Genomic DNA, 144,179 nt, shown 5'->3' on the forward strand with positions numbered 1-144,179 from the left:
GAATATTTTATGGTTCACAATAACGGGAGAGGGGAGTGAAATAAAAGTTTAGTCACATTTCCCCAAGCAGTGACTGATGACACAGGTGCTGGAATTTTTGCCGCAATACGAAAGCCACTTCCTCTGACATAAGGTCCTTTACATGTCTGGGTCTTGCCACATCCTCTGATACAGAGTTCATGATGGCTAGGCTGGCTGGGGTGGTCAGGATTCCAGAGCTCGGACTTAGAGAGGGGTAAATGGCGGGGTCAGGCAACCAAGCGTGAGCGTACAAGAGGATCTCCGCGGATTCGTCATCCCCCACACTGATTCTCCGCCTTAGGGGTTCCCTTCTACTGCGTTCCGCTTCCTTGCACCTTCAAAGGTCGGCCGCACTGCAGGATAAAACCTTGCTCACCCCCAAGCCTCCAGGGGGTGAGGTCAACTGAGTCCCACGTCACGTGAGTGGAGACGCGCGCGGGTGCCCACAGGCTCCTGGCAGGCTCAGACGCCCCAGACGAGTACCCAGAGGTCCCCGACTGTTGGCCCGCCCCTCGCTCGGCCTGGTCGGACCCTCCCTCGCATCCGCGCAGACCTTGGCGCGGTCCAGCCCGGCCAAGTCCGGTCCCGCCCCTCGCTCCGCCACGGCCCCGCCCACCTAGTCTCCGCCTCTGGCCCCGCCCACTCCGCCCGCGTCCCGCCCCTCGTGGCCGCACTTACTCCGCGGCCCGCAGCTACACCGCCGGAGTCGGCAAGCTGGTGGCTGTCGTGGCTGCGTGTCTTCGTCTTCCCGCGTCACCGCTGCCGCCATGCCCGGAGGTCTCCTTCTCGGGGACGAGGCTCCCAACTTCGAGGCCAATACTACCATAGGCCGCATCCGTTTCCACGACTTTCTAGGAGACTCGTAAGTGGCCACCTCGTAGCCCTGCCCTGCTCTCGGGTTACGCCCGGCCTCGGAGGTGCCTTCCTTATTTCTTCTCCCTTCCGTCCTCCTTCTTCCTCAGCCTTCTGCTCGCCCCCGCCTCCTCTCCGCACCGTTTCCTGCACGTGCCTGTGGCTGAGTGGCGCCTGCCCCGCGTCGGTAGAGCGCTGCTGGGGGCCGGCCTCTGCCCTCCCCCGTCCCGCCCGCGGGCCCCGCGTGGCTGAGCTAGCTCCGCGGCGGGAAAGGGGGAGGGGAAAGAAATCGGGTTCCCGCAGGCCCGGGAACCGGAGGCGAATGCGGAGGGCTGGTTGCTTGTCTCACTCGGTTTCGTAAGCGGTGCCAAGAAGCGCGGTCAGGCCGAGGCCCAGCGGGGGGGCAAGGGCCGGGCGGCACCAGCGGTCACGTCCCAGGATTCGTGCCCAGAGTCGCACCTCCCACCCTCCCTCCCTCCCTCGGTTCTGGAATTTGCTCCCTGGGGAAGGTGGGTGTTTAAGGCGAGTCTGAGGACACTGCTGGCTGAAGGCTCGGGACGGCCCAGCGCTTTATCTGAAGTCCTGCTTGCTGCAGTGGCATTTGTAGGCTTTTCGACACAAAACGTAAAATTTAAAACCACCAGCTGCCAAATAACTGGCTGAAAGACGTGTTGTCCACAGCCTCCCCCAGTGGCTGGGATATGATTTGATAACAGCTCTGGGAGGAACCGAGAACACTCTGTATGTAGGTGTGTCCTTCATTCCAGAACTTGCAACACTGTGAGGGGAGGGCTTTCTGAGGTTGCTCCGTTGCACTGGCTGGTTCTTGCCTTCTAGCCGCGGCAGGCTCTTGCGGGCGCCTGGATGCTTGTACCTCCCCGCTTTGGAGACCCTTTTGTTTCCCTGTCGTGTGGCCCTCACCGCTTCCTGCCCCCTGCTGCCTTCCTTCCCGCACGTGGCCTTGCTGGTGATAGCCAAATCTGGCCTGGCAGTCATACCATTATGACTAGGAGTAAATCGGTGTTGGCCTGTTTTTACATTTTACAGCTCCTGATTCAGCAAGCTTTCAGGTTGCTTAGTTTTCATCTGAAACATCCCAGAGATGTGTCATTATATTATGGTTCTGTAGTTCCAGCAGCCGCACCACGCTGGTTTTCCTTTTTTTTTTTTTTAATTATTGAATGATAATTGACATACAGTGTTTATTAGTTTCAGGCGTACAGCAGAGTAATTAGACAATTCAGTACATTACTCAGTGCTCATCACAGTGAGTGTAGTCGCCGTCTGTCACCACATTGCAATATTATTGACTGTGTTCCCCATGCTGTACTTTTTATATCCATGACTTATTTATTCTATAACTGCAAGTCTGTACCTCTTAATTCCCCTTCGTCTATTTCACCCCCACCCCCTCTGGCAGCCACTGGTTCTTTGTATTTATGAGTCTGTTCCTGGCTTTTTGTGTGTTCATTTTGCAACCTTTACAAAGGTTGTAAGGCTTAACAGTTCCTCCATGATTTGTGTCCTTTTTATTTACAGCGTCCAGGTATATGTGTGTATAGACAGAGAGCGAAGTTGATGAGATTAATCAATAACTAGATGGGGCTGCACAGAGAACCTGGGAGAGAGTCTTACATTTTGGGCATACACATCCCCTTACAACCCTTTAAATCCATTGTGCAGTCACTGATTAAGGGAAAAACTAAGCTTTGTGAAAGAGAGGACTAGGCTAGAAAAAAAAAAAAAAGATGAGAAATAAAACATTCAGGCCTTAAGGGTAGGAAAAGACCTCAGACTGTGTCCAGTCTCATAATCTAGGTATTAGTATTTCTCTAAAAGTCCATGGAATTTTCAGAGTATGTTCCTTCCCATTCCCATCTATAGCCCTCACCGCCATACAACAAAATCTTACCAGAGCTCTTAGATTGTGTAGACTAAAGATAAATACTGACATACTATAGCAATAATTACAAATGCTGTCACCATTTAAGCTAACCCCACTTTTTTGGATTTCTTGTTGTTATTTATTGGCCCCTAGACCTATCTTGAGTTCATTAAAAGTGGTACCTTCTCAGAGAGCCACGAGTAGGAAGTCAGGCATGGGGTAGTATTCCCTTCCCTACCCCAAAAAGAAGTTTGAGCTCTTTATATAACAGATGAATTTTGCCTAATACAGTTTTTTCCAACTCCATTTTGTGTGTGATCTCAATTCAGATGCCAGTTTTTGATCCAGGTATTTTGTGAAGGAAAAAAATAAAGTAATTTCAAACATTAGAGGTATCTGCCCTACCTCTGACAATTGAAACAACTAAGGGGTTTGGGTCCTGCATTTGGTGAATTTAATGAGCTTTATCATTGTTTTTGTAGGTATGTGCTAGAAGCAGCTACTTTACAGTACATTTTCACCAAACAAAACATGTTTTCTGGGGGTGAGTGGGGACCCTTCCTTTAAAGGAGGAAACCTTTTGTCTTTTGAAAATAAGAAAGGAAATGGGATAATGTAATTGAACTACTCTTAAGAGCACAGTAGGGAGACAGAGGGGAAGGCAGGCCGTAGTAAGACATTCTCAGAGTTATCCTATCCCTAGCCACATGGCAAACTGGAGTTTGGCTTCTGAGGAGGGCAGGATGTGAAATGGTTTAAACTCAGTTCTTTAGCATGATTCAGCAAAACCTTCTTGAGATAGAGTGGAAAGAATAAGTCTCACACTTGACATTCATCAACCCTGTAACAACACAGGAAGAAATGTCCGGTTTATTTTTTTCTCAGCTCCTGGAGACTTTAGCTTAAGTCTCATCTGACCCTTAAGCCAATCCTTTTCCATAGACTCTAAGGCCTAGATTGTACTCATGCCTAGATTATTTCTTTCAAAAGATGAATGTCCCTCTTACTGCCTATTTATAAAAAAGTAAACATACCACAATCCTCCAGAATCTTCAAAATATTACCTCTCTCTTCCCAGTCTTGCCATAGGGCCTTCTGTCCTTTTTGTAGGAAGGCGTTTCCTTTCCTGAAGCATTGGGGAGTCCAAGTGGCAGATGTAGGTGGAAGGAGGAGGAACCCCTGTCTCTGCTTTTGTTCTTTGTGCTTCAGGAAACTTTGCAAACTTTGAGAGGTCAGCTTGGCGTGTAGGCTAGGTTTAGTAAGCTACTAGTTTAGGATCCTGGTTTAACATACCTCAACAAAGGTTGAGGAAAGCCAAGTGTTAAATTTTCCTTTTCAGTCAGAAGTAGTTTCTGTTGCCGCAGAGAAGGAAATGGTAGTCCAAAAGTTCTTGGTGACTTTTAGCTTGAAATATATTTAAAATCTATACGTAAAGTTTTACATTAGGTTATGATAATTTAGATACTAGGATTTACCTCAGAATCTGTAGTTTAAAAATCTGTTGTTGGCTCTCAGTTTTCTGCCCACTTGGTCTAAAGCAAGAAGAAAAGAAACTGCAAACGAAGAGACAGGTGAAACTTACACAGGGTGCAAAGATTGGGTGTCCTGTTTGGCAGGCTAGGTCAGGAAAGTCGAATTACAAAAGTTTTTATATCCATTCACTGCAAAGAAGCCAAGTGTCAACTTTAATTTTACATATAAATAGGGGATAGAAGCCTATTAGTTTCAGATTACATAACCTGCTTATTATTGCAATCAGGCAGTTGGATTGGGGCACATCCGGGACATCCATTATTGAAGCTGAATGTCAGGGTCTCTGTGCCTAGAAAAAAAAATAGAAGTGAGTAAGCAGGGTGGGGAAAGTTATTTCAATAAGCTTGTTGGTTTGAGTAGCACAGATTTTATGAGCTGAGAAGAGTCAGGGTGGCCCTACAGTTATTAAAGGAAGCAACACCCTTAAATTAGTCTTTTAAGACATTTATCATGTGGAATTTCATGTTTGGTTGAATTGAGCTTTAAACATGGGCTTTTCTGGAGTAAGACGTTAAGTAAGAAGATCGGAAAGTATTCCTTGAAAAAATCTAAAAGTAATTGTCCTCATAAGCATTCATTTAAATAAGTCATTTTTGACCTAGGATTTGTGATTTCTCATCCTACGTGATGGTGATAACCTCTCCAGTAAGTTGCGACTTCCTTTTCCTTTCTTTCAGATGGGGCATTCTCTTCTCCCACCCTCGGGATTTTACCCCTGTGTGTACCACGGAGCTTGGCAGAGCTGCAAAGCTGGCACCAGAATTTGCCAAGAAGAACGTTAAGATGATTGCCCTTTCAGTGGACAGTGTTGAAGACCATCTTGCCTGGAGCAAGGTATGGTACCAGTTGGCGTGTGCTTTGAAATTATAGATCAAGTTAATAAATCATATGGAATAGCTTGGTTTTGGTTTTGTTTTTTTAATTTTTTATTTAAATTCAATTTCATTAACATATAGTGTATTATTAATTTCAGGGATAGAATTTAGTGTTTCATTAGTTAGGTGTAACACCCAGTGCTCATTACATCAAGTGCCCTCCTTAATGCCAATCACCCAGTTACCCCATCCCTCCACCTCTCTCCCCTCCAGCAGCACTCAGTTTGTTACCTGTAGTTAAGAGTCTGTTATGGTTTACTTCCCTCTCTGTTTTATCTTACTTTTTTTTTTCCTTCCCTTCCCCTATGTTCATCTGTTTTGTTTCTTAAATTCCACATGTGAGTGAAATCATACGGTATTTGTCTTTCTCTGACTGACCTATTTCACTTAGCATAATACCTTCTAGTTCTATCCACATTGTTGCAAATGGCAAGATTTCATTCTTTTTGATGGCTGAGTAATATTCCTCTGTGTGTGTGTGTGTGTGTGTGTGTGTGTGTGTGTACCACATCCCTTCATCTGTCAGTGGACATCTGGGCTCTTTCCATATTTTGGCTATTGTAGACATTGTTGCTGTAAACACTGGGGTGTGTGTGCCCCTTTGAATCATTTTTTTTTTTAAGATTTTATTTATTCATTTGACAGAGATAGAGATAGCCAGAAAGAGAGGGAACACAAGCAGGGGGAGTGGGAGAGGAAGAAGCAGGCTTCCAGCAGAGGAGCCTGATGTGGGGCTCGAACCCAGAACGCCGGGATCATGCCCTGAGCCGAAGGCAGATGCTTAACGACTGAGCCACCCAGGCGCCCCTGAATCATTATTTTTGTATCCTTTGGGTAAACACCCAGTAATGCAATTGCTGGGTCATAGGGTAGTTCTATTTTTAACTTTTTGAGTAACCTCCATACTGTTTTCCAGAGTGACTGCACCACTTTGCATTCCCACCAATAGTGTAGGAAGGTTCCTCTTTCTCCCAACATCTGTTGTTTCCTGAGTTACTAATTTTTAGAGTAGCTTGGTTTTTTGAGGTAAAGGTACAAGTAACCTCAGATTCACTGATTTTTTTTTTAAAGATTTTATTGATTTATTTGAGAGGTGGGGGGGCACAGAAGGAGAGTGAGAGGAAGAAGCAGACTCCCAGCCGAGCAGAGAACCCGACTCGGGACTTAATCCCAGGACCCCGAGATCATGATCTGAGCCGTAGGCAGACGCTTAACTAACTGAGCCATCCAGGTGCCCCTCATATTCACTGATTATCTGAAACTCTGACCTAGACCACACTGTGACCTCCACCTTGCTAAATGCAATGCTCGGTTCTCAGCCCTAAAGTTTGTTGGCCTACTAGCAGCCTTCAACCCACTGATCACTGTACATTCTGAAACATTTTCCTCTCTTGGCTTCCAGACACATCTCTAGCTGTTCCTGCTTATGCTCAGACTGAGCTCCATCATCTCCCAACTCCTAATTTCTGCTGAATTTGCCCTTGACACATTTCTTGGACACCTCCTCTTTTTATCTACACCCTTCCCCTTGGTGAACTCATCCACCTACAGCTAAATGCTGTGATTACCAAATTTCCATCTGTAGGCCAGACTCTGCTGGCTTCCAGACTGATACAACCATTGCCAATTCAGCCTCTCTCCTGGGTTGTCCCATCATCTCACACCTAGTATATCTAACACGGGGTTCCTTTTCTTAATCCAAGGTCTTACTCATCTTAGTTAATGGACACTGCATTTTTATAGTTGCTCAGGCCAAAAAGCCAGGCGTCATCCTTAATTCCTCTGGTTTTTGCATATCCATGTCTGATTCATCAGTAAACTCGTCTACTCCACCTTAAAATTATACAGAATCCTGTTTGGCAGACACTTTACCCAGGGGTCCTTTGGGCTTGCCCTCACCTCTTTCTGGTCTTGACTCAAATGACATCTCATTAAAGCCTTCCCATGGCCTCCTAATCTAAGATTATAACTCCCCTCCACGCTCCTAGCCCCCTCTGATTAATTTTCTCCTTAGCACTTGTCACCTTCTAAAAGAAAATGCTCTGCACATTGCTAGTTTCATTTGTTCATTTGTCTGCACCCAGTGGAGGAAAGGTACAGTGGGGCCGACTCCCATTCTGTGCACTGCTGAACAATGCTTGGTACCCAGTACGTCCTGGGTGGTGGGTCTGTATGTGTGGAATGCACGAACTGAAGGACTTGTCTACTTGCAACAGAAGGATTTACTTGGGCAATAAACGTGGTGGTCTAGGCTTAACTCAACGTTTTGATGACTTTGCTATGATGTGCCACTAAATAACACTGATAGGTAAGCTTGGAGGGCCGCTTACCAGGTACCACGCACTATGTCAAGCACTTTGAGTACAACTGAAGAAAAGATGTGGTCCTGGGACGCCTGGGTGGCTCAGTTGTTAAGCGTCTGCCTTCGGCTCAGGTCATGATTCCAGGATCCTGGGATCGAGCTCCACATTGGGCTCCCTGCTCAGCAAGAAGCCTACTTCTCCCTCTCCTAGTCCCCCTGCTTGTGTTCCCTCTCTCTCTCTCTGTCATATAAATAAATAAAATCTTAAAAAAACAAAAAAACAAAAAAAGATGTGGTCCTGACTTGTGAGTTGGCCACCTGGGGCTGCATCCCTTGGCCGTTTCATGCTCGTTGATTCTCAGTGTCTGAGATGAGAAGAACCGTGTGCAGGAGAAAAGAGAAGGGCATTGCTCTTTCTTGGGTTAGAATGTTTTTCCATCCCTTACATCTGGCTGTGAATAGTGACTGCGTTCCTATAGCGGCCTCACCGGTTGTTTCTCGTTTGTTTCTGGGAGCGGCCCTTTAAGGGAGGTGTGTAGTTTGCGCCTTGTGTTTGCTCATGAGAATACCTTTTCCTCCCACAGAGTTGGAGGGACTTGCTCAAGATCGTCCTGCTGGAAAATGATGTAGTGCAGTTGGAACCTCACACCGGTGCTGTTTGTGATGCTAGGTGCTAGAGGACAGGCCCTAGTCTGATTTAGGGTAGAATAAAGCCAAAGTATGTGGTTCTTTGGTGTTCGTGGATGTCACGGAATACCCATTGAGCAAGTGGCCGTGTTGACAGTTGTTACGGTATAGCGATCATTAAAACGAGAAGTCACCGAAGGAAGAGTTTATCACCTATTGTATAACACCTGGGAAAGCATAGCAGCGTGCCCAGCGTCGTTGTAGCTGGTGAGCTTCTGCTTTAGAATTTTCACAGTTGTGGTTGCATTCGATAGGAGACACGTCCCAACCATCAGGAGCAGTGGCCAGACCTTGACATTCAGCTGGTTAGATAGGAAACCTCAGAGTGCCTCTCGCATGAAGCCATACGGATCATTTTTTAGTTGTGATGACTTGATAGGGAGCCAGTGACAAGAGAAGGGAAGTGAAGATAATACAACTAAGGATCGTGTCAAAAAATGCTGTTTCCCAGTTCAAAGTTCATCGATACCACTCTTACCCTGTCTCATCTCTGTGGAGAAATTAAAGATTCTGTAACTGCCATGACATCTAGCCATTTTACTTTCAGGGCTCCACATAATAAACAGACCTCATTCCAACTTTAGATCCTCTTTTCCACTACTTCCTAAAACTCTGCCCAGCTAAGTGACTCACTGTCTTCTCAGTTCTTTATGCTCAGACTTACCTGCATGTTTCATTAATATTGTCCTCTTACCTGTGAAGATCTGAGCAATCCTCCAAGGCCCTAGGTTGAAGTCTTTCCTGAAGTCTCGACTCCCTCTGCAGACCTATAAATGGGGACGTCAGTATACCTCAGCAGTCACAGTCTGCCATGTACATGGTGTAGTCTTGCATTTGTTGCTACTCCACAGGGGAGTCATCTGAACCAAAGAAGACGTTTCTTGGAAGGCAGGAGCCGTGCCTTTACTCATCCACCCTGCTGACCCCGCTTTAAGTGCTGTACGATGCTTGATCTAATAAGGAAGCTGGGTTTTTTTTTTCCCCCCAAAGGCTTCTAAGGATAGGAAAAGAAGATGTGAATGAGCGCAGGGGCGCCTGAGTGGCTCAGTCGTTAAGCGTTTGCCTTTGGCTCGGGTCATGATCCCAGGGTCCTGGGATCGAGCCCCGCATCGGGCTCCTCAGCTGGGAGCCTGCTTCTCCCTCTCCCACTCCCCCTGCTTGTATTCCTCTCTTGCTGTGTCTCTCTTTGTCAAATAAATAAAATCTTAAAAAAAGAAGAAGAAGAATGAGTGCAGTTAACTAGGGGAAGAGAGCAGGGTAGGGAGGAGAGGACATTATTGTCTTTTAGCTCAGACCTGAAATGCATTGTTTTCTCTGGATTTCACCCTACTGTAAATTTACCTCTGCCTTTTCACCCATAAAAATTTTACCTTTTACTTGTCCTTAAAGTATATATGCAACTCTCTGTTCTTGGGTTTGCTTTAACTTTTGTGATTTTTTTCCCCCCCATTTCTTAATAATTAGCCTTCCAGTAGTGTCATGACTGGGTCAGGGTACTTAGCAGGTGGGGGCGAGATCTATAGAATTATCTCTGCATGTGGCATTATTTCTAGATGCGATGGACTTAATGAACCCATTATTTCTGATGGTGTTTACTTGTTAGGCATCCAGAAGTACCTTGGATTGGGATCTAACTCTACAGTATTCGACTTTTAAGGCTGCTTTCTTGCTTGCTGCTTCAAGTAATAAAAGCATGACAAATTCTGAGAGAACTGGGCAGGAAAAGGGTCTGTGGTTATAACGTGAATACTGTGCTATATATACTGTTCCGTCAGTGACTGATTGGGATGAGGAGTGTTCATTCATTCATTCTCTTATTCAGATTGCTTAGAGAAAATGATGACTGTGGTCCTCTTCCCTGTCTTGCAAGTTGATAGCCATTAACAGATTGAATTCAGAAGATATGCTTGGCCTAGATTTCTTTTTCCTCTCTCACCTGCATTTCAGGATATCAATGCTTACAACGGTCAGGAGCCCACAGAAACATTACCTTTCCCCATCATTGATGACAAGAATCGGGACCTTGCCATCCTGTTAGGCATGCTGGACCCAGCAGAGAAGGACGAAAAGGGCATGCCTGTGACAGCACGTGTGGTAAGTCATAGAAATCCATGATGGAGTCCTCATGACCGGCCAGGCCCTATGTCTAATTGAGTGCTTGCACCAACTCCAGGAAATGGGAATATCCCGTTACAAAATAACTGTATTGATGGCAATCTCACTGATCACCTGTACTGCTAATGCAAAGTAAAACTTTCAGCTAAATTTTTAAGTTGCTGAATTTGACAGCTTTTGGAAATCTGCATAAAATAATTAGTTATTCTGAGATGTCATCTAGAAGTGAGGAATCTTTTCTCCAGTTCTCCTGACAGCCCTCTCTTCAAAGTGGTAGGCCACACCCTTCTCCATCAGGCAGCTCTGGTTTGGAATTTCTATTTGTTCTGTCCTTACCCACTAGAGAGCAAGCTTAGTCCCTCATCTGCAAAAATGTACAACTATTTGAGGACCAGTATCAGCTCCCATTAGTATATTTTTAAGATAACTGTCCCTAGTTAACATAGTACCTTCCTGAGGCCTTTCCTGGATTCAATTTGCATATCAGTTTTTTGCACTGAGACAGCCAGAGCCAATAGAATTCCCTTCTAAGTTTAGAAAAATAACTCGGAGGGGCACCTGGCTGGCTCAGTCAGTAGAGCATGCGACTCTTGATCTGGGGTTCTGAGTTCAAGCCCCACATTGGGTGTAGAGATCACTTAAAAGCCACCCAGATTAACAGTTTGATGTATCCTTCTAGATGTTTGGGGGGGGTGGGGAGGTGTTTTGTTTGTTTTTGCTTTATATTTTAACACCCTTGAACATTGCTAATGACTGAAGAGCTTTCAAAGAGGCTTTAATATCAAAAACACTTAAAGAACTCTATTTTTGCATTTGTTTGCTTTACAGGTGTTTGTTTTTGGTCCTGATAAGAAACTGAAGCTGTCTATCCTCTACCCAGCGACAACTGGCAGGAACTTTGATGAGATTCTCAGAGTGATTACCTCTCTCCAGCTAACGGCAGAAAAGAGGGTTGCCACCCCGGTTGATTGGAAGGTAAAGATGTTAAAAGGGCAGATACTTACCTTCCCTGCAAGGCTTAAGGGGCTGGTCTCTAAATGGCTATCTTCAGGGTCTTTGTTTCATGGGCTCTTTTTCTGGCATGCACACACACGGGCTGGACTTGGGCTGGACTTCTCCTCGTGGCTGAGTTTCAGATTTGCTGTGAGGCCATTGTCAAGGTCTAACACCTTTTATGTAAAATACAAACTCCATATATTGCTTTCTAACTTTTAGATCATTTGATCAAATTAATTGGTCAGAGTAATGCCTTTTAATAAAAGAATTTTTTAAAAAACCTTTAACCCTTCCCAAAACTAGCAAAATGATGGCAAAATATTTATTTATAGCTAGACTTAGATTGGCCACTTAAGTCATGGTTATAAAACGCTGTGGTGTATTAATGTCATGGAGCATTTCATTTCTCTTAAGCTTCTTTCAGTCTTTTAAACTCGTGTAGAATTCTTGGAATCTTGTTCATAAACTTTTAATCTCTAGGATTTCTGCAAAAGGTAGGACAGGGCTATCACAAGGGTTTCTTCACGTAGCTACATTTTTAAAATATCCTAACCTGAATACCAGGTGGTGGTGTTTCGTTTTTCTGACAGGCAAATCATTTAAATTCTGTATATCCATCCCCCGAACATGTGTTTACTGAGCCCGGGCAGTGGGCACTGGGATACAGCAGCAAACAGTATAAATACAGACACAAATAGAAGTTCCTCCCCTCCTAGAGCTTACACTCCAGTGGGTGGAGACAAACAGTAAGCAAGTTTACTGTGTGTTAGGTGACAATGAGAGTGACAGAATAATCAAGCAGAGGTAGGGAATGCAGGGGTGGGAGGGTTGCTTTTATAATTGGCTGCCAAGGAAGGCCTTTCTATGAAAGGACCTTTGGGAAGGACACGAAGAAGGGACCAAGTCATGCGTATTTATGAGCGAAGAGCACTGTAGGCAGAAGGAACAGCTAACGAAAACGAGCTTGGTGGTTTCAAGAAACAGAAGAAAAGCCAGCGTGCCTGGAAGAGAAGGAGCAGGAAGTGGGGTGAGGAGCCAGGGATGAGAGAGGAAGCAGGATTCATTCACACAGGTCAGCCATAAGGACTTAGAATTCATATTCTAAAGTGTGATGCCAAGCCATCACTGGGTTTGAAATAAGACTATACTTCTTGTTAAGAGAGGGAAGTCGTGCCCTCATGAAAGTGTTGAAGATCAACCTGTGAAAACAGAATTCCTCAGAGGAGAGAGAGTAACCAATACTGAGTTCTCATGAGCACCTGTAGCTGCTTTTCTAAAGTCAACTCTTGCCTTTAGGCTTCCCTATAAGATTGGATTTCACCATTGTCAATGTCTTTCAATAGGATGGAGATAGCGTGATGGTTCTTCCCACCATCCCTGAAGATGAAGCCAAAAAACTCTTCCCTAAAGGAGTCTTCACCAAAGAGCTCCCATCTGGCAAGAAGTACCTCCGCTACACACCCCAGCCATAGTCTCTGCGGAGCTGGTGCTGGAGCTGTTGGCTTAGCTCAGTGAGCCGGACGATGCCGGCTGCCAGTCCTGTTCTCCTGCAGCTGTTCCATAAAAACATCCTGGTGTGGTCGCAGCCGAGGTCTTTAGGTTGCTCTACTACTGGCTTATTAAATGAAAATGGCACTAAAAATTTCTTGGGATCCTTTACTCTGTGCCTTCACCAGCATTCAACTCTGTTCATATACTCAGTTCATATACTCTCGTCCGCTGACTCTTTGAAAAATGGTCCATATGAGAGGCTCAGATCTTGGATCTCTACGGGATTTGGGGTCAGTAAGGTAGTACGGTTGAAAAAGCCTGCTTTGCTCCGTCATAGAGTGACTACCCGCTTTTCAGCTGTTCTAATCAAATCCAGAACTTGAGGTTGCGATTCCTCTGTGATAGGTGAGTATGTAACCCCAAAACTGAGAATATCCAGATGTTCTTCACGGTTCAGTGTTTGGACCACAATGGGGGCCAAAAACCTTTCCGTTCTATGCTTTTTCATTAGATAAGTAGGATGAACAGGGGGAAAGATCTTTAAATATTTTCCTATAAAGAAAATGTTTCAATAAATTTCTCTCAAAAGAGGGAGGCTGTGGAGAAGGCTCCACTTGCGTGCCGGGGCGGTGTACCGGCTGCCGGGTGCCTCTCGTACAAAGTAATTCCGTCTGTGGTCTACTCTGTGCTGATAGACGCAAGCAAGGGCACACCTCGGGAAGAGAGGAGAAGATGACGGAAAACGTTTTATTATAGGACTCTTCTTGCAGTGAGTGGGTGGGACTGTTTTCTGATTCTGGCCTCTTTTGGATCAGCAAATAAATTCTTTGTTAAAACTGGATCAGAGAATTCTGTCGTCACCTTTTGAAGCCCTGGTTTAGACCCTGCCCTGCAGGGCAGTGGTTTGCTTGCTGGAATTGGCATTGGTACTTTTTTCCACAGGCAGATCCATAAAATTTAATGGAATGAAAATGGAGGAGCAGCTGACAAGTGATTTTACCACAACTCCTGGCTCACTTTGCTCCTTCCTGTTACCTCCCTGGGTCCTTGAGTTTGTGACTCCTGCTGTAAAGAGCTCTCCTATTACTTTACTTGGATTACTAGACTTAAGAATATGAATCTTGAGGAGAATAGTACATCTGTGCTTATTGGGAAGAAATACTAACTACTCTGAACTCATGCTCTCTCAGACTTTTATTAGACTTACGCTAATATGTCGTGGGTTTAGGAAGAAGTGTCCCATACTTGGTATAGTCTCTTGCATGTAGCCCTTTATATTTTTTTTGCGTGTAATATAAAACATGATGCCAGGTGTTAGACAAGTCATTAAGTCTTTAGTTTCCTTGAATTCTCCACATGTAAAATTCTAGTGACACCAGGAAGGTTGAGAATGGAGTGAAAATTCCCAGGTTACCCAATATCCTGAAGAATGGTGGTCTGAAAGACAAGAGGACTGGTGTCCTGCTCTCGTCTCTTCAAGTCACAGTAAATTTTGCCCTTAAAGAACTAATACCTGGTCCTAACTAATCCCTAGATCCTTCGTCCCCTGTCACCTCCCCAGCTATTCAATTCCTTGCTGTTCTCTTCTGTTGGCTTTTTGACTCCCCTAGTCCTTGTCTCTTGGAGAGGCTGGCTTCAACTTTCTTTCATGGTGACAGTTCAAAATCTAAATCTCCCAACAGTAATTAGCCAGACCTGAGTGTTGGTCTTTACTGACCGATGGAACATGTCCCATTAAATTTGCAAATTCAGAATCAAATTAATCAACTTTTCCCCCAGTAAATCTATCACCTCTCCCCCATCTCTCCCTCAGGCACCCAAACCTTGGTGTTTTGTTTAGCCATCTCTACTCTATCCATATACGTGATGTCAATATAAAGACAGCGAAAAAGCTCAAAGAAAAGGGGGCTATGTACCCCCAAATCAAGCTCTGGCTCTGTCACCAAGCAGCCATGAGACTTCGTGAAAGTATTCTTTTCCAGTTATAAAATATTACATAATAAGTACTCATTTCCAGGGTAGAAGTGATCCTAAGTACGTCTTTAATACACTAGTGGGCATGGAGAGTAGAGCTCCCCTGTCGAGAGTTGCTGCTTTCAATTTTCATGGGAGAACAGAATAAATTGCATCATACATTCAAAGATTTATTAATTGGAAGTGAATTAATATATGACCATCGTGACTAAGAAGCATAAGGAGTCTGAGAGGTGCCCATGGGACTTTGGCGGGAATACACAGGCATCTAAGATTCTCAAAGTGGTGAGCCTGTGACTCCTGTGTGTTCTTGCCACAAGTCCGATCTCACCTTTAACCTGCACCCTAAGTGTAGGAATCTTCATTGAGGAGATGCTCGGTGTAGGGGGAAGGAGCCAGAACGGCTGTGTCTAAATGGCCGAGTCAAGATGCTACTGGGTGCAGCGAACTGGCTGACGTAGAGGTTTACTCCCTCCTACTACACTCCTCGGGGTAAGGCAAATTGAAATACTGACAACTTTAATTTTAGCTTAAAGGGTGTGCTAACTAGATATGAGGTCATTACCACTTTCTTGGCAGTAACTGATTCAGAAATGGGCAAGTGATTTCAGTTCTTGTGAATGGGACACAAATGGAGGGTCATTGAAGTTTCTAAAAGAATTCAGTCTCCTGACAGCAACTGGAAGCAGCATCTCACACCCCGGGAGTGGGGAACCACAGAATGAGACTGTAAAGGTGAACAGCAAAGTGGAGAGAAAATCTGATTCTCCTTCATCTTCAGAGTCCACCAACCATGAACCTGTCCTACCTCTTGACTTCCATAGTACATAAAAAAATCAATTTCCTTAAGATTTAAGCCTTTTTGAGTTGGGTTTAGGCCAAAAGCATCCTAACATATATATGTAATGAAGTCGTGCCCTCTAGTTCTTTCACATACGTGGTAAAGTCCCTCCTACGCAAGACTGGAGAGGAGACGAGGGCATCTCAGGTTTCACAGGTAATCACATGAGGAGTGTTCAACTGCAGAGCCCGGGGGCTACCCTCAGAGACTGTTTGTCCAGGTGGCCAGACGTTCTGTTGCTAACAACCCAAATGATTGTGATGCGGAGTCCAGCAGATACTGCGGTTGTTAACCCAGTATGCTTTTACCCCTTATTTTTCACTGAAACACCCAGATTGTATTAACGGTGGCAAAGTGAGGTGCCAGTTAAAATTCATCTTAAGGTGATAGGTTTGAGCACCTGACAGTGCCGGCCCGGGATGAGGTCCATTCCTGACGAAAAGGCAAGAACCTCATAAGGAGAAAAACTCCTTGCCCTACTGAAAAGCCAGTAGGCTGCCTGGAGGCACAGGTGTCATTTTGGCAGCCCAAGGCTCCAAGTCCAGGCCAAGGAGGAGGGAAGAGGCTGCAGCCTAGCTCCACGATAACTTCCTCAAGCAGCCGCACCCGCCCTCCCTGGCCTGTTTCCAGACATGCTGTTACCATAAGAAAAATGAAGCCCTTCATAGAATACGTCACAGGGATATAAAAGCGTTGTGTAGTGACAGATGGTAGGTGCCCTTGTGGTGAGCACAGCATAACGTTTAGAGAAATTGAATCACTGTGTTGTACACCTGAAACTAATGTAGCATTGTGTGTCAGCATTTTTCTATAATGAAAAAAAAGGAAAATGCAGCCTGTGTGGTTCAGTCACAGTGGCCCAGTTCCTGTATCTGCAGCCACATCCAGAATTTGCTGACACACTGGTTGATCCACAGTCCATGCTGAAATACTGCCCTGTTATGCTAGGTGCCCAGAAGGTTCTAATAATTAGGACTGACTTTCTCTCTCACCTTTTCTTCTATTCTTGCTTCTATTCTGGTTTTCCCGAAAGTAGATAACCGAGTAAACTTTCCAAATCTTGTTGAAATGAAAAGGGGCAATGGATTCCAAATAATAAACAACCAGCCCATAAAACTGAACTTTATTTGACTTTTAAAAAGAAATTGAAAAATGATACCAAGCAGTATTATGCAATGTAAGATTGTTAATTTCTCCTAAACTTCGCTTTCAGTAACTAAGATGGTGGAACGTGGTTCCATTTTTCAATATTTACCAAATCGGGGAGGGAGGGAATAACTTTTCTCTGGAAAATGTTAGGGAGGCGCTAGCAACGTATCAAATTATAGGTCATATGCTTCAGTCAGTAATATATTAATTGTACAATGTTCTTGGTAACTTTTACTCTCATAAATTGGTATAGCTGTTTGGTTTTGTTTGGTAGGCCGTGAATTGTATTATTATCCCGATGAATTTCTTAACATCTCCAGTAATAATGTAACTGCTTAAAATCAGAGCTCTTTTACAGCAGTCCATCTTTTGTGAAATAAATACAGCAGTTCACTGTTCCAGCAACTTCTAAAGAATCTCCTTGTCAGGTCATCCTTCTGCACTTGGGCCAAGAGGTTAGCTCAGTCTTTAACCTGACTCTGCATGTTACATTAGCACCATTAGTATTCTTTTCTAAAATGGGATCCGCTTTCCAATTATACAAGAAACTCAAAATACTAGATGATGAGCGTTTCAGGAAAAACATTAACTATTAAATGCAATCAGAAAACTTACTGAGAAGTTCCTATTTTATCATCTGGAACATTCCCTCTAAAAGATCTTCTAATATTAAGGGCTTTGAGAGAGACATGTACGTCCCTGTTCCATCAGACATCCTCTTGTGAAGAGATACCGTGTTAATTCAGTAAGAGCAGTCCGACAAAGGTGCTCCTCAGGAAAAGAGAAATGTCAGGTGAGTTGAATTCCAGTTAACTTTGTGACCAATTCCAGGATGACTGGAAACCTCTTTCCTAAAAAACAAGAAATTTTTTTTAAAATAACGGGGCCTGGAAAAGAGTGCCAATGAGGAGTCAGTGAAGTCAATTCCTTGACTCCCAGTTGGGCTTCCCATTTGTGAAACAGGGTCGTTTTAAGAAAGAGGAGAGGATGACCCTAGGAAGGCTGCTTAGAAAGAATTAAGTTGCTTTTACTTTCAAGAAACCGTAAATCATATATTTGGTCAATGCAACTTTCCTTCCCCTGGCAAACACTCTGTACACCACTGACCACCACAGATGACAGTGCAGGCCCAGAATTTCTATTAGAAGGCTTTTAGGGTGACTCTGGTTGGGGTTGTGGTAGGCCGTAGGACTTCTCCTGAAACTGCACTTACACAACATGGCATTTTCCCTTGGAAAGCATATTTATTTGGGTTGATTTTGCAACTGGGAGAGAGGGTGCTGAAGGGCCCTGAAGCCCATCCCCGGCATCATTTATTGCCCCCTGGCCCACCTGTGCATTTGCCTAGCGCGCTATTGCCCCGTCAGAGTGTCTCCTCCGCTCAGCCCTGGGCTCCGGCCCCATGAGCTCTGTTAGGGGCCCTGACAGAGACCCCTTGAGCAACTAGGCTTGAAGGTCCCCCAGTCCCAGAGTTACCTCCACTCTGTGCCGGCCCCATGTGACCAGCCCTCCCCTCTCCCACTCTACACATGCTGTCCAGGACTTCTCAAGCTTTTCCAAATTTGCCCTGATTGCTGAGGAAAGCAAGAAAAGATGTCAGGGCAAAACTTCAGTGACTCTCCATAATAAAATGGTTTGAAGTCTCCTGGTTTATCTTAAAAAGTCATGCAAATCTGTCATCCTACTTCCTAATATGCTTGTTTTAATATGAAACATTTCAAATAACCTAATGGTTAAATGAGTTTCCTCCCTTTAAAAGGGCATCGAGTGAAAGCGATACTCTAGGAAGGTTCCCTGATCCACCTGTGACTGCACACACCCCAGGCACACCACCCACAAATCCTCAGGGAACGCACACTCCAAAGAGAGAGGCACAGGCATTTAGATGCTAGTGTCTGATCCTGCACCCATGGCCTGACGCTTGCCATCTGTAACATGCCCCCTATGTAGATCCCCACTATTGAGCCATCACTGGAAGGAGGTCAAGAGGCGGGAAATTGGGATGGGGACCTGGGGCAAAATACATATTTCAGAAACATTCTATCATTTTAATTGTTAAATAATTCAGGTGAGCTTTATTCCAAGTTTTCCGAATCAATGAGCTGACATTAAGAGTCTCTTCTCACCACCTCACCACCTACATTCTGCTACTTGGCCTTGCAACTCATTCCAGCTATGTAGTTTAATATTCACAGTATGAAAAATTGAATCTAAGTGTCAGGCTTGTTACCTCATTTTTTCTCTTCCAGTTATATTCTCTCTGGGTCGTTCGAAGACCAGTGTTGACTGGGCCAATCCAAGTACATGCATCAGACAGAAAAACTAAATTAGGAATTTAAGAGTAAAGGTAGCAGAAGGATATTCTGAAATATCAATTTGCTTTCTCCCAACAGTCTCCTCTTTCCCTACTCCCCTTTCAAATGGGCTCTTTAGTTACTTCCCTCAAGGAGGTTTGTTATTAGGCTCCCAAGAATCCCATGCAAGGGCTGACAAACTCAACTCAGGATAGGCAGGTCACACAGACAAGGAAGTGGGCCATATCTAAGACAAGAGGGCAGGGTGTGGACTGCGGCAAACTGCACAGCATATGCTTCCCCTACATTCAGCTCTAAGTGTTGCCATATATATGAATGAGGACCGAGTATTGGTATGCTTTCTGGGTTTTTCAAGAAAAGCTCAAAATCTGGATTTTTTTTAATGTGAAATTTTTAGATGTTCATATTTTGCAACTTACTTTATTTTTTTAATTATGCTATGTTAATCACCATACAGTACATCATTAGTTTTTAACGTAGTGTTCCACGATTCATTGTTTGCATATAACAACCAGTTCTCCATGCGATACGTGCCCTCCTTAATACCAAACACCAGGCTAACCCATCCCCCAACTCCTCCACACCTCTAAAACCCTCAGTTTGTATCCCTGAGTCCATAGTCTCTCATGGTTTGTCTCCCCCTCTGATTCCCCCCCTTCATTTTTCCCTTCCTTCTCCTAATGTCCTCTGTGCTATTCCTTATGTTCCACATATAAATGAAACCATATGATAACTGTCTTTCTCTGCTTGACTTATTTCACTTAGCATAATCTCCAGTTCCATCCATGTAAATGTTGGGTAATCATCCTTTCTGATGGCTGAGTAATATTCCATTGTATATATGGACCACATCATCTTTATGCATTTGTCTGTTGAAGAGCATCTTGGCTCCTAGAGTTTGGCTATTGTGGGTATTGCTGCTATGAACTTTGGAGTGCAAATGGCCCTTCTTTTCACTACATCTGTATCCTTGGGGTAAACACCCAGTAGTGCAATTGCTGAATCATCGGGTAGCTCTATTTTTAACTTTTTGAGGAACCTCCACACTGTTTTCCAAAGTGGCTGTACCAACTTGCATTCCCACCAACAGCGTAAGAGGATTCCCCTTTCTCCACATCCTCTCCAACATTTGTCAATGTGGTTTTGATTTGAATTTCCCTAATGGCTAATGATGTTGAACATTTTTTCATGTGTCTGTTAGCCACTTGTATGTCTTCATTGGAAAAGTGTCCATTCATACCTTCTGCCCATTTTTTGACTTATTCGTTTTTTGGGTGCTGAGTTTAAGAAGTTCTTTATAGATCTTGGATAGCAGCCCTTTATCTGTAGTGCCATTTGCAAATATCTTCTCCCGTTCCGCGGGGGGCCTCTTTGTTTTATTGACTGTTTCCTTTGCTGTGCAGAAGCTTTTTATCTTGATGAAGGCCCAAAAGTTCATTTTTGCTTTTGTTTCCCTGCCTTTGGAGATGTGTCATGAAAGCAGTTGCTGTGACCGATGTCAAAGAGGTTACAGCCTATGTTATCCTCTATGATTTTGATGGATTCCTATCTCACATCGAGGTCTTTCATCCATTTAGAATTTATCTTTGTGTATGGTGTAAGAGAATGGTCCAGTTTCATTCTTCTGTATATAGCTGTCCAATTTTCCCCAGCACCATTTATTGAAGAGACTGTCTTTTTCCCATTGGATGTTTTTTCCTGTTTTGTCAAAGATAAGGTGACCATAGAGTTAAGGGTCCATTTCTGGAGTCTCTATTCTGTTCCTTTGATCTATGTGTCTGTTTTTGTGCCAGTACCATGCTGTCTCGGTGATCACAGCTTTGTAATACAGGTTGAAATCAGGCAACATGATGCCCCAGCTTTGTTTTCCTTTTTCAACATCTTCTTGGTGTTTCAGGAGGTTTTCAGGTTCCACACGAATTTTAGGATTGTTTGTTCCAGCACTTTGAAAACTGGCCTTGGTATTTTGATCGGGATGGCATTGAAAGTATAGATTGCTCTGGGTAGCATAGACATTTTAACAATGTTTATTCTTCCGACCCATAAGAATGCTATGTTTTTCCATCTTTTTGTGTCTTCTTCATGTCTTTCATCAGTGTTCTGTAGTTTCTAGAGTATAGATCGTTTACCTCTTTGATTAGTTTTATTTGAAGGTATCTTATGGTTTTTGGTGCTATTGTAAATGGAATCTATTCTCTAATTTTTCTTTCTACAGTTACATTGTTAATGTATAAGACAGCAATTGATTTTGTATCCTGCCACATTACTGAATTGCTGTGTAAGTTCTAGTAATTTGGGGGTGGAGTCTTTTGGGTTTTCCATATAAAGTATCATGTCATCTGCGAAGAGAGAGAGTTTGACTTCTTCTTTGCCAATTAGAATACTTTTTATTTCTTTTTGTTGTCTGACTGCTGTTGCAAGGACTTCTAGTCCTATGTTGAACAATAGTGTCGAGAGTGGGCATCCTTGTCATGGTTCTGATCTTAAGGGAAAGGGTCTCAGCTTTTCCCCATTGAGAATGATATTCACTGTGGGCTTTTCATAGATGGTTTTTATGAAATTGAGGAACGTACCCTCTGTCCCTACACTCTGCAGAGTTTTAATCAGGAAAGGATGCTGTATTTTGTCAAATGCTTTTTCTGCATCAATTGAGAGGACCGTATGGCTCTTGTCTCTTCTCTTATTAATGTGATCTATCACACCGATTGATTTGCCTTGCATCCCAGGGATGAATCCCATCTGGTCGTGATGGATAATTCTTTTAATGTACTGTTGGGTCCTATTAGCTAGGTTCCTGTTAAGAATTTTGGCATCCATAGTCATCAGGGATATTGGTCTGTATTTCTCCTTTTTGATGGGGTCTTTGCCTGGTTTTGGGATCAGGGTAATGCTGGCCTTGTAGAACGAGTTTGGAAGTTTCCTTCTGTTTCTATTTTTTGAAACAGCTTCAGGAGAATAGCTATTATTTCTTCATTGAATGTTTGATAGAATTCCCCAGGGAATCCATCAGGCCCTGGACTCTTGCTTTTTGGGAGGTTTTTGATCACTGCTTCAATTTCGTTCCTGGTTATTGGTCTATTTAGGTTGTCAGTTTCTTCCTGTTTCAGTCTTGGTAGTTTATAGGTTTCAAGAAAGGCATCCATTTCTTCCAGGTTCCTTAATTTGTTGGCATATAGTTGTTGATAGTAATTTCTAATAATTGTTTCTATTTCCTTGGTGTTAGTTGTGATCTCTCCCTCTTTCATTCATAAGTTTATTAATTTGGGACCTTTCTCTTTTCTTTTGGATAAGTCTGGCCAGTGGTGTATTGATCTTTTTCATTCTTTCAAAGAACCAGCTTCTAGTTTCATTGATCTGCTCTACTGTATTTCTGGTTTCTAATTCATTGATCTCTTTTCTAATCTTAATTCTCTTCTCGTGTGTGGCTTAGTCCTCCTTTGTTGTTCCGTCTCTGGTTGTTTAAGGTATAAATATAGAGACTGTATTCTAGATTTTTCTATTTTTTTGAGTGAGGCTTGGATGGCTATGTATTTCCCCCTTAGGACCGCCTTTGTAGTATCCTATAGGCTTTGGACCAATGTGCTTTTGTTCTCATTGGTTTCCATAAATTGTTTAAGTTCTTCTTTAATTTCCTTGTTGACACAAACATTCTTAAGCAGGATGGTCTTTAGCTCCCAAGTGTTTGTGTTTCTTCCAAATTTTTCCTTGTGATTGACTTCCAAAGCACTTCCTTTCAAAGCACTGTCATCTGAGAATATGCAGGGAATAATCTCAATCTTTTGGTATCGGTTGAGATCTGATTTGTGACCCAGTATGTGGTCTATTCTGGGAAAGTTCCATGTGCATTCAAGAAGAATGAGTATTCAGTTGTTTTAGGGTGGAATGTTCTGTATATATCTATGAGGTCCATCTGCTCCAGTGTGTCATTCAAAGCTCTTGTTTCTTTGTGGATTTTCTGCTTAGATGATCTGTCTGTTGCTGAAAGTGGAGTGTTGAGGTCCCCTACTATTAACATATTATTAACAATATGTCTCTTTATTTTGGTTAACAGTTGGCTTATGTAGTTGGCTGCTCCCACATTAGGGGCATAGATATTTATAATTGTTAGAGCCGCTTGTTGGATACACCCTTTCAGAATGATATAGTGCCCTTCTGTATCTCTAACTACAGTCTTTAGCTTAAAATCTAATTTGTCTGATATAAGAGTTGCTACCCCAGCTTTTGAGGTCCGTTGGCATGAAAAATTGTTCTCCATCCCTTCACTTTCAGTCTGGAGGTATCTTTAGGTTCAAAATGAGTCTCTTGTAGATAGCGTATGGATGGGTCATGTTTTTTTATCCAATCTGCTACCCTGTGCCGTTTCATGGAAGCATTTAGGCCATTCACATTGAGGGTGATTATTGAGAGATATGATTTTAATGTCATCATATTGCCTGCAAAGTCCTTGTTTTTATAGATTGTTTCTGTAGATTTCTGTTCTGTATCACTCTTGGGGTCTTTCTCCTTTTATAGAACCCCTCTTAATATTTCTAGCAGGGCTGGCTTGGTGGTCACATATTCTTTCAGTTTCTGCCAGTCTTCGAAGCTTCTTGTCTCTCCATCCATTCTGAATGACAGCCTTGCTAGATACAGTATCCTTGGCTGCATGTTCTTCTCACTTAGTACCCTGGATACGTCTTGCCAGCCCTTTCTGGCTTGCCAGGTCTCTGTGGACAGGTCTGACATTATTCTGATGATCCTCCCTCTGTATATAAGGAATCTCTTCCCCCTCACCGCTTTCAAGATTGTTTCCTTGGATCTAAGATATGCAAATTATACTATTATATGTCGTGGGGTCGGTCTGTTCTCATCAATCTTGGGAGGGGTCCTCTCTGCCTCTTGGACACGAATGCTTGTTTCCTTTCCCAGTTTAGGGAAGTTCTCAGCTACCATTTGCTCAAATATATCTTCTAGACCTCTCTCTTTCTCCACCGCCTCGGGGAACCTGATAATTCTGATATTTGAACTTTCATTGAGTCAGTAATCTCCCTCAGCTTAGTTTCTTGAAATTGGATTCATTCTTCCCATGCCACCTCTTTTCCCTCCTTTTCTATCATCTCATCCTCTAACTCACTAATGCGTTCTTCTGCCTCGTTTACCCTGGCAGTCAGAGCATCCAGTTTAGACTGCATTTCATTCATAGCGTTTTTAAGTTCGGCCTGATTAGATCTCATTTCTGCCCTTAGAGATTCTATATTTTTGTTGATGTTTTTCTTAAGCCTAGATATCGCCTTGATAATTGTTACTCGAAATCCATTTCTGACATCTTGGTTATATCCATATCCATTAGTTCTGGGGCAGAGGCCACAGTCTCCGTTTCTTTCCTTTTTTGGGGGTTCCTCCTCTTTGTCATTCTGATGAGGTGTGGTTGCAGGAATGTACAGGGTCCAAATTATTGACCAGGACTCAAGCAAGATGCACCTCTTTCATAGGGACCTTAGGGATGTGGGCCTCTTGTTCTTCCAGCCTGCCTTCTGGAGGAGGGGTCTGCCGTGCTGTTACTCAGGCAATCCTGTTTGGGCAGAGTTGCCCTGCCCCCTGTGGGGAGGAGGAGGGATGGGCTCAGTGAAAACCGGTTTTGGGGGGCTTTTGTTCTCTGGCAGCTTTCCCTGGTGACTTTCCATGTCTCTTCTGAGAGTCAGAGCAGAAGTGACTATATCCAAACCTCTGCTGAGCTCTCCAGGCCGCGCTCTCTCCATTTCTGTCTGTGCTGCTAGAAACCCACAACGTCCTGGGTTGTGCACCCCACAGCAGCTCTCCTAGCCCTCGCTCCCAGAGCTGGGCACATCTCTGCCCTTTGTGCTTCTAAAACCGCCAGCTGCCCCCAGTTCTCACCCATGCCCCGGTAGCTCCAGCTTTCAGTTTGGGGGGCTGTCCTAAAATCCTTTCCCGCCGCTACTGGCCTGTGAGTCTGTGCCACATCCCCAGCACAGGAGGCTTTTGTCTTCCCAGCATAAATTCACGGAGGCTCCCTCCCCCTTCCATTTATCTTCCGATGTTCACCTGCAGAATTTGGCTCCCCGCTTCATACCTCAAGACCAACCGCCAGAGATGTTCTGTTTGTAGGATCCAGATATATCTTCTTACATCTCAGGCTGATTTCATGGGTGTTCAGAATGTTCTGGTATGTATCCAGCTCGATTCAGGGGACTGGTTGAAATAGGGTCCCCTACTCTTCCACCATCTTTAAAACTCCTGCAACTTACTTTAAATTTTTAAAACAAAACATGTAGGTGGATCAAATCCAGTGCACTGGCTGAATCCAGTCCATGAGCCTACCATGTGACTTTTGTCCCAAATTCACTGGGGAATACAGAGTGATATAGTACCATCCATCTAAAAATGATTGATTGCAGAGAGACTAAAGAAGGAGAGAGGCCTACAGGCCCAGGACCAGTGGGGACCTGTGTCCTGCTTCCTGGCAGTGCTAAGATCTCTGACTCAGTGCCCCTCAGGATACCCCAAGGGGGTTGACACTAGGCCCTGAAGTCCAAACCCTGATATAGACTCCCATGCCCCAAGAGAGCTGTGGAAGCTGCAGAGTGGCAGACTGAAGACTCTGAGGGCTGGAGTAAGGATTCCTTCAGTGTTCACCAGCTTGAACAGGAAACCTGGAGCAGAGGGGGCTCCCCAAAATCGGGTGCTGCATATGACCCCAGAACAGACCCTAGAAACTAAGCCACAGCAACGACTGAGGTTGAATTTGCTTCTAGGGGAGACGTGGAATTACTTATTGAATGTCTTTCCTCCTCACAAGGGCAGAGACCTTGTTTGGCTTGCTCCCCATCTAGCACTGGGCACAGAGCCCAGCACACAGTGGGGCTGCATTTTATAAGAATTGTGCAAATGAGAAATTAGATATAAAATTATTAATAAAATGTCACTTTCTGCACACAATTTGAAATCATTTAAACCCCGCCTCCCCGAATTAACAATTCATGAAGAATTGCATGACCTCTAAGCTGGCCGATCGCGTGACTTGGAAACGCCAGGATGGTGCTAGTTGGAAAAACATACTAAGGATGACTGTTTTTAAGCTGGGGCAGTTGGGGAGATGACAACACAGCTGTAGACCAGGGGTACTAAGCATTAAATGAAAGAAGGGAATGCATTTTCTCTAGAGCAAGGCTTTCCTACCTCATCTTGTCAGTGTTCTGCTTAGCACTATGACACATGCGGTGGGGCCCTAATACACATTTAGTGACTGTAATTACTTAGTAACTGTCAAAGTGCCCTTCAGGCAAGACAGTTGAGTTGTGGCTGCGACTGTGGTTTGGAATATTCAAAGAGCATGGGTCAGGTTCCATATTTCCTTTGGTTGTTGGGAGCACACCAGCCGTCCCCACCTGGACCCGTTGTGAGAGAGTCTCTGCCCTCCCCATTCTTACTCTGCCTCCAACAGCACTCTGTGACTCCGGCCCGCCAGGACTGGAACAGGGTACAACATAGAAGCTGCTCTCTACCAGCAAGGGTGTGAAGGAAGGGACATGAGAGAGAAAGGAGCCGCCTGGAAGCCATCTGGAAGACTCTGGTAGATGACCTGCCAGAAGCAATATGGCAGCCAGGGTGGGCCCAAAGATGGGGACTGATAATAAACCCACACAACACCCTCAAGTCTTTTTCTTAGAATTAACTGAATTTTGCATGGTTTTCCTATCACTAATGGGCTACCTCTTACCCATGACTTTGGAGTCATCAGTATTTTTGGCAGGCTTGGATGCTTGGACAACCAGCAGTTTGCTTAAATCTGAAGTTCCCTGAACCTAAAGGGAAAAAGTCAAAATTAGTCAGAAGAGCATCCTTTGATCTCTAAGCTGCCTCCTTCCTAAGTTTTCAAAGAATATAAGAAATAAGCCAAAACCCAGAACTGGGCTTCCAGCCTAAGCTCTCCATCTTTTTCATTTCAAACCCCCTTTAAAAATGTTGTTTCAAGGGGTGCCTGGGTAGCGCAGTCGTTAGGTGTCTGCCTTCGGCGCAGGGCGTGATCCCGGCGATCTGGGATCAAGCCCCACATCAGGCTCCTCCGCTGGGAGCCTACTTCTTCCTCTCCCACTCCCCCTGCTTGTGTTCCTTCTCTCGCTGGCTGTCTCTCTGTCAAATAAATAAATAAAATCTTTAAAAAATAAAAGTTGTTTCAAGAAGTCTTGGACCGGAAAATTATCTTTTGCATATTTATAGACATCAGAAAGGAACTTTCTACACCTTACTTGTAACCAGACCAGACATTCCCACTTTGGAAAACAGGGAATTCCCCAACATCCACAGAGTTACTTGTACCCCTGCGCTGATGTTCAAGGGCTCAGGCTTCCCAGGTGGCAGGACTGTCTTCTTTTCTTAGAACTTTTGCCCTGTGTACAGCCAAAATCTGCCCTCCCAGAAGGCAAGTAGTGTACAAGTAACAATTTTAACTCTCATTTCTAGAGACCAGATACCATCTCCCTCAATCCTCACAAGAGCCTTACCAGATGGCCGCTGCTATTAGCCTCATCGCACTAATGGGAAACGGAGGGTCAGAAGGCAGCTTGCCTTTGCTCACACACTAGTGGGCACACTACTTTAAACCCAAGTAGGCCTGATTCCAAACCCTGGTGTCTTAAACCAAACTCTGAGCATTGCTCCTGCTGTTCCCTGCCTCACCTCACCCCTAGCTTCAAAGCTAAAGAGATTTTCATTTTCTATTAGAAAAGCATTTAGATTACCGTCATCCTCTGAATTACTGAGAGATACAAAGATAAGAATGCTACAAAAGGGACAAATGTACCCCCATCCCTCAAGAGGCACAGCCCCACTCCAGGGCAAATGGCTTGGCAAGCAGAGAGCAGGTGGATTCCAGCCCCCTGTGCCCCCTGGGTTACACTCCTGTGTAGGGCACAAACTGCTTAACGGTACAGAAGCCCTGGGCATGTTTTGACTGTTTTGTTAAAGGTGGTGAGAACGGCAGGGTCCTTCCCGGTTACATTTCTTTTTAAGGTGGTCAGTTGAGTTTTCAAGTCACTTGTGGGGCACCAGGGAAAGCAAATGACTCTTTAGAAATAACTGTCCTTACCTGCTCACAGGTTTTCGGCAAAATGCAAGGTGCAAGATATGGTACCTCTGTCTGAGTATCAATGACACTGCCGTACACAATAATAACGAATTTCATGGTCACATTATCAATAGTCATTTCATTATAGCTTGATAAAGTCTCCACGTATGCCAGATTGAATGCCACACACTTCTGAAAGTCTAAGTCCTACAATAAAATTACATTTTTTTTCTATAAATCATGCCAAATGACACACGGAATCAAGAAGAAAGCAAATTCACTGATTGAGCTGAGTTCTTTGAGGGTGCCAAAAGGCATTTAGACCCTAGGACCAACAGACAGAATGAGTTCAGAATGACCTCAGACAAGATTATGAACTCAGAGTTTTTATGTTGTTACTACTAGTGACCCTGGTTATGGATGCCCAGCCTGATTTACAGGTTTGCATGAGCTCTCAATAAGCCTCAGCAGGGTGGTCAGCTATGCCTTGTGGATTTGTTTTTACCTGGCAGTAAGCAAACACACCACTGGGCAAGCGAACGAACAATAGCAAAAAGCCAAAACAAAACAAAGCAACACACTGAGTCTGAGTCACACTTCAAAGCTCAGTATAATAGTCTTTAGAGCTGGAAGGAAGATATTATGTATGGGCTGAGTTGTGTCCCCCCTAAATTTCTTATGTTGAAGTTCTGAGCCCCAGTACATTAGAAAGTGACTTTATTTGGAAATAGGGTCATTGCAGACATAATTGTTTAAGTTAAGATGAGGTCATACTGGAGTAGGGTGGGCAAATAATCCAATATGACTGGTGTCCTTATAAAAAGGGGAGGAGGAGAGGGGTTAAGATGGCGGAGGAGTAGGGGACCCCTATTTCAACCGGTCCCCTGAGTTGAGCTGGATAGGTACCAGACCAGCAGGAACATCCATGGAATCAGCCTGAGACGCAGGAAGATACATCTGGATCTCTACAAATGAACATCTCCAGCGCTGAGTATCGAGGTACAAAGCGGGGAGCCGTGAAACCGCGCACAGATATCGGAAGCTAAACAGAAGGGGGAGGGAGCCGCCGTGTCAGGGCGCCAGGAAGCGGTAGCCACCTGCACGGGGGAGCGGACGGACCGCGGACCCGCACGCTTGAGACAGCACACTGAGAACGGGAGCTCCGGGAGCGCACGCCGGGCGGCTGGCGGTTGGCGGGCCACCTGCACGGGGGAGCAGGCGGACTCGCGGACGGCACCCGCGAGACAGCAGACTTAGAGCGGAAGCTCCAGGAGCGCGCTCAGGGCGGCTAGCGGGCCACCTGCACCGGGCAGCAGGCGGACCGCGGACCCGCACTCTGGAAACAGCAGACTGAGTCCGTGAGCCAGGAGCGTGCGCCACCAAGCATCTCACGGAGCTCCGGAGCTCCGGTGTGCTCACTGGATCGGGGCTGAGACCGGGAGCTCCGGGAGCGTGCGAGGGGCAGCTGGCGGCTGGCGGCTGGAGGGCCACCTGCACGGGGGAGCAGGTGGACTCGCGGTCAGCACCCGTGAGACACCAGACTGAGACGGGGAGCTCCGGGAGCCCGCGCGGGGCGGCTGGCGGCTGGCGGGGTTGGAAACACAAAGGACAGAGACGTGCCGGCCCTGGAAGTGAGGGCTGGGACGCCGGGTGTGGGGCGCACAGCCCGGGATGCTGCAGGGTTGAGCAGCACCAACAGAAACAGAGTTAAAGTGGCCAGAACATCAGTGGAGAACGATCCGCGATCCCTCTGTTCTGAGACAGAGGCTGAATTTCAGCCGCTGCTGCTCTCTCAGAAGAGGCATAGCAAACCGCCAGGGAAAGCCGCCAGAGAACAAAAGCCCGGAAATACCGGCTCACAGGGTGCCCATCCCCATCCCCCCTCGCAAGGGACACAGAGACTCTACCCAAACAGGGTTTTCTGAGTACCGGCAGGCAGGCCCCTCCCCCAGAAGGCAGGCTGAAAAATCAAGAAGCCCACAACCCGGAGCGCCTGAGTGGCGCAGTCACCAAGCACCTGTCTTCGGATTAGGGTGTGATCACAACGCTCCGTAAGGAGTCCTTCATCGGGCTTCTCCACCGGGAACCTGCTTCTTCCTCTCCCACTCCTCTGCTTGGGTTCCCTTTCTTGCTGACTGTCTCTCTCTCTCTCAAATAAATAAATAAACTCTTTAAGGAAGAAGCCCACATCCCTAAGATCTCTATAAAACAAGGGCGCACGGCCTGGGTCCCAGTCAACACTTGGGCTCTGGACAACCCTGCAATCTCTCTTCATCAGAATGACGAGAAGGAGAAGTCCCCCCCAGCAAAGAAAAGATAATGAGTCTGTGGCCTCTGCCACAGAATTGGCCTCGGCCACAGAATTAATACATATGGATGTATCCCAATTATCAGAAATGGAATTCAGAGCAACAATGGTCAAGATGATGAGTAAACTTGAAAAAAGCATCAGAGAAAGCGTTGCTGAGAATATAGAATCCCTAAGGGCAGAAATGAGAGCGAATCTGACAGAAATTAAAAACTCAGTGGGCCAAATACAGTCAAAACTAGAGGCTCTGACGGCCAGGGTCACCGAGGCAGAGGAACGCGTTAGCGAATTGGAGGATGGGTTAGTAGAAGAAAAAACGAAAATAGAAGCTGGTCTTAAAAAAATCCACGCCCACGAATGTAGATTACGGGAGATTACTGACTCTATGAAACGATCCAATGTCAGAATCATCGGCATCCCTGAAGGGGTGGAGAAAAACAGAGGTCTAGAAGAGATATTTGAACAAATTGTAGCTGAAAACTTCCCTAATCTAGCAAGGGAAACAAGCATTCGTGTCCAAGAGGCAGAGAGGACCCCATCCAAGCTCAACCAGGACAAACCTACGCCACGGCATGTCATAGTGCAATTCGCAAATATTAGATCCAAGGATACAGTATTGAAAGCGGCCAGGGCAAAGAAATTTCTCACGTACCAAGGCAAAGGTATCAGGATTACGTCAGACCTGTCTACAGAGACCTGGAATGAGAGAAAGGCTTGGGGGGGCATTTTTAAAGCTCTTTCAGAGAAAAACATGCAGCCAAGGATCCTTTATCCAGCAAAGCTGTCATTCAGAATTGATGGAGAAATAAAGACGTTCCAAAATCGCCAATCATTAACCAATTTCGTAACCACGAAACCAGCCCTACAGGAGATATTAAGGGGGGCTCTATAAAGGTAAAAAGGCCCCAAGAGTGATACAGAGCAGCAAGTCACAACCGATACAAAGACTTTAAAGAGAAATGGCATCATTAAAATCATATCTGTCAATAATCTCTATCAATCTAAATGGCTTAAACTCTCCCATAAAACGCCACAGGGTTGCAGATTGGATAAAAAGACATGACCCATCCATTTGCTGTCTACAAGAGACTCATTTTGAACCCAAAGATGCATTCAGACTTAGAGTAAGGGGATGGAGTACCATCTTCCACGCAAATGGACCTCAAAAGAAAGCTGGAGTAGCAATTCTCATATCAGATAGACTGGATTTTAAACTAGAGGCCATAGAGAGAGATACAGAAGGGCACTATATTATTCTTAAAGGAAGTATTCAACAAGTGGATATGACAATTATTAATATATATGCCCCCAACAGGGGAGCAGCAAGATACACAAGCCAACTCTTAACCAAAATAAAGAGACATATAGATAAGAACACAGTAATAGTAGGGGACCTCAACACCCCACTATCAGAAATAGACAGAACACCCTGGCAAAAACTAAGCAAAGAATCAAAGGCTTTGAATGCCATACTCGACGAGTTGGACCTCATAGATATATATAGAACACTACACCCCAGAACCAAAGAATACTCATTCTATTCAAATGCCCATGGAACATTCTCAAGAATAGATCATGCTCTGGGACACAAAACAGGTCTCAGCCAATACCAAAAGATTGAAATTATCCCCTGCATATTCTCAGACCACAACGCTCTGAAATTGGAACTCAACCACAAGGAAAAACCTGGAAGAAACTCAAACACTTGGAGGCTAAGAACCATCCTGCTCAAGAATGACTCGATAAACCAGGAAATCAAAAAACAAATTAAACAATTTATGGAGACCAACGAGAATGAATACACAACGGTCCAAAACCTATGGGATACTGCAAAGGCAGTCCTAAGGGGGAAATACATAGCCATCCAAGCCTCACTCAAAAGAATAGAAAAATCTAAAATGCAGTTTCTATATTCTCACCTCAAGAAACTGGAACAGCAACAGAGGGACAGGCCTAACCCACTGACAAGGAAGGAGTTGACCAAGATTAGAGCAGAAATCAATGAATTAGAGACCAGAACCACAGTAGAGCAGATCAACAGGACTAGAAGCTGGTTCTTTGAGAGAATCCATAAAATTGATAGACCACTGGCAAAACTTGTCCAAAAACAAAGAGAAAGGACTGAGATTATTAAAATTATGACTGAAAAGGGAGAGGTCACGACCAGCACCATTGAAATTGCAAGGATTATTAGAAACTTTTATCAACAGCTATATGCCAAAAAACTAAACAATCTGGAAGAGATGGAGGCCTTCCTGGAAACCTATAAACTACCAAGACTGAAACAGGAAGAAATAGATTTCTTAAATAGGCCAATTAACTATGAAGAAATTGAGTCAGTGATAAACAACCTTCCAAATAATAAAACTCCAGGCCCAGACGGTTTTCCTGGGGAATTCTACCAAACATTCAAAGAAGAAATAATACCTATTCTCCTAAAGCTATTTCAAAAAATAGAAACAGAAGGAAAGCTACCAAACTCATTCTATGAGGCTAATATTACCTTGATCCCCAAACCAGGCAAAGACCCCCTCAAAAAGGAGAATTACAGACCGATTTCTCTAATGAATATGGATGCCAAAATCCTCAACAAGATCCTTGCTAATAGAATCCAACAGTACATTAAAAGGATTATCCATCATGACCAAGTGGGATTCATACCTGGGATGCAAGCATGGTTCAACACTCGCAAATCAATCAATGTGATACATCATATCAACAAGAAAAGACTCAAGAACCATATGATCCTCTCAATTGATGCAGAAAAAGCATTTGACAAAATACAGCATCCTTTCCTGATTAAAACCCTTCAGAGTGTAGGAATAGAGGGTACATTTCTCAATCTCATAAAAGCCATCTATGAAAAGCCTACTGCAAGCATTATTCTCAATGGGGAAAAGCTGGAAGCCTTTCCCTTAAGATCAGGAACACGACAAGGATGCCCACTCTCGCCACTATTATTCAACATAGTACTAGAAGTCCTTGCAACAGCAATCAGAAGACAAAAAGGGATCAAAGGTATCCAAATCGGCAAAGAAGAAGTCAAACTGTCTCTCTTTGCAGATGACATGATACTCTATATGGAAAACCCAAAGGAATCCACTCCCAAACTATTAGAAGTTATAGAACAATTCAGTAAGGTGGCAGGATACAAAATCAATGCCCAGAAATCAGTTGCATTTCTATACACGAATAACGAGACTGAAGAAAGAGAAATTAGGGAATCCATCCCATTTACAATAACACCAAAAACCATGCGTTACCTTGGAATTAACTTAACCAGAGACGTAAAGGACCTATATGCTAGAAACTATAGATCACTTTTGAAAGATATTGAGGAAGACATAAAAAGATGGAAAAATATTCCATGCTCATGGATTGGAAGAATTAACATAGTTAAAATGTCCATACTACCCAGAGCAATCTACACTTTCAATGCTATCCCGATCAAAATACCGAGGACATTTTTCAAAGAACTGGAACAAATAGTCCTTAAATTTGTATGGAACCAGAAAAGGCCCCGAATCTCCAAGGAACTGTTGAAAAGGAAAAACAAAGCTGGGGGCATCACAATGCCGGATTTCGAGCTGTACTACAAAGCTGTGATCACAAAGACAGCATGGTACTGGCACAAAAACAGACACATCGACCAATGGAACAGAATAGAGAACCCAGAAATGGACCCTCGGCTCTTTGGGCAACTAATCTTTGATAAAGCAGGAAAAAACATCCGGTGGAAAAAAGACAGTCTCTTCAATAAATGGTGCTGGGAAAATTGGACAGCTACATGCAAAAGAATGAAACTTGACCACTCTCTCACACCATACACAAAAATAAACTCCAAATGGATGAAAGACCTCAATGTGAGACAGGAATCCATCAAAATTCTAGAGGAGAACATAGGCAACAACTTCTATGACATCGGCCAGAGCAACCTTTTTCACGACACATCTCCAAAGGCAAGAGAAATAAAAGATAAAATGAACTTATGGGACTTTATCAGGATAAAGAGCTTCTGCACAGCCAAGGAAACAGTCAAAAAAACTAAGAGACAGCCCACGGAATGGGAGAATATATTTGCAAAGGACACCACAGATAAAGGACTGGTATCCAAGATCTACAAAGAACTTCTCAAACTCAATACACGAGAAACAAATAAACAAATCATAAAATGGGCAGAAGATATGAACAGACACTTTTCCAATGAAGACATACAAATGGCTAACAGACACATGAAAAAATGTTCAAAATCATTAGCCATCAGGGAAATTCAAATCAAAACCACACTGAGATACCACCTTACGCCAGTTAGAATGGCAAAGATAGACAAGGCAAGAAACAACAATTGTTGGAGAGGATGTGGAGAAAGGGGATCCCTCCTACATTGTTGGTGGGAATGCAAGTTGGTACAGCCACTCTGGAAAACAGTGTGGAGGTCCCTTAAAAAGTTAAAAATTGAACTACCCTATGACCCAGCCATTGCACTACTGGGTGTTTACCCCAAAGATACAGACGTAGTAAAGAGAAGGGCCATATGCACCCCAATGTTCATAGCTGCATTGTCCACAATAGCCAAATCATGGAAGGAGCCGAGATGCCCTTCAACAGATGACTGGATTAAGAAGCTGTGGTCCATATATACAATGGAATATTACTCAGCTATCAGAAAGAACGAATTCTCAACATTTGCTGCAACATGGACGGCACTGGAGGAGATAATGCTAAGTGAAATAAGTCAAGCAGAGAAAGACAATTATCATATGATTTCTCTCATCTATGGAACATAAGAACTAGGATGATCGGTAGGGGAAGAAAGGGATAAAGAAAAGGGGGGTAATCAGAAGGGGGAATGAAACATGAGAGACTATGGACTATGAGAAACAAACTGAAGACTTCAGAGGGGAGGGGGTGGGGGAATGGGATAGACTGGTGATGGGTAGTAAGGAGGGCACGTATTGCATGGTGCACTGGGTGTTATACGCAACTAGAAGCATCGAACTTTACATCGGAATCCGGGGATGTACTGTATGGTGATTAACATAATATAATAAAAAAAATCATTAATAAAAAAAAAAGGGGGAGGAGGCGCCTGGGTGGCTCAGTCGGTTAAGCATCTGACCCTTGGTTTCAGCTCAGGTCATGATCTCTGGGTCGGGAGATTAAGCCCCGTGTGGGGCTCCATGTTCAGTCGGGAGTTGGCTTCCCCTCTCCCTCTCCCTGTGCCTCTCCCCTGCTTGTGCTCTAACGCACACTCTCTCTCATACATACATACATACATACATATATACATAAGGGAGTCTCTCTCATAAATAAATAAATAAATAAGGGAGATTTGGGGGCACCTGGATGGCTCAGTGAGTAGAGCACATGACTCTTGATCTCATCATGTTCATGAATTCAAGTCCCACACTGGGCATAGAGCTTCTTTAAAAAGGGGGAAGTGAGGGACACTTCAGTTGGTTAAGCATCTGCCTTCGGCTCAGGTTATGATCCCAGGGTCCTGGGATCGAATCATGTACCGGGCTCCTTGCCCAGCGGAGAGCCTGCTTCTCCCTCTGACAGCCACTCCCCCTGCTTGTGCTCTCTCTCTCTCTCTCTCTCTCACAAATAGTAAGTAAAATCTTAAAAAAAGAAAAAAAAGGTGGGGGCAGAGATTTGGAACAGACACACATACAGGGAGAATTCCGTGTGAGATGAAGACAGTCATCTGCAAGCCAAGGATGAGGCCTGGACCAGATTCTCTCCCTCATTGATCTTAATTGGAACCAACCCTACTGACACCTGATTTATCACCTCAAGAACTGTGAGACGATGAATTTCTGTTGTTTAAGCACCCAGCTTGTGATACTTTGTTACAGCATCTCCAGCAAACGAATACAAGCACTTAGAGGTCAGTCCCATGGTAGGAATCTCCTGGACAGTGACCTCACTCTGAATTTCTCCATGCACAACTACGAGGCCCAGCCCTCGGACCTGGGTCCCTAATGGGCAAACTGAACACTTAACTGCTGAGAGCACCAGCTCAGCTGGGTCATGAAAAACAAGATAACTAGCAAATATCTAAAGTTTTGGAAGGAGAAAAATCTAAAAAAAAAAAAAAAAGCTATTTTGGTCTTTAAATGCATGTAAATTTTGAGTTATACGGTTTAGAGAAAGGGTTGCAGTATAAGCTTATCAGTGGTTCTAATCCCCCTTTTCAGGGTTCTAAAAAGTCTTAATTGGCGGCTACTTTGATGGGAAAAGACTAGAAGGAAATAAGCCAAAGTGTTAAATAGAGATTCTCTGGGTTCTGTTAAGCATCTGCCTTCAGCTCAGGTCATGATCTCAGGGTCCTGGGATTGAGTCCCAGGGTCAGCCTCCCTGCTCAGTGGGAAGCCTGCTTCTCGCTCTCCCTTTGTCCCTCCCCCACTAGTGTGCACACGCACTTTCTCTCTCTCTCAAATAAATAAATAAAATCTTTTTAAAAAATGAAAGGTTATTCACCTTATTATTGAGTCAAATCTAACTCCATACAATTTCGACCTGTTGTCCTAATTCTCTCCTCTGCAGTTTCATACTACACTCTTACTAGACATACTAAATGTGTCCCACTTCTCACAAAGAGGCAAAGCAAAGAGAAGAATCTAAATCTTTTTACCCTTCTGCTATAATTTTTCTGGAAATTATTGCCACCTAGTGAAAGAAACATGACTTCCTTAGTACAACATGCTATTTTTTAAGACAACGTTTTTAGAGCGGTTTTAGGTTCACAGCAAAATTGAGAGGAAGGTACAGGGCTTTCCCATAGAGTCCAGCCTCCACACGGGCACAGCCTCTCCCATTATCAGCGTCCCGCGCCAGAGTGGTACATTTATTACAAGTGATGAGCCTACACTGACACAGCATAATCACCCGAAGTCCATAGTTTACTTTAGGGCTCACTCTTGGTGTTGTAAATTTTATGGATAGATGTGTAATGCCGTGTATCCATTATCATAGTATCATGCAGAGTGGTTTCACCATCTTAAAATCCTCTGTGCTCCGTCTATTTATTCCTCCTGCCCCAACTCTTAGCAACCACTGATCTCTTTATTGTGTCCATAGTTTTACTTTTTCCAGAATGCCCTGTCGTTGAAATCATACAGTGTGGAACCCTTTCCGATTGGCTTCCTTCACTTCATAATATGCAGTTAAGTTTTTTCCGTGTCTTTTCATGGCTTGATAGCTCATTTCTTTTTAGCGCTGAATCACATTCCACTGTCTGTACGTGCCACACTTTATTTATCCATTTGTCTACAAAAGGACATCTTGGTTGATTGTTCCCAAGTTTTGGCAATTGTGAATAAAACCGCTAAAATACCTGTGTTCAGATTTCTGCATGAACATAAGTTTTCAACTTCCTTTTCTTAAAAGATATTATTTATTTATTTGAGAGAGAGAGACAGCACAAGCAGGGGGGAGGGGAGGGACAGAGGGAGAAGCAGACTCCCTGGTGAGCAAGGAGCCCCACACGGGGCTCCATCCCAGGACCCTGAGACCAGGACCCAAGCAGAAAGCAGCTGCTTAACTAACTGAGCCACCCAGGTACCCCAAGTTTTCAACTTCTTTGGATAAATATCAATGATACTGATTTACTGGATCATATGGTAAGAGTATGTTCAGTTTTGTAAGAAACCTCCAAACTTTCTCACGTGGCTGTACCATTTTGCATTCCTACCAGCAATGAATGAGAGTTCCTGCTGCTCCGTATCCTCACCAGCATTTGGGGTTGTCAGTGTTCCAAATGTTGGCTATTCTAAAAGGTGCGGAATGGAATCACATTGTGATATTTTTCTGAGGACATACGATTGTAGAACATGTTTATTTGCCATCTATATATCTTCTTTGGTGAGATATCTGTTAAGATCTTTGGCCCTTTTTATTTTTTTTTAGCTTAAATGTATTTTACTTTTAGACAACCTACATGACATGTTTTTTTTTTCCTTAAAAACAATGCTTCTGCTCCAAATATATCAAGGTCACAATAAATGAAGAGCTCAAGATGACAGCAGTCCCATTTGTCTAAGTCCTGGTGTTATGCGGAAGAAGAGCAGCAGCCGGTTATGACAACAGGTGATACATTCAAAGTAATAGCCAAATTCATTAACATTTTTCCATTTCTGAACCATCCTTAAAGAAAATCATACAGGGGGTCACAACAGATTCCAGTCCAGAATCCATCTGGATTCATGTTTTCACCAATAAAGAACTGGTCATTTTTGCAATGAACAAGGATGTGCTTCATTTGTTCTGCAGCCCCTGTTATAAAAGTATTTACTCTTTTTGGGGGGGTGCCTGGGTAGCTCAGTCGTTAAGCGTCTGCCTTCAGCTCAGGGCGTGATCCCGGCGTTATGGGATCAAGCCCCACATTGGGATCCTCTGCTGGGAGCCTGCTTCTTCCTCTTCCACTCCCCCTGCTTGTGTTCTCTCTCTCGCTGGCTGTCTCTCTCTCTCTCTCAAATAAACAAACAAAATATTAAAAAAAAAAAAAAAGAAGTATTTACTCTTTCCGGTCTCTATTCTTCAAGTTTGCCTTTGATTGATTTCATGCAATCTTTGATGTACTTCTTGTAGGCTTCTTTTGTGAGGCTGGGTTCCTGCAAGTGATGGTTCATGACAATATCAACACCAGTGATGACTGTGCTTTCGATAGTTTCACCCTCTGGGCCTTCAGTGGAGGCACTTCCACCAATGAGCGAGTCATTAATGTTACCCTCTGTCCTACTGACCATCTTCCCCTCCACCTCCAGGCCCAGCCTGTCCCTCATCTCCTGGAAATTGTAGATGTTGGAGAACATCTCATCATGGCTGATGAAGTCCCGGTCGATGATCATGATGACAGCTGGAGAGAGACATCAGGGGCGCTAGCTTAGTAGGAGCTGGGAGCTCTGAGAGAGCTTGGTGCAGCTGGAGGGGCACTTGCGGAGGCGGGGGGAGGTAGAAACCTGGCCCATTTTTTAATTGGGTGGTTTGTTTTCCTATTATTGAGTATTAAGAGTTCTTTGTAGATTTTGGATAACAGTCCTTTATCAGATGTGTCTTTTGCAAATATGCTCTCCCACTCTGTGACTTCTCTTCTCATTCTCCTGAGACATGCTAATTTTTTAACCCAACATTCGTATCCAGTTTCTCAATGCAATGAATATTGTTGAACTCCAGGTCTGTCACTTCCCCAGTTCCTAACTTATAATAGGGGCTCAAATAACAACCCAAGAACAGACTTGAGCCACTACTTGTTAGAGAAAGTTTGTAAAAGAGTCTTTTGAATAAAGATTTTGTAGAGGCAGGAGATTTATATTAACATAGGTAGAGTAGACTATAATAAACACCCCCCCAAACAGTCCTCATGCAGGTCGTGGGAAAAGCCAACAGGCACTGAGCCCAAAGAGGAAACTCAATTGGCATCTACCTGGGCCTACACAGATTGTCTCATAATGCTGGGAATTTTGAGCTTGAAAGCAGAAGTCATTATGTTTCTGCATATTCGTGAAAAGGGATCATTATTTCCTCCGGAAACCTGCTATTCCTCTTTTATTCTCTATTCACAGAATCTAGAGCAGTGGTTCCCATCCTTGGATACACATTAGAAACACCCAGGGGGCTTCTTTTAAAAATGCCAAAGCCCTGGGGGCTCCCAGGTGGCTCAGTTTGTTAAGCAGTTGCCTTTGGCTCAGATCATGATCCTGGAGTCCTGGGATTGAGCCCCGCATTGGGCTCCCTGCTCACTGGGGAGCCTACTTCTCCCTCTCCCTCTGTTCCTCTCTCCTGCTTGTGCTCTCTTTCTTTCAAATAAACAAATAAAATCTTTTTAAAAATGCCAAAGCCCAGACACACACACAATGAATAAACACCAAACTTCATTAACTCATTCCGATTAATGCTAATTTGTTTCCTGGGAATCTACTTATTTAATAATTGCTGAATCTACTCCTTTTTTTTAAAGATGTGACTGCAGGTAGCCTGGAAAATTAGCTGTGACAAGAGGATTAAAGATCTGCAGGAAGCCAGGACAAGAGTGGTTAAAATTCTAGAATCTCATTTTATTTTTTTTAAATTTTATTTATTTAAGTATTCTCTACACCTAACGTGGGGCTTAAACCCATAATCCCAAGATCAAGAGTCACACGCTTCACATGCTCTTCCAACTGAGCAAGCCAGGAACCCATAGAATCTAATTTTAGAAGGTCAGACACAACCTTCCCTTCTCTGTCTCAAAAATATGAAATGCATTTTGTAAAAAGTAAATAAAAGTTCATTCATACTTGAATCATTTAACTTACCTCATCAGTGAGACTTGATTCAAAATACTGATAGGCAATACTGAGCGCAAGCTTTAGCCATATTTTATATTCCAAGGATGGCCAGAAGACATCAAAACCTTCATACAAGTCCTCCAGGGAGATAAAGCAGGCCTAAAACCATAGGTATCAAGCAGCAAACTTGATTCAGAACTAAATTACAAGGCTATCAGAAAACGAGTTGCCTGTAAGAGTTAATCTTCCCCTAGTACTATCATATCTAGTACAATTCTGATGCTCCCCCATTTAAAAGCATTGAATTATGGAGAAATTGTTTTAATAAAATTTACAGTTGAATTAAAGCATACACTTAGTAATAGCCAGGGAAATTTATAGCAGTCAAGAGCTATGATAAAGAATATGGCTCATGAGCCTAAGATCGACAAACTAAGCCACACGAACTTATCTATTTTTATTGATTGCCACAGTAGGTGAAGGAGGCTCAAAAGAGGACTTCAGCTGCCTCCATTTTGGATTTTTCTTTCCAGCTTGTCTCTTGGCTCAGGCAGAAGACCCTGAGGGCAAAGCATCTCCAGATGGGAAGGGAACTATCTCCACAAGCAGTAAGGACTGCCTTAAGCCAGCAAGACCCTGCCAGTGACTCCAACACAGTGATCAATTTGACCTTCACTGCCCACCTGCACGCAGTCACTCACCTTTGCCCCACATTTTCCTTACTTCCTAAACCTGAAGTATTTTCAGCATGTTGAAGAGTCTTTCAGCTTCTAGTCAGCTGTCTTCCCACTGTTGAGCTCCCTGAAACAAATTCCTTTCTTGTTTCACCCCCACTCGTGTCTCTACCATTGGATTTTGTCAGCGGTGAGTGGCCAAAACTGGTCTGTTGGGGATCCCCGGAGCCAGGTGCTCTTGGACCCGGCATGCCGGCCACAGGCTGATCCACAGTACTTATTTCCAGAGGTCAACTTCCCTGAATAAGGAGGACTGCTCTTTCAGAATTCAAGCTACATGAACTTCAATGACTTCAGTTCAGCCTTGTGACTAAATTATACCTCCTGCCCTCTTCTGGAAATGAAACAGTATACAAAGCAACATTGCCTTCTGTCTCACACACCCGTAAAAACTCTGGACCGGGCTCGATTGCATGTAACCGTCCCAAAAGCAGGAGAATTCTTTGTAAGCAGCAACTCTGGCTCATTTCTGTTTGAATCCCCCACATCTAGTGGAATATCAGGCTACTTATTTGTTGAATAGATACCTTCTTACTTAAGCTAGTGAAAAATGGAAGAAAGGGAGTTTAAAAGCAAGTATTCTTTAGAAATGTCGCTCTCATAACGGTGGTCCTTCACTGAGTGCCTATACGTTCCAGGCACTTCACTTAGATATTTTCCTAATCTTCATAACGTCAAAAGTTAGATATTCCCTCTCTTAATAAACAAGGACACTAAGACACGAAGAGGTCAAAATATCTCACTCCAGATCCCCAGCCAGGACGGGAGACACTAATTCTCTTCTCAGCTAGTCAATACTACGTCACAATAGCTGGGTGCGCGACTGCATAAGATATCAGAACCCCAAGGAAGAAAAGATGCTGGCATTCCTTATTTACTTCAGGAAGAATTAACTAATAGCCCACAATATAGACACAACCAGTTTCTTACCTGTAAAATAGTTTCACAGATGGCGGTATATTCAATTTCACGCTTAAGCAGACAGCTCAGCTCTCCAATTATGTCCCCACTGGTACAGTATTCTGTAAACATGGTTTGGGAAGCTCTATCAGACTTTAGGCTACTGTCTATTCCGAAGGTAGGAGGTGAGCTATGCAACTGCAAAGGGAAATACAAAATTAAAAATCCTTGACCAAATCGTAGGAGCTCCCACTATTTCCTGCAATTATTAACAATGGAAGGAAAAGATTCTTTATGAAAGCTTTTAGAAGTGAAAAAGGTATTAAGCTTTCAAAAAAAAAAATCACAGTTTCTTTCACACTTCAGTTCTCCAAGGGAAGGAGTTTCTAATCTTTATCTTTACAGATGACCCCATTTACAACTTTCTACCCACCAAATCCCACCAAAAATTCTGATTGCAGTCTGCGACTAATGCGCCCACCCACTCTGAGTCTATTAGAAAGCCTTATCATAATGGGCTATTGCCTCGGGTGGAAGAAGACCTTTGATTGTTTGGGCGCAGAATCAGATGCCATGAATTAATATGCCGCCAAACCAAGCCATGATTTCCACCAACCTTATCATCCTTTAAAATGCTTAAGAATAATTTCCATGGGGGGCGCCTGGCTGGCTCAATCCATAGAGTGCGTGACTCTTAATCTCAGGGTCTTGAGTTTGAGCCCCATGTTGACTAAAAATTACTTTAAAAAAATAATAATTTCCATGGGCCATCAACAGAAAAAGTTTTTAGGGTGAATACAGGCAGATTGAGTCACTTCAGGAAAAGAATGGATAGGCATGGATGGGGGAAATAAGAAAGCTATCAGATTTCAGGAGGAAGCTGCAGGAATCAACCAGAAGGATTACAGAATTTTTCAGAAAGTTTAGCTGTGAACATCAAAGAGGAAGGCTATTGTTCAGGAAACAAGAAACAGGGAACAAAGGGTCACTGACGTTGCTGTGAAACTGCCCCCAGTGATTACCATTCAGATATTTAGAGGCTTTCATGCTTCAAAGGCCTTTGACATTTGTCTAATTTAATTTTAAATGCAATTCAAAGATTCTTTGAGCAACGAAGAATATCTCTGCTCTTTACAAACCAAGAAAAGAAGGTAACATCTACAGGCAGAATTTAAAGAAGTCCTTCCAAGATTCCTGTCTCTTCATTATTCAATCAAACATTAATCTAGGTAATGCTGGGAAAGGACTTTGCAGATGGAATGAAGGTCACTAATCAGCAGACTTTAAAGAGATGATTCTGGATTATCCTGGTGGGCCAATGTAATCAATCACAAGAGCCCTCAAAAGTAGAAAAGGCGGGGCGCCTGGGTGGCACAGCGGTTAAGCGTCTGCCTTCGGCTCAGGGCATGATCCCGGCATTATGGGATCGAAGCCCCACATCAGGCTCCTCTGCTATGAGCCTGCTTCTTCCTCTCCCACTCCCCCTGCTTGTGTTCCCTCTCTCACTGGCTGTCTCTATCTCTGTCAAATAAATAAATAAAAGATCTTTAAGANACTCCCCCTGCTTGTGTTCCCTCTCTCACTGGCTGTCTCTATCTCTGTCAAATAAATAAATAAAAGATCTTTAAGAAAAAAAAAAAGTAGAAAAGGAAGTAAAATTGATCAGAGAGATGTGGCATCAAGAGAGGAATTGCCTGTACTTGGGCTCTGAGATGAGTATCTGCCTGCAAGGATAGAGGAGGAGCTCTGGGAGCTGGAGGTGGGTCCCAGCTGAAAGGATGCAAAGAAGCAAGGAGTCTGTCCTATAGCCATAAGGAACTAAATTCTACCAACAACCTCAAAGAATCTGGATGTGGATTCTGCGCTTGGAGCTTCCAGAAGGGAACATTGCCCTGCTGACCCTTTGATATTGACCTTGTGAGACTCAAGCAGAGAAACCAGGACTGCTGAGCTAAGAACTCTGAGATAATCAATCTAAGCCACTAAATGTATGCTGAGTTGCTGTGGCAGCAATTGAACACTAACATAACATCTTCAGCCCAAATACTGTTGGACTTATTCTTTAAGAAGACTTAACTAGGCCAGTAATTGCAGGAAAATTCCCCAAAGGAAAATATATGTTGCAGCTTTTAAATGTTAGAGTTGACATATCTAATAAATCTGGGTAGCAGTGTATTTTTGTTACGATTCTAATGGGAGCATAGCACAAGGATTCTATTGGAAGCAGCATAGAATAATGGCTAAGGACATGGATAGTGAGGCCAACTCCATGGGTTCAAAGCCCTTCTTGACCCTTTACTGTGTGCTCTTGGGAGACAAGTGAATTCATTTCTCTGTGCACCAGTTTTCCCATGTGAAAAGTAAGGCTGTTATAAGGTTGAATGTCATAATATATTGCCATTTTGACCACCCTTTAAAAAATTACAACTAACTTCTTCATCTGTCAATCATTTCTAACATACTGTATATTTAACTTATTTATTTTGCTCATTGTCCCATCTCCTTCCATGCCTCTATTAGAAAGTAAATTCTAAGAAGGCAGGGATTTTTGTCTGTTTTGTCAATTCCGTGCCTAGAATGAGCAGTGCCTGCTGCAGTGTAGTAATGAAGTAAACGTTTGTTGAGTGAATGAGTGAACAAATGAACAGCACCAGACATTTAATAAGTGCTACACGTGTGTTAGTATTATCATATATTTATCAAAATAGTTTATTTCCATGACCAATTGGATATTTTTAAGGTCTGAAATACCCCTTCTAAAAATAGAAAGCCGAAGATATTATGTGCACTATAATAAGGGTTTGTCACTTGTGAGCATCATGTAGGACCTAGGAATTATTTGGGCCATAAGCTGGGGCTCACCCATGTATTCTACTAGCATTCAAACTCCAAAGGATTCTTGTTCTCCATACTCTACTAACATCTTTCTCTCTCTGGTCACCAAAAGTCTCCTATTGGTTAGGTAAAAGTTGTATTTTCAATCCTCATTCTATTTGACCTCTGTAGGGATCTGACATTGCAGTCCATCCCCTTATTCTTGACTCTCATTTCCTTTAGATAACTCAACCATTCCAAGTATTGGGTTCCTTATCTGGACATCATGGAAAAGACCACTTCCTCCTAGGATTGCTGAGAGGAATAAGTAATGACTACAAAAGCATTTTGTTAAATCGGAAGCACCTTTCAGATATTCAGCTGTAGTGTTCACTCTGAGCAGAAATTGTTTCATTTAGAAATTATGTTAAAAATTTAAAACTTTCAAGGCATCTGGGTGGCTCAGTTAGTTAAGCATCCAACTCTTGATTTCAGCTCAGGTCATGATCTCAGGGTCCTGGGATCGAGCCCCAGTCTGGGTTCCATGCTCAGCATGGAGTCTATTTGAGTTTCTCTCCCTTTGCACTCCCCCCGCCCAGTCACGCTCATGCTCTCTCTCTCTCAAAATAAATAAATAAATCTTTAAAAAAGAATTTAAAACTTTCCTGGTTCCTAAATTTCTCCTTATATTAAAATCATATATTTCAAAATACATTTTCAGTAAAAAGTAAATAGTCCCTTACAATTGCCATTCCTGAAATAATTAAGTAGATTCCTTGTGGCATTTCACCTTCTCTACAAATGACATCTCCATAGTCAAAATAGGCAAGTTTGGCTCTCTCCTGCGAGAAAAATAAAAAGGGAGTCAACACAAAGTTTTCACAGTCTACTTTTCTAAATAGAAATAAGACTTTTTAAAGCTAAAATGGCTCTCAAGTAGGAAAAAAAGCCCCACAAATTATATTCTTTGGTTTGTTAATGAATTATAACATGCTGACATATCTCATCATTTTTTTTAAAAGAAAGGGACAAGCAAGCAAACTGTAGACTTTGTGATTAGCACCAGGCACAGTGACTGGTGGAAACATCCAATAAATGCTGAGTTGAATAGATGTTTATAATAAACTGTGATATTTCTGACAAAGGAGACAGAGACAGGATGCTCAGGAAAAATCCGGAAAGTCCACAGGACCCTGTCTTGGATGTCCAGGGAAGACTTTAAAGAGGAAGGAATAGCTAAGCTGAGGCCTGAAGGAGGGGTAACAGGTAGCCAGGATACAATGAGTTGAACATCATTCAGGGCAGAGGGTTCAGTATATGCAAAGACCCAGAGGCAAATAGAACATCTGCGCTTGGGGTAACCACAGAAGATGCAGTATGTCTTAGACAGGGAGGGGTGGGGACCAGGACTGGGTTATCAATTAGGCTTCAATAGGCATAGTGTGTAGGATTCCCAATACTTTAGGGACTCACAACAACATTCTGGTTTCTTCTAAAATCAGAAAGGAATAAAACAACTTCTGGTAGAGGAAAATGTTTTAATACTAAAACGTTTAATACTAAATATTCATCTTTATACTAACACAGTCATAAAGTATAATTTTTTGTACTTTTTGATCGGGGAAGAGGCCCACTAAGGCAAATGTGCCAGGGCTCATGAAAGTTATCATGCAGCCCCAGTGAAGTAAGGAGAGGTGAGCCAGAGCCAGACCTTGAAGGGTCTCATAGGCACATTAAAGAGTTTGGGCTTTTTCCCAAAACCAAGGAGGAGCCACTGACGGGTTTGTAACAGGAAAATCAGGGGGACAGATTTGCATTTTACAAAGATATGTAGGAAACATATTTCTAAATCATTCATAGTGGCCATCTCTAAGTGTGGGCTGAGTGACATGTTTTCACTTTTCACTTCATGTACTTCTGAATTATTTGACAGTGTTGAAACCAGCAGGGATGACTTCACAATGTTTTTTTAAAGTCACCTAAAGCCAATTATCCAGTTTATGTATTATTCAGACCTTGGTTTTCTACAATTGACTTCTGGATTATCATTATAGACCATTATGTTTTTAACTAACCACACCAATTGGAGGCTGAAAGAAGGGAGGAGTAGTTTAAATTAACTATTGTAGCTGTGATGGAAACCAAGATTGAAATTATAGTCTACAATAAGGGGTGTTTGTTTTGTTTCCTATGTGGATTTTAGTTAATCACACAATCCCTGGATTGTTCCTAATGAGAATAATGCCTGTGTGTTTCCAATTCTTATCCTGGTAAAATCTGATTGAATTGGCTATCAAGAACCAACACATTAAGGAAAGGGTGCACTTAGACTGATGGAAGAGGGTAAAGAAAGTCAACAGCCTTGCAGAGGTATGGCAAGTTAGGGACGGGAAGAAGGTTGTACCCCAGTGACAGGTTCACCTCAGGTGTCTGTAAATCACTAATTTATAGAGTTATCTTCTCATTGGTTTCCCATTCCTTCCCATTCACTGCTGAATAGCCAGTTAATTACACTTGTGAAAATTACTGCCTATAAAGAACCAAATTCTAATTTTATCTTAAATTGGATTTTAACAAAACTAAGCAGAAAACAAATTATAAGAAACACTTTTGAGATACCTTCTTCCCAGTCCAAGCCCACCTTCCACTCCCATTTTTTTGAGATTTTCCTAACTAACCCCTATGGCCCCCAGCCATCCCATCAGGTTTCCTTCTCCTTCTTGCAGCCACACTTGTACTTGCCAAAGCGGAACATCAGATCCAAGCTAAGCCAGGTAGGTTTCTCTCTCAAGAATTTGAACTGAGAGACAAAGAGCCTGGGAATTGAAAACTGAGCCATGATATCCAAGTGCTAAAAGAAAGGTCCACAGATGCCCATCAATGATATTCCTGAGCTGGCCTGAATCCCACCTTACCCATGGCTAGTAGCTAACTATTTCTTAGCAGCGTCTATACACCCCATTGTCTTTTCAGTCAACTTCCCCTTTGCTTAAACTAGTTCAAGTTGGGGCGCCTGGGTGGCTCAGTCGTTAAGTGTCTGCCTTCGGTTCAGGGCGTGATCCTGGCGTTCTGGGATCGAGCCCCGCATCGGCTTCTCTGCTGGGAGCCTGCTTCTTCCTCTCCCACTCCCCCTGCTTGTGTTCCCTCCCTCGCTGGCTGTCTCTCTCTCAAATGAATAAATAAAATCTTTAAGAAAAAAAAAAAACTAGTTCAAGTAAGCTTTTGTTAATTTCAAGCAAAGAAGTCTTTTTTTTTCAAGATTTTATTTATTTATTTGAGAGAGAGAGAGAGAGAGAGGGAGCATGAGTGGGGGGAGGGGCAGAGGGAGAAGAAGATGCGTCACTAAGCAGGGAGCCCGATGTGGGGCTCAATCCCAGGACCTGAGGATCATGACCTGAGCTGAAGGCAGACACCTAACCAACTGAACCACCCAGGCACCCCACAACCAAAGGAGTCTTAATTCTAGTAAGTTTGATATCAATTTCAAAAGAAAAAATTCAAAAGTTTCTGGCATGAAGAAAACATTAGTATAGCAAAAAAGGAATCAATTATTGAAAGCTCAGTAGAACCTCATTATGATTGCTGTCTTTCTAGAAAAGAAGGAAAATGTTCTCATTATGGACAGATGCCTTATATATCTATGTACCTAGATCACAAAGTATGGTACAACCAGATTTGTGGTAAAGCAAACACCATTCTTTGTCACAGAGTTTTCCTGATTCTACAAATCTAACAGAGGTTTTAACAGGTTGATGAGAAAGTTATAAACCTTATAATTCATACAAGAGCCACTTAAAACCAATGCCACAAACTGGTATCTATGAGTCACATCAAATCCAAGGATATACTTTGTTTGGCTTGCATGGTATTTTCAAAATTTTGAATTCATGCTAAATTTTTAAAATTTGGAAACTTCACATAAGAATTCAGATCTATGGCTTTTCTTTAAAAAAAAAATCTGAACGCTACATTATTAAATCTAATGGTCAATTTTCAATCTTCATTTTATTTGATCTCAGCCTCATTTGACATAGTTGCTTACATTCTCCTTTATGAAATCTTTTCCTCACTCAGCTTCTGGAACACCACTCTCTTCTAGTTTTCCTCCCACCTGATGGATTACTCCTCAATTCTTCTTTTTTCCCCCAGTTTTATTGAGATGTAATTGACACACAGCCCTGCTCAAGTTTAAGGTATACAGCATAATGACACAACGTACATGTATTATGAAACAATTACCAAAAGTTTAGTTAACATCCATTACCTCATCCAGTTACCAAAAAAATTATTTTTCTTGTGATCAGAACTTTTAGGATTTAATCTCGTAGCAACTTTCAAATATACCATGCAGCAGTGTCACATATGTAAACATCATGTAGTACGGCACATTCCTAGCACTCGTTTATCTTGTAACTTGGAAGTTTGTACCTTTTGACCATCTTCCTTCCATTCCCCTTCCCCCTCTGCCTCTGGTAACCACAAATCTGATCTCTTTTTCTATTCTTTTCACTAATTCCTCCTCTTCTCCCCTCTAAATGTTGGATAGCCCAGGACTCAATCCTCGGATGTCCATAATAATTCCTTAAATTATCTCATCAAGTCTCTATGCTGACAACTCCAAAATCTCTATCTCCCGTCGGCCTCCCATTTGAATTCCAGTCACATATACTACTGCCTACTCGGCATCTTCATCTGGATGTTTAATGGCTTTCTCAAAATTTAAGTCATTCAGAATCGAATGCTTGTGCCCTCCATATATATCTTCTCTTCTCCATCCAAGTCAACAGAAACTCCATTCTATTTTCAGACTAAAATTCCAGAGGTCATCCTCTCTCTCTAACACTCCTTGCTTCACACCTATCAGCTCTACCTTCGAAACACATCAAGACCACTTACCACTTGCTCTAATCAAAGTCACCATCACCTCTTGCCTCCATTACAGTCATCATCTCCCTGGCTTGCCCTTGTCCCCTTACAGCCTATTCTGAACATAGCAGCAAGGTGGTAATTTTTAAATGTAAGTTAGATCATATCACTTCTTCGTTCAAAAACTTTCCATAAGTTCCCATTTAATTCAGAGTAAAAAAAAGCCAAAGTCCTGGCCTACGGAGTTGTACGAACTCAGGCTCTACAGCTACTCCAACTTCTGCCCCTCCCATCACTGCTTCTGCCACAGGGGCTCTGGGGATGTTCCTTAAACAAACTGAGCATTCTCCACACCAGTGCTTTGCACTTGCCTGGAATGCTCTTCTCCCAGATCATCTGCCTGGTATGCAACTGCTTGCAGATCTCTCTTCAAATGTCACCTTATTAGAGCAGCCTTCCCTGATGGCCCCATATAAAATAGCTTCCGAACTCTATTCCCTTTTCTCCCTTTTTCTCCATAGCATTGACAATCATCTAATAGACTATATATTTGTGTGTTGGTGTGTTTATTGTCCAACTCTAGCCATATAATATAAAATCCAAAGCAGGGACTTCATTTACTTTGTTCACAGGCATTATCCCCAAACCTGAAACAGTCTCCTGCACAAAGAGGATATTCAATAAATATTTCTTGAAAGAGTCCAAATTCCAATAACAGCACTCAGCTGACTTTAGACAGACCATGAACTCTGGAATATACCACAGTTCTCACTGCTCCCTATAATACTACACAGAGCTTCTTTTACTCTTATATCATCTGCCTGGACTGTATAGTAATTTAAACTTGAGACCTTAGCTCTAAAAAAAGTCTTTTCCGGAGGGTGTATCTAGAAGTCCAGAACTCTGCAACATAAAATAAGATGGGATTGGTAATAATCAGGTCGCACAGATAGCTTATCCTAAGCAGATAAGCCATTGTGAAAAACCATCTTTGCCCTGTAGGCTCAAAATGAAATCTAATCTTCTGGATCTTGCTGGGCCTCCATTTTGGCTTGCCCTTTATTGGCCATCACAGGATTCTTGCTTGGAATATGCTTTTTGTTAGTCTTGTATTAGGGAGTGGAAAATAATTATCATCAAACCTGAGCCAGAATAGAAGACAGATTCTTTACCTTGAAGAACTCAATGAGAACATCTTTATTTTCCAGCCAAACAATATTATGAAGATACTTGTCAGGAGTGGGCGGTGGGATTGCCATTGGAAAGTTATTTAGTGCTTTTATTTTTGCAAGGAATACCTGAAAACAAACAGTTAAAATAATGGTGATCAGATCCTGTGACGGAAAAGGGACAGTAGGTAAAAATTAAGGAAATCTAACAAAACTGTTATGTAAATTTATTTTTATTTTGATTCACAGTTTCTCTCACCTTACTTGAATTATCCTCTAACCTTTATGGTTCCTATTCTTCCCTTAACTTATTGAATTTATGAATTGATATGTTAACTCAATTTGAATTTATTATCTTTATAGTTCAGTTAACACTGTAAGTCACTGTGTCTTAATTTCAAATCATCTAAACCTCACAGTTATCACTGTACAATTTAACGCCACATTTTCTCAAATCTTTTTCATATGTATGAGAAGCATATGTATGCTTCTCTAAATTCTTCTTATTTTGAAGGATATGGTTCCAGCTTTGTGGGCTCTCAGAAACCTTCTCTGGCTTCCTCCACCGGGTAAGAGATAATCACTTGTCTGCCTTATTCCCATGACATCCCCTATAGCTCTCCCTATGGAACTGATTACATTATAGTATTATTATTTTTACTTATCTGCCTTACCCTCCTATTATGTAACTTTTGTTGATTGGATGAGTAAAGGACTAAATGAAAGAACAAGGAAGAGCCCATATACTTTGGGGGCATTGTTGTATTAAGTATTCCAATCTCCTCAAGAGCCCATGGCACATAGTGGGTATTCAACATATATTTACTCAATAAAATTGAATTAGCTAGCTAACTCCTATGACTATCTCCCTATGACTTGGAGGATAATTATATCTCTTTGGCTGACAATTAGGCAATCAGTATGCATTCAATAAGTAAATATTGAATGACTGATTTACCCATTACCTTTCTAAACAAACCTATAGGAAAAAAAAACCTCTCTTCCTAAGGGCTGTTATTTATTTTAATTAAATAATATCTCTCTTCCTAAGGGCTGTTATTTATTTATTTAATTAATGTTATTTATTTACTTAATTAATGGTATCAAGCATTCAATTCAATCTTATATAGCCTTCAAAGTGGTAAGTGAAAAAATAGAATAGAAAACAGTGTGTGTAGAGGCATAACTTGAAGAATACTGTAAAGTAGCCCTTTTCTTCTGTCTATCAGACACTAAGGAGAAATCATATTACCCATTTAGTCCTTTGCCATGATTAATTAGTCTAAAGAGAGCCTTAAAGAGGAAAGCTGTCCTGTCCCACACCCACTTCCCTTTGGGGACCATGGAGAGGACACTATGTCCTGGCAATGACCAAAAGCACAGTGCATGTGACACTTGTCCGGGAGCTGCCAGTGATAAGGAAAAACATGTGACACCCCAAAGCAGCTAATCAGTGGGCAACACAAACAGAATGTGGGACCAGAACTTCCATGTTTCTGCCTTATGCTAGGAAACAGATTCTTCCAAAAGATAGAAAGAACAATCATATTTGCACAAATACACAGTCTAGATGGTAGATGTGATAGGATGATAGCATTAAATATTAACCATGTTTTCCTCTGTCCTATGTTCCTATTTTTTTTTTTTGCAAACACATATATCATTTTTCAAAAGTCTGTTGATCAACTAACCATGATGGTGTCTTCCCTGCTCCTCTCCTCTCAGTACTGCCCCCTTCCTTGATGCCCACCAACACACACAAACGCATGCATACACACACAAGCTGATCTCTCCCTACCACGTTAACATTCTGTGATTCCCACCTCCCTTGCCACAGCTGCTAGGACTGGGCAGTGCACATTCTCCAGTAGATAGAGAAGCAGAAAAATGCAGTTGCGTTTGTAGAAGGAGCCAAAAGAAGATGGCACAGAGGGCAACCCTGATAGGAAATGGAGAATCTGGAAAACTTTCTAGGTCTGTAGTCAAATCCCTTCCTCAGGCCTGGCCACATGGTCTGGCTACTGTGGGTTCTGTAAGACACCATGTATCTTTATAATAAATCCCCCAACCCCATTTCTCGGCTAAATCTAACTCAGGTTGGTTTCTGTTACTTGCAACCAAACGGTTTTGACATGGTAGGTACCAGGTAGCATTGGAGCTAGCTGCCACTGGCATTAACGAAGGCTATAGGCAAATGGCAGAGTTAACACCTGGTGTAATCTCCCTCACTCATGACACTCTGCTCAAGTAACAATGCAGGGTTGGGTGTTTGTCCCATGGAATCAAGCCACATGGAAAATTGCTTTATTACCTTATTCATCTCGATGCCCTCATGTTTATCAATAATGCCTCTTGACCAAAGGAAGGTGAGGTTTTTCAGAGCTTTAGCAATCACACTCCGGATTGCCTGCCTAGTCTTCAAAGCAATGACAACGTCACGACCCTCATGCTCTATGAGTCCTGAAGCAAATAAAACTATCAGTAAGCGAACAGTGCAATAAGCACAATGATAACTAATATTTGTGCAGTGGTTTAAAATTTCCAAAGTGTTTACAAAATACCTGTCATTCCTGTTTCATACAGAACTTGGGAGGCTGGGAGGACTAGAGTTATTTTCAACTCCATTTTATGGATGAGAACATTGAAAACTGGCTTCCCCTACCAACTAGGAGAAAATGACTTTCTCTGCCTTATTCCTATGGTATGTCCTACATATCTCCATTATGGAACTTATTATATTATGGTATTTTGATTTTTACTTATTTGTCTCACCCTAAATACCATACAACTTTTGTTGGGTGAACGAATAAGTGACTTAATGAAAGAGCCCCTGGACTTCAGCAGGTGGAGCTTTCTGAGATCAAATCACATATCTTGTCCTCTTTAATGAACACGAAACGTCACGAACTGGACTGCGAGTCAATACCAAAACTGCATCTCTTTCATCTTTGTACTCCTAACATGGAGCAAAATGCCTGATATCTGGAAGGCACTCAAACTTTTTTTTTTTTAACTGGCTGGTAAAATGAAGGATAGTGTGATCAGGAACATAGGTCAGTGGAGCACTTGTCTCTTGATCTCGGGGTTGTGCGTTCGAGCCCCACGTTGGATGTGGAACCTACTTAAAATTTAAAATTTTGTTTGAGAAAGGAACTTAGGTTTCAATGTCAAGTACACCTGGGCTGGAGATCTAGCTCACCTCTTACCACCCACATAATTTCAGGCAAGTTAACCTTTCTAAACGTCAGCTTCATTATCTATGAGATGAAGATGATAATAGTATTTGCCTCATAGAGTCATCATAAGGATTAAATGAGATAATGCATATAAATCTGTTAACACAGTTCCTGACATAATTAACATTTGACAATCAGTTGTAGTAAACATTTGGGAACAGACACTCCCTTTTACAGGACTGAATCAAGAGCACTCTATAATATTCCTAACAATCTAAGAGCATAATATGAGACAGCAGCTCCTAGGCCCCTAATCTTTAAAAGCACAGAAATAAAAATCTTCCTATATGTAAAAGCAACAATGGGTCCTGGATTTTCTGAGACAGAGCCAAAATTTCTGGCATATTGTCTCCAAATTCACAATTTCATTCATTCATTCGATCTGGAAAGTATGATCCTTATAAATCCATCAGACATCTTATAATGTGGTTATGAATACAAAGTGGTTTTACTTGATTTCTTTTATAATAAATTCCCTTTATGCCAGTCTCTCTCCCAGATACTTTTGCATACACGAGAGCCTGGCCTGCAGCCCCTTACAAGGAAAACAGACCCAAGAAGCTTTGAATAAAATCCTAGGACTCATGCTGTGTGCTTCAACTCAAGCAGAGTGATCATAAATGCTCAAGAAATGACATCCCTTGTAGCCCCACATTCCTGAGTATCCTTGCAAGCAAAGTAAAACAAAACAAAAACACCCTTTGTCAAATGTAATCATCGTGTGTCTTTTTCTTACAGCTTTAAGGAATCAGATCTTGCCACTTTAATACACTTTCTACCCTCCTAATTCTTTCCTCTATGTTCCTGTAGCACGTACAAGACTTCCTCTAACTTGATGCAATTATCCACTGATATTCTTATACTCTCCACCAGGCTCTGCATTTTCGGCATACCTGGCCTATTGCATGCATTCAACAAATGCTTGTTGAATGAATAAATAATTGAAGGAAACTATGAACTTGTCTTCCCTCGGTTAAATTATGGGATAATAAGGTGTGATTTCAGGAAATCAGATACTCCCAACTACCCACCTAGTTCTTTGACAGCATCTCGTTTGTTGGTTTCCAAAATTTCATATAATTTCTGTAAAAAGTTAAGAAAGGCATTAATTTGTTATTACACCAAGTGCATGTCTGGCTTTAAAATCTGAGAAAAAGAAGAAATCCCACTTAGTTTATTATGTGGGGGAGATGTTTAACTCGATTCTCCCCTCTGTGTCGATTCTGCTGCTTTCCCCGTGCTCCTACTCATATTACAATGAATAGTGTGCAGTCAGTAGCTTGCATAACTACTGGACCCAGCCTTTCTCAGAAAAGATTAGTGTGCATTCCGTTGTGCACCAAGGAGAATTCTCACAGACAGAGCTCTGTTAAGAGAGAGCCAAGTGAGCTGCTGTTTGGGCAGCCAGTCTATCAGGAGCATAAAAACAAGGAAAATAATTAGAAACAATGGTATTGATTAGTTCATGTTTCCTGGGGATAACTCCTGACATAAGTAAGAAATAGCTCTACTCCAGGGCTAACCATGATTTAGGCTGTGTTCAATCACACAATGGGTATTGGTCAAATGCCCGCCATGTCCCAGGCACTGCTCTTTGTGGAGCTTATTCTCCAGCTTTAAATCTTTCTGGAGCTTGCACTGGGCCACACCAATAGCCCTGGCAGCAAACAACCAACAGTTCCCTGGGATCGTCAGGTACAGACGACTGAAATCCTGCGCCCGAATAACACACAGCATAGTGTTATTTACAAGGAAGAGTAATAAACACAGTGTTATTTTACTGGCTTGTTTTTTGTTTGTTTGTTTTTTAATATTTATCTATCCATTTTAGGGGCTCCTGGGTGGTTCAGTCGGTTAATTATCTGCTTTCAGCTTGGGTTATGATCTTGGGGCCCTGGAGTAGAGCCCCAGGTTGGGCTCCCTGCTCAGTGCTTCTCCCTCTCCCTCTGCCCCTCCCCCTGCTCATGCTCTCTCTTTCACTCTCTCCCCCTCTGTGGCCCCTCTCGTGCTCTCTCCCTCTCGCTCTATCTCCAATAAATAAAGAAAAATCTTTTTTAAAAAAGATTTACCTATCCATTTTAGAGAGAGAGAGTGTGCATGCATGAGCAGGGTGGAGGGGGCAGCGAGGGGGAGAGGGAGAGAATCTCCAGCCGACTCCCTACTGAGCACAGAGCCCAACTCAGGGCTCCATCCCAGGACTTTGAGATCATGACCTGAACCAAAATCTAGAGTCTGATGCTTAATCAACTGAATCACCCAGGCACCCCTACTGGCTTGTTATTTAAAGTTTAAGTAGCTGAAGTTAAATTTTTGTTGTTGTTTTGGTCTAGAAAAATCACATGTAATAAATCCCTCATTTTGAATATAAGAATTAGATATACAATTTTTATTAAATTGTTTCTTCTCACTTGACAACACCGAATCAAAATAGGGGAGGTGCCAAATTAATGGTCTGCCCACGGCACCCACACGCCATAGTCCCTCCCTGCTTGCACAGGTACAGAGGCAGCTGCAAAGACCCCCTCAAACCAAACTGCACCAGTAGCAACTCTGTAAAAATGCTATAGGATGACCTGCACAAGAGAGCCGAGGAACCAACTCCTACCCACAGATGGAACATAATCATTAAAGCCTGGGCATACACGTGACTCCTCTAAGTGAGCTGCCACTGGTCAGTTGTTGAACCACGTCACTTTCAGAGTAAACACAAGTTTGATATCTAAACACATCTCAGAAAAACATTTAAATCTTTACCCAAGTCTCCTTTATAAATGCCAAAGGGGAATTCATTTCATCTCTTACACTTTGAGGAAAGCGCCCCCACATGTCGATGCCTTCTTCCAAACTCCTCAAAAAACATTACCTCCCACCACTGACTGCGGCTCTCTTCCCTCCTCTTCCAGTTTCTGAAATCTTTTCTCCTATGAATAGCTCTATCTTCTTTCTGTTGTAGATCCATCTAGACTTTCCGTACGTATTTTGTCTTCTCTAATAGTCAAAGTAAATCAACAAGATAGAATTCTGTTGCACATTCGATCCAATAACCAATTCTTCCTTGATAAATCCAGAGAATAGTTCTCTAGCCTATCTATAAAGATGTCATGAAGGATGTTAGATGCCTTGGGGTGCCTGGGTGGCACAGCGGTTAAGCGTCTGCCTTCGGCTCAGGGCGTGATCCCAGTGTTGTGGGATCGAGCCCCACATCAGGCTCCTCTGCTGTGAGCCTGCTTCTTACTCTCCCATTCCCCCTGCTTGTGTTCCCTCTCTCGCTGGCTGTCTCCATCTCTGTCAAATAAATAAATAAAATCTTAAAAAAAAAAAAAAGATGTTAGATGCCTTGCTAAAATTCAGCTACACTCTTCCTATAGTGGTCCCTGATTATAAAAGAAAATCTTAAAGATATTTAATAATATATCTTTTTATGTATTTTAGAAATTAAAATTAAGACATTAAGGTAGGTATCTTCACAGCCTCTTTCCCTCTCCTGAATTTAAATAAGGAAAGAGCCTCTCTTTCTTGGCTGAGGGCCTGAGGTAACTAACAGTCATCACAAAAATTAGGCACAGCAAGCAGAAGACATAACCCCCAACCCATTCCTGATTTTATGTATACAGACACAATTGTTAGATCTGGGGCTTTAGTAATCAGGATTTAAATTCATTGTCAGATTAAAAATCATGAGTCTCACTTGGGCTGAGAAAACACCCTTCAGCTATTGATACTGTGTTCACTTTGGACCCCTCATCTGCACATCTGAAAATATAACCAAAAGTCACCAAACATGGGGCAGGAAAAACAGGATGAAAGACAAGAACCAAATGTGACAAGTAGAAGAATGAACCTCAAGGAAGCAGAACTAACATAGGAAACAAAAAAAATTTTAACTGAGGAAATTCAAGGGAATATCACATTTGTTTAAAAAAGAGGTGGGGAAGCAGTTTCAATGAAAAGAAGCAATCACAGTACTTGGCAATCAAAAAGTGTTCAATCAAAAAAGAGGAGAGAAAATTTAATAGATGGGCTGAATAACAGAATGAACACACCTACAGACTGGATTCAGAACATGGAAAATCAGGCTGGGGGGTTCTCACTGCAAAGAGGAAAGACTTGGAAGTTATGAGAAAACTTGAAACAAGGGCTAAATCCAGAAATTCAAGAATTTGTTTAAAAGGGTGCTAAAAGGAGAAAATAGAAACCAAGGGGAAGGAATAATCAAAGAGGTGATGAAAGAAAGAGGGCAATCTTCTGATTATGAAAGCTCCAACAAGTGCTGCGTGGGATAATTTTTTTTTAATTTTTTTTTTGTTTTTTAAGTTATGTCTCCCACCCAAGACCCCAAGAAACAAGAGTCCCATGCTCTACCAACTGAGCCAAACAGACACCCTGATAATTTTTTAAAGATTTATTTATTTATTTTAGACCTGTGCACACTTGAGTGGGGGGGAGGGGCAGAATAAGAGAATCCTCAAGCAGACTCCCCCATGAGTGCTGAGCGGGAGGTGGGGCTCAACTTCACAATCCTGAGATCATGACCTGAGCCAAAACCAAGAGTTGGACCCTTAACCAACTGAGCCACCCAGATGCCCCCCCAATTTTTTTTTTAAAGCACACCTAAGCATATTCTGGTAAAAATTCAGAACTCCAAGAAGGAAAATCCTATAAGCCTCTAAACAGAGAGAGAAAAAATTCACCTACAAAAGCACAAGTAAAATCAGACTTGTATCATCAGTGCTGAAGACAGATGGCAGTACCTCTAAGAAAATAGTTTTGGACAGTGAAAAGATCAATTATGAGAGCAAAATACAAAGATTTTTGCATGTGTAAGCCCATACATCACCTATGAAAAAATTACTTACGCACATAGGCTAGCATGATAAAAAGGAAAGCAAAAAGGAGGCTCGCGTGGACTCCAGAAAGGGTGGCTGAGGAATACAAACTAAAGAAAGAGAGGAAGATAGTTTAAAAAATATTTTTTAATTAATCCATTTGACTGTTTCATTTAGAAGAGTCTCTTTCAAGTAGTAGATGTTTAATTATATTGATCATATTTCCTTTGTTATGAGTTGAATCAAATGATAGTTTCTACAGTGGTTAATATTTATATAATCATAACAAAGTAAAGGTTGTTTTTTGGTTTTTTATGTATGGAGTCATTTATTGAAAAGAATGAAGACATAGGGGTGCCTGGGTGGCTCAGTCGTTAAGCGTCTGCCTTTGGCCCAGGGCATGATCCCAGGGTCCTGGGATCGAGCCCCACATCAGCTTCCCTGCTCTGCTGGGAGCTGCTGGGAGCCTGCTTCTTCCTCTCCCACTCCCCCTGCTTGTGTTCCCTCTCTCGCTGGCTGTCTCTCTCTCTCTGTCAAATAAATAAATAAAATCTTAAAAAAAAAAAAAAAGAATGAAGACATAACTATACTTACAGAATAAAATGTGAATGTTATAAAACTTTTCTCTGTAAAAATAATAGCTCCAAAAATTTAAGATGGAGGGAAAAAGAAAAGGCTAAAGCAATATTCTAATCTCTTTATACTTCATGGCAGAGAGTAAATAAAAGCCGTTTAGAGATAATAAATCAAGAATAAAATACATGTGCACATTATTAAAATTATTATGGCAAACAGTAGAGGAATTAACACACGAACTTTTACTATGGGGATGCCTGCCTTCAGCTCAGGTCATAATCCCAGGGTCCTGGGATTGAGTCCCATATCAGGCTCCTTGCTCAGCGGGGAGTCTGCTTCTGCCTCTGCCTGCTGCACTCACTCTTCTCTCTCTCTCTCTCTCTCTGACAAATAAATAAATAAAATCTTAAAAAAAAAAAGAATAGTTACTCTGGCGCTGTCTCTGGGAAGCAGTAGTGTGAAGGGCAGGCAGGGATACTTTTACTTCTTGCATTTTATTACTTTCAAGCTATAAAATTCTTCATGGTTATTCTTTTACCATCTTTTCTGTGTTGTCTCCTCTCTCTCTCTCTCTCTCTCTCTCTCTCTCTATATATATATATATATATATATACAGCTACTGAACTACTGTGCATTCTTTCTTTTTTTAAATAGGGTCCACATCCAACGTGGAGCCCAACACAGGCTTGAACTCATAACCCTGAGGTCAAGACCTGAGCTGAGATCAAGAGTCAGGCTCAGCTTAACCAACTGAGCTGCCCAGGTGCCCCGCCACTGAATATTCTTAAGCAGAAAGTCACATATGAAACTTGAAACATTACTCTAGTAGCTTGCAGAGGGTCCTGGGTGGACAGCCTGGCATGAGGGAACTGAGTCAGGAAGTGATTCACTCCATCCTTATCTCCCACTTGGTACTTACCTCATGCTGCCTGGAAATAAGGGGGATCTTAAACGAGTAAATTAATAAATAAATAAATAAATAACTACTACTACTCAGCCATTCTTCAGCACCAGCATTTTGAGTTTTCACTGTCAAATCTTTGTTCTCTTTCCTTCTTTCTTCCTCTCCACTTCAGACCTACCTTTTCTTTGAAGACTCATGTGAGTTCTGATTCCTGCATGAAGCCTTTTCCAACTTGCCCTAACCTTTAGAGAGTGTTACAAAGACAGACAAATCTCTAGTCTGCAACCAGAACACAAAAACAAAGGGTAGATTTTCTTCTGTGAAGATCATAAATGAATTTGATAAAGATACCTGACATTTAAAGAGCAAAGACTGTCCTCTGCAGCACCTCTTATAACATAATAAATAATGGAATCCCCTTCGCTTGCTGCAATTCGTCTGTTGGGTCAAATACATGTAGAAGTCGTCTTAAAAGATACGACTACACACAAGTGATTGTTTTCCCCATCTTGTCTCTCACCTGATATATTGATTCTCTGCTGGAAATTTGTTTTATTAAAAATTTGGTATCCTCTTGACTTTTGACATAACCTTTTGTAATACTATACATCAAGCGGAGGCGTTTTTTGATCTGCACGTCTACGATATTTATCAGCAGTGGGATTATTATCTGGAACAACGAAGAGAAAAAAAGTCTGAAAATTTGATGAGGAAAAGCGCCCTCAAAGGCAGGCATTCTCAAAGTGACATCTTGGGGAGCAGTGGCATTACCCAGAGACTTGTTAGAAATGCAAGTTCTCAGGCCCCCATCCAGACCTGCTGAACCAGAAATTCTGGGGATGGGGCTCAGAAATCAGTGTCTTAACAAGTCCTTTGGGTGATTCTATGCACACTCAAGCTTGAGAGCCACTCTTTAAAGAAATGAAAGATCAATGACTAACTGGCTCTGTAGCTTTAGGGGGAAGTCCCCACCACTGCCTTTATCCCCCATTCTCCACACTCCCAGATTTCAGGAGACGAGAGGGGTGGTCCCCTAACCTGCATGATCGTCACCAACCAAATCAATCATCCCTCTGCCCCTCAGTTTCTTGACTTGCAAGATAGGAACATAGGATATTAAAAATACTTCTTAGCTCTAAATTTCTCAAATCATAAGCTGAAGCAAGAGAGTGTAGTGACTGAAGAGAATGGGATTTTAAGTCTAAACCCTCTGAGGTTCAACTGCCAGTTCTCCTATTCATCAGCTCTATGACATTGAGCAAGTTACTTGTGACCTTGAGGACTCCATCTCATCATCTGTAAAATGAGGGTAATAATACTTAAGTACCCGAAGTCCAAAGGATCAGCCCCTCACAACTGGTATAGTCAATCACAGAGACTAAATCAGGTTAGAATGCTGGGCAGATGGTGAGGAACCAGGTCACAGAGGAGGAAGGTGCGAAGAGCAAAATAACATCATAGCAAAGGAATTACAAGAGCAGAGAAAGAAGAGATTTTTAGCTGCTCTTATAGTTGGGTCACTTTGGCCAGAGGGACAGACAGTAAAGAGGATTTTTACAAACTGTTATTCCATGATGCACTGACACCCCCTGAGCTCTTCCTAAGAGGATCTAAAGTAAAAATCTCCAATATTCTTCCAAGCTCTCCAATATAGGTTTCTCTTGAAAGCCACACTGTACCGAGACTGGCTATTGGAGCACCTGACTTTATATAGTGGTAAAATCTACTTCACAGGGCTAGTGCAATAATTTAATCAGACAATGTATGTAAAGTGCTCTGCACAGTTCCTGGAACATAGTAAGTGCTCAATAGAAAAAGTTAACCCTGATTATATTAATTTCTTAAGTACAATTCTTGGAGATTTGCCAAAGTGTGCTGGACAGAAGTAGTAACTGGTTCACACTTCCACAATATCATGTCTTTAAATTTTTACTTCCCTCAGAGAGACATTTCACAAAGTATTACTTCTACAATAATTATTTTACCTTCATCTTCATCCTGTCTCTGTATAAAAACTGGTTACCTAAGGAAGCTTCTGCCTTCCATTTTAAGACTTAGCCTCATACTACACATCCTGATTTCTAGCGTACTTTGTGTTATGGTGGGGTTATACCTTATGTAGACACCTGGCTCTAAGCTCATAAAGCAAAAATCACAAGTAATAAAGATTACCCCTCAAAGCAGGGTTTGTGAATACAATTCTGTATAGTAACGCTTTTGAACACCAAAGCTTGGTCCCATTTATATAGAATCAAGGAAGGAGCAGCCAATAAAGTCTACAAGTACAAGTCTGAGCATTCAAACAATTCTGCCTTTAAGATGACTACTAGATTTCACAGAGACTGGGAATAGTTGGAGGAATCTAATAAAACCCTTTTGTCACCAAGGTTTTCAGCTGTTTTTTTTTAATATTAATTCTTAATAACTTCAACACATACCAATAAACTTGTTTGACATAATAAGAATTAAACAACCCCAAAAATATGGAGTGGCAAATGAAATCATCTAAAGCTCTCAAGTTAAAAACTTACATAAGACAACTTCATTGGAAAGAAAGACAGGAGGTTTAAGAGCTGAGACTGAAAATCTGAAAATCCACCTTCAGAATCAAAACCAGAGGCATGGAAAGAAGGAATAGCAGCTGTTACAGAGACGGAAAGCCGCAGCAAAATTAAGTTCCATAGGCAGTTTGCTACATAAAAGTAGCCTGGAGAGAAAATATTTTCATGCTTCTGCACAGTTAGGCCTTTATGAGCAAATTTTACTAAAACCTGGAGGACTTGTTTCTGGGTCACCATGCTTCAAATGGCACCAACATTTTCATTCTTTCACTCAACAAATATTTGATTAAGAACTTAACTATATGCGAGGCACCATTCTAGAGGCATAAGTTACGTCAGTGACCAATACAAAGATCCCTACCTCATGGAGAGTACATGCAACATACAGTACAAAGGTAATAAGTGCTGAGGAAAAACTAAACCTTAAGCAGGTTAGAGGTGGGTCAGGAAGATGGGATGGGAAGCTGGTATGTGTGGGGAACAGGTTGTTATTTCACATGGGGTGGTAAGGGAAGGCATCCTTTGTGAGACGGTGAGAGGGTGACCAGCCAGACACCTGTAGAGACAGTATTCCAGAAAAGACAGCTTTTTCTCTTGTTTCCTTCAAAATAATGAGGTTTCTTAACACATTTAACAAACAGTGTAGAAAAAAAAACACACCAAAATTTAGAAGTGTGATGTTTTACCTTGATGAAAGGAATAAACCTAATTATTCTGAAATATCCTAGTATTACTGTAATCTGAATAAGAACGAAGTTGTCTGGTCTCAATTTGACAAAGTATATACAAAATATATCAATGATTCCGAGAAGCACGATAAGAAAGTCCAAAGTATTCCAATATTGATGAAAATATTTCCTTTTCAAAATTACTATCTATTTAGAAAACAAACAGAACGTATGTTATTTCATAGCGCCTGTACAATGAGGGGGGAGGGGACGGACCCTCAAAATTAACAGTTCAATCCTCAACTACAAATGAGTTGTAATCCAAAAGTTGAGTTTTAAGTTATTCATTTGGAATTCCAAAAAAATATTTTTAATCTCCAACATCAAAAGCATAATCTGATTCAAAATATATATAATCAATAATGAAGTTGAAATGCCAAAAACAAGCAGTTAAAAATAGCAGTAAACAGAGTCATTGCAACACTATTAATAATAAAGTATGAAAACAGTAATGCTGACAAGTCACCTTTGAAGCTTTTATCCTAACAAGTAGTTCTTATCTTATGACAAGAACCTAGCAAACAAATATGGGTTTATTCACTTATTTGCTTTTTGTATCATTACAGAGAGTATTTGAGGGAAACAACCATTTGTATTTTCTATTTGTATTTCCATTTCTCTTGCATGTCATTGGGATTCTCTTCACTTTTAAGATACTTATCTTACCTGATATCCACGACCATGAGTATTATACTGATTTCATTATTAAACTCAGAAAATTCAAAAAAGATTACTAAAATTCCAGGATCCTATCAACTATTACAGCAAATGGCTTCTAGTATCAAATGATTTCAATATGACAAAAATAGATTCAAAGATATCTGAATTGTTCTCTTCATTGGATACATTTTATTTTAAACAGTACCTTCAGTGCTGATCGAAATATGAATAAAAATACAAAATAGTTGTTTACTGATATAAGTGCTGACACATTTAACTCTCTTGCGATTGGCCATAGATGCATTATCATAGGATAAATGTACATTACTGTTATAACGTGTCCTGCATATTCAAATTCTTCTGAAAATGCAATGTGATATACAAAAAGCAGAAATTTATTATTCCTGGAAAAAAAGGGGATCAATAAAATGGTACATCATTTAAAAAATATAACAATTGAGATCTAAAGTTCAACATTTGCTTTAACGAATCATCAACATTAATTTGAAGAAGAGTATAAAAATATAAAATAAATAGGCAGAAACCTAAAGCATACTTTCTGTGCACAATAATCATCATAGAGAAAGACAAAAATATAGCTTTTATTAATCTATATCAGGATGGGGAGCGTTTTTTAAAATCAAGGCTAATAGTATATAGGAAACAAGGCAAAGATTCATTCATCAAAAGCAAGAAACAAATAATTATAGAAAAAAACATCAGCATCACTTAAAAGTAAGAACAGGAAAAAATATTCTATTCAGTAATTACCATGACTTTTTTTTTTCAATTTTCCAATCCATCCTAAGTAGAGCCTAGCAAAAAGTGGTTATCTAGATATATGTCAAGACCCTAGAGTTTTAATTCCTTATATTTCTCTTTAAACTTAATACAGGGGAAAAAGTTAAAAAATATCAGGATTTGTTATGAAAGGTATGTCAACTTAAAATTTATGTCACTTAAAATTTAGTAGCATGAATTTTTCTGGTGTTTCTCATTTTTTTATCTTTCGTTAATAGAAAAACCTTGTCTTCCTGTTCTAAAAAGTATGTAAGTTCACAACTTATAATAAATGGAAGAGTTTACACAAGTTATGTAAGTATGTATCTTATGATATTTTGGAAAATTGGTTACAGTTATTAGTAAGGCCATGTTATGTTTTTCCTAGTTACGGACATCAACAGAACCGCCCCATGTCACAGATGAAATTGAGAGGAAAATATAGGCCATGAGTTTGATATTTCTCTCTCCTGCTCAATGTTACACCCAGAAGAATATGAAAGCAGTCCCGCTTGAAATATGACCCTAACACATGGCAATTACCACTTAAAAGACTCCAAATACGACCACTTCTTCCTACCCACTCTCTAATAGAGGTATCAACAAAGTTGCTAAAACAGAAGGGAGAAAGAGAAGCAAGGGCTCTGCTCCTTCACCACTCAATCAATAAGAGTTGACCATAATATTAGCTAATTTTTTTAATAAGGAAAATCAGTGTAATCAATGCTGATAATGTGGAAAAAGTCATATTTCTAGGTATATTGCTATTAAAGGTTTACAAAACTTACCCATACAGAATAAGAGATGCCTTATCTTTATGATATTCCAAGAAAGCTAACATGCTTTTAAACTTCATAAGCCAACTTCTAGCTCTTACATAAGTTGAAACATCATAAATACTCATGAATCTGACAGAGAAAAATATACATATTTTAAAGTAAAAATCAAGTGCTATACTTTTGGGTCATATAAGAAGGGAAAGTTTATTAAAAAGGTTTATTAAAAATGCTGTGTCCTGAGCCTCTGTACTCATCCACCCACCCGCCCATGGTCAGGTACAGGGAACCCCTGCTGCTTCTGTTCTTGGAACCATTCTTGACTTGAGATAGAGCATAATTAAAGCTTCTCCAGACCCGTTCTTTGGAGTTCAGAATCAAGCTCCCCTTTGTCAGGCCTTGCCTAGCTCCAGCCTCTCCAAGGCCCTGAAGGCCCTACTCTTCCCAAACTTTAGGAACTGATGTTAGATCTCCCAGATAGATCACCAGACTGCTGAAATGTTAACTATCATCTGGAAGGATTTCCTATCATTGTTGCTCCCCACGAGCTTTGTCTTGGATCATCCATTAAAGAATGCTTGCCAGGACTATAACCAGATATAGACATAGCTCCAAGATACTTGAACTTTTCCCATCAAATTTGATTGCATCTCCCAGGTCCATCAGTTGGGCCAGTTCCTTCAAGGCTTTGTCCACCTGACTAATGGCAGGCTCCAGGCTTCCCTACCTACCCTATCCAGTAACTTAGCAAATATGATACAAAGAAAAGATAAATATTATATGAAATTACATAGGTTTTCTTTCATGGCTCCCCTAGTCTCTTATCTAATTCCACTGTAGTCAGATCTTCCTCCAGAATCTCCTAATGACACCAAAATTATGAACTTTCAGGGGAAAAGATGTAAACAAGTAACATAAGAAGTAGATGGACGATGGATGGATGAACGGATAGATGAAGATAGGTGAGATAAAAAGATTCATCAATCTGGACATTTAACTCTCAGTTTGATTTTTTCCCCCATATACCCATTTGATTTTGGAAATAACAAATTAAGAAGTATTATACTTACTTTCCTTGGATGGGGCAATAGCTTTTGGTTGCACCAATTAATATCCGGGCTGCTTCTACACTGAGGATTCCATCATTACACTGCTTTTCAAAGCTACTCTAAACATACAATTTTAAATAAACATTATAAAGGACCAAATATAATATAATATAATATAACATAATATATTCTGTCTTACCTTTACTTAGTCCTCACTGTTATTATTGAATTCATTATAGGAAAATATACTTTTACCAGAAAAATCCTGTAGCAGCAAAAAAATGTCATTCAATTTAAATATTTACTGAATATTCATTTTTTGCAAAGTACTACCCTGGATGCAATAAAAGATACCAAGTTTCCTAGCTTCAGAAACTCAAAATCTATACAAGGCAAAGAGTTTTCTTCAGTAATATAAATAGCATCATAGAATCATCTTTCTTTTTTTTTTTTTTTAAAGATTTTATTTATTTATTCGACAGAGAGACAGCCAGCGAGAGTGGGAACACAAGCAGGGGGAGTGGGAGAGGAAGAAGCAGGCCCACAGCAGAAAAGCCTGATGTGGGGCTCGATCCCATAACGCTGGGATCACGCCCAGAGCCGAAGGCAGCCGCTTAACCGCTGTGCCACCCAGGCACCCCCATAGAATCATCTTTCTGCAGCAGGATAGTGCAAAGTATTAATTCAAAGGTTAACTAATCATCTCAACCTCTTAAAGACCTACCAAGAGAGAAAAGTAAATTGTGTTCCTTTTTTTTCCCTTTTTGCCAGGTTTATTGTGATATAATTGGCATATAACATTGTGTAAGTTTAAGGTGTACGATGTGATGATTTGATACACTCATATACATTGCAAAATGGTTACCATGATAAAATTAGTTAACACATCTATTACCTCACATAATTACAACTTTTTTGTGTGTAATTTAAGATACAGTCTCTCAGCAACTTTCAAGTATATAATATAGAATTGTTATAGTCACCATGCTGTATATTAGAGCCCCAGAACTAATTCATCTTATAACTGAAAGTTTGTACACTTTGATTAACATCTCCTCCCTTTCCCCTACCTCCCAACCCCAGAAACCACCATTTCATTCTGTTCCTATGAGTTTGGCTTTTTCTTTAGATCCCACACATAAGTGAAATCATATAATATTTGTCTTTCTCTGTCTGACTTATTTTACTGAGCATAATGCCCTCAAATCACAAATGGCTGTTCTGTGGTTGAATAATATTACATTAGATAGATGATTGACAGATAGATAACATTTTGTTTACTCATTCATCAGTGGACACTTAGATTGTTCCCATTTCTTGGCTATTGTGAATAATGCTGAAAGAAATATGGGAGTACAGAGATCTCTTTGAGATCCTATTATCATTTCCTTCTGATGCAGACCAAGAAGTGGGGTTGCTAGAATATATGATAGTCCTAGCTTTGATTTTTTGAGGAATCTTTACATCATTTTCTGTAGCGACTGTACCAATTTGTATTCCCACCAACAGTGCACAAGAGTTCCCTTTTCTCCACATCTTAGCCAACATGTATCTCTTGTTTTTTGGGAGATAGTCAGTCTAACAGATGCGATGTGATATCTTATTATACTTTTTTTCAAGTTTTTATTTTAGTCACCCGGCGGTCATCACAAGTGCATTCCTTAATCCCCATCACGTATTACATTCTTCTCCCCAACGACCTCCCCTTGGTTTGTTCTCTATAGTTCTGTTTCTTGGTTTGTCTCTATTTCTCTCTATTTTCCCTTGGCTTGTTTTGTTTCTTAAATTCCATGTATGAGTGAAATTATATGGTATTTGTCTTTCTCTGACTCACTTACTTCACTTAGCATTATACTCTCCATCTCCATCCATGTTGTTGCAACATTGTACCACTTCTTTATCTATTCATCAATCAATGGACATTTGGGCTGCTTCCATATTTTGGCTATTATGAATAACATTACTATAAACATAGGGGTGCCTGTATCCCTTTAAATTAGGGGTTTCGTATTCTTTGGGTAAATACCCAGTAGCATGATTCCTGGATCAGAAGGTGGTTCTGTTTTTACGTTTTGAGGAACCTCCATACTGTTTTCCACAATGGCCACACCAGTTTGCATGACCACCAACAGTGTAAGAGTGTTCCCCTTTCTCCACATCCTCACCAACACCTGTTGTTTCCTGTGTTGTTGATTTTAGCCATTCTGACAGGTGCGAGGTGATATCTCTCTGTAGTTTTGATTTGCGTTTCCCTGATGATCAGCGATGATGAGCATCTTTTCATGTATCTGTTTGCCATCTATATATCTTGCTTGGAGAGGTGTCTGTTCATGTCTTCTGTCCCATTTTTAATTGGATTATTTGTTTTTTGGGTGTTGAGTTTTAGAAGTTCTTTATATATCTTGCATATTAACCCTTTATCCGATAACGTCATTTGCAATATATCTTCTTCCATTCCGTAGGTTGTCATTATAGTTTTGATTAGCATTTCCCTGATGATTAGTTGAGTACCTCTACATGTGGTTGACCATTTGTATGTCTTCTTTGGAAAAATGTCTATTCAGGTCCTCTTCCTATTTTTAATCAGATTATTTGGGGGTTTTTTCTATTGACTTTTATGAGTTTCTTATATTTTTTGGATATTATCCTCTTATCTGACATATGGTTTGCAAATAATTTCTCCCGTTCTATAGGTTGCCTTGTCATTTTGTCGATTGTTTATTTTACTGTCCAGAAACTTTTTTAGTTGCAGTTGTTTCTGTTGCATGTGTCTTGGGTAATATATTTAAAAATTCGTTGTTAAGACCAATGTCAAGGAGCTTTTTCTTTGTTTTCTTCTAAGAGTTTTATGTTTCAGGTTTTTTTTTAAAGATTTTATTTATTTATTAGAGAGAGAGAGAGCACAAGCAGGGGGAGCTGCAGGCAGAGGGAGAAGCAGGCTCCCCACTGAGCAAAGAGCCCAATGCAGGACCCAATCCCAGGACCCCAGGATCATGACCTGAGCCAAAGGCAGATGCTTAACCAACTGAGGGACCCAGGCATCCCTGGTTTCAGTCTTATATCTAAATCTTTAATCCATTTTGAGTTAATTCTGTGAGTGGTATAAAATAGAGGCCCAATTTCATTCTTTTGCATGTGAATACCCAGTTTCCCACAATTTATTGAAAACACTAACTTTTCCTCATTGGTATTTTCACTCTCTTGTCAAATATTAGTTGACCATACATGCATGGGTTTATTTTTGGGGTCTCAATTCTGTTTTGTTGGTCTGTGTGTCTGTTTTTATGCCAGTACTATACTGTTTTGGTTACTATAGCTTTGTAGTATAGTTTGAAATCGGGAAGTGTGATGCCTCCAGCTTTGCTCTTTCTCAAAATTGCTTTGGCTATTCACGTTCTTTTGTGGTTTCATACACATTTTTGGATTGTTTATTCCATTTTTGTGAAAATGGCCATTGGTATTTTGATAGAGATTTCATTGAATATATAATGGTTTTAGGTAATATGGGCATTGTAACAATATTAATGCTTCTGATCCATGAACATATCTTTCCACTTAATTGTGTCTTTTCAATAACTTTCATCAGTGTCTTATAGTTTTCAGTGTATAGATATTTCACCTCTGTGGTTAAATTTATTTCAAAGTATTTTATTGGTTTTGATGCTATTGTAAATGAGATTATTTTCTTTAATTCTATATCATAGAATTCATTGTTAATGTATTTAAATACAACTGATATTTGTATGTTGATTTTGCATTCTGCAACTTTACTGAATTCGTTTATTAGTTTTAACAGTTTTTGGTGGACTCCTTAGGGTTGATTTTTTTTTTCAAGATTTTATTCATTATTTGAAAGAGAGAGAGTGAGAGAGTATGAGTGGGCTGGGCGGGGGGCAAAAGGAGAGGGAGAAGCAGACTCCCCACTGAACAGGGAGCCTTATGCGGGGCTCCAACACAGGACACTGAGATCCTGGCCTGAGCCAAAGGCAGACGTTCAACCAACTGAGCCACCCAGATGCCCCTCCTTAGGGTTTTCTATATAGAAGATTATGTCATCTGCAAATAGAGACAGTTTTATTCCTTCCTTTCTGATTTGGATGCCTTTTCTTTCTTTTTTTTTTTTTCTTTTTTTGTCTGATTGCTCTGACTAGGACTCCTAGTACTATGTTGAATAGGAATGGTAAGAGTGGGCATCCTTGTCTTGTTCTTCATCTTGGAAGAAAGTTTTCAACTTCTCACCATTGAGTATGATGTTAGCTGTGGATTTGTTGCATATGGCCTTCATTATACTGAGGTATGTTTCTTCTATACACAATTTGCTGAGAGTTTTTATCATGAAAGGTGTAGAATTTTGTCAAATGCTTTTTCTGCATCTATTGAGAAAATCATATGATTTTTATTCTTCATTCTACCAATGTGGTGTTTGATTTGTGGATATTGAACCATCCTTGCATCCCAGGGATAAATCCCACTTTATCACGGTGCATGATCCTTTTAATGTGCTGTTGATTTCATTTGCTAGTATTGTGTTGAGAATGTTTGCATCCGTATTTTTCAAGGGTGTTGACTTGTATTTATCTTTTCTTGTAGTGTCCTTATCTGGCTTTTGGGTATCAGGATAAATTTAATCCCATAAAATGAGTTTGGGAGTGTTCTCTCAATTTTTTTTTTATAATTTTCTTTTTTTTTTTTAAGATTTTATTTATTTATTCAACAGAGATAGAGACAGCCAGTGAGAGAGGGAACACAAGCAGGGGGAGTGGGAGAGGAAGAAGCAGGCTCATAGTGGAAGAGCCTGATGTGGGGCTCGATCCCATAACGCCGGGATCACGCCCTGAGCCGAAGGCAGACGCTTAACCGCTGTGCCACCCAGGCGCCCCTCTTCTTTCAATTTTTTGAAAGACTTGGAGGATTGACATTAATTTCTTCTTTAAAACATTTGGTACGGGGTGCCTGGGTGGCTCAGTTGGTTAAGTGTCTGACTCTTGATTTCAGCTTAGGTCATGATCTCAGGGTCATGAAATTGAGCCTCACATCAGGCTGCATGCTCAGTAGGGAATCTGCTTGAGATTCTCTCCCTCTCCTTCTGCCTTTCCCCTGCTCACTCTTTCTCCCTCTCTCTCTCTCAAATAAATAAATAAAAATCTTTTAAAAAAATGTTTGTTAGAGCTCACCAATGAAACCATCTGGTCCTGTGCTTTTCTTTGTTGGGAGGTTTTTATTTTTTATTATTATTTAAATTTGAGTTAGTTAACATATAGTGTAGTATTAGTTTCAGGAGTAGAATTTAATGTTTCGTCAGTTGCATACAACACCTAGTGCTCATCCTAACAAATGTCCTCCTTAATGTCCATCACTCACTTATCCCATCCCCCCACCCACCTCCTCTCCAGCAACCCTGTTTGTTCTCTATAGTTAAGACTCTTTTATGGTTGCCTCCTTCTCTGTTTTTATCTTATTTTTTCTTCCTTTCCCCTATGTTCACCTGTTTGGCTTCTTAAACTCCACATATGAAATAATATGATATTTGTCTTTCTCTGACTGACTTACTTTGCTTAGCATAATACATGTCACTGCAAATGGCAAATTTCATTCTTTTTGATGGCTGAGTAATATTCTATTGTATATATATACCACATCTTCTTTATCTATCCATCAGTTGAGGGACATCTGGGCTCTTTCCATAATTTGGCTATTGTGGATATTGCTGCTGTAAACATTGGGGTGCAGGTTCCCCTTCAAATCAGCATTTTTGTATCCTTTGGATAAATAGTACTACAATTACTACGTCTAGGGTAGTTCTATTTTTAAATTTTTGAGGAACCTCCACACTGTTTTCCAGGGTGGTTGCACCAGTTTGCATTCCCACCAACAGTGTAAGAGGGTTCCCCTTTCTCTGCATCCTTGCCAACATCTGTTGTTTCCTAAGTTGTTAATTTTAACCATTCTGACAGGTGTGTGGTGGTATCTCACTGTGGTTTTGATTTATATATATGCTGTAGGACCTGAGGAGCCATTTTAAGCAGGAAGGTGGTATAGTCCTATTTGTCTTTTAGATAAGTCACTGTGATTTAATGATGGAAATATTGGAGGTAGGAAGACCAGTTGAAGGTTATTATTTAGGCAAGAAGTTATAATGTCCTAAATTAATAGACACAAGAATGGAAAGGGGTATAGTTGACAAATATTTGGAATGGTAAGATTGATAGAACTTGGAGGGAGAAAGAGGATTGGCATGAGTGATCATGGGGTAATGAGTCCATTCACTGAGACCAGGAATACAAGATCAGGTTTTAGATGAGTTCAGTGGAGACTTAGGTACCAGTGATATGTCTGAGATATGTCTAACCACAGTTGAATTTATGAGTCTAAAGACGTGGTACTGAGAGTTTTGGAAGGAAAAATACAGATTTGAGGAGCATCCATGGGTAGCGTTAAAACTATGAATGCAGCTGAGAACAAGGATGGATAGATTATAAGGTAAGAATGATAGAGAGAGTTAACTCTTCTAAGGAAAACTAAGATTAAAAAGATAAAAAGAAAAGGAGGAGTTCGTGGAAGGGACCAAAAGGGAAAGGGGTCACAAAAATAGGAGGAATGCCAGTAGAGGGCACTCTCAGAAAAGCCATTAAAAGACAGCATGGAGATGGGGAAGCCTGAGTGGCTCAGACAGTTAAAAATCTGATTCGTGATTTTGATTTAGGCTGGGACTGAGACCATGTCAGTCTCCATGCTCAGTGGGGAGTCTGCATGAGGATTCTCTCCTTCTCTCTCTTCCCGTCCCCCTGATCACACTCTCCCTCTCTCTCTCTCTCAAATAAATAAACAAATCTTAAAAAAACAAAAACAAAAACAAAGACAACATGGAGAGGTGCCTGGATGGCTCTGCTGGTTAGCGTTGGACTCTTGATCTCACCTCAGGTCTTGATCTCAGGGTTATGAGTTCAAGTCCCGTGTTGGGCTCCACACTAAGCATGGAGCCTACTTTAAAAAAAAAAAAAAAAGACAACATGGGAGTGGGTCACTACATGGGATTGTTAGTTTAAAAAAAGTAAATGTGGTGGGTCAATATGACAATGGCCCCAATGTATCCATGTCTTCCTGTGTCCATGTCTCCTTGCAACTGACATTACTACTTCTCCCAAGAAAGGGAGTCTACCTCTTCACACATTGACTCTGGGCTAGCTTGGTAATCTCCTTTAACTCATAGAATGGGAGTAAAAATGGTGTTATTCAAGTTCCAGAATGTAGGATTTAGAGGCCTTGCAGCTTCTCCTTTTCCCCCATTGGAATCCACCATACTGAGAAGAAACCCAGTCCACTCTACTGGAAAATAGAAGGCCATATAGAAGACAACCAAAGTGCTCTGAAAGACAACCAGCATCAACTGCCAAATCTGTGAATGAGGACATTCTGGACCCTCCAGTCCCACTGAACTATGAGATGACCACAGAAACATGAATGTTCCCAGCCAAGACCCATGACAGAATCATCCAGATTGCCAACCCACAGAACTATGAGAAATAATAAGCCATCGTTTTAAGCCAGTAAGTTTGGGGCTGGTTTGATATACAGCAAAGGCTAGTCAAAACAGAAATCAGTACCAATTGTGCAGAGCCTCCATAACAAAGGGGTAAAACATGTGACATTAGCTTTGGGAGTTGGGGGTGAGTTGAGTCAGAGAGCAGTGCAAAAACTAGTTTAAGGGGCCAGAGGGAGGCAGCCATGCTAATGAAGAGGCACCACAATGGGCAATATTGTCACCTGAGGCCACTTGGAAGGTGGGAAACGTGCCCAATGAACTTATGAATCTGGCTGCTATTTCTAGATTTCTAATATTCTAAAAATATTAAAACAGGGGCGCCTGGGTGGCACAGCGGTTAAGCACCTGCCTTCGGCTCAGGGCGTGATCCCGGCATTATGGGATCGAGCCCCACATCAGGCTCCTCCGCTATGAGCCTGCTTCTTCCTCTCCCACTCCCCCTGCTTGTGTTCCCTCTCTTGCTGGCTGTCTCTATCTCTGTCGAATAAATAAATAAAATCTTTTAAAAAAATAAATAAAAATAAAAAGTAAAAATATTAAAACAGTCAACTGTTTAAGCTACTTATGATAAAGTATGGGAAAAGCGAGAGAAACCAAAGAGAAACAGTTTACTCAGCAGCAGAAATTAGAGAAAATATAGAGTCCATGATTTGCCAGGTTGCAAACTAAACTTGTTTCTCATCTGCAGTCTCTCCAGCGGGCAAAAGATCTAAAAGTAAAGATCAAATCTTGAGTGCTGACAGTAAAATATGGCCTCAGGTTCAAGAGCAAATGAAGGGTGTTCCTGAAGACCCTTTGCTAAGACCACTGAAAGATTAAAGCTGGCACTCAGTGGCCCATCTGAAAAGGAATTGTGGAGTAGACTATTGAAAATACACACGTTTTTAAGGAAATTGTACCAGGTTGGACTAAAAAAGACAGAAATTATTCTAAATGAATAGAAACATCCCAAGGTTCTATTGACAGAAATCAGGCTGAGAAGGCTAGTCAGCTACAAACATAGATTATTTCCTACTGAAATATAAAGAATGAGGTGCTCTGGTGCATATTCCCAGCTGGATTTCAGAATTGCCATGGACCAGTGATTAATAAGTGCTTCCTGTTATTCCCCTTTGTGAACAGAAGTGTCTGTTGATTGGCACTAAATGTTGGGGAGTGGGGTGGGAGACAGAAAACTTGTTTCTTAGTTCATAGGTCTCTGGATCAAGAGGAATCATACTTAAAGAGATGCAGTCAATGAGCCTCAGCATGTCTAGACCAAATGCAGATCATGAGATACTGGACTTTGAGTCTGGTACCATAATAGGACGAAGCTTGGTATGTGTGTGTGTGGGGGGGGCTCTTAGAAAAGGATGAGTGTATTTTGTTTATAAGAGGGATATAAATATTTGTGGCCAGTGAGAACACTGTGATATATATTAAATATTGTTATATCTTAATTTGTTTTCCTTTTCTTTTTTTCTTTTTCTCGTATCTAAATGAGAAGATGCATGTTAGCTAAACCTACCATGGTAATCATTTCACAATATATGTAAATCAAACCATGACACTGTATACATGAAACTTATACAGCAATGCATGACAATCATTACGCAATAAAACTGGGTGGGGGAAAGCATCCAAGAAAAAACAAGCAAACAAAAATATGGTCACAAATTCTTTGCATCTGTTACCATTGAGAGATTGGGTCTGTTGCCCCAACCTTTGAATTAACATGGCCTTATTTACAAGTCGGGTAGTAGGGTACCAACTCTTGGCTGAATGCCTCAGTTTATTTTTATGTGGCCTCTCATTCTTCGGAGGCAAGCTTCCTCACATGATAATCACAGGTACTTCTTCAAAGTAGAAGGTGGAAGCTGTAAATCTTTGCAAAGCATAGGCCCCAGAACATCCCCAAAGTCACTTCTGAAACATTTTATTGGTCAAAACAAGACACGAAAACAGCCCAAATTCAATGAGATAGGTGTAGCAGGCAGAGATACAGGCACCACCTCTTAATAGGTGGCTCTAAAAAAACTTGTGACCATACTATACTGCTCTGGGCAAGAAACTTCCAAACTGCGAATATTTTAAATTAAGTTTAGAAATGCTTTAAAAAAAGGAAATTAGTATTAATATTTTTGTATTAAGGAAATACGTTCTTTAAAAGAAAAAAATAGAAGAGAAGAAGGAATTTATAGGTTAAAAGAGACTTAAAGGGCATATCCTTTAATTACAATGTAATTGTAATTATACAAATTCAATTTAAAAATATAAACTGTGAAGAGTGCCTGAGTGGCTCAGTCGGTAAAGGGTCCGACTCTTGATTTTGGCTCAGGATGATGATATCTCAGGGTCATGATCTCAGGGCTGTGAGATCAAGCCCCATGTTGGGTTCTATGCTCAGTGGGGAGTCTACAAGAGAATCTTTCTCTCCCTCTCCCTCTGCCCCTCCTTCCTCTTGTGCTCTCTCTTTTTTTCTCTTTCTCTAAAAAATAAATAAATCTTAAAATATATGTATGTAAACTGTGAAAATACACATTGATCACATTAACAAGACAATTGGAAATTTGATCACTGACTTGATATTTGATGTTTTAAGGAACTATTATTAATTTCTAGGTACCATATTAATATTTTACTATGTTTTTTAAAAGACTTTACATTTTTGAGATGCATACTGAAGTATTTACAGATGAAATAATATTACATCTGGGATTTGATTCAAAATAGTATAGAAGGTAGAGTAGTGAATGAGGCTGCAGATGGGACAGGGTTAGTCATGTTGGTTTTTAAGCCTGGGCAATGGGTACATAGGGACTCATTACAGTGTTATATCTACTTTTGTCTATGTTAAAAATTCTTCATAATAAGTTTTAAAATAAAATGTTAAAAAATGGACTCGGCATAATGAATATATGGGCATGTTTTTGTGTATTTGTAATATTGAAATAAAATGTGTCCTATTAGACTATAACCTCAATTTAAAATGTGCAATTTGGTAAGTTGACTTAAACTTGATTTTACCTAGTAATCTTTCTAACTTTTAATATAAGTTATATAAGTTATATAGTGATATATAAAAATATTTATTTAAAAATACAATCTTCCTTATATTAAAACATTTAATCTTAAATCTTAAATATTTTAAGAGAATTTTTGATTCATTAGTTTTATTTTAATGTATTAGATTGCAAGAGTTAAAAAAAACACTTAAGAGAATTTTATATAAAAGAAACTAAAATACTTTAAATTTATAAAATTTATAAAAATTTATAAAAAATTCATAAAACAGATGCAAAGAAATATTTGAAGATGTTTAGTTAAATAAGTACGTAAATGGCACCAAATATTATTCAAAGACCCCTCAAAAGTGAACTGCTAAAAATTACTAGACTTAGAATCAGAATAATAAGATTTGTGACTTGAACTTAAACCCAGGACATTTATTGTTATTTTTTAACTTTAATAAAGCAAACAAATTTTAATAACTAATAGGCTATCAAAAGATGAAAAAATATTTTTTCTAGTCACCCGAAAGCCTTATGTAAGAAATAAGAACCTTGCAAGAATTAAAAATAAATAAATAAAAAGCAGATTATGTGACCTGTACCAACCATTTGTATTATAGCCACATGCAATCTGGCTTCTTCTATTAAAACTTCTTCTGTTGGGGACTCCTCCTTTTTGTTATCATGTGAAACATGACAAGCATCAGACTAGGTTTAAAAACATAAGGAGACAAAGTTCAAAATAAGCTAAAATATACAGGAGCTGCCAAACACTTCACTCAAAAAGATTCCAATAACTCAAATCAGAATTGCTAAAATGAAGGGCTATGTATAACTGGATTCCTTTTCCATATGAGAAATGTTGCTTTTAATCATGGTAACAATTCATTTGGGGAGATCTGCAAGTCAGATTCTCCCCCAAACTTGTCTATGCTTGACTGCTCTCTGAAGCAACCTGTGTTTTCTGCTTTTTATAATCACATGAGGACAGACTGTTCAGCTCCTCAAACGGTTGGAAACATCAGCTTGGCAGAGGCCATTCATAGTTACTAAATCAGCCGGTGCATAAAAACACCAATTCCCCTGTATTTGGCAAATAACCTAGATAACCAAGGGCTTCTCTTTAGAGAGAATCCAAAGTCTTTTCACCAAGATAGCAAAGCTAGTAAATATATTCCCCTTCTCAGTTTTCTGACATTTCATTAGCAAGAGAGGCAGACCCAGGAGAGAAGGAAGACTATTTTTTTTTTGCCAGGTATCAACTCACAGGAATGTTGTATTCAATCTTTGTTTTTTCTTCTACCAAGGTCCAATTAACATTCGTCAAAATTTTTTCTGTTTTGAATAGTGTTATTGTGTTCTGTATTATCTCCTGAATGTGCTTAATGGCATTTTGCATGGCCATTTGCCTTGGGAGGGAAATAGCACACAAACCTGTAACCAAAAAAAAAAAAAAAAAAAAGCAAGGGTCTTAATAGAATACAGTGAAGACTGCAAGAAGAGGCAAAATCCTGAAAGATGTAGTGAAATCTTGTTGCTGCTGTGAATCACCTGCACAGCCAAACAATAGTGCTTAGAGCAAGGACAACCTTTGGTCCAAAATTTTCCAAAAATTACCCAACTATCTGTTTCTTCCAGCTGTAGAGCTCTGCTTTTTCTGACTCAACTGCTAAGGAATGCTTCATTATTTACCTTTCATTCACGTTAGCTAGAGACGTGACTTGCTACTTCCAGGTCCCCAATCAGTATTTCTCAAAGTGTAGGAAACTACTTGCGTCTTCTGCAGGTAGGAAGGCTGCCTATTGAACTATGCAAATTCCTTGGCTCCACCTCATACTTAGACAACCAGATGGGCCTTGGAATTTGCATTTGAACAATTTCTCCAACTGATTCTTATAAAAATTTTTTAAATTTAAAATATAAAGGTCACTGCAATAGAGATCCCTCAAATTTAGTGTATCTGTTTCCTGGCCAGCAAATCTACATGTTCCAAAAATTGTAACCATTTGTATTTTCTTGAGGTATGAATTTGAAGTTATAGCTATGAGGCTCACTCACCAAAAAGAAGAATTTTTTTTTTAAAGATTCTATTTATTCATTCCACAGAGAGAGAGAGAGAGCACAAGCAAGGGAAGCAGCAGCTGGAGGGAGAGGGAGAAGCAGGGATCCTGATGTGGGGCTTGACCCCAGGACACTGGGATCATGAGCTGAGCCAAAGGCAGATGCTTAACCCACTGAGCCACCCAGGTGCCCCCCAAAAGAATTTAATTAGTGAATGAACTTAGTCTGCTTACTTGGAATTCCATCTCGATAAAATTATTCTCTCTTCATAATTGCACATGAAAGTTCTCATAAAGAGTTAAAATGAGTTCTAAATGTTTAGCTTAACTTTACTGCATTCTTGACAGGACACTGTGTGTAATGATATTTGAAATTTTCAGGATCCCAAAGGTCTGGAAGTATATTCCTCTTGATTTACTGTGGTCCAGAGCAAAGATGCATTTGACTATAGGCTGAAGTTAGAAGTTCTCAGCTTTAGATTCAAAATTCCCAGGGTTAAGACCACACAAGAAGACATTTTTCTCATTTGCCTAATTATATCCTACCCATACGACGGAGCAACAGCAACTTTTCAGTTGCTCTGAGGAAACATGAGTGTATGTGGACCACTTGGTGGCACCGATACATTTGAATGAACTCCCTGTGTTTAAGATGATCCTGGAAGAGTATGAGGAGGGAATCTCTTAAAGCCTTAGACTAGACAGAAGTAGTTGGTTTGAAACTCTTACTGATAAAACTCAACTCTGCCATGTATTAAATGTGTGCCACACAGTATTTCTAGAAAGGATGAACATGGTGGATTCTGAGAGGAGAAAGACCTTATTATATACTTTTGTTTTATAATGAAAAAATTTGAGGTTTAGCTACAACAATAAAAAAAAATTGGGGAGGGGTGCCTGGGTGGCTCAGTTTGTTAAGCATCCAACTCTTGATTTTAGCACAGGTCATGATCTCATGGTCTTGAGATTGAGCTCCCTGTCAGGCTCCATGCTGAGTGTGAAGCCTGCTTGGGATTCACCCCCCCTCTCCCTCTGCCCCTCCGCCTTGCTCTCTCACACACACACACTCTCACTCTCTCAAAAATACATACATACATACATACATACATACATAAAACTTTAAAAATTTTTGCAAGGGAAGAAAAAGAGAAGAAAAAAAATATAACCATGATAGTAAAGCCCCTGGTTGATTTGCCTTTGAGTGTCAGAACGAGGAATCACAAGAAAAGAAGCATGGGAGAAATCCAGAAGTTATATCCTAAGCAAAGAGAATGGAGTGGGTCTGGATCCCTGGGAGTCAAAGGGATTGGTGGGAAGGGGTGTGAGAAAGGCTTCAAAGATCAAATTAACTTCATTCATGCTCCAGTGTAGACTTTTGCTGACAAAGCGTAACTTTCTACTGAGAAAAAGAACAAATCCATAGCTGGGGGAAAAGGAGAGCTACCAAAAATTTGCCCCATTTACTAGCTCAGTTTACCTATTGGAGCCCTAGGGTTTGAGGGGGGCAGTAATAGGATGCTCTACTACAGTTTTTGTGGGGTGCAGTTTTAGAAATGGGCATGACTGTGAAAAAAACATAGGCAGAGAGGTGATGTCTCTCATGGGTAGGATAGGGTAAATTCACCCTATCCTTTCCTTGTTTAGAAGAACTCTCTTTCAACATCATCCTTCCATTGACCTCTCACTAGTTCCATGCTTTCCAAGAAACTTTCTGATTACTAGTTTTGTTTATCAAGGAAATTGGTATTTAGAGGTAAACATCCTGAATAATGATCACAATTATTTCAGACATAGAAATAAATCATCCTCATTATAAATTAATAAATTGATTTTTTGCTTTATCCACATTTTCCTGTGAGTGCAGCATATGTAAATCTCCAGCAGTCTGATCAATTCCAGATATACTGAAAGAATCACACACTTGCAGAGCTAAAGACCAGGCCATGGGATATTGAGTGATACTAAGGCCCTATTCTAAGACTTTGTGTAATCCCACCCAGCCTTCTCCAACCCCGGTTGACTCTACTGCCACCAATTATCTTATCCTAGATTTCTCTATTGACCATGTGTCTATGTGTGATTTTATCATATTTATGCATTTTATTATTAATGGCCTCAAATGTCTTCTGGAAATAGGCAACTGTGACACAGCTTACTGACTGTCTCCCAATATCCATTCTCCCCTTCTTCTTTTACCAACTGAATCTCCAAGTTTTGGCTGAGCACATGGTCAACCAGATAGGGATAATATTTCATAGCGTCTTTTACCCATGCATGTCAATGTGACCAAATTCTGGCCAATGGAATGTGAGTGGTAATGATACATACAATTTCTAGACTGTGCACTTAAAAAGAAGCTGCTCTTTTACCCTGCATTGCCACCTATCTCCCCATTTCCCCTCTCTCGTTAGTTGGACTGAAGATATAGTGGTAGTGAGCCAGCTTCTACCCTGCAGACAAGAACAAAACCCCAGGGAGTAGAGGAGGAAACAAAAGAGAAGGAGAACCATCCCACTCTTTTGGACATTTTGATGGAAGGGAAAAGAAAGTACTCTATCTTGTTTAATCCACTGTGAGTGTGGTTTCTGTTAAACTGGCTGAACCAATATCCCAATTAATACAGCATCTATAAATAATGAGTGAATGAAAATGAATATTTCATAATCAGTTCCTTGAACTCCATAAGAAATGTCCCCACCCCCCCCAACAATAATCTAGTTGCATTATTCTCCCCAGTTAATTAATGAAAGATAGATATACTTTACCTAATGTCCTGGCTGAATGAGTCATCATGTATGAATTTATTCCCATAGTCATTAGTGATATTACCTGTACATACAATATAAACTAAAAAACAAAACACACAAATAGTTAGAACCAAAAAATGAATAAGTTCTCCAAAGGGAATCATTGTTCAACTAACCACCAACAGCAAAATTCTATCTTAATCCACATTTTTAAATCCTGCTTCTGATAAGTAAATTGAGGCAGAAGGGTTGTTTTGTGGACACTGCTTGAATATAATACACTGAAACAGAAACTAGTTTTCAATGTGAATGAGAAAAGAGTTTATAATTTCTGGGAGGGATAAGAACACTGATCAAAGAGCTCTCCACCATTGCTGCTTTCAGCAGGAGCCTTGCAAACCCAGCGAGGTGATAAGCATCACAGATATGGCTCTGGAGCCTGCAGGGCCGGGGAGAAACCCAGCAACTGCAGGCAGTGGTGCACAACGGGGATGGGAAAGGGTATCTTCCACCAGCATTTACTACAGCTACTCAGGAGGCTCTGAAGAAACCTGCAGGAATCATGGTGGGGTCTGGAGAGGCACCGTGCAAAAGCAAAAACACAGCCACTTTGGTAGGTCTTAGCTCTGCCACTTACTAGCCATATAATTTGGAATCAGTTGACTTAACCATTCTGAGCCTCGGTGTCCTTCACTAGAAAATGGAGTTAACAGCAGTATGTCCTTTGGACAGTGTTTCCCGTATTTGACTAATAACATTAGGCACCTGAAGTACTTCTGAAAGATACCAACTTCCAGGTTTCTTCCCTGCAGATTCTGATTGTGTAGGTCTGGGGTGGCACTAAAGGGATGGTGTAACATCAGATAGATTTGGGAAATACTGTTAAGTGATATTAAATGTTAGTTAGCATTTCGTTGACTTGGTTTTAGGCTGATTCCTTGAATAGAAGAAAATTGAAGGAGCTCAAATGTTGGTTATGATACTTTTCCTTTGGGGCATGAAAAGACCCCAAATCTTGACAAAACCACAGGTTCGTTTGAACTCCAAATTAATTCCTGCATGATGTCTATAGACAAAAAGTACAAATCCTCAGGAAAGGTGGTAGGGAATATAATACTCCATTTTAAAAAGAACTTCTTCTTTTGGGAATTAGGGCTCCTGAGTTCTTTCCCCAACATGCTATTCTCTTTGTTTTGATTTCTCTACACGCAAGATGGAGAGGGTGATAACTGATCCCCCAAAGAAATGGTTAAAATATTGTACTGCTGGGGTCTTCTGGAACAGAAGCAAAATGACAAAAAGAAAACCCTGATCTGGAAATCAGCCAATATCAAGAATCTCTGTACATCTACCTGCAAATTAAATTCCTTGGGAGGTGGGCAGGTGTTCTTAGTTCACATTACTTGAGTGGTTTTTCTCCCTCCAGCAGCAAGTTTGGAATTCATCTGACTGGGAGGTGGTGGGGGTGTCCTGGGGATTTCTAGCAACTTTTAGCAACTTCTCCAGCTAGCTCACACAGTATTGTCACAAATGACGAGGGGCCCTAACACTGTCAGCAGATGCAGTGGACTCTTTGGATCTTCCCTAGAATTTCAGTACCACAGATACTGCCACCACCAGATTGCCCAGAAATCCACCAGCTAGCCTATGGAGAAAAGGCTTTGAAGGAGAGTAACATTTATTGAGCTGTTGCTAAGTGGCAGGTATTTTACTAAATATCATCTCAATACTCAACTGGAAATTGAAGTTCCACAAATCTGCAAAACTTGCCCAAGGTCACCCAGCCTGTGACGGTGGAACAAGGATGTGATCCCAAGTCCATCTGATTCCCACACCATTAACCATTACTTGACTGTTGTTCTCTTTCATACTGTCAACATAAACAAACTTTCCTCTGAAAGTTCCTTTCTACTTAAAAGAATGCATTTTTCAAATCTAGTTTTTAAAATGGTTAACTTTGGGACACGGGAGAGAAGACAGTGAAGGAGTAGGAGGACCCTAGGTTCATCTTGTCCCCACAAACATAACTAGATAACTATCAAATCATTCCAAATAATCCCAGAAATCAACCTGAAAACTGACAGAACAAACTCTACAATTAAAGGAAGAGAAGAAACCACATCAAGGAAGGTAGGAAGTACAGAGAGGTGGTTTGGGGAAGAAACAGACCGTAAGTGCTGTGGAGGGGAGGGAGCCCTTGTCACAGAGAAAGGTGAGAGAGAGAGAGGCACACAGGGGAATGCACAAGGAGAACACTTCCCTAAAGCCATTGGCTGGGAAAAGAAGAGGGGCTGATTTTTGTGAGTTCTTGCAACCAGTGGGACTTAAAGACCAGCTGCCTTGGCTAGGATAGAGCCCTGATGGAGCTGCCCTACTCCTGAAGAGAAGGCAGACAAACAACCTGGGGCACATTGCATGGAAATAGCATCTGAAGAATGCCGGTGGCACACAGCAGGGAGATAATGTGCTCTTCTTTGAGCGGGTACCTGTGACGCAGGATCCATACCTCTCTCTGGAGACAAAGGAGCCAGCAGGGGCCATTTCCCTCCCCTGCCCCTCAGCATAAACACAGAGCCACCTTCAGGAGACAGCACAGTGCCCGCAGTGGCTGCCTAACATGCTTACACCAAGTCCCACCCCCCTGTGCCCTGGCACACCTGCCCTCTGTCATGTTTGCCTCTGTGCCAACATGGTCAGCCCCTTCCCCAGAAGGCCTTCAGAAATCCCTGCCCACAGCATGTCTCCTGACCAGAGTTCTGCAGGGCTTCAGTTCTAGTGGAAGTAGTATCAGGTCTCATTTAACAGGCAGACCAGAGCACACCTAGTTAAAACTCATCACGCTCTGGCCAAGGACCAAACAGTGCCCACTGCAGGCAAGGACAGCCTCTGCAGACAACTGGCCTGAAGGATACAACAGCCAAAACACAAAGGCAGAGTGCACACAACACACACCAGAGACACTCTCTGAAGTGCCAGGCCCTGGACACTCTAATATCTCTTCTTCATAAAGCCATTACTCTCATGAGCAGGAAACATAACTGGCTTTTCTAACACAGAGAAGAAGGCAGAGACTTAGACAAAATGTCAAGTTGGAGGAATTCATCCCACATGAAAGAACAAGATAAGGTCACAGCCAGAGATCTAAGCAAAACAGATATAAGTAACATGCCTGATGGAGAATGTAAAGCAACAATCATAAAGATACTCACTGGGCTTGGGAAAAAAATAGAAGATTTCAGGGAGACTCTTACCACAGAGATAATAGAGTTAAAAAAAGAATCTGTCAGAAATGAAAAATGCAATAATTGATATTGGAAACAGGCTTGAGGCAATGAGCACAAGGCTGACAGAAGCAGAGGAACAAATAAGTGATATAGAAGACAAAATAATGGAAACTAAGGAAGCTGAACAAAAGAGAGAAAGAAGAATTATGGAATATGAGAATAGACTTAGGGAACTGAGCAACTCCATCAAAAGTAATAACATTCATATTATAGAAGAAGACAGAAGTGGGGGGGCAGAAAATTTGAGAAAATAATAGCAGAAAAATTCCATAATCTGGGGAAGGAAACAAACAGTCAGTTCCAGGAGGCACAGAGAACTCCTATCAAAATCAACCAAAGTAGCCCAACATCAGGACATATTGCAACTAAATTTGCAAAATATAGTGATAAAGAAAAAAATCTGGAAAGCAGCAAGACAAAAGAAATCCTTAACTCACAAGGGAAGACCCATAAGGGTAGCTGCAGATTTCTCAACAAAAACCTGGCAAGCCAGAAGGGAGTAGCATGACATGTTCAAAGTGCTAAATGGGAAAAATCTGCAGCCAAGAATATTCTATCCAGCAAGGTTATCACTCAGAAGAGAAAGAGAGAAAATTAGTTACCCAAACAAACAAAAACTAAAAGATGGGATGCCTGGGGGGCTCAGTTGGTTAAGCATCTGCCTTTAGCTCAGGTCATGATCCCAAGGTCCTGGGATCAAGTCATGCATTGGGCTCCTTCCTCAGCAGAGAGCCTGCTTCTCCCTGTCTGCCACTCTCCCTACTTGTGCCCTCTCCCTCTCTCTCTCTGTCAAATAAATAAATAAAAGCTTACAAAAAAACAAAACTAAACTAAACCAAAGGAGTTTGTGACCACTAAACCAGCCCTGCAAGAAATATTAAAGGGGACTCTGAGTAGAAAGACCAAAAGTGACAAAGACAAGAAAGGAACAGAGAACATCTCCAGAAACAATGACAGAACAAGTAATAAAACGGCACTAAGTACTTATCTATCAATAGTTACTCTGAATGTAAATGGACTAAATGTTCCAATCAAAAGACATAGGGTATTAGAACGGATAGAAAAAACAAGACCTATCTCTATGGTGCCTACAAGAGACTGATTTTAGATCTAAAGTCACCTGCAGAGTGAAAGTGAGGGGGTGGAGAAATATTTATCATGCAAATGGACATCAAAAGAAAGCCAGAGTAGCAATATCACTAGTCAGAGTCCTTAAAAGATGTTCCTTTGGAGATGTCCCGCTTTCTTTTTTCTTTTATTGTGACCTTGTCAAAAGTCACCAGTCCAAAATGGTAGAACTTTTGGAATTGTCCTACCAAGGCCTGCAAAGGTGAAATCTTCTAGTATCCATCTTTTGAGGCTTTCTAGAAGATTTTAGGTTAAGAAGGCCACTTGAGATTTTATACTCTTCTATCTTGCATCCTGTATCCTCAAAACTAGTACCTAATCAGAAAGACTGTGTGTTTCTGTGCTTGTATTGCCCTCTGAATCTAAAACTAACCTTTCTCAGACGGATTAAAAAATATTTAGGCAATAATCTCCATTAAAATCTTTGGAGGGAAACAGAAGGAATCTTTTTCTAAGATATCAGTGCTTTTCCTCTCAGCCTCTGAACCTGGGGAAAGTACCTGGGATTCCTTTCTACCCTGGGGTGAGGAGAATAGCCTTTAATAAAGTTGATAGGAACCCCTGAGTATGGAGCTGTGACAATAACCACTTCAAAACTGCCTGCATCTATGGTGAAGAGAGGAAGAGCTGTCATTGCTGATTAGGATTATGAATGGGGGGGGGGTCATTTTAAACTTCTAGGGAACAATGGATTCACAGGACATTGTTTCTATAAAACTTAAATCTTCGTTAATTATCCCACAAAGAAAGCTCTCTGGTGACTCAGAGGCTAGGAGTTGGCCCAGTTGGGGGTGGAGGGGTAGAAGGTTGCAGCCAGGAAGCTTTGAAGGGCTGTGGGGGAAGGGTGAGATGTTCTGAGGCCTGAGGCCAACTTCATTCTGGGCTTGTGTGTTTGTGTGTTCAGTCTGGCTCTGGGCTGGATTCTGGGGAAAGATGGGCTTGCTGTTCAGGGAGGCATGAAGTTGTGCCTTAGACTAAATGATGCTTACAGTTGTGACTCTCTTCTACTCCAATGCTGTGCTGAAGAGATGGAGACTGGGCTGTGTTACAAATAAATCATTTTTTGTTGTTTTTGTTAAAACAACCAGGAAATCAAAGAATAAATTTAAAAATACATGTAAACAAATGAAAATGGAAACACAACGGTCCAAAACCTCTGGGATGCAGCAAAAGTGGTCACAAGAGGGAAGTATATAGCCACACAGCCCTACCTCAGGAAGCAAAAAATCTCAAATAAACAACCTAAATTTACACCTAAGGGAACTAGAGAAAAAACAATAAATGAAGCCTAAAGCCAGCAGGAGGAAGGAAATAATAAGGACTAGAACAGAAATAAATGATATAGAAACTTAAAAAAAAAAAAAAACAAACAGTAGAATAGATCGATGGAACCAGGAGCTGGTTCTCTGAAAAAATTAATCAAATTGATAAATCCCTAGCCAGACTTACCAAAAAGAAAAGAAAAAGGACCCAAATAAACAAAATCACAAATGAGAGAGGAGAAATTACAGCAAACACCACAGAAATACAAACAATTATGACAGAATATTATGAAAAAATTATATACCAACAAATTGGACAACCTGGAAGAAATGTATAAATTCCTAGAAACATATAAACTACCAAAACTGAAACAAGAAGAAATAGAAAACTTGAACAGGCTGATAACCAGCAAAGAAACTGAAACAGTAATTAAAAACAACAACAACAACAACAACAAAACTCCCAACAGGGATGCCTGGGTGGCTCAGTCAGTTAAGCATCTGCCCTTAGTTCAGGTCATGATCCCAGGGTCCTGGGATCGAGTCCCACATTGGGCTCCTCACTCAACAGGGAGCCTGCTTCTCCCTCTGCCTGCCGCTCCCCCTGCTTATGCTATCTCTCTCTCTCTGACAAGTAAATAAATTAAATCTTTGGGGGGGAAAAAAAAAGACTTAAAAAAAAAAATCTCCCAAAGAAAAAAGTCCAGGACCAGATAGGTTCACAGATGAATTCTACCAAACATTTAAAGAGAAGTTAATACCTATTCTTCTCAAACTATCCCAAAAAGTAGAAAAGAAAGGAAAGTTTCCAAATTCATTCTATGAGGCCAGCACTACCCTGATATCAAAACCAGATAAAGACTCCTCTAAGAAAGAAAACTACAGGCCAATATCCCTAATGAACACGGATGTAAAAATTCTCAATAAAATACTAGCAAAATGAATCCAACAGTATATTGAAAGAATCATTCACCACGATCAAGTGGGATTTATTCCTGGCCTGCAAGAGTGGTTCAGTATTCGCAAATCAATCAATGTGATACACCACATTAATAAAAGAAAGGATAAGAACTACATGACCCTTTCAATAGATGCAGAAAAAGCATTTGACAAAGTATAACATCCATTCATGATAAAAACTCTCAAGAAAGTAGGGTTAGAGGGAACATACCTCAACATAATAAAGGCCATATACAAAAAACCCACAGCTAATATCATTCATAATGGGGAAAATAGAGAGCTTTTCCTCTATGGTCAGGAACAAGACAGGGATGTCCACTCTCACCACTGTTATTCAACATAGTACTGGCAGTCCTAGCTGCAGCAATCAGAAAACAAAAAGAAATAAAAGGCATCCAAATCAGCAAGGAAGAAGTCAAACTTCCACTATTTACAGAGGACATGATACTCTACATAGAAAACCCAAAGACTACACCAAAAAATTGCTACAACTGATACACAAGTGCTTGCTTCGGCAGCACATACACCAAAATTGGAGCAATACAGAGAAGATTAGCATGGCCCCTGCACAAGGATGACATGCAAATTCGTGAAGCATTCCATACTTTTAAGACAATTATCATATGGTTTCACTCATATGTGAAATATAAGGAATAGTGCAGAGGATCATAGGGACAGGGAGGGAAAAATAAATGGGAAGAAATCAGAGAGGGAGACAAACCATAAGAATCTCTTGAGCGGGAAACAAACTGAGGGTTGTGGAAAGGGGGGTGGTTGAGGGGATGGGGTAACTGGGAGATGGGCATTAAGGAGGGCACATGATGTGATGAGCACTGGGTGTTATTTGCAACTAATGAATCATTGAACATTACATCAAAAACTAATGATGTATTATATGTTGGCTAATTAAATTTAAATTAAAAAATGAAAAAAAAAGAAGTGATACACGAATTCTGTAAAGTCACAGTATACAAAAACAACATACAGAAATCTGTTGCATTTTTTATTATATGCATAAAAATGCATTTTTATTATATGCAATAAAATGCATAAAAATGTCTTTCTGTTGAATGAATTATTCATTCAATAATGAAGCAGCAGAAAGACAGTAAGGAATCAATCCCATTTACAATTGCACCAAAAACTCTAAGGTACTAAGGAATAAATGTAACCAAAGAGGTGAAAGACCAGTACTCTGAAAACTATAAAACACTGATGAAAGAAATTGAAGAGGAACAAAGAAATGGAAAGACATTCCAGGTGCATGAATTAGAAGAACAAATATTGTTAAAATGTCTATACCACCCAAAGCCATTTACACATTTAATACAATCCCTATCAAAATAACACCAGCATTTTTCACAGAGCTAGAACAAATAATCCTAAAGTTTGTATAAAACTACAAAAGACCCCAACTAGCCAAAGCAACTTTGAAAAAGAAAAACAAAGCTGGAGGCATCACAATTCTGGACTTCAGGTTATATTACAAAGCTGTAGTGATCAAAACAGTATGGTACTGGCACAAAAATAGACACATATATCAATAGAACACAATAGAAAACCCAGAAATGAACCCACTATACAGTCAATTAATCTTTGCCAAAGCAAGAATGAATATTCTAGGGAAAAAGACAGTCTCTTTAACAAATGGTGTTGGGAAAACTGGACAGCAACATGCAAAAGAATGAACATGAACCACTTTCTTATACCATACACAAAAATAACTTCAGAATAGAGAAAGATCTAAATGTGAGACAGGATACCATTAAAATCCTAGAGGAGAATATAGGCACGTAACCTCTTTGACAGCAGCCATAGCAACTTCTTTCTAGACACGTCTCTGGAGTCAAGGAAAACAAAAGCAAAAATAAAGGATTGGGACTTCATCAAAATAAAAAGTTTCTGCACAGGGAAGGAAACAATCAACAAAACTAAAAGGCAGCCTATGGGGGAAAGGCTGGGGGAAGATATTTCCAAATGACATCTCTGATAAAGGGTTAGTATCCAAAATATATAAAGAACCTATACAACTCAACACCCAAAAAAACAAATAATCCAACTAAAACAATGGATAAAAGACATGGATAGACATTTTTCCAAAGAAGAAATAAAGCTGGCCAACAAACACATGAAAAGATGCTCCTCACCACTCATCATCAGGGAGATACAAATCAAACTACAGGGAGATACCACCGCACACCTGCCAGAATGGCTTAAAATAAAAAGCACAAGAAACAACAGGTGTTGGTGAGGATGTGGAGAAAGGGAAATCCCCTTACACTGTTGGTGGGAATGCAAACTGGTGCAACCACTCTGGAAAACAGTATGGAGGTTCCTTAAAAAGCTGAAAATAGACCTACCCTATGATGCAACAATTGTACTACTAGGCATTTACCCAAAAAACACTAAAATGCCAATTCGAAGGGATACGTGCACCCTGATGTTTATAGCAGCATTATCTACAACAGCCAAACTATGGAAACACCACAAGTATCCATTGACTGATGAATGGATAAAGAAGATGTGGTATACACACACACACACACACACACACACACACACACACACACACACAATGGAATATTACTCAGCCATCAAAAAAGAATGAAATCTTGCCATTTGCAACAACATGGATGGAGCTAGAGAGTATAAAGCTATGTGAAATAAGTCAGTGAGAGAAACATAAATACCATATGATTTCACTCATATTTGGAATTTAAAAAACAAAATGAACAAAGAGGCAGAAAAAAAAGAAAGAGAAGGAGGCAAACCAAGAAACAGACTTTTTTTTTTTTAAGATTTTATTTATTTGAGAGAGAGAGAGACAGAGAGAGTAAGAGAAAGAGAACAAGAGCATCAGACAGAGAGAGAGGGAGAAGCAGGCTCCCCGCTGAGCAGGGAGCCCAATGTGGGGCTTGATCCTGGGACTCCAGGATCATGACCCAAGCCAAAGGCAGACGGCAGACACTTAACTGACTGAGTTACCCAGGTACCTCAGAAACAGACTCTTAACTATAGAGAACAAACTGATGGTTACCAGAGGGGAAGTTGGTGGGGGGTCGGGTGAAATAGGTGATGGGAATTAAGGAGGGCACTGGATGTGATGATAACCAGGTATTGTATGTATTACTGAATCACTAAATGGTACACCTGAAAGTAATATTACACTGTATGTTAACTAACTGGAATTTAAATTAAAACTTTAAAAAATGGTTAACTTTATTATTGGGTACTATGACAAGTACTACAAAATACATAAAAATGAATAAGTATGAATAATTATGAGGTATGATTTTTCCTACCAGTTGAGGTGACTCTACTTTTTGTTCAGCCAGATTATGAATATCGGGAGCCAAGAGTAAGCTAAAAACTCCTTTAATTCCAGACCATGCTATAACAATTCCCCACTTCCAATTATATTCATAATTTGCATGCATCAGAATGGGGCTCACTAACAGAATAGTAAGCAACCTGTGGAGAGAAAAACTTTTTTATTAATCACACCTGATGTATCAATGTTATTCATGGTTGAATACAAAATTTCATATAAAATTTTTTCAGGAAAGAGAAAATAATCAGTTTATTGACAAGTGTTCAAACTTTCTGGAACAAATAAAATCTATTGTCTAAATTTTGCATATAATACTCAAATCTTGAAAAACAACGCTAGAAGTTTTATACAAATATAAGGAATTAACATTAACACTATTGGGCACTATTCAGATTTGGGTAGTAAATTTCTGAAAGAAAGTTCTTCAAATAACACGGACAAGTTCATCTATTCCGTGGAAGACCATGACTAGATTCAGAAATTAGGTCAAGAGGACATGCAGATGATGGCCAAAAAGTAAAATTATTGTAGGCACATTAATAAACTTGGCTTAACCAAATTTTTCTTGAACTCCCATGAGAATCATAAACTAAATGTCACATAAGTAATATCAATTTGTGCCTTTTTTCTTTTTCTTTTTCGTTTCGTTTCTTTTCTTATCTTTCTTTTTCTTTTCTTTCCTTTCCTTTTCTTTACTTCCCTTTTCATTTCTTTTCTTCCTTTTCTTTTCTTTTTAGAGTGGGGAGGGACAGAGGGAGAGGGAGAGAGAGAATCTCAAGCAATCTCCATGCCCAGGATGGAGCCTGATACAGGGCTCTATCTCACAACCTAAGATCATGACCTGAGCTGAAATCAAGAGTCAGAGGCTTAACTGACGAGTCACCCAGGCGCCCTCTTTTCTTTTTTCTTATTTGAGAATCATTGACCCACAATGTTAATGATAGTTTCAGGTATGCAACAAAGTGATTCAACAACTCCATTCTTATGCTATGCTCTCCACAACTGTCTACAGATCATTTTTGTATAAGAAACTCTACCCAAAATTTAGAATCTATCTTTAGAGGATATGTACCAAAAGAATATCAGTACTCTCCCTCAAATGAGAGTTCAACAAAAATAAAATTGACATGTTCTTAGCCTCAAAGAATATATTGTGTATCAGTTGCTCAGCTGGGAATTTCACAAGACAATTTAGAGAATTCTGATCATTGAGAAACAGAAAATCTGCAATTACCATCTGTAATGTATATAATTAATTTGAGCAAACTCCTCTGCCTTTCATTTAAGTCTTTTGCAAAGTAATTCTTTTTTTTTTTTTAAGATTTTATTTATTTATTTGACAGAGTGAGAGACAGCCTGAGAGAGAGGGAACACAAGCAGGGGGAGTGGGAGAGGAAGAAGCAGGCTCCCAGCAGAGGAGCCTGATGCAGGGCTCGATCCCAGAACGCCGGGATCATGCCCTGAGCCGAAGGCAGACGCTTAACGACTGAGCCACCCAGGAGCCCCTTATGCAAAGTAATTCTTACCAAACTTTTCAGCCTTACTCAATTATCTTTCTCTGAAATACCATTGAGTTCAGCCAAAATAGAACAACTCATAGCATTTCCTGATATCAAAAACAGAAAGGCAGTATAGCAAAGGCTCTGGAGTCAGTCTACCTGGGATCAAATTGAGGCTGCTTTTACTAAACATGTAAACTTAAGCAAGTTCTTTAACCTCTCTAAGCCTCAATTTCTTCAACTGTAAAGTGGAGATAATAAATAACAATAAGTGTACTTGCCTCAAAGGATTATTGTGAAGATTCGATTAAACGAGGCAACATTCATAGGCCTTAGAATGATGTTTTGAATGTGGTCAGCACTCAATACATGTTAGCAATAATTGTTATGACCAGGCCTTAGTTTGGCTCCTCCTCTAAAATGTTTTTCTCAACAAGTCTCTTATGAAAAGCCCACCCATACTTTGAGGGCCCCTGAGGATGACACCTTCTATTAAGGCATTTCCTCTAGAGAGGTGGAACCATCAGTTCACCTGAGATCTCTGGCACTCCCTAGCCACCTGACTTTGGGTAAGGTACTTTGCCTTTGTTGGCCAGTTTCTTCCTTCAGAAAATTCTCATCTCCTAGTGTTGTTATGAAGATGAAATGAAACACCAGATGTGTAGCTGAGTCAAACAATGCACTTACTCTTCATATTATTTCTTCATATTCTGTGACCAATCTCAACCTGCACTTGAGTTTCCATGACACAAAGAAACATAAATTGCATACACATCCTTGTGTGTGAGAGTAACTATCTGAGTGGCGAGCAATGTGTTCAGAGTCAGCAAAAGCGATGTCCCCTGAGAACATCTTGTAAAGGAAGCTCCCTTGGCCAGGTCTATCCTCAGTGGAAATGACACTGTAATGAATTCTTATCAAAGACACAACTACCACGAGTGGGCAATGGTGTTTGAGAGAAAACATGTTCATGGGGTCAGGTTTAAATCCCAATTCTGGGGGTGCCTATGTGGCTCAGTTGGTTAAATGTCTGCTTTCAGCTCAGGTCATGATCCCAGAGTCCCGGGATCATGACCTGCATTGGGCTCCCTGCTCAGTGGGGAGCTTACTTCTCCCTCTCTCTCTCTGCCCTTCCCCCTGCTCATGTTCTCCTTCTCTCTCTCAAATAAATAAATAAAATATTTAAAAAAAATAAGAAATAAACCCCAATTCTGCCCTTCAAGTTGGGTAACTCTAGGCAAGTTTTTAACCTTCCTGGACTTCATCTGTGAAATGATGCAATAACACTTACTTCATAGGGTTGTATTAGTATTAATGGCATAATGTACATGGTAGGTGCTTAATAAATGGCTTTATCATACCTATGATGATAATAAATGAGGATGAAAGTCAACAAAAATGTTAAGAGCCATTAATCCGCTCCAGTATTGTTCAAACTTTAACAAACATGTTGAAACAGTTTCCTGGATCTCATCTCCAGAGGTGCAATTGAGTACATTGGGACGCACCCACGAACGTGCATTTCTATCAAGCTCATGGGTCATGATGCTGATGCTGATGTTCTTGCCCCTTCTCTTTTTCTAGATGAAACTTTTAAGAGTAAACAGACTTCCCTCAATTGCACAGCAAGGTATTGTCAGAACCTCGACAACAGCGCAGGTTTTCTGACTCCACGTCCAGGGCTCTTCTTGATATAACAGTGCCTCCCAATTCTAATTCTGGGCTTAAGAACCTAAGTCCAGTAAGCAAACTTTAAAATATAATTCCTACCTTACAAAATTCACTGTTGCAAATAAGATGAATATGAAAACCACAGTGTGAAATCCTAAATACTTGGTTTCTCCACATCCAATTACAATGCCAAAGAAAGTATATATTAGTTGTTGGTATACAGTCGAAAACATTTTTAGGAACCTAGGATGAATGGAAAATAAATCACACCTTAAGCAATAGGTTTTTAAAATAGTTGCCTTTTCACATAAAAGCATGTATCACATATATACCATTCTCGTCTTAGCAGAAGTCCTTGCCTCCCGCACTGTTAAAATCAACATTTAAAAGTATTTTGTTGGAACTAAAATATACCCAGCTCCTATTCTCCAGTACTCTTATCACACCATGCCCATGGGCTGCCTCTCATAGGAGAATAGTAAGAACAAGGCAGAAAAATAAGGCTCCCCACCTCCTCCCCCAATTGGTGATGTGGCAGTTTTGCTGAGATTAGCTGGCATCATATCAAACAGTTGGGTCTGCCACAGCTAAACCCAGAACCACCTGGTTAACCTTGATTTTTTGACAGTTGACTGGATCACTTCATTGCCCTCTGCAGGAGTTCTCCCTTCATGATTTGCCTGAAAGTTCCTTAGGTTGGAAGTCTCTCCTGTCTGCTTTCCCATCTACTGAATTCCTAAAAATCTCATAGGGTTAACTCGAATCCTGTGTTCTTCATGAAACCATCCTAAGCACTCTCATCGGAAGTGATCCTCCTTTAAATCCCTGCGGTGCCAATTGTCTATACCACCATGGCTCATTAAGCAGACAAGTGAATTAGAATCACCCGTATTGCTTTCCAAATATCTATATAACTGGCCCCGCCCCCAAAGAGTCTTCCTGAATAGACCAGAACCAGTGGTTAGAGCTTAGGCTGCTGTGGTTCCATGTAGTAACATGCTTGCACCCAGGCCAGGTTTGACTTCTACAAGCAGATTGCAAGTCCCGCCTCCTCTTGGACCCCTCCACTGGGACTTTCCCTTTCAACTAACTAGGTGAGTATGCTTGTTCCACAAAACAGCCTCCCTGTAGGTGGGTCTCAAGATCTACATTTGGAAAGCAGCATTAGGAAGCCTTATTTTGGCTTCTGAGGGAAACCATGTTCTCTGACACAGCATTACCCCAATCAATTAGATTGTCTGATTCTCTATCTGATTTCCATCTCTTGATTCATTAGATTCAGAACTCAGAGAAAAGAAGGGTTTGAGATGCCCCCCCCCGCCAAAGCTTAGTTTTCTGAAATTCAGAAATGATGGAATAACTGAGAATACTTTTTCAAATGTCTCCACAAGACCTAAAAAAATAAAATGCCTTACATATACTAGGATCCCAATAAATATATAGCGATTCATACTTATTAGTTTCTTACATAAACATGCCCACCACTTAACAATGAGTGCCTTCTGAGAAGGGGACTTATTTACACAGCCCCAAACCTAAGATATAATGTCCAGGCCACAGTAGACATTAAGAAAGGATTGGTTGAATCAGTTCAAGACTAAACAATTAAATGAATAGAACAAGTAATTTATAATGATGCTGACAGACAGCATGACTGAGCTCAGGAAACTGTCCAAATTCAGACAGAAAGTATATGTTCTATCAACTATTTATTCCCAAGCTTCTGGATTCTAAAAACCAGTTAAGTGTCATATTCACATAGACACAAAATTAGAAGAGTTATAGGTGCCAATTTTTTTATTTTGCCAAGTGAAGTTATTAAAAAAAAAGTACCATCTTCTATCACTAGGATTTCATAAAAGAAAGAACATCTTAGGGGCGCCTGGGTGGTGCAGTCGTTAGGTGTCTGCCTTTGGCTCAGGGCGTGATCCCGGCGTTCTGGGATCGAGCCCCACATCAGGCTCCTCCACTAGGAGCCTGCTTCTTCCTCTCTCACTCCCCCTGCTTGTGTTCCCTCTCTCGCTGGCTGTCTCTGTCAAATAAATAAATAAATAAAATCTTAAAAAAAAAAAAAAGAAAAAAAAGAGAACATCTTAAACACCAAAATAAGTAGACAGGCCATAATTTCAGAACAATGGATAGTCATCTATGTTTAAACAAATGAATCTTCCTGGGAAAACTTAGGATTATGGCTTCTTGTTTTAACATTTGCTTTCATTTGGTCTACACTGGGCTAGGACTTGTGAAGTAGTTATGAAACAATCCTATAATTTAGCACAGTCTTTCAGACAGAGCCTAATTCATTCATCTGAGAAGACAGGCAAACGGTTTTCCCTCCATGCAGAGATCCTCATATGACACCTTGCATTACCAAATGTAAAGGGCCAGCAAGAGTTTTGCTGGTGTGGCATCTTTCTGCTACTTTTCTTTTCCAGCTCGTCCCATGTGAGGATGCTGTCATTTATGGATGTCATGAAGGAAACAAAGGAATGAAGTATTTTTTTTTTAATTTCTAACAATCCAAAGTAAATTTTTATCAAGAGTTACATGTAAAAGACCACAGCCTCTGAGCCACACTTACATGATTCATAACATCAATCGATGTCAACAATTGTTGGTACCTTAAGTGCTTTCAAATATAACTGGTAATAAAATCCACAATTAAAAGGCAGAAAAATGTTATAAAAGGGGAGTCTTGTGTATCCAAGAAGGCAGAACCAGTTAAGCACTAAACTTCTATGGTATCTACACCAAGTACACAATAGGAGACTTACTTCGTAATTATTATCTCGATCCTCGGTTTAAAGCTTAAGGAATCTAAATTCAGTCCTACAGCGACTAACGCAATCATTCCCGACATTCCCAAAAGTTCCACTGGGGAGGGAAAAAAATGAATAAAATGAGTTGCATTCAAATCTGCACGCTGAGGTACTTTATCTTGAGTGAAGAATTGGTGAGAGACTTGAGAGTCACATGTCTTGGAGAGTTGCTTCAAGGGATCGGCTAATCCTGTAGATCAGGGGTTGGCAAACTTCTTCTGTAAGGGATCATAGAGTAAATATTCAGTCTCTGCGGGCCACACACAGTCCCTGTCACAACTACGCAACTCAGCTATGACAGTGCAAAAGCAGCCACAGACAGTATGCCAACAAATGCGTGTCCAATAAATAATAGATACTGCCAGTAGAAGCGCTTTGGAGCAGGGCAGAGCTGGTTGCTCTTGGAGTGTGACCTCCCTTTTCTCTATTAGCACCCCTGCATCTGTAAAATGGGTGTAAAAGAGGAACGTCCCACAGAGTTGTTGTGCAGATTCAATTAAATAACATGAGAAGTGCTTGGCCCACTTTTAAATCAATGAATACATGATAGTCACTATTACTATGCCATTGTTCTTATACATTCACTTTACTGCTTAGTAAATTAATATTGTTTATTTGAATTTTATTTTTTATTTTATTTTTAAAAGTATTTTTAACATTTTCAATATTTATTTTATTATTCCTTTGGTTTATCTAATCACTTAAGTCCACTTTATTTTTACCTACTTATCTAACTGAATTTAATATAAGTAACCAAGGGCAGTAAAACCAGTAGTGCTGGGAATGGTGATGATAGGGGAACTGTCTGGTGAAATCTTATTTCCACTTCCCTATAATTAGTATTACTGGACTTTAAAGCTCATCATAGTTTTTTTCAGTTAAATATACAATACTTAGAGACAATGTCTGTTATGAGAAAATCAGTAAATAATTTCATCTTAGAACTGATGTCATCTTATTTAGTATAAACCCAGTGTTACAGGATTACATGGTGTGAACGCATACATTAACATATGTGTATATGTTTATATGTATTTTTTTAAGGGCTGAGGACAGACACCAAAATGTATCCATGGTCTAATTTATAACACAGGTTTATAAGTGATTTTTTTTTCTCTTTGACTTTTCAGAATATTTCCAAAATTCAACAATCAATATGTATTGCTTTTATAATTAGACAAAGTTTTTACAAAATTACAAATATTATTATATTCAATTGTATTTTAAATGTTTGGAAGGGGGAAAGAGTCATGGACCATGTAATAAAGGAAGAGATTTTCATCTTCACAAAGCTGAGTAGTTAAAAATAGACTTGTGCAGTTTTTCTGACCAATGGAAAAAACCACTACAGAAAAGTAATGCTGCAGACAAGTGGCTCTCTCAATCTTTGTCTCTCTCTTTCTCTCTCTGGTTTAGAAAAAGTGAAGGTCCTCCTAATAGAATCAAAGGGATTTTTTTTCCCTAAAAGCAACAGGATTCAATACTGGATGTTTTCTAACTAAAATATAGTCGGGTAATGACAGGAGTTTGACATTTATCACCTAGACCAACGATGATAGCGAAGAGAGAGTGGAGCAATCAGCCCTGGCACAGGGAGGAAGGGATACATTGATTGTAGAGAGTTTTAAAGCAATAAAACTAACGAAAATTTGTCTGCCCTTTGTTATCTTCAATCCCCAGAAATTCTGAATAATGTTGATAAAATATTCCTCTTGCTTGTATAAGCACTTCTCTCGGTACACCTCTGGCCTACACTTTTATAAAATCCACCATGTCTCATGAATTATAAGATTGACTCTTCAAGTGCCTTTTGTCCCCTCAATCAAATTTTCTTCCATAGGCTGATATATTAATATTTCCAACTGTACTACCTGCCAACAAACAATGTTCCAGAAGCATCGTGTCCTTTGTGAGGCAATGTCTGTGCCTTTTTGTTTGTTTTATTTCATGAAAAAGAATGAATGTGCTGGTACAAGTGATTTCTTGAGGTCCAGGTTTCATGAATTGAACATAGTTGGGACAAAAATAGAAATTACTACATGTGCTCAAAGAGGCAACACTCTAACTTCAATCAGATGCTCCCTGGACTTAAGCCAGTTGACTGAGCGTTCCTTAAGTGAGGGAAGAAACCAAAATTAGATAAGATGACAGAAATGTAACACCAGAGAATGTGTGATTAGAATTTTATCTATGTTTGGCAATGGAATTACTGGCAATGGAACATCTCCTGATAATATGCCTGTTACTGACTTCTGCTGTCAGGAACTTATTAAATAAAAGAGTAAAGGACTAGTGTTTTTTTAATCCCTGAAGCAGACGAAAATGCAACAGAGGAAGGACAAGTGCCCGTTTCTAGGAGCTGCTGTAATAGAGTATCACAAACTATCTTAGACAGCATGAACTTACGGTCTCAGAGTTCTGGAGGCTGAAGGTCCAACACATCAAGGCTCCCTCAGCAGTGATTCCTTCTGAGCCTAAAAGGGAGAATCTACTCCAGGCCTCCCAACCACTGACTGGAAGCACTTTCATCTTTTAGAAGGAAAATGGGAAGGAACCAACACCTGTTGGCTGCCCTAACTTGAGTCCAGTCGTGAGCTGGTAAATGTTTAAAACCAGCTCTCTGGAGGTAAACCAAAAAAAAAAAAAAAAAAAAATCCCCGATGGGCAGTGTCTGCCAATTTCCATGGTGTAAATACTCCCAATAGGGCCAATTTCAAATGATGCCACCTGCACAGAGCTGTGAAGAGATGTGTGCAATCAGCTCTTGCAAGGCAGTAAGGGCTATTGCCAGCACATCAGCATGAGCAAGTCACATAACACACATTATCTCATTAGTACCAGCAAAACCCCTATAAATTAGGTGTTACTATATCACTTTTATAGATGAGGAAACTAACTAAAGCTTAGAGAGGATAAGTAATATTCCAAGTCAACAAGCTAATAAATTGTGAAGTTGGGGTTTGAATTCAAGTCTGCCTAACTCCAAAGCTCTTCAAGAACTAGTATGAGTTTATTCAACCAACATTTGTTAAATTACTTTCAGGCATATGGGATGCATTGGGCCTGGCTGGGGGAACACAGAAAAGAGAATAAAATAAAAAGTTGAATAAGAGACAGCCTCCACCTCAAGGAAATCATGATCTAGTGGAAGAAATGGAAATATTAATTTAAAAAATTTTTTCTTCAGACATTTAAGGCATCCATAAAGGTTCACGGGGAGAAAAAAAAGAAAGAAAGAAAGAAAGAAAAAAGATGAAGGAAATGACCCTTCAGTGAAAGCTCTCTATAATTTTACTGATTGGGGGCAGTAAGCAACTCCTGGGTGCAATTTACCTAGAAAGGAAGCAGCACTTTTAGGTAACTGGAGATGACAGGAGGAGTAGTCAAGCTCTTGATATCTGAGGTCCTTCACAGATGGAAGTTGCTCTACTGTGTGGTGTGAGAGCAGAAGCAGCATCTGATTGTTCTGATGCAGTTACTATGGCTCTTGGGGACTGGTTACCTCACTCAGGCTGGTAAAAAACTTTAATTGCCAATCTCACTAGACTAAACCAGCAAATGATTATTGCAGGTCTACCAGTGCTGGGCACTCTGACTCCTCCGATTATTCCACTCTCCTGCTTTTCATCCGGATACAGGTATACCTGATTTCTTCCTCTCCTTTCCTGCCTCCTAGCCGCTGGGAAAGGCTGCCATTCCTACAGTCTCCTCAGTCTGGTACCCAAAGAATGAAAGACAATTGAGCTGGAAAATCTCAGGAGCATCTCTCCCAGCAATCTCATCTTAGGCATGGGCTGCTAAGGGTCAGAACAGGAATCAGCTCAGTGCTAATTCCTCTTCCAGGGGACTGCCAGTGACTAAATGTAAGGTCAAAAAGTGGAGCTCAAAAAGAATAAGAGAGTAATTACATGGAAAAGAAATGTAAAGGGGAGGGATGTGGACTTGCAATTAAGGGGATGTTAAGAGAGACCAGGAAAGAGTTAGAAGCTGCAGAAGGATAATATGACAAGACACACAGAGGGGCCACCACACAGTTGGGAGGGGGCAACTGGGTTCAAGATCAATGAAAACCAAAAATACATAAAATTCACTTCAAGGACAGCTTTTTTTTTTGTATCTGTTTCTGCCTTACCAATGTAGAAGGTCATGTACACCATCGAAATGCAAAGAATGACACTAGTAAGTGTATTGCTAAAGAGGTCAGTCAATATAAACTGAATGATTCTTGCACACGAATATCCGCATATTATGCTTCCCAAGAGGTCCAAGCAAAGGCCCAAGATTACGTGTAACTCTAGAAAAAGAAAATAAGAAAGAAAAAAAAAGTTGAACTACAATTTTCATTACTTTTATTGATGGCATTTGGGTCTATGCACCTTAGTTTGCTTTTGAGATTTTGAATGGGACCTTGTTCTTCAGCAGGTGGGAGTTTTCCATGAAAGCCTGGCAAAACAGACACTCTGGCGATCTATTTCTCTTACAGTCTGCAGTTTGAGGTTCACTTATCCAGGGACAGCAGACTCAAACATCCTCAGAAGCCCAGCAAGGAGCATAAAGGCGAAAAGTCTGTGACAAACTGGAGAGTGAATGTCCCACCAAAAGACATCCAAATACATATTTTTTACAAACTATGTTAGGGCCAAGCAAATCATGTCCAGGGTCCCCACCAACCTGCAGTCCATTTGTGAACCCTGTCCCCAGCCCAGGGGCATCTGGGAAATGGAGATGAGAAATTTCTCGCAGTCACAATAAGTGGGGGCAACAGTGGCGGTAGTGAGCAGATGTCAGGCAATGCCAATGATGGTTCTAAATAACAAAGACTGTCCCACCCCAAATGCCTATAGCTCTCCACTGAGAAGCACTGCAAACCCCTTTTATCACCAATATTCTTTCTCCTTTTAGCACCTCTCTCCTCCTAAAACTATCACATAAACAGATCAGGAGTTCACCTTTTCCCTTTTCATGCTGTGACTTCCCCACCTCCTTTCTTTTCTACTAGAACCAAATCTGGAAACCTAGGAAAGCAGCACGCTCCATATCCCATTGAACTTGAGCCACATGAATCCACTATTACTTCTAGGACTGGACTCTCCAGTACTGCCGAAAACATTCTGCCTTCACCCTCAGGCTCAAATTCAGGATCAAGTCAATTCTTAATATCCACTCACTGAGATCCAGATTGATCCAGGAAAGAAGCTGTTCTGAGCCAGATGATGTGTGTGTGTGGGGGGAGTGGATGTAAAGGAAAAAGATAAAATCATTTCTTTAACATTCTTTCCCCCTTATTGTCCAAGAAAATACATACATGGTAATTATTTTCTTATCTGATATGCTATTTTAATTGGTTCAAAAGTATAGAGAAAGCAGTAAAGTTAAGACATCTTGAATGTATTTTATTTTATTTTTATTTTTTAAAGATTTTTTTAAATTTATTTAAGTAATCTATACACCCAACGTGGGGCTCGAACTCATGACCCTGACATCAAGAGTTGCATGCCCCTCTGGCTGAACCAGCCCGGTGCCATTTAATATATTTTAATTTCAGTGTGACTTGAAATTCATCATACAAGAATGATTTTAGAAAATATGCAGACAAAAAAGATGCTCCCACCTGTAAACATGGAAACGTGGAGAAGGTTGCTCCGAAAAATTCCAAAACAAATGGATGTGAAGCCACAAATGATCATTGATTCTCCTCTTATGATATCAGTATACATTTTGGAAATGCCTGGAAAGGAAATAAAAAAATATAGTTTAATTTGGTACGTGAAAATGATACTTTTGCACAGGAAACACAAAAATAGAAGAGAAGGAATATGTCCGACAAAAAAGAAAAAAGCCATGACTGGGATAGGTCAAAAGACAACCACAATCACAATTTTTTTTTAAAGTTTTTTTATTTTTTATTTATTTATTCAACAGAGATAGAGACAGCCAGCAAGAAAGGGAACACAAGCAGGGGGAGTAGGAGAGGAAGAAGCCGGCTCATAGCAGAGGAGCCTGATGTGGGGCTTGATCCTATAATGCCAGGATCACGCCCTGAGCCGAAGGCAGAAGCTCAACCGCTGTGCCACCCAGGCGCCCCCACAATCGCAATTTTTAATCTCTCCAATAACAAAGGAACAGGACAAGAGCGTTCTTTGAAGTGTCCACGGCCTCAAACCATACCTGAGTTTTGAAATGAGACAGAACACTTCTCAGGACACAGCATTTAGCTTGAATAAACATAAACAGACACCACAAAAATCACATTTTAGAAATAAGTACAGGGGTGCCGGGGTGGCTCAGTTGGTTGGGCATCCAAACTTGATTTCAGCCCAGGTCGTGATCTCAGGGTTGTGAGATCAAGCACCGCATCAGGCTCCATTAGGTATGGAGTTTACTTAAGATTCTCTGTCTCCTCCCTCTGCTCCTCCCCACCGGTCCCAGGCGCACACACTTGCACGGGCACGTACACACACACACTCTCTCTCTCTCAAAAAATAAAAGGAAAAAAGAAAGAAAGAAGTACAAAGGATGACCCAGCAAGTTTACTCATAGACATATGCCCAAGAGAATTGAAAACCTATGTCCACACAAATATTTGTACATGAATGTTCCTAGCGGCATTATTCATAATAATAATTAAATTACTCAGCCACAGAAAAGAATGAAGTACTGACTGATACATGTTACAACATGGATGAACTTTGGAAACATTATATAGAGTGAAAGAAGCCAAACACAAAAAACATATTGTATGCTTTGATTTGGATAAAATGTTCAGAATAGGCAAATCCATAAACAGAAAATAGACTCACAGTTGCCAAGGGTTTGGGGGAATGGGGGGATGAGAAGTGACTGCTAAAGGGTAGGAGACTTCTTTTGGGGTGATAAAAATGTTCAAAATTAGATAGTGATGATGGTTGTATAACTCCACAAATATAGACCACTGAAATCTACAGTTTAAATTTTTTTTTAAATTTTTTCTTTTTAAGTAAGTAGGTTCCACACCCACTAGTGGGGCTTGAACTCATGACCCTGAGATCAAGAGTCACATGCTCTGACTGAGCCAGCCAGGCACTCCTGTACAGTTTAAAAGGATGGATTTTATGGTATGTGGATTATATTTCAGTAAAGCTGTTATTAAAAATTAAATATAAAATCTTATTGGCACTTAACATTCACAAACAGGTAAGTGTAATGGAAAATATAATCCAATTAATTGCTTTGTGATATACGACTTACGAATAGGGTGACAGTGACTGGTACTTGCTCAACCAGTATCTATCCTCTGCTCTTGGTAAACAATACTGGTTTTATCCAGCTTTTATCCAGTTAAATGAACACTTTTCCTCATAGCCTGGGCTTCTAAGAGTGTCCACTGAGATAAAAATAAGTGGAAGTTACCAAGTGGGACTTTGGGAAAATTTCTTGGAGGGAGACATGACTTGGTTGGAAGGAGAATCACTTTGACCCTTGCCCTTCTTCCTCTTCTTACCTGAAATGTGGACGTGATGGCCTGAACTTTAGTAGCCAACTTGTGATCCTAAGAGTGGAAACCATATGCAAAGAATGGAGGAGCAGATAATAAACCCCACAGTAGATTCCTATCACTTTTGCTTTAAATGTCATCTTCTAAAGCGATTTTAAAATAAGAAAAAAGTCATATTTTCCCATATGTTTAACAATTACAGTGCTTCCCACTCCTTTGTGTAGATCCAAATTTCATTTGACACTGGTTTCTTTCTGCCTGACTTCAACATTTTTTTTTATAGTGCAGGTCATCTGGTGATAAATTCTTTCAACTTAAATATGCTTAAGAAAGTTTTATTTCACCTTTGCTTTTGAAAGATATTTTCACTGAGAATTCTAAGCTTTTCTTTTAGTACTTTAACAATATCACTCCACCATCTTTTGGCTTGCACTGTTTCTGAAAAGAAGTCATTATTATTTTTGTTCTTCTGCATACAATGTGTCTCTGTTCCCCCTTCTGGCTGCCTTTAAAATATTCTCTTTATCATTGCTTTTTAGGAACTTGATTTTTATGTGCCATGGTTTAGTTTTTTGTTTCTTGGGCTCATGGTATGTTGAGCTTCTTGAAATCTGTTATGGTAAAATCTTCACCAAATTTAGAAATTTTTCATCCATTATTTCTTCAAATATTTTTTTCTTTCTTCCTGTCTCCTCTCTTTTGGGGACTTGTATATTAAGCCACTTGAAGTTGTCCCACAGTGGCCCACTGATGTTCTGTTCACTTATCTTAGTCTTTCTCTCCATGTGCTTCATTTTGGATAGTTCTATTGCTGCATCTTTAAGTTCCCTAATATTTTCTTTTGCAGTGTCTAATCAACTTCCATCAGTGGGATTTTTGCCTTAGCTATTGTGTTTTTCATCTCTGGAAATTTGATTTATATCTACCATATATGTCCAGTGGTATGCCAATAAATCACCTCTCCAAAATTAAAACAAAAACAAAACCACCTGATTTGTAGCATTTGCAAATTCCACACATAAACATTCACACCATAACCAATTTGAAGCTACTAATGGTTTAACAGCTGGCTTGAAAAATTCCTGATTATCTAACAATGTGCTCTCATAAGCTGATAGGAGTCAGTTCTAACCCAGCCTTAAACTTTCCTCTAATTTTTTGAACATATAGAATAGAGTTACAATAACTGCTTTAATGATGTGTTTACTAATTCTACCATCTGCCTCACTACTCGATCAACTTATTATTTTTGTACAGTTTATGGGTCCTATTTTCCTGCTTCTTTGATATCACCAAGAAGATATGACTGGCAGTTGACCTGTGACTTGGACCTGTGTGTTTAGAGGCCATTCAGCCCCTCCCCTGTGCTTGGAATGTGAGTTCCACTTGCCTTTCCCGCTCCCAGAGGCTGCTCCAAGGACATAGCCTTGAGATAGTGATGTGGTGTTCAGAACACCTGCACAATCTACGTGACTGGATGCAGGTAAGGCCTCTACATAAGCTTTTCAGATTTGGCGGGCAGGTGCAGGGAGGCTTTCATCTTGCTGCTGCCCAAGATAAGGCTTGTATGTAAGTTTCTTTTGCTTATTAAAACCGCCACCTACCAACCTGCAGTGACCTGCCTCTTGCTTTAGTCTCTCCCTGCCCGCCATGTATGGGGGTCAGTTTCAGATTACACCCAGGAAACTCTCAGGAGGGTCGCTAACTAATATTCCACTTACTACTTGTTGCTAGCTTTGACTGTGACAGAAGGCACAAACTACTGGTTAAATGAGTGTAGAAACTATTAGCATAGTCGACTTAGTTGGTCAAAAAATCCATTCATCCTTTCCTCAAATTCAGTGAGTCAACCAGGAACAGGTAAAATACAAGGTCTGAAGCATGAAGCTTTTTTTAAAAGAAGATTTATTTATTTGAGAGAGTGCATGAGCAGGAAGAGGGAGAGGAAGAAGAAGGCTCCCTGCTCAGCCCTGATGTGGGGCTGGATCCCAGGACCCTGGGATCATGACCTGAGTCGAAGGCAGATGCTTAACCAACTGAGCCTCCCACTTGCCCTAGTATGAAGCTTTGAACTTGACTTATAGTTGTGTTTAATGGCAAAATACCACAAGAATTACTTCCTCATTCTTTATCGGCTTAATGGGGAACTAACTTACATTCTCTAATTCATTGTAAAATTCAGAAAAGGAAAGAATAAAACAAAAACCACATATAATTTCACAACTCGGATACAACCTTAATGTTGAAGACTTTTTCTAAGCTTATAAACGTTTTCCTCAATTGAGATCATACTAAAACTTTGTATTTTATTCCTTTACAAGGTCCTATTCCAGATTTGTCTTAAAGTAAAAATTGTTGGAGCCCAGTGTTCCTTTTCAAACAGGTAATAAATAGACAAATTCCTTTTCACTTGCATGTGAACACCCAATTTTTTCAGTGGGTCAGGCCATTGAGATTGCAGGGTTTACAGTGCACAAGCACAACACATCAAAAGAAGCACAATTCACATTATAGGAGCTGTAGTTTTGTATATTATGATAATTTTAGGCAAAAAATATCTTTCCTTAAAAAATTAATGTATTATGACAGTTAGAAATAAACTGCTTTGAAGAAAGGACCATTTATCTAATTCACACATAGAGCCTAAATGGTGACTCTGTGAATACCATAAATAAGCAAGAGGGATATCCCCACTAAAAATGAGTCAAATTTGTTTTACTAGGAAAAAATGTTATTGGATCAAGAATCCACATACGACCTTGAGCATTACTGACATAGAGAAAATAGCAACTAAGAGCTAAATACTTCACTAGTTTTCTTTTAAAGAAATAGAAAACTTTCTGTTATACTTCCTTTCTGAAAAAAATTGAATATAGAAACTTCAATAAATAAAGTTTATAGCCACTTACAGTGAAGAGATTTCAGAAAAGCAAGCAGGGAAAAAATGAGGTGAATAAAACAACAGGCAAATACAAATGGCTAAACAAGAAAGGCAGATGAAAGAAAAATAGGGGGAAAAATTGTACTTAAAAAAGAGAGAGAGAGAAAGAAAAGAGGACAGTATCAGACTCTTTGAGAAATATGACAGTTTAGGATATCACCACCAAAAGTGTCTTAAAACTTACGTTTTCCCAACTGCAAGTATAAATGGGTGTAAAATTGGGAATCTCACTTGCTGGCAAGGTTGGAGGTTTCCCATTCCAATCATAAGGCAATAATATACTTCCGCTAAATATAAACACCTTAAAATTGGTTAGGAAAATATTTCTGAGTCAAAAACAGAAACCACACCATTTAATCATTTCATGTTTTTACTGCTGCGTTAATAAAACAAGACAACAGGGGGATGTTTCAGAGTGAAATCATCTTTTACTAAATAAGAGGGGAAGTACTGCAGGACCTGAAACCCTCTTGGGAATAAGCTATTATTGAACATGTTTGCCCACCTATGTTCTTACCCATTCCTTTTAAATAAACTACACCTCTTCCACTACCTGCTTATGGTTAGCTAGTCCAAAAGGGAGGCAGTTCTTCTCCTCCTCCTCCCTCCTCTTCCTCCTCCTCCTTCTCCACCTCCTCCTTGTCCTCCTCGTCTCCTTCCCCTTCCCCTTCTCCTTCTTCTTCTTCTTTTGGGGGCGGGTGTATATACTTTTTAAATTTTGTGTGGTTTTTCAATCTTTTTTTAATTTAAATTTTACTTAGTTAACATACAGTACAATATTGGCTTCTGGAGTACAATTCAGTGATTCATCCTTACATACAACACCCAGTGCTCATATTAAGTGTCCTCCTTAATACCCTTCACCCATCTATCCCATCCCCCCATCCAACTCCCTCCATCACACCTCAGTTTGTTCTGTTTGTTAAGCATCTCTTATGGTTTATTTCCCTCTCTCCCTTCCCCCCACCATTCCCATGTGTTCATCTTTCTTTCTTAAATTCCACATACGAGTGAGATCGTACTGTATTTGACTTTCTCTGACTGACTTATTTCATTTAGTATAATATACTCCAGCTCCATCACGTTGTTGAAAATGGCAAGATTTCTTTCTTTTTGATGGCTGAGTAGTATTTCATTGTATATATATACACCATACTTTCTTTATCCATTTATCAGTCAGTGGACATTTGGGCTCTCTCCATAGTTTGACTATTGTTGATAATGCTGCTGTAAACATGGGGTGTATGTACCCTTTCAAATCAGCATTTTTATATCCTTTGGATAAATACCTAGTAGTGCAATTGCTGTGTCTAGGATAGCTCTATTTTTAACTTTTTGAGGAACCTCCATACTGTTTTCCAGAGTGGTTGCACTGGTTTGCATTCCCACAAATAGTGTAAGAGGGCTCCCCTTTCTCCACATTCTCGTCAACACCTGTTGTTTTTTGTGTTGTTAATTTTAGCCATTCTGACAGGTGTGAGGTGGTATCTCACTGTGGTTTTGATTTTTATTTCCCTGATGATGAGTGATACAGAGCATCTTTTCATGTATTTATGAGCCATCTGGATGTCTTCATCAGAAAAATGTCTGTTCATGTCTTCTGCCCATTTCTTGACTGGATTTTTTGGGTTTTGGGTGTTCAGTTCTTTATAGACTTTGGATACTAACCCTTATCAGATAGGTCATTTGCAAGTATCTTCCCCCATTCCATAGGTTGCCTTTTAGTTTTTAGTTTTGTTGATTGTTTCCTTCACTGCGCAGAAACTTTTTATCTTGATGAAGTCCCAATAGTTGATTTTTGCTTTCATTTCCCTTGCCTCTGGTGATGTGTCTAGTAAGACGTTGCTATGGCCAAAGTCAAAGAGGTTTCTGCCTGTGTTCTCTAGGATCTTGATGGTTTCCTGTCTCACATTTAGGTCTTTCATCCATCTTGAAGTTATTTTTGTGTAGGGTGTAAGAAAGTGGTCCAGTTTCATTCTTTTGCACGTGGCTGTCCAGTTTTCCCAACACCATTTGTTGAAGAAACAGTCTTTTTTCCCATTGGATATTTTTTCCTGCTTTGTCAAAAATTAGTTGACCATATAGTTGTAGGTCCATTTCTGGGTTCTCTATTTTGTTCCATTGATCTACGTGTCTGTTTTTGTGCCAGTACTATACTGCATTGATGATTACAGCTTTGTAATATACCTTGAAATCTGGAATTGTGATGCCTCCAGTTTTGTTTTTCTTTCTCAGGATGCTATTCAAGGTCTTTTGTGGTTCCATACAAACTTTAGACTGTTCTAGCTCTGCGAAAAATGCTGGTGTTATTTTGATTGGAATTGCATTTAATGTGTAGATTGCTTTGGGAAGTGTAGACATTTTAACAATGTTTATTCTTCCAGTCCATGAGCATGGAATGCTTTTCCATTTCTTTATGTCCTCTTCAATTACTTTCATAATTGTTCTATAGTTTTCAGGGTACAGATCTTTTACCTCTTTGGTTAGCTTTATTCCTAGGTATCTTATTGTGTTTGGTGCAATTGCAAATGGGATCAATTCCTAGATTTCTTTTTCTGGTGTTTCATTATTGGTGTATAGAAATACAACAGACTTCTGCACATTGATTTTATATCCTGCAACTTTGCTAAATTCATGTATTAGTTCTAGCAACTTTTTGGTGGAGTCTTTTGGGTTTTCTACATAGAGTATCATGTCTGGAAAGAAAGTTTGATTTCTTCCTTGCCCATTCGGATGTCTTTTATTTATTTTTGTTGTCTGATTGCTGAGGCTAAGACTTCCAGTACTATGTTAATATAGTACTTCCAGTACTATGTTAAATAGTAATAGTGAGAGGGCACATTAAAAGGGAGGCTGTTCTAACCAGAGGTAGTAAGGCCTTGAAAAAGTTTCACTGGGAGTAGGGAAGAGTTTCTACCTTGAGGCTTAGAATTCAGTGGAATGGAATAAGAATGCTAATTTTTATCACCTTCTAGAGAAGTTACTTTTCTTCTTGAAAAAATTCTTTGAGATTATAATTGGTGCTATTTATCCCAGATTTTGGGTTGCCTTATTTGCATTGCATCTTTCAAGTCCATCAGTGCCCCATCTCCAAGAAAAATAGCATAACCATCTACTCTGCTGGATGCACAAATCATGCAAAAAAACCAAAACAAACAAACAAAAAAAAACAAGATCAAAAGAAAATAATTTATCTCTATATCTTCAAGGTAAGAGAGAGAAATAAATCTGACATACCAATAGTTTTCAGTGAATTCACAGAATGAACAGGATCTGTCATCCCAAGAATCATGCTAAAGAGTAGGGAAGACTGCAAATCCCACAAATCTCTATTGAATTTCAGAACCACATATCCAATTATGATGAATGCCACAACAAAGCTAATTAATCCTGTTAACAAGACCTGTGAAACCAATTCATAACACAGTATTAGATTTAACATTTAAAGATGGCATGACTGCATTTACTTAAGGAAGAATCAGATCTTAGTTACATATTTTATATAATTACTCTGAAAAATAACTTTAAAAGGTATTCTAGGTTACCTGCCTCAAAGAAACCTTCCTTCCAAACAAAAGAGATTCTATTCTATCTTATTGTTACAAGAACAATTCACTGATCTTTCTTGTTGCTAGTCCAGGTTAATAGTTGCCAACATCAAAGTGTTCTTAAAATGGAATGCAATTTTCCTCAGTGTTGACCTGCATGGCTGCAGGCAGAAAGAGAGGTAAAACAAAGGGCAAATGCACATGCAGGCTGATTTGGACCTCTTATTAAGGGCTTTATAGAATCCTTATTCAACAGACGTTTGTATCCATTTCATTAGCTATACTCTCTTCTGAGGCTATACAGCTACCAATTGCTGGGAAATAGAATAATTTACACTGGGCCCACTACCATACCAAGCAAAATCTAGTAAGTTTCTGTTAATGAGAAAGAAAGAGAGAATGCATATCAGATAGGCGATCAGCAGTGTCTGCCTCAAAAATAGAAATAGAATATAAAAGGTTTTTAACAAGAAGAAGGAATTAAAGGGTAAAGACAACTGAATCGACTTGATTGAGAAGGGAAGAAAGAATGAGAAGCAAAGAAAAGCATGTTAAATGCAAAGTACAAAATTATATTGAGAATCAAATCCAAATCTATTTCTTTCTATTTTTAATTTTTTTTTAATTTTTAAAAAGATTTTATTTATTTATTTGACAGAGAGAGAGCACAAGTGGGGGGAGCTGCAGAGAGAAAGGGAGAAGCATACTCCCCACCGAGCAAGGAGCCTAATGCAGGACTCAATCCCACGACGCTGGGATCATGACCTGAGCTGAAGGCAGATGCTTAACCAACTTAGCCAGGCACCCCTATTTCTTTTGATTTTTTAAAACTTATTTTTAATTTATATACAGTGAAATTCATTCTTTTGATATAGAGTTATATGAGTTTTGGCAGATACATACAATCAGTCATGTAACCATGACCACAATTAAGAAACAAAACAGGGGCGCCTGGGTGGTGCAGTCGTTAAGCATCTGCCTTTGGCTCAGGGCGTGATCCTGGTGTTCTGGGATCGAGCCCCACATCGGGCTTCTCCGCTGGGAGCCTGCTTCTTCCTCTCCCACTCCCCTTGCTTGTGTTCCCTCCCTCGCTGGCTGTCTCTCTCGGTCAAATAAATAAATAAATAAAATCTTAAAAAAAAAAAAAGAAACAAAACAAATCACCTCAAACAATGTCCTTAGGGCACCTGGGTGGCACAGTCCATTAAAGTATCTGGCTTGGTTTCAGCTCAAGCTGTGATCTCAGAGTCATGAGATGGAGCCCCATGTTGGACTCTGTGCTCAGTGCAGAGTCTGCTTAAGTCTCTCTCCTTCTCCCTCTGCCCCTAAAGCCCCCCCACAGTCTCTCTCTGTCTCAAATAAATAAATAAATGTTGACCCTTTATAGTTAACTCCTTTCCCTCTCCCCAGTCCCTGGCAACAAGTGATCTGTTCTCCAAACCTACTGGTTTGCCTTTGCTAGAAAGAAGGTCTATAAATAGAATTATACTTGGGTAGCCTTTTGAGTCTGGTTTCCTTCTCTTAGCATAAGGCACCTGAAAGTCTTCTATATTGTGGCCCCTAATGCTCATTTTTCATTGCTGGGTAATATTCCATTGTAAGATGTGTCACAATTTGGTTTTTTCATTCATGAGCTGAGGAGCATTTGAGCTGTTTCTAGGCTTTTCAGATTATGAATAAGGCAGCTATTAAAAAAGATTCACACAGATGTTTTAGTGTAAACAAGATTTCATTTTGCTTCAGTAAATACATAGAAGTGGAATTGCTGGGTCATATGGCAAGGGTATGTTTAACTTTATAAGAAACTCCTAAACTGTTTTTAAAAAGCGGCTGTACCATTTTGTATTCTCACTGCATTCTCACCAGCACCTGGTATTATCAGGCTTGTTATTGTTGTTGCTGTTGCCATTCCAATAGATATGTAGTGGTACATATCACCACGGTTTTAGTTTCTATTTCTCCAGCGACTTATGGTGTTGAGCAGGTTTCCAAACACTATTTTCCGTCCACATATCTTCCTCGGGGACTCAAATCTTTTAAAATCTTTTGCCCTTCTAAATCTAATTTTAACCACAACAAATATTAAACTAGTTTTTAAAGCAGCAGAGATTCTCAACCTGGATAAAATAACAAAATCTAACTATATATTATCAAAAGGACATCTAAACATAGGGACCCCAAAATCTTGAAAGTGGATTAGGATGGAAAAATTGTAGCAGGCGAATACTAAGCAAAAGAAAGCTGGTATGACTATAGTTACACCAGATGAAATTGACTGAAAGCAAAAAGCATTATTTGAGATAAAAGGACAACTAAATAATAAGAAAAAAGTAACTAGGAAAATAACAACACTTTAGGCATTTAATAACAGTTTCTATTTATGTAAAGTAATAACTGGCAGAATAACAAAGAAAAATTGATAAATCCATAGTTATAATGGAAGTTTTTCGTATTAAGTTGAAAAACCATACTGGAAAAGATCTGGAAGACCAAACTTCATAATAAATGAAATAATTTACTGAACAAATTCAGACCCCTGCACTTAACAATTAGAAAACATATACTTTTATAAAGCAAACACAGAACATTTTGGAAAATTGATGTACAAGGCCACAAAGCAAATCTCCACAAATCACAAGAGTCAATATACAAAACACATTATCTGGTCACAATGTGATAAAAGAAATAATAATAATAAAACATATTTGGAAATTTTTAAATAACTTCTAAGTAATTAATGAGTTTAAAAGCAAATAATTCAATTAAAAATGGGCAAAGGACCTGAATAGACATTTTTCCAAAGAAGACATACAGATGGCCAACAGACACATGAAAAGATGCTCAACGTCACTCATCATCAGGGAAACACAAATCAAAACCACAATGAGATATCACCTCACACCAGTCAGAATGGCTAGTATCAAAAAGACATGAAATGACAAGTGTTGACATGGATATAAAGAAGAGGGACATTCATGTGCTGTTGGTGAGAATTGAAATTGGTGCAGCCACTGTGGAGAACTATATGGAGATTCCTCAAAAAAACTAAAACTAGAAGTATCATAAGATCCAGTAATCTCACTTCTAGGTATTTATCCAAAGAAAACAAAACACTAATTCAAAAAGATATATGCATCCTTGTTTTTTGCAACATTATTTACAATAGCTAAGATATGAAAGCAACCTAAGTGTCCATCCATAGATAAATGCATAAAGATGTGGCATATATATATAAATATAAATATATATATAAAGGAATATTACTTGGCCATAAAAATGAAATTTTGCCATTTGCAACAACATGGATGACTGTAGAGGGTATTGTGCTATGTGAAATAAGTCAGTAAGAAAAAGACAAATATCATATGATTTCATTTATGGTGGAATCTAAAAAAAACAAAATAAATAAACAAAAACCAGAAATAGACTCATAAATACAGAGAACAAACTGATGGTTGCCAGAAGGGAAAGGGGTGGGGGATGGGCAAAATAGTAGAAGGGACCTAAGGGGTACAAACTTTCAGTTATAAAATAAGTCACAGGGATAAAAGTGCAGCTTAGGGAATATGGTCATTAATATTGTAATAACTTTGTATGATGACAGATGGTGACTACACTCATGGTGAGAATTTCATATGTATATAATTATCAAATCACTAGGATATACATCTGAAATTAATACAATATTGTATGTCAACTATACTTCAATAATAAATAAATAAAACAAACTAATAAAATCCTTCCACACATGGGGAAAAAAATAATCAATGGGTCAAAGAAAAAAGCATAGTAAAAATTTTAGGTAGATTTGGGATGATAATGAAAGCACTAAAAATCATGGGGGACCTGAATGGCTCAGTTGGTTAGTCGACTGACTTTTGATTTCAGCTCAGGTCATGATGATAGGGTTGGGAGATGGAGCCCCTTGTGGCTCTGTGCTGGACGTGGAGCCTGCTTAAGATTCTCTCTCTGCCCCTCCCCTGCACCATGTGTGTAGGCACGCAGGCATGCATGCACTTCCTCTCTCTCTAAAAACAAAAACAAAAACAAAAAAACACTAAAAATCAAAACATGGGTGAAGCTAAAAGAGTAGTTACAGAAAAATTTAAAGCCCTAAGCGTACAAAATACAAAAAGTAAGAAAGCTAAAAATCAATCGACTAATATCTAACTCAAGGTATTAAGAAAAGTACAGAATAAAATTAAATAAAATGTTCTTTGAAAGAAAAAGTAAAATCACCTGCTAAACATGATGAAGAAAAAAAAGAGAAGCCATAAATAAAACAATCTTAGCAGTGAAAATGGGCAAATCTATAGATAGAGTTGAGATGAAGTCAGATGTGAGATTGGAATCCAGGTTCTGCCTGGATTATCAGCCTTGTCTGTGACCTCTGAACCACAATTTGTTTACATATAAAATAGAGATACTTACTCAGTGCCTAACCACAGTGGTCACTCAGCAAATATTTATTCCTTCTGCCTCCCCCTCAACTCCTTTTAATTAGTGGTTCCACAGAATAAGGAGGGTAGGAACAACTAAACTATGAGATTTGTGAATGGTTAATCCTCTTTATAGACAAACATATTTTCTGGTAACATAAATAAGCGTGATTGACCATAATTTTTTAAAATGTATTCTTACCTGCCAAAACACATTCTTGAGGATACAAAAGTCCACATCCAGAGCAGCCATAAATATAATTATAGGTGAAAAATAACAATAAAGTGCAAAACTTGGTGTTCTCAGAAGAGGGTAGACAATTTGGTACACCTAAACTAACAAGGACAAATAAGAAATAGTTGGCTGCCATTCTGAGGTATTAGAAATTAGTATTAGGTAATTTGAGATACTAGAATTTGATGGTATAGCAATCAATGTTGAGTTTTAGTATATTCCAATCTGCAACTAATGAGCTGTTTTCTCAAGGCCAGTCCTGAGGGTTTTATAGATTTCTTGATCTGACTGTCCAGATGAGTTATATGTCCAGTTCTCTATCCACCAGAGAATTGTGTGAGTCTGGGCGACACAAACATTGTTTGTGGTAAGTATTGTAATCAGTGTTTTCAAAGGTGATAGCCTGACATGACCTTAGGTGTTCACAGATAAGTGTTTTTTTATTTGACTGTTAGATATTTATTCTAATTTGCGTTAAGACAGAAAAGGGAAACTTGCACTTGTGATTTTACAAACATTTGCTTAGGATTTTTCATTTCAGTCCTTCAGTGAGTTGGGGCTCCTGGATGGATCAATCGGTTGAGCGTCTGACTCTTGGTTTCAGCTCAGGTTGGGTTCTCATGAGTTGTGGGACTGAGCCCTGGGTTGGGCTCCTGCTCAGCCAGGAGTCTGCTTGAGATTCTCTCCCTCTGCCCCTCCCGCCTCCTGCACTCCCTCGCACACTCTCTCACTGTCTCTCTCAAAAAAATAAATAAATAAATAAAAAGATAAATAAATAAATAAATAAATCTTTAAAGAAAATAATGAAGTCCTTCCGTGAATCAAGTAGAGAAAAAGAACACATAGATAATAGCACATATTGTGTATATAAGACATAAATCATGAAGGTTGTACACTAAGAAGTTTTTGGCTCAACTAATATTTTATTCTTCATTACTTAACCTCCCTGGGCCTCAGTTTCCTCATCTGTAATATAGGATAGAATACCTACTTCCACTGGTTTTCTGTGAAGGTGAATGAATTAACTCAAGAATTAATATTAATTTGAACATAGCATAACATATAGAGAAGTTGAATCACTATGTTGTACACCTGAAACTAATGTAACATGGTGTGTCAATTATACTCAAATAAAACACATTTTTAAAATTAAACAGCTCCATATTTCACTGGAAAAAAGAATAATAAGCTAATAAACTAATAAACACAAAATACTTTAAAGCGAGCCTGGCACATAGTAAACATTCAAAAGATGTTAGAAGTAATGCAGGTGTTTCAGAAGAGTAAGAGGCTTTTAAAATCCTAGACAGATACAAGCATCGTCTCCATTTTTAAAAAAAATAAGAGAATGGGTGAAGGTAAATCATTACTGATCACAGTTACTCATTTGAAATCAAGAGTTAATAAATTAATACAATTTTTCTTGTATCTCTATTATATAGTATATGACGCATTTTGTATTGAATCTAGCAGTTAGGAAAGAGTAACCATGTTTCATTATGACAATAACAGCTGCCATTGATAACGTCTCCACAGGTGTTGCAGATAATAGCACAGATGAAGCCTGTATACACCAGGCGAAAGAAAAAAGAGCGAGGCTCCCAAAGCAGATGATGAAGAACCCAAGAATGCAATCCAAATTTCCGTACTTCCATACTAGTGTTTTATCTTAAGCTCCTCTAATTTACATCTCTTTTATTGTATGGTTTTTCGTTTTCAAAATTTATAATAGATGAATTTATAACAGATGAATTTTTTTCAGTAGCTGTTCACACTTTTTTTTTTTTTAATTAAACTGGGCATGAAGCCCGATACAGGGCTTGAACTTACAACCCCAAGATCAAGAATTGGACGCTTAACCAACTGAGCCACCCAGGCACCCCAGCTGTTCACATTTTTTTTTTTTAATTCCATACATTCAGGGATAGGGGTGAGAGTAAACCTTGATTTTGGTCTTTGTTCTTTAAGTTACTAACTTATCATAAATACATTACCTGAACAGAAATGTGAGCCAGTTGTCCTATCACAAATCCTAACACAGAAAGAATTATCAAGACAGTGACTTCAGAATTCTTTAAAAAGGTCCTCAAAAATCCTGAAAAAATACATGTATGTGTTATTTTTTTTTAATTTATTTATTTATGGGAGAGAGAGAGAGAGCACAAGCAGGGGGGAGGGGCAGAGGGAGAGATAGAAGAAGGCCCCCTGCCGAGCAGGGAGCCGGATGTGGGACGAGATCCCAGGACCCTAGAATCATGACCTGAGCCGAAGGCAGACGCTTAACTTACTGAGCCACCCAGGCGTCCCCATGTATGTGTTATTTAGACATAATGCATAGTTTCAAAGCATTTAATATGCCCTCTCTATTTAATTGTAAACTTCCTGAGTGTCACATCATTATGAATAAACAATTGACAATGCTGGCTCTTAAGACACGCGTGATGAAGCCTCTGTCACAGGTGAATCTGGAAAATACTGAAGTTCCAACAATCTCCCATTTGCCCAACAGGCACATCACTGTACAAGTGTCCTCCCTTTGGATCTGATGATGAGAAATTTGAAAAGCCAAACTTCATATCTATATAGTACACATTTTATTAGTAATTACTTATCCTAAACTACAGCAACATATGTTCTATAGTTTTCTAAAAGCCAGAAATATTTTGAACTGAGCTCTAACTATAGGGAAAATGGCCTTCACCAGACAAGTCACAGAAGACATGTGCTACTCTGCCTACATGCATTTTCTTGCCTTGCCACTCTCTCCTCTGTCCAACATTATTCAGTTCATTCCCTCCAGAAGCAATATAGGGACTATAATACAATTAATTTACACCTAGGGCAAGATTCATTGGCATTCCAGATTCTGCATTTCCTGTGTTCCAGCTAAATCAGTAGATACTTATTGAATACTACTTTTGTGTAGGGCTAAAGAATGTTTCTCAAAGGATTTCTGCAATGCCCTTTACTGCTGGAGCATTTATCTCTATGTAATCATCAAAGATCTAGAGCTGGTGAAATCATGGTCACCAGCACCTCCTAGTACCACAGGGGACCAGTGTCATCAGTGTGTGTTTTAAAGGCTCATCCCAGAGAAGGTGATTTTACTCTCTGATAAGTAAAATGGAAGAAGTTTTTATGAGTGTTTGCTTCACTGTTTTTTAATAGTCTTCCCAATTCCAGAAAAGATTTTAAAGCATCTGACCTTTTTTCGCAAAGAAAAATGTTTTAAAGAACACTACATCAAAAACTAAGGATAGACTGTATGGTGACTAACATAACATAATAAAAAAATTATTATAAAAAAAACAAAAACTAAAAAAAATAAAGAGGACTAGAAATTTTTCCCTAATCATTAGTGTTGAATTGGGGAATACAGTGCCTCTGTTTTTTAGTCTGGTATCTCATCTGCATGAATATCATTCACCATACCTACTGAATTCTTAATGATCATTTAAGAGGCCCTTACTTGTGAAGTCTCTCCTAATTCCCCACTGGGGGGTAGAGTAGGTGGCATGTTCCCTGAAGTAAAATCACATCAAAAGCCATAATAAAATGGACAAAATTGATGACACCAACTGTGCAAATTGTGAAACAAGTGTCTGGGTCCTATTTGCCCTCATCCCCCTCCCCTCATCCCAGATATACGTTGGTTGGGTTAAGCCTGGCAGACAGGCAGCATGAGGCTTTCCTGACCATTACCAGAGATTCTGGACCACAACTTGACAGTTGAACTAACCCCATTGCATTGTAATTATTGTTTACCTGTCTCCCCAGCAAGAGGACTCCTTGAGGTTAAGGACTGTCTAACTCCCCTTCTACCTACCACTCTGCTGTGCTCAGCACATGCCACTGAAGGAAGGAACAGAGTAGAGACGCTACTGATAATTCAATGACACTACACTGTCCACATTCGTTCACATCTTACAGTTTCACTGGACTTGTCTTGATGAAGTTGTGATCTCTTTCTGCACTGAGAAAGGTTCAGAGGGCAGAGCAAAGATGAAATTTAGAAACAACCACCTACCTCCCAAAACAATGGTGGAAAACACAAGCATTATGAAATGCCCACTTACAACGGTGTAGCCAGCTGAATTTCCGCAGAGTAATTCAGGTCTGTTACCTTCTCTTTGCAGCCAGAAGGAAGAGTTCATGTTTGACATTGTTTTTTCAGGCCTAATTTGATGAATTCACCTGTGAGTTATTATTTTCACCACCACAGACTATCCTGTTATAATACACAAAAAGAAAATGAGACTTGCCGGGTCCTAATGCATCCACATTCTTTCTACCTAAGATTGAACCACACTCAGATCTGAGCACATTTCTTCTTGTCACAGGGCACACATTGATACCTTCTGTTCTACCTCTTGCTCCAAGAGCATTTACTAGGAACACCAACAGCAGTGTTAGTGTTTCTTCCTCCCACTTCTGCATATATACAGGGCAGCAACTGCACAGATTTCTTCACTTAATCATTGTATTATCTAGGGGTGTGTTTGCCTTCCTCAATGGACAGTGAGTTTCTCAAGGACCAGGGCTGGACATTATTTTTCCTTAAGGCTGTGCACACAGTATGTGGCCTATAATAAGCTCTCCATAATATTTAATCAACTGAACTTCTTGAGAGGGACCTCTTCCTCTAAGGGTACAAATCATTCTGGAATTCCCCTTTACTACTTCAATCCCATGTCCCTTTTTCCCTCTCTTGGGCCCCTCCAAATCCAAAATGGTTAATGAGGTCAAAGTTGAGTCACACCAGATAAGGTCAGGATGGGGAGGGGGGTGAATAATGTAAAAACAGAGGAAAATACTAAAATTGAGGATTAGAATTAGAAAAAGTCCCCCTTCCTGATGACAGGGCACATGGCTTGGCACATAAATAATAGGTTCGATTTCAGTCTCAGTACCAACCCTCAGCTGGCGCCCTTGTGCAGAACATCTCTGTGGTGGTCCAGAGAAGGACTTATTCTGGTTTATGTTTCCTTGCAGTTATCCTTAACCTAAAAATTCCTAGAGATTCCTGAAATATCCCCAATAATATTTAGAGTTAATCTTTTGTTCTTCGTTTTGCACTTATTTGTTCTAGAAGCCATGATTCTGACGTGAAGCAGGAATGGGCCAGAAATGAGATTCAAAATGCTTCATCCTCAAATCACTTGACCTATCCCTCAAATAGCCCTTCAGGTCCTTGGTGTCCTCACATCCTGCTATCCCCACCCAACATTACAGCATCACTCTCAAATCAAGTTCTCCAAACTACGAAGACCAGAGATACCGTCTTCCAAGCCTCAGCTGGTTCAGAGTTGAAATCAAGATGAAGGCTCTTGAAAATCACAAAGAACATTACTCAGCTCTGCGGCTGTTTGCCAGGGACAGTACTGCCAACTGATATCACACCCAAAGGCATTTCCATGCCTAATTCCCATTGGTTTCTTGCCAACTTACTTTCATTCTGATTGGCTACATACATCATCCCCACCCCCAACCCAGAAGTACCTAAGTGATCTAGTTCCAGGGAATCTTGAATTTGTTAATGCTCAAGCTGTCTATACCCACAACTGTTTTAACTGATCTTCTTTGCCTGACATAATAGCTGAAATGGTCATTCACTGCGTAGGCAGAAGACCCTCCTATATGTTTTTTTCAAATATATATTCTTTTTTTTCATCCTCCAGCCCTAATCCTCTTCAACACTACCTGCCCTCCCATCTGACATTTTCATTCCTCCCTTCCCATTTTCTCTTTTTTCTACCTATCTTTCCTTTTCAATGGGAATTTCTCACTTTTGGCCCTTAATTTGAACAAATATTACTCACTCTTCATAGGAGGACAAATGTATCCCAAATTCTGTGATGTCAAACTTAATATATTTTTGCCTCAAATCTAATCACTAAAAACAAAGTACAAATTTTAAAAAACGAATATTGTTAATCAATTTAGTTTCTTACCAAGGAGGTTATTTTGTGACAATGGAATTCTACTCTCTCATTCTGTCATACTAGTCTAATCCTGTTCCCCAGGGCACCAAGGATAACAGCACAGCAGTGAGATTACTAAAGCTATCATCAATCTTCTCCACCACTATATATCAAAGAACCTTTGACAAACGGAAGTCTCAATTCCTACTTGAAGCTAAAGTTTTAGTCAACAGCTCTATGTCTGACCCTGATTGTAGCAACCACCATTAGTACCCATACACCATTCTCCAAAACATTTGCTTTCAACATTTTGTTGAAATGGTATGGTTCTTTTAAACCACTCAGCCCATAAATCCCAAGGACCATGTTTAAAAAAAAAAAAAAAAAAGTTGTCTTATTCACAGGCTGTCTCTTGAGAGACCCATTCCTTACTCTTTCCCATACCCTTACTTAACTCTCCTAGTTACCAAGTTCACAACCCCTTCTCCTATTTCATCTTTATGTTATTTATACCACTGGTCACCTTGAATTCTCTCAACTACTTCACATCATTTTGAGTAACGTCCTTCTGCCTTCTATCAAGTCCTATCCTGCTTCCCCTCAGACTCACTTGGGTCACCTAGACCCTACAGGTAAGTCTCATGAAGCTTCACATTTCAAAATTCAGATTCTCCATGGCTTTTAGAAAAAATCCTCATACCTTGAGAAACCTTGGACAAAATTCATAGTTGGCTCTAGATTACACATAGCTCTGCTAGGGACAGAACATAACTAAAATACAGAGATTATCGAATTTCTTTACACCATAGTCTTTCCCATAGAGCTTAAAGAAAAGCAATAATAAATCTGTATTTCACCAGTTTTGGTAGAGCCAGCTGAGTAGACTACGATAGCTTTAGGAGCTGAGGGCTGAGTGGCTGCCCAGTGTGTTTCCCCCAACCCCATATTCTGATAATAGATTATATTATCTGACTGAGACAAGGCTGCTTAGTCATAGTTTCTCATCCTCCTATACAATGATTGGTTCAGGGATGGGCATGGGACTCAGATAGGACCAATTAGATGGTTCCTAAGCTTGATATATACCATTACTGACAGTGAGCTATTATCTTTGCATTTTTGGCTTAGCTAGACAATGACTGCCTACAGCAGCTAGAGGTCATCTTCCTAGATGCACGGAGAAAGCCTATCTCAAGTCTCAGCAGTTCCAGGGGGCACCACCTTAGATATCTCTGCCGTCTTATGACCTCACAATCCCACCTGAGATTTTATCGTTTCTTAGAATCCATTTCTTAGTTTGAGACATTTTTGCCATCTAGAAAGGCTAGGCATGAGAAACAATTTTATTTTCAAACCCAGGGAGTACTGGCTGCATTATATTTATTTTATATTTCATTTGAAAACTGAACTGTTCCTTTTCAGCTCATCTCTCTCCTCTCACATTGCAGTAGAAAAAGCCAAGTGGCACTTGACTACCATCTAGAAAAATCCTTAGCATGATCATTGAGTTCATTACTTAGACAACAGTGTGATTGAACTTACCACCATCACAAACAGCCCCTTTTCTCCAGCTTCTAATAACATTTTCCTCCCTTTCCTATAAACTTCTAATCAACTCCTAGGGGCTTTTAACATTCTGCAGGCTTTCACTGACATTCTCCTCAAGACCCTTTGGGCTTCTGCCTGTCACCCAGTCCCATAAAGGCAACATCACATATTTTAGGGTTTGTTATGTCAATTTCTTGCTTCCAGAGTCCAAAATTTGTATGTTATATATTGTTGCATAACAAACAGACAGAAAGCTTAGTAGGTTAAAACAACAACAATCATTTATTTAGCTGAAATCTACAATTTTGGCAGGACTCAACAGAGAAGGCTTCCCTTTGCTCCATATAGCACTGGTTGTGGTGGCTTGATTGGAGGATCCACTTCCAAGATGGCTCACTCATATGACTGGCAGGTTGGCGGTGACTGCTAGCTGGAGCTCAGACAGAGCTTCGGGTTGGGGCCTCAGTTTCTGTCCATATGGGTCTCTCCATACGACTTGTTTCCAAGACTGAGCATCTCAAAAGAACTAGCTGGAGGGGCGCCTGGGTGGCACAGCGGTTAAGTGTCTGCCTTCGGCTCAGGGCGTGATCCCGGCATTACGGGATCGAGCCCCAAGTCAGGCTCCTCTGCTGGGAGCCTGCTTCTTCCTCTCCCACTCCCCCTGCTTGTGTTCCCTCTCACTGACTGTCTCTATCTCTGTCAAATAAATAAATAAAATCTTTAAAAAAAAAAAAAAAAGAACTAGCTGGAGACTGCATCATTTTTTATGATCTATGGAAATCACATATTATTACTTCCACTATAATCACAGGCCAGCCCAGATTCAAGAGGAGAGAAGAGAGACCTACCTCTCTCTGTGAGGAAGTCACATTGTAAGAAGAACATGTGGGACAGGAGATGTGGCCAACTTGGAGAATATAATGTATCAGATGTTAGATCAAATATCAGAGTGTATTGTCAGCACTGTACAACTTGGGGCATCATGTTAATCTAAATAGCATTCTGCCTGCTTCAGTCTAGACAGTTATTCTCAAAGGCTGGACCATAAACCAGTGGTGATTCATGACAAAAGTTCCATCACACATGGCAAAATGAGAAAAATATAAAAGTTCATAATAAAGCTTAATTTACTCAATTTAAAGGGCAGAGCCTTAAAATGAAATCATAGTTTCCCTTCTTTTCTGATGTTAAAATGTCTTGTCTTTTATTAAATAATAGTGATAGCAGATAGTAGTTGTTTTCTTAGTGACATCATTTCAACCTCCTTCATTTTTTCACATTTTTCCTATCAAAATACAGAAATCTCAGGATTGTAGAGTTTATCACAGCACTGAATTTAGCCTTTGCTTGACCACTTCTCAAATAATGTGATTTAATTTACTAGTGTGCAAACTAAAACAGTAATTACTCTGTGGCTGTTCAGAACAGGTCAAACTCAAAGCATAAGGGTGTTTTAACTCTTCTATGAATATACATATAATTCAATGCAACAACAGATCACAAGACGTACTGTATCTCTCAAAACCCAGATCCTCACACCAATGGAATCTTTGAAGTGAGATCCCTTGGTAATTCAAGGTGAAGGTCAGAAAATAGGTTATAGAAGAAACTAGATATATAATCATGATGCTGTGTGTGCATGCGGCTGGTCTGCTGGAGAAGTGGGAGTTGAAATGGGGCACCGGCACAAACAAGATATGCAGAGAAGGGCTCAGGAGTCATTTTTAGAAAAAGTGAATAAGTTCTATAAATGAATGAAGACTAGTGAGCTCCATGAATAAGGTAGCACCAAAAGAGAATTTATTCAACTGTTATTTACTAACTTACTATCTTACAGGCTCTTAAGGTATGAAGAAAAGCATGACAGAGCCCCTACTCTCAAAAAGCTCGCAATTCACATGGGGATACAGATATGTGAACAATTAAATAGAACATATATGTGGCTCTTAGCACTGTGGGTGCCAGAAAGGAGGAGGGATTAGTTCTTCCTAACACTGGTGATAGAGAAGGCCATGGGGTGGAGAATTACAGACTGATTTGCCAAGGGTCATAATTGGCTTTTTTTTTTTTTTCAGCTTTATTGAGGTATACCTGATATATAAAACTGTAAGCTAGATCTGACTTTTTAAGTTTCCATTGCTGGAGGCAAGATGAAGAATAAGAGCTGGTGTCTTGGTTCGGACTACTATAACTGGGTACTTTATAAACAACAAGCATGTATTTCTTACAGTTCTGGACGCTGGGATGTCCAAGATCATGGTGCCAGAAGATTCAGTGTCTGGTGAGAGCCCATCTAGACAGCTGTCTTTTCACCATAACCTCAAATGGTGCAAGGGGCAAGTGAACTGTGTGGAGGTCTCTTTCATAAGAAGAGACCTCCCAAAGGCTCCACCTCCTAACACTATCACGTTGGGCATTAGGTCTTAACATATGAATGTGTGGGAAATGGGGACACAAGGACATTCAGACCACAGAAACTAGTGAAGGAGTTAGAAAACGAGATTGTTTAAAAAAGTAAAGGAACCAGGGGCACCTGGGTGGCTCAGTCAGTTAAGCATCTGCTTATGTCTCAGGTTGTGATACCAGGGTCCTGGGATTGAGCCCCACATCGGGTTCCTTGCTCAGTGAGAAGCCCTCCCTCTCCCTCTGCCCCTGTTCCCTGCCTCTGCTTGTGCACGCGATCTCTCTCTCCCTCTCTCTCTCTCTCATAAATAATTTTTAAAAAAGAATAAGAAAGTAAAGGAACCATAATGACATAAAGGCGCCAATCAAGGAGTTTTCAGACGACAACATGACTATATACATTAAAAGCTTCAAGAAGTTTGAAGATAAGGTTGGAAAGATCAATAAAGGAGACAGAGGTTTGTTTTGCACTAGGTCTCTCAGAAAGTGTCTCGGTCTTATCTAGGAATCTTTGAAGTGAGATTCGGGAATCCTCCCCTAATTACCAGGACAACATGCCTGGGAAGTCAAGTCATATTCAAGATCAAGGCTCAGAAAACAGAAAGTTAGAGCAGAAACACTAAAAATGGCAACTAGCCTTGTCCCAAATTGCTGCAGTGCTTAAAGGTCATGGACTTTTTGCAGCGCACAGCAGAATGGAGCAAACGCAGACAACCTCCTTCTTTGTAGGACTCCCCTGGGTCTGCCAGGGAGGAGTGTCAGTTACCGCCCTGTTCTTTTGTTTAAGGCAACTGAAACTCAATCGCTCATGCATAAAAATTAACTCCAAATTTAAAAATTTGTGACACAAATTTAAAAGTGTTATCTCAAAACCATGGTTGAGAAAATGTCAACCGACAAGGAATTACTGAATTGCTTACGTCTTTTCCTTCCCCTCTATAATGAAAAACTAGCTTTAAGGGTAGGGCAAAAAAGAAAGTCATAAGAACAACAAATAAATGCGGGGATTTTTAAAAACATGTTCTTTCTATAAAATTTTTCTACAAAATTGGAGTAACGGGAGGTTTGGGGGCTCTCAGATAAACTAGGAAAAAAAGACATTCCAAATCACTAATATGAAACCAGCTGTGATATTTAACACCTAAAAAGTATAAAACAGAACAGAAAGATACCATGGAGTTCCGCTAAAATATCTATATTGCCAAACCTACAGAATAGGGGAAATCTAAATGTGTGTGTGTGTGTCTGTGTGTGTGTGTGTGTGTGTGTGTGGAGAGACAGAGAGAGAGAGAGAGAGGGAGAGAGACCAAGGAGGTGGAGGTTAAAGATAAAGAAAAGAGGTTTCACTAAAAAACTAAATGCCCCTCAGGTAAATTTAAATTTGGACGTAAAAAGTAATAGTTGTACAAGATAAGGGCCCTGATTCAAACCATTTCTAATATTTCCTTGCTCTAGAATGGCATTCTATAGCTTTCCTTTTGAGACAGGGAGAACAAATTTTTCCTAGCTAATATGTCTTTTTTTTTTTTTTATAGAATTCCTCAGTTGAATGGAAATGTCCTGCCTCAGTTACACAGAAAATTGTTAGCTTCCTTATATAGGTGTTAGAGCTTCCAGAGAGCCTTGGTGAGTGACTCGCACCCGAGTGCTCTCCAGAAAGAGCATATGGCACTCACACAGACCTGCACTTGGAGCAGAGGCAAGGCCAGGGCATCTGGAGGTAAGCATGCTGAATAGGGTAAAATTTTAAAAAGGGCGATTTAACTTCATACTTAAACCTTTTTATAAAACCCCATATCGATTTTCTTAACTTCGGTTGGCATATTAAGTTTGCTTTTATAAATACTAGAAGGAATTATGATCTTTTATAAAATATATATTCAGTAGAAGGTATGATCTTGACTTCTTTTCTGACCCATGGCTTAGCCTACAGTTTTGGCACTTTTCACTTGACCTGAAAGGAAGCAGATTTTAAAATTACACTTAATTAGCTTGTCATATTAAACAAAAATGAAGCCAGTTTTTAAAATATCGGCATGAAATAAATGAGTATGTCCCAGCCCGAACCAGTCATTAATTAAGCCTTCATGTTGGCATGTCAATTCAAGAATTCTCCCTTACCCTTTTTTTTTCATATTTAAAGGTATGAGGTCACATTTCCCATATAATCGATATTATTGTTCTTAATTTTGCTATTGACTAGAATAACTTTGAATAAATTGCTTAACCTCTCTGGTCTTCACTTTCTTCACTGTAAAATGAGGGGATCATTTCAGAGGTTGCATCAAGATCTAACACTTCTACAATATGAAGGTATAAGATACTGGGGTGTTTGGAGGGGATGTAGGAGACATGGGGGGAAAGGTGATTCTTCCTCAGAGATGGAAAGTGAAGCAGGGAGGGGAGATGGGCCAGGCTAACAGCAGTGGTAGAACAGGGGGAGATGGTGGGAAACAAACTGTACCATCAATAATTCAGGCCTTAGTCATCTCACTCCTGGACTATGCTGGTCTCACTCCCTCTAGTCTCTTCTTCATCCATTTTATAAGAAAAGCCATTGTATTCTCTCCTATTTAATCCCTCTTCTTTGCAACCCCAAAGAAGTGGCAACCCTCTGCCCTGGAAATAAAGACCAAACGTCTATGCTTATAATTTAGTACTTTTAATGAAGTTATTAGCACAAGTTAACTTTCCAACCTTATTTTTTACTTTTCCTCACAGACTCAACTACAATCACCCAGATGGACACTGACCTCTTCTCTCTTCCCATGTTTGAACCTTTCATCATCATACTGGGCTTTCATTCCAGAATTCCTTTCATATTCCACCCTTGCTACCCAGCCTGTCAGGCAATTTCTCTTTCTTCATGATACTTCCTCTTCATACTTAGGCTTCTTTGAACATACACAGCACTATACCTTTTCAGGTATACATGCTCACTCACAAACTGGGTGGTGGGCTGCTTACAGACAAGGATAATGTAAATCATCTGTCTCCCTTCAGGGGACCTAGGCCTGTGCTATGCATAAACTCTATAGATACCGGGTAAAGATGGCAAGGGATATTCTGCCGAAAGACCTAGATTAGATTGTTTTAACCTTTAAAAAACCATAGCCCCTTTTGATAAACAAAAAAATCTTACGTACTCAATATCCACATTAAAAAGAATGAGTCACATCATATATAAAAAATAACTCAAAATGGACCATAGAGTAAATGAAAAGAGCTAAAACTACAAAACTCTGACAAAGAAAACCTAAGAGTAAGTCTTGGTGACCTTGGATGAGGCAATGTTTCTTAGACATGACACTGAAAACATAAGCAACAAAAGGAAAAACAGATAAATTAGATTTCAAACTTAAAGCCTTTTCTGTGTCAAAGAACACAATTAAGAAAATGAAAAGATAATCCACAGAATGAGAGAAAATATTTGCAAAGCATATATCTGATAAGGGACTTGACTCCAAAATACATAAAGAACTCTTATAAATCAACAAAAAGACAACCCAGTTTAAAAATGGGTGAAGGATTCAAATAGATACTTCTCCAAAGAAAATACACAAATGGACAGTAAACACATAAAAAGATGTTTAACATCATTAGTAATTAAGGAAATGAAAATTAGAACCACATTAAGATACCACTTTACACCCACTAGGATGGCTAAATTTTTTTAAAAGGACAATAACAAATGTTGATGATGATGTGGAGAAATTGGATCTTCATATAAACTGCTTATTGGCAATAGTTCAGCAGTTCCTCAAAGGATTAGGCACAGCCTGGCAATTCTCCCAAGAGAAATGAAAACAAGCAGTCACACAAATTTGTACAGGAAAGTTCACAGCATTGTTATTTATAATAGCCAAAAGCATGGAAACTCGAATATCCATCAACTAATGAATGGATAAATTTGAATCCATACAATGGAATATTATTCAGAAAGAGAAAGGAATACTGAAACATGTTCCAACATGGAGGAACCTTGAAAACAATATGCTAAATGAAAGAATCCAGACACAAAATGCCACAGATTGTATGATTCCCTTCGTGAAATGTCCAGAACAGGCAAATCGATATAAATAGAAAAGATTAGTGGTTGCCAGAGGCTCGTAGGAGGTGGGAGGTGATTGCCAATGGTGTCTCTTTTCGGCGTGGTAAAATGTTCTGAAATTAGATGGTGGTGATGATTATATAACTCTGTGAAATACTGAAATCCACCGAATTGTACATGTTTAAATGGTCAATTTTATAGTATCAGAATTATATCCCCTCCCCCCAAAAAAGAATTATATCCCAATAAAGCTGGTATTTTAAAAATTCTTAGGCATGGCTGCCATCAAGGTTCTGATAGTGCACCTTCCCCAGGGACAGGAGAGTATTCCCCCAACAGGCTTTTCAAAGTACAGTTATAATACGAGTGGGGCGCCTGAGTGGTGCAGTCGTTGGGTGTCTGCCTTCGGCTCAGGGCGTGATCCTGGCATTCTGGGATCAAGCCCCATGTCGGGCTCCTCTGCTGGGAACCTGCTTCTTCCTCTCCCACTCCCCCTGCTTGTGCTCCCTCTCTCGCTGGCTGTCTCTATCTCTGTCAAATAAATAAATAAAATCTTTAAAAAAAAAAAAATTAAATAACGAGTAATGGTAACAATATTAAGATTAGTATTAGACATTCTCTATAGAAATAATTCAGTTAGGGGCGCCTGGGTGGCACAGCGGTTAAGCGTCTGCCTTCGGCTCAGGGCGTGATCCGGACGTTACGGGATCGAGCCCCACGTCAGGCTCTTCTGCTGTGAGCCTGCTTCTTCCTCTCCCACTCCCCCTGCTTGTGTTCCCTCTCTCGCTGGCTGTCTCTATCTCTGTCTTATAAATAAATACAAAAAAGAAAAAAAAAAGAATTTAAAAAAAAAAAAAGAAATAATTCAGTTATTATTTTTAGTTATTCTTAATACTGAAACTAATAATAAACCTAGGGAGTTATATCATACTTGTATATGTGCTGATAAAAGGTTAATGGCTACTTAATGAAGATTGTTAAAATCAGAGTATCTCAGAAATAACAACGCTGAACCTCACATTCATCTTTTCTGACATTCAAACCATTTTCAACCAAAACTTACGTGGTGTTGCCATTTTTGTGAAGATAGGAGTCACAATATCTTCCAATTGTTGTTTCTGTTCAAAAATCTCATTAATGGAAGCTTCCAGATGGGTTTCCAACCACTCCTTTTTTACACAGCATGCAGTGAGGACTGTATTCTAGGGACAGAAACAAAGTTTCCTACTTGTTTACTGAAAAATAAAACTCTATAGTATCTCTAAACCAGCACTGTGCAACAGAACTTTCTGCGATGATGACAAGGAATAATACATAGTTTCAAAAAAGAATAATATGTATAGTGTAATCCCATTTTCATACAAACAAAACCTTATAAAACTGCGTGTGTGTGTACATATGTTTATATAAGTGATGGGACAAGTATGGTGAAATTAACACAAGATTGTTATCAGAAGCACAGGTAAAGCAGTAAGACTGGAAATAGAAGAGAGAAAGCTATTAAGTTTGTTTTAGGCATTTCAATTTTATTCTAATTATTACTATATGTACACAGTATTTTCTAGTTCAAATAACCAAATATTTTTAAAAACTGACATTAAAAAAGCTTTTATAGCAACTAGTTGGACAAGGCACTGTCTGTGGCAGGAAATTTCTGTTTCCCAGGTCCAATAGCTGAAACAGCTATTCTAATAGAATTGTGCCTATATTTTGTTGGTTTCATAAGAGATTTTGTAAAGTGTTTTACAAACCACAGTGAAATGTGTAACTTATCATGTTCTTAGACGTGGGAATGTACTACACTTTGAGCAATAGCTAATTCTTTTTCATCAGAATTATAAGTCACAGGGAATTCACAGAACATCCTGCACAGAAATGCAAGAGAGTTTATTTTTTTAAGATTAATTTATTTGAGAGAGAGAGAAAAAGAGAGAGCCCAAGCAGGGGGAGGGGCAGACGGAGAGGGAGAATAGACTCCCCACTGAGTGCGGAGCCCTACGTGGGGCTCCATCCACCACCCTGAGATCACAACCAGAGCTGAAATCAAGAGTCACCCAACGGACTGAGCCACCCAGGCACCCCGAGAGAGATCATTTAAAACCAAAACACATTTCTGGTACCTGGAGCATATCTTTTTATCTTAGTGTATATCCAAAGCAATAAACTAGTCCATATGCAGAACTTAGTATATGGTAAATGTGGGAAGTTGGCTTTACAATTAGCTATCCTTACATTTGTGTATCTTTTTTTTTTTACCATTATGTAAAATTTGAATGTGTAATGTATATATACAAAGAAACTATAATATGATATATATGTAAGTTTTGTATGGAGCACTCGGTGTTATATGCAAACAATGAATTATGGGACACTATGTCAAAAGGTAATGATGTACCATATGGTGACTAACATAACATAATATAAATAAATAAATAAATAAATAAATAAATAAAGCAAAACTTAACGAAATGAGTATCAGTAGACCCCACTAATCAACAGAAAAACCAGCACATTGCCAGAATAACACTATTTCTGTGCCCCACCCGTAATTCATCCCCGTCTTCCTCCAAGAGATAATGACAATCTGTGCTTATAACTTTGCTTTCTTTTTTAATAGTTTTACCCTATATGTATGTATCCCTAAACAATATAGCTTTATTTTGCTTGGTTTTGAAGTTTATGAAAATCTCTGTAGTCTTTGCTGATTTTTTTTTCACTCAACAATACATTTAAAAAATGTATTCATGTTCGGGTGCCTGGCTGACTCAGTCAGTTAAGCACCAGTCTCTTGGTTTTGGCTCAGGTCATGATCTCAGGATGGTGATCTCAGGGTTGTAAAATCGAGCCTCGTATAGGGCTCCCCACTCAGCATGCAAAGTCTGCTTAAGACTCTCTCTCTCCCTGTCCCTCTGCCCCTCCCCCTCCCCCCTTGCTCATGCACACTTACTCACTCTCTCTCTCTCTAAAAAATAAATCTTTTTTTTAAAAAAGTATTCATGTTGTTGAGTGTAACACTTAGTACATACATCTCTATGTCACTCCTTAATATTATTTCATTTAATTTTTATCAGTCTATCTCTTACTAGTAGTTTACTAAGGCAGGAGCAAAGGAAGGAAGGAGGGAGGGAAGGGAGGGTGAGAGGAAAGTGGGGAGGGAGGGAGGGAGAAGACAGCAGTAAGGACCACCATCTACCTCTAGAGCATTAGTACAGAAATTAAAGATGTAAGGCAAAAATCTTAAAAGACTTCTGAACAAACAATAATCACAATGCAGTACCTTGTCTTCCTTAAAGAGCTTCCCTGGTCCCTTTTCTGTGTCTGTAACAGCTGCAGAGACCTTTGCAATATATTTTTTCAGAGTCAGCCTTGCATCTGAAGGAACAGAACAATAAAATGCACGATAATAAGACAAATTTACAAGATACTATTATATATCCAGAGTTTATAAAGACTGTGTATAGAAGGGGTGTCTGGGTGGCTCAGTTGGTTAAGCATCTGCCTTCAGCCCAGGTCATAATCTCGGGGTCCTGTGATTGAGCCACACGTTGGGCCCCCTGCTCAGTGAGGGGTCTGTTTCTCCTCCTCCCGCTGCCTTCCACCTTCCTCGCAGCACCCCAACCCCCGGCCCCACTCATGCTCTCTCTCTCGCTTGCTCTCTCTCTCTCTCTCAGGTAAACAAGTAAAAAATCTTAAAAAAAAAAAAATAAAGACTGTGTGTAGATTCGTTAAGGTTATTTCCATTGAATTTCAAGATAAATAATACTCAACTAGCATAGCACTTTGGGACATTTACTGTGTTCCTAAAATTGTGCTAAAATTTTGAAGACAAATAAATATTAAATGTGACACCTAATCCCAAAGAGACCATATTCCATTAAAATAACTACTCTAGAGAAAGGAACAAAAATTCATTTCCAATAGATGAGCTGTCACTTGCTTTACCCTTTGTGATCCTTCAAAATAAATTCAAAAATAGCTTTTCTCTTTTTTAAAATATTTATTTATTTAAGTAATCTCTACACCCAACGTGGGGCTCGAACCCATGACCCTGAGATCAAGAGCTGCATGCTCCTCCAACTGAGCCAGCCAGGCACCCAGATTTTCTCTTTTTAAAAAAAAAATTGTTTAAAATAATTCTATTCACTACAGCACCCATAGTAATGTCATCACAAAATCTGCAAGACCTGTTTGAATAAAATTACACTTCGAGAGAAATAAAAGACTCAAATAAATGGAAAGGTTTACTATATTCCTAGATGGAATAACTGAATACTGTAAATTGTAGATAAGCCCCAAATTAATTTGAAGGTTGATGTATTTACTTCCTATGGCTGCTGTAACAAATTGCTACAAATTTTGATGGCTTACAACAACACAAATTTATTTTCTCACAGTTCTAGAATCCAGAGGTTTGAAATTGGTATCAATGAGCTAAAGTCAAGGTGTTGGCGAGGCTGATTCCTTCTGAGGGACCCAAGAGGAAAACCCATTTTCTTGCCCTTTTCAACCACTAGTGGTAGCCTGTATCCTTGACTGGTGGCTCTTTCCTCCATCTTCAAAGTACATCAGGTCTCACCTTGATAATCCAGAATAATCTCCTCATCCTTAACTGAAGGATCTACAAAATCCATTTTGCCATATGAAATAACATTCACAGGTTCCAGAGATAAGGACCTAAATGTGTTTGGTAGCCATTTTTCAGCTCATCACAGCCTGCCCTAAAATTCACTTCTATCCCACATGCAAAATACATTTACCTCATCCCAACATCCAAAAATCTCAGCACATTACATCAACCCATGTCCAAATGCTCATCTAAAATATCATCAACTCAAAAGTCTCAAATCTCATCATCTAAATCATCTAAACAAGCTATGGGTGAGACTTTGGTGTGATCCATCATCATGGAGTAAAATTCCTCTCCATCTGCAGACTTGTGAAACTAGAAATCAAGTTCTCAACTCCCAAAATACAATGGTGGGACAAGCACAGTGTAAGAGTTGTAGACACTGGGGTGCCTGGGTGGCACAGCGGTTAAGCGTCTGCCTTCAGCTCAGGGCATGATCCCGGCGTTATGGGATCGAGCCCCCACGTCAGGCTCCTCAGCTATGAGCCTGCTTCTTCCTCTCCCACTCCCCCTGCTTGTGTTCCCTCTCTCGCTGGCTGTCTCTATCTCTGTCTAATAAATAAATAAAAAATCTTTAAAAAAAAAAAAAAGAGTTGTAGACACTGCCATTTGGAAAGAGAGAAAGTGGAAGGAAAACAGGAACCAGCAGTCCCAAGCAATTTTGGAATCCCAGAGGGCAAATCCTATTAGGTGTCAAGACCTAGGAATAATCCTCTGTGCCAGAAGGCTCCATCCTCTTAGCCTGTGTTCCAGCCTGAATCATTCTTTTTTAGGAAAGGTAGCATGTGTTCACAGCTGAAGAGCCTCATCAGTCTGTTTCCTGCCTGTAGGGTTTTGAGAGTCCAATAGCCTTTTTCCTTTTTTTTTAAAGATTTTATTTATCTATTTGAGAGAGAGCACACAAGCAGGGGGAGCAGCAGAGTGAGAGGGAGAAGCAGACTTCCTGCTGGGCAGGGAGCCCGACACGGGGCTGGATCCTAGGACCCTGAAAGCATGACCTGAGTTGAAGCAGACACTTAACCAACTGAGCCACCCAGGTGCCCCAAGCAGCCTTTTTTTTCTTTTTGTTTTCTCTATCTCCCTTTGTTCAAACTGACAATGTTCCTTCTGGTATAACATTCTCAAAAACCTTGTGAGTCTTCCTGCAAGCCACAGAGACTCATTCCATTAAGCAAGAGGCTCCTCCACAGGTCCTTCTTGGATAATCTTATTTCTATCTCTGACTTCTGCTAAGATGGCTGAGGGGCACCATGAGTAACACACCCAATCTCTTCAGTACCCACAGAACACTGTCCAGCCACATCCTTGCTTTTTCTCCAGAGCACACTTTCCTAACAGTGAATCTCCTAATTTTAGCACTTTTGCTGCCTGGATAGGCTGAGAATTTCCCAAATCATCAAGTCCTGTTTCTCTTTTACATAACAGTTTTTTCTTCAATTTTTCATTCCCCTCTCACATTTTACTATAAGCAACAAGAAGAAACCAGGTCATGCCTTCAACACTGGAAATCCCTTTAACTAAATATCCAAGTTCCCCACTTACAAGTTCTGCTTTTGATATAAGGACAGGACACAATTCAGCCAAGCTTTCCACAATAATTGTCTTTCCTCCATTTTCCAATAACAAGCTCCTCTTTTCCTTCTGAGCCTTCACCAGCAGCATCTCTAACGTCTGTGTTTCTACCAACAGTCTGCTCAAGGCAACCTAGGTTTTTTCTATTTTGCACCTCAAAATTCTTCTATCTACTCATTACCCAATTCCAAAGCTGCTTCCACATTTTTAGATATATTTTACAGCTGCACCTCAATTCCAGGTACCAAAATCTGTATTAGTTTCCTATGGCTGCTATAACAAATTATCATAGACTCAATGGCTTAAAACACTAATGTATTTTTTTACACTTCTAGGTGACAGAAGTCTGAAATTGGTTTCACTGGACTAAAGTCAAGCATATACAGGGCTGACTCCTTCTAGAGGCCTGAGGGGAAAAACTATTCCTTGCCTTTTTTAGCTTCTAGCAATTTTGTTTTCCTCAGATTGTGGCCCCTCCCAACACCTCCAAAGTGCATCATGTCACTCTCTGCTTCCAGTCACATCACATTCTCCTCTTTGTGTCAAACATCTATTTCCTTCTTGTAAACATCTATTTCCTCCTCTATTTCCTTGTGATTATATTTAGGGTCCACCATGAGAATCCATGATAATCTCTCAGTCTCAAAATCCTTAACCACATCTGCAAAGTCCATTTTGCCCTATAACATTCACGGGTTCCAGTAATTAGGACCTGGATATTTTGGGGGGCCATTATCCAGCCTACCATGATCAGCATACAAAATCTCATGAAACTCCACATAGGAGTTTTTGATAGAGTTAAAAAGATCAATCTACAGAGAAAGATGGAAGCAGGATAGGGGGACCCTAGGCTCATCTTGTCCCACAAACCAAAGTAGATAATGATCATCCTAAATACCCCAGAAATGAACCTGAAGACTGACAGAACAAATTCCATAACTAAAGCGAGAGAGGAGGCCACAATGAAGAAGAAGAAGAGGGCGAGGAGGAGGAGGCAGAGACTTAGACAAAGCGCCAAGATGGAAGAATTCATCCCACGTGAAAGAACAAGATAAGGTCACGGACAGAGATCTGAACAAAAACAAATATAAGTAACGTGACTGATGGAGAATTTAAAGCATCATAAGTATACTCAGTGAACTTGAGAAAAGAATGGAAAGCTTCAGGGAGACCCATAACACAGAAATAATAAAGTTAAAAAGAATCTGTCAGAAATGAAAAATGAAATAATTGAGATTAGAAACAGGCTTAAGGCAATGAACAGCAGTCTGGAAGAAAAAGAATGAATTAGTGTTACAGAAGACAAAATAATGGAAAATAAGGAAGCTGAAGGAAGGAGTGAAAGAAGAATTATGGAACATGAAAATAGACTTCATCTTATGGAACTGAGTGACTTCATCATCAAAAGTAATGACATTTGTATTATAGGAGTCCCAGAAGAAGAGAGAAAAGGGAGCAGAAAATTTATTTGAAGAAATAATAGCAAAAAACTTCCCTAATCTGGAGAAGGAAACAAACATCCAGATCCAGGAGGCACAGAGAACTCCCATCAAAATCAACCAAAGCTGGCCAACACCAAAAATATTGTAACTAAATTTGCAAAATATAGTGATAAAGAAAAAATCTTAAAAGCAGAAAGACAAAAGAAGTCCTTAACTTACAAGGGAAGACCCATAAGGCTAGCTACAGATTTCTCAACAAAAACATGGCAAGCCAGAAAAGAGTGGCATGACATATTCAAAGTGCTGAATGGGAATAATCTGTAGCCAAGAATATTCTATCCAGCAAGGCAATCATTCAGAAGAGAAGGAGAGTAAAAGAGTTTCCCAGACAAACAAAAACTAAACCAGCTCTGCAAGAAATATTAAAAGGGATTCCTTGAGTAGAAAGGAAAGACTAAAAGTGACAAAAACAAGAAAGGAACAGAGAACATCTCCAGAAACAATGACAAAACAAGTAATAAAATGGCACTAAGTACATATCTACCAATAATTACGCTGAATGTAAATGGACTAAATGTTCCAATCAAAAAACACAGGGTACCAGACTGGATAAAAAAAAACAAAACTCGTCTATATGCTGCTTACACAAGACTCATTTTACACCTGCAGATTGAAAGTGAGGAGACAGAGAACCATTTATCATGTTAATGGATGTCAAAAGAACACGAGAGTAGCAATACTTATACAGGAAAACTAGACTTTAAAATGAAGTCTATATCAAGAGATAAAGAAGGGCACTATAGCATAATAAAGGGGACAATCTAACTAATAATTATAAATATTTATGCAGCCAGTATGGGAGCACCCAAATATATAAAATAATAAAAAACATAAAGGAATGAATTGATAACAATACAACAATAGTAGGGGACTTTAACATCCCATTTATATCAATGCACATAACATCTAAACAGATCAACAAGGAAATAATGGCTCTGAATGACACACTGGACAACATGGACTTAACAGACATATTCAGAACATTCCATCCTAAAACAGCAGAACACATATTCTTTTCAAGTGCAAATGGGACAGTCTCCAGAATAGATCACATACTAAGTCACAGATCAGGCCTCAACAAGTACAAAAAGATTGAGATTATACCATGCATATTTCCTTACTACAATGTTATGAAATTTGAAGTCAACCACAAAAAAAAATATGAAAAGTCCACAAATACACGGAGCTTAAACCACATGCTACAAAACAATGAATGGGTCAACCAGGAAATCAAAGAAGAGATAAAAAATACATAGAAATAAATGAAAATGAAAACAAAATGGTCCAAAACGTCTGCGATGCAGCAAAAGTGGTCACAATAGGAAGTATATAGCAATACAGGCCTACCTCCAGAGGCAAGAAAAATCTCAACTGAACAACCTAACCTTACACTTAAAGGAGCTAGAGAAAGAACAAGAAAAGAAGCCCAAAGCCAAAAGAAGGAAGGAAATAATAAAGATTAGAGCAGAAATAAATGATATAGAAACTAAAAAAAATAATGGAAGAGATCAATGAAACCAGGAGCTGGTTCTTTCAAAGAATTAATTAAACTGATAAACCCCTAGCCACACTTACCAAAAAGAAAAGAAAAAGGACCCAAATAAATAAAATCATGAATGAGAGAGGAGAAATAACAACCAACACCACAGAAATACAATCATAAGAGAAGATTATGAAAAGCTATATGCCAACAAATTGGACAACCTAGAAGAAATGGATAAATTCCTAGAAATGTATAAACTATCAAAACTGAAACAAGAAGAAATAGAAAACTTGAACAGACTGATAACCAGCAAAGAAACTGAATCAGTAATAAAAATCTCCCAACAAACCAAAGTCCAGGGCTAGATGGCTTCACAGACAAATTCTACCAAACATTTAAAGAAGAGTTAATATCTGTTCTTCTCAAACTATTCCAAAAAATAGTCTTGGAATTCATTCTATGAGGCAGCATTACCCTGATACCAAAACCAGAAAAAGACTCCCCTAAAAAGAAAACTACAGGCCAATATCCCTGATGAACATGGATGCAAAAATTCTCAATAGCAAACAGAACCCAACAGTACATTAAAAGAATCATTCACCAATCATGGCCTCATAGAATGAATTTGGACTTCTATACTGATGTGGTGTTTATATAAAATGGAATATTACTTAACCTTAAAAAAGAACACAGTCTTGCCATTTGCAAGGATGTGGATGGAGTTAGAGTGTTAGCTAAGCAAAATAAGTCAATCAGAAAAAGACAAATACCATGTGATTTTGCTCCTATGTGGAATTTAAGAAACAAAACAAAGGAGCAAAGGGGAAAAAAGAGAGAGAGGCACACCAAGAAACAGACTCTTAACAATAGAGAACTGATGGCTACCAGAGGGGAGGTGGGTGGGGGGTTGGTGAAATAGGTGATGGAGATTGAGGAGGGTGCTTGTTGTGATGCGCACTGGGTGTTATGTGGAGTGCTGAATCACTAAACTGTACATCTGAAACTAATATTACACTGTATGGTGACTAACTGGAATTGAAATAGAAACTTAAAAAAAATCACTGTAATAATCAACTGTGTCATCTGTAGTACCTAACAATCTCATAAGCCTCATTTGTCTATCTGTAAAGTGGACATAATGAAAGAAGTCAAATTCAGACCCACGTCTGGAATACTTTTTTGTGTGTTTTTTTTATTTGTTTGTTTTTTTAAGTAGGTTCCATGCTGGGCTCAACACAGGGCTCAAATGTTCGACCCTGAGATCAAGACCTGAGCCAAGATCAAGAGTTGGACACTCAACCAACTGAGCCACCCACGTGCTCCAGGAATTGTATTAATGTATACGGACCAGTTAACTAGTATTCTTGCTTCCAACCCTTCACAGCTTCAAACCCATCATTCATGCTGCAAGCAAAATTAATTCCCTAAACTGGAATCCAAGGTTTAGATTTTGGCTACACTATTTGGGTAACCTGGAGTCAGTGGTAGTTCCAGAATTCCAATACAGGATGGAGGAATTAGTCATCAGACAGGACTAAAGAACTTGTCATGAAACTGCATTTGTATAAGCACGCTGATCTTACTGAGAGCACATGTTTATTTGGGGTGGCTTGGTAGATAAATGAGTTTATTGCAAGCATCCTCTTAATACCACCATACCTGTGTGATGCATTCAGGCTGCTAGAGCAAAACATCACTGACTGGGTAGATTATAAACAACAGAAATTCATTTCTCACAGTTCCGGAGACTGAGAAATCCAAGATCAAGGCACCAACATGGTTGTGGTCTGGTGAGAGCCCTCTTCCTTCATAGCTGGCACCTTCTCACTACGCCTTCACATGGTGGAAGGGGCTACGGAGTTCTGTGGGAACTCTTAAAAGGACACTAGTCTTATTCGTGAGGGTTCCACCCTCATGTTCTAAGCACTGCCAAAGGCCCTATACCTCCTAAAACTATCACATTGGGCATTAGTATTCAACATATGAATTGGGAGTGGGGGAGACACAAACATTTAGACCACAGTAATACCTTAACCCCTCTAAGTTTCATATATAAAATGGAAGTATTATAGAACAGTCTTCACAGCATTGTTGTAAGGACTAAACAAAATATAGTATAATGCATGCAAGTATCTTGGCACAGTGCCTGGGACACAGTAAAACACTTGGCAAGTTTATTATTATGTCACTCCTCTCCTCAAAACTCTATAAATGACTCCCTACTGACTACTGAATAAAACACAGAGCCCTCCAACATCCATCTAGCCACAAGCTATCTTTCTAGCTTTACCCCTTCCAACATTCATCCAGAGTCTACCAATTATTTCCAGAGCAACATCCCCACCTGTCAACATGGCTCTCAGTTCCTCAGGCCTCTGCTCAGACATTAGCTTGTCAGAGAGGCCTTTCCTGCTGGCCCTCTATAAAGGAACACACACTCACTTATTCACTTGCAACTTCCTAACCCCCCTGCTGCTCTACTTTTCTCGAAAGCACTCCATAGATTTATAGTTTTGACAGATATATTTTCTGGGTCTTCCTACTGGAAAGTAAACTTCAGGAACATATTCTGTTCTGCGGCAAGTTGTGCGTATATTCTCAGGTCTTAGAACAGTATTTAGCACATACAGGTGCTCAATAAATATTTATTGTATGAATGTCGACATAGAATTTCTCTATTATGTTTCCTCAACCTAAGATGCCCTCTCTGCATTGCCATCTTCCAAAATTCTACTTGTTCTTCAAAGCTTACTCAAATTCTCTTTTGTGAAACTTCTGATTCCCCCAAGTAGAACTCATTGCTCTCTCAACTGCTGCACGATTATAATTTGAGTCAGCTCTCATTTTAGTCTGTCTCATAATTTTTCCTATCTTGTTTTTTGCTTCTATCTCTAGACTGTAAGCTCTTTAAAGGGAGGACCTACAACTCACCTTTTTATCCTAGTCCATGCCAAATTCCACACCCCCTCACTCACTATTGGACAGTACCACATTGCCACCAAAGGGACATAGGTTAAAAGGGGGAAGAACTCAATATGTGCTTAACTGTTTGAAGGGAAGGACATTCCAGAGTGAAAAAAACAGAAGCAGATGCTAAACTGTGTGGAAGGGTATGGCTATAGCAACTCTTTAGGTAGAAATAAAACTGCCATACCTCAGAAGGCTTGGAGGAGATACAGGTAAATTACTTCCATGAAAATCTGTTCATATGATTACAGAATTTATTAGCAAGCAAAAATTAGTAAAGTCTTCATTTTCAGAAAAGGAAAAAAGTTCAAAACATTCTGGCAAAAAGCAAGGAAAAATATCTCTAAGAAGCCCAGTAAGGGTGCCTGGCTGGCTCAGTTGGTGGAGCATGCAATTCTTACTCTTGGGGTTGTGAGTTCAAGGCCCATGTTGGGTGTATAGATTACCTAAAAATACATCAAAAGGAAGGAAGGAAGGAAGGAAGGAAGGAAGGAAGGAAGGAAGGAAGGAAGGAAGGAAGGAAGGAAGGAAGGAAGGAAGGAAGAAAGGAAGAAAGAAAGAAACCCAGTAACTGGTTAGATGACATTTTTTAGTTCCAATGTGGTCCTTTATGACATCACTGAATTTATCCTGAATCACTATGACTAATGATGTAATAATGATCATCAGTGTATATTATGCTGACAATGCTTGGAGTAGGGCACCATATTAACTGATCCCAGAGCGATTCTGCTCTGTGACCAATTTTTTGGCTATAGATTTTTCCCCCATTTGAGAAAGATGTCCACTCAAGGACTATCCCTAACTTTTTCTCTGTTGTTTATCTGCTTCCTTAGGAAGAGCTTCTGCATTTGTGATGGAACTATCTGGACAAAGGTCGGATGGGAGATTCTTCCAGAAGAAATGCATTATCTGA

At 40.0% G+C, this 144,179-nt stretch overlaps 4 protein-coding genes, 1 non-coding gene and 1 pseudogene across 5 annotated transcripts in view; 3 read left to right on the forward strand and 3 right to left on the reverse strand.

Moving 5' to 3' along the window:
- The first annotated feature begins 673 nt into the window (after positions 1-673).
- On the forward strand, positions 674-13,598 carry PRDX6 (peroxiredoxin 6). The gene is made up of 5 exons (XM_002916948.4): positions 674-883; positions 4,969-5,125; positions 10,103-10,249; positions 11,099-11,245; positions 12,610-13,598. Exons 1-5 carry the CDS (start codon positions 789-791, stop codon positions 12,736-12,738), a joined length of 675 nt encoding a protein of 224 aa, XP_002916994.1. The 5' UTR covers positions 674-788; the 3' UTR covers positions 12,739-13,598.
- Positions 13,599-17,154: 3,556 nt separating this feature from the next.
- Positions 17,155-121,343, reverse strand: SLC9C2 (solute carrier family 9 member C2 (putative)). Its single transcript, XM_034666750.1, has 27 exons — positions 121,217-121,343; positions 119,184-119,284; positions 117,157-117,285; positions 112,205-112,370; positions 104,164-104,280; positions 102,685-102,846; positions 98,508-98,607; positions 95,833-95,976; positions 92,535-92,703; positions 82,617-82,698; positions 79,059-79,225; positions 78,398-78,499; positions 67,280-67,377; positions 66,222-66,341; positions 64,859-65,057; positions 63,952-64,140; positions 61,225-61,374; positions 55,430-55,481; positions 53,474-53,622; positions 51,166-51,291; positions 45,871-45,969; positions 42,344-42,511; positions 40,707-40,838; positions 28,122-28,307; positions 26,754-26,838; positions 18,952-19,007; positions 17,155-17,572 (listed from the first exon to the last, which is right to left on the reverse strand). Exons 1-27 carry the CDS (start codon positions 121,341-121,343, stop codon positions 17,531-17,533), a joined length of 3,417 nt encoding a protein of 1,138 aa, XP_034522641.1. The 3' UTR covers positions 17,155-17,530.
- Positions 38,530-42,456, reverse strand: LOC100469237 (annotated as a pseudogene).
- On the forward strand, positions 89,735-89,841 carry LOC117803653. Its single transcript, XR_004627590.1, has one exon. It is a non-coding gene; the product is annotated as a U6 spliceosomal RNA (small nuclear RNA).
- A 3,574-nt stretch (positions 121,344-124,917) lies between the features above and the next one.
- The window catches only part of ANKRD45 (ankyrin repeat domain 45), a 64,058-nt gene continuing 44,796 nt past the window's right edge, over positions 124,918-144,179 (reverse strand). Inside the window, exons 4-6 of the mRNA XM_002916958.4 lie at positions 134,390-134,484; positions 132,176-132,314; positions 124,918-129,015 (exon numbers count right to left, since the gene is read on the reverse strand). Of these exons, the coding sequence (XP_002917004.3) occupies positions 128,984-129,015; positions 132,176-132,314; positions 134,390-134,484 (266 nt within the window). The 3' untranslated portion in view covers positions 124,918-128,983. The remainder of the gene's footprint in view (positions 129,016-132,175; positions 132,315-134,389; positions 134,485-144,179) is intronic.
- The window catches only part of TEX50 (testis expressed 50), a 1,602-nt gene continuing 1,380 nt past the window's right edge, over positions 143,958-144,179 (forward strand). Inside the window, exon 1 of the mRNA XM_011221956.3 lies at positions 143,958-144,179. This exon is cut by the window's right edge and continues 188 nt beyond it. Within this exon, the coding sequence (XP_011220258.1) occupies positions 144,044-144,179 (136 nt within the window). The 5' untranslated portion in view covers positions 143,958-144,043.

Source organism: Ailuropoda melanoleuca, chromosome 8 (genome assembly GCF_002007445.2).
Source record: "Ailuropoda melanoleuca isolate Jingjing chromosome 8, ASM200744v2, whole genome shotgun sequence".
Classification (NCBI taxonomy): Eukaryota; Metazoa; Chordata; class Mammalia; order Carnivora; family Ursidae; genus Ailuropoda; species Ailuropoda melanoleuca.

What these genes read in the sequence shown, in the direction of transcription:
- PRDX6 (XM_002916948.4), top strand. Translation starts at nt 789, where the DNA reads ATGCCCGGAGGTCTCCTTCTCGGGGACGAGGCTCCCAACTTCGAGGCC. An exon ending in CACGACTTTCTAGGAGACTC is followed by an intron (nt 884 to 4,968) that starts GTAAGTGGCCAC and finishes CCTTTCTTTCAG; the next exon opens with ATGGGGCATTCTCTTCTCCC. An exon ending in CCACCCCGGTTGATTGGAAG is followed by an intron (nt 11,246 to 12,609) that starts GTAAAGATGTTA and finishes GTCTTTCAATAG; the next exon opens with GATGGAGATAGCGTGATGGT.
- SLC9C2 (XM_034666750.1), bottom strand. Translation starts at nt 121,343, where the DNA reads ATGAACTCTTCCTTCTGGCTGCAAAGAGAAGGTAACAGACCTGAATTA. An exon ending in GCAACAGTGAATTTTGTAAG is followed by an intron (nt 92,704 to 95,832) that starts GTAGGAATTATA and finishes TTCTCTCCACAG; the next exon opens with GTTGCTTACTATTCTGTTAG. An exon ending in TCTGTGAAACTATTTTACAG is followed by an intron (nt 40,839 to 42,343) that starts GTAAGAAACTGG and finishes CTATGGTTTTAG; the next exon opens with GCCTGCTTTATCTCCCTGGA.